General features: G+C 44.5%; 1 protein-coding gene across 8 annotated transcripts; it reads left to right on the forward strand.

The window, feature by feature from the left end:
- Positions 1 to 4,986: 4,986 nt before the first annotated feature.
- POSTN (periostin) lies at positions 4,987 to 82,097 on the forward strand. 8 transcript variants are annotated; one of them, XM_055002433.1, is made up of 24 exons: positions 4,987 to 5,144; positions 8,067 to 8,165; positions 16,722 to 16,786; positions 17,459 to 17,616; positions 20,197 to 20,361; positions 21,258 to 21,404; positions 25,758 to 25,899; positions 35,448 to 35,660; positions 35,828 to 35,962; positions 38,132 to 38,280; positions 49,633 to 49,769; positions 54,976 to 55,106; positions 57,271 to 57,401; positions 58,110 to 58,212; positions 59,020 to 59,087; positions 61,053 to 61,098; positions 61,413 to 61,493; positions 65,754 to 65,849; positions 66,613 to 66,702; positions 67,313 to 67,393; positions 69,556 to 69,636; positions 74,556 to 74,642; positions 77,872 to 77,913; positions 80,411 to 82,097. In XM_055002433.1, the coding sequence occupies exons 1-24, from the start codon at positions 5,020 to 5,022 to the stop codon at positions 80,479 to 80,481; spliced, it is 2,643 nt and encodes an 880-aa protein (XP_054858408.1). In that variant the 5' UTR covers positions 4,987 to 5,019; the 3' UTR covers positions 80,482 to 82,097. The 8 variants fall into 8 exon arrangements, with proteins under 8 accessions (XP_054858408.1, XP_054858411.1, XP_054858410.1 ...); XM_055002436.1 differs by lacking the exon at positions 74,556 to 74,642; XM_055002435.1 differs by lacking the exon at positions 69,556 to 69,636.
- Positions 82,098 to 144,179: the final 62,082 nt, after the last annotated feature.

Genomic DNA, 144,179 nt, shown 5'->3' on the forward strand with positions numbered 1-144,179 from the left:
ACCAAGTTCCCACTGGTGTTGGGGATCAAGTGGCTTTGGAACCATGACCCGTATGTCAAATGGAAAACGAGAGGACTGTATTTTGATTGGGGGAAATGCCGAGAACATGCATGGACCCAAGAGTGGAGTCAAAATGCACCTCCTGTCCTAGAAACTGTGCTGCTAATTCAAGAAGAGGTGGAACAAATCCCCCCTGAATATCGGGATTTACAACAAGTGTTTGATGAAAAGGAAGCTGATGAACTGCCCCCCTCCACCGTGCTACAGACTGCTACTGAACTGCTCCCAGGGCAGAAGCTGCCGAAAGAGAAATTATATTAGATGAGCCGAGAGGAACAGGAGGAGCGGAGGGAATTCATTGATAAAAACTTGACGCGAGGATTCACCTGCCCCACCGGCTCTCCCCATGCCACGCTGGTGTTCTTCTGTAAGAAAAAAGATGGGGGGCTAAGACTTCGTACTGATTATCGGGGAATAAATGCTGTTTTGATGTCCAATGCTTACCCCCTCCCTCTCATTAAGGATTTGATGAGCATGGTGGCTCAGAGGAAGATTTTTTCTAAACTCTTTGGGGTTTCGTGCCAGAATGTCAATGGTCCCACAGGGTGGCAAGTTTCCCTATAATTAGTAACGCCTTTGTATTGTCGAAGGCTTTCACGGCCGGAGAACGATGGTTGTTGGGGGTTTTCCGGGCTGTCTTGCCGTGGTCTTGGCATTGTAGTTCCTGACGTTTCGCCAGCAGCTGTGGCTGGCATCTTCAGAGGTGTAGCACCAAAAGACAGAGATCTCTCAGTGTCACAGTGTGGAAAAGATGTAGGTCATTTGTATCTACTCAGGAGGGGTGGGGTTGAGCTGAGTCATTCTGTAAGAGTTTCCCAGGGTGTGGAATGCTAATGGCGGGAGGCTTCACTGTATCCTGAGGCGGTTCTTTTGCATATGGATTGGTGCTTGATGTGCTAATCTTCTCTGCAGGGCTATTGTCGGGTGTGGAGTGTTTTGTTGGCCTGGTGTTTTTCAGAACTGGAGCCCATGCTCTGTTCATTCTTAAGGTTTCTTCTTTCCTGTTGAAGTTTTGCTTATGCTTGTGAATTTCAATGGCTTCCCTGTGCAGTCTGACAAAGTAGTTGGAAGTGTTGTCCAGTATTTTGGTGTCCTGGAATAAGATACTGTGCCCTGTTTGAGTTAGGCTATGTTCAGCCACTGCTGATTTTTCAGGCTGTCCAAGTCTGCAGTGTCTTTCATGTTCTTTTATTCTTGTCTGGATGCTACGCTTTGTGGTCCCGATGTAAACTTGTCCACAGCTGCAGGGTATACGGTATACTCCTGCAGAGGTGAGGGGGTCTCTGCTGTCTTTTGCTGATCGTAGCATCTGTTGTATTTTTCGGGTGGGTCTGAATACTGCTTGAAGGTTATGCTTTTCCATAAGCTTTCCCATCTGATCAGTAATTCCTTTGATATATGGCAAAAACACTTTTCCTGTAGGTGACTGTTTTTCCTTGGTTGTTTGATTCATCCTGGGTTTGATTGCTCTTCGGATTTCATTTCTGGAGTAGCCATTTGCCTGAAGTGCGTGGTTTAGATGATTAATTTCCTCATTGAGAAAGCGCGGCTCACATATCCGTCTTGCACGATCCACTAATGTTTTCATTATGCCTCTTTTCTGTCGGAGGTGGTGATTGGAGTTTTTGTGTAAGTACCGATCAGTGTGAGTTGGTTTCCTGTAGACCTTGTGACCTAACTGAAAGTTTGCTTTGCGGATGACCAAGGTATCCAGGAATGAGAGTTTTCCCTCACTTTCTTTCTCCATTGTGAATTGTATGTTCCGGTGGATGTTGTTGAGATGATTCAAAAACCTCATCAATTCTTCCTCCCCATGGCTCCAAATGATGAATGTATCATCCACAAACCGGAACCATACACTGGGTTTGTGGGGTGCTGATTCTAGAGCTGTTTTTTCAAAATGTTCCATGTAGAAGTTTGCTATAACTGGGCTGAGTGGGCTCCCCATGGCCACCCCATCCATCTGTTCATAGAATTCGTTGTCCCATTGGAAGTAACTGGTTGTCAGACAATGATGGAATAAGGCTGTTACATCCTCTGGGAAAATCTGATTAATCCGGTTTGTGGATGATACATTCATCATTTGGAGCCATGGGGAGGAAGAATTGAGGGAGTTTTTGAATCATCTCAACAACATCCACCGGAACATACAATTCACAATGGAGAAAGAAAGTGAGGGAAAACTCTCATTCCTGGATACCTTGGTCATCCGCAAAGCAAACTTTCAGTTAGGTCACAAGGTCTACAGGAAACCAACTCACACTGATCGGTACTTACACAAAAACTCCAATCACCACCCCCGACAGAAAAGAGGCATAATGAAAACATTAGTGGATCGTGCAAGACGGATATGTGAGCCGCGCTTTCTCAATGAGGAAATTAATCATCTAAACCACGCACTTCAGGCAAATGGCTACTCCAGAAATGAAATCCGAAGAGCAATCAAACCCAGGATGAATCAAACAACCAAGGAAAAACAGTCATCTATTAAATCTCGAGTGCATCCAGATTCAATTAGAGCTTGCACTCGCATATGAGTCCCCCTTTTGGGATTAAATTCTGCCCTCAAGTCATAGCTGACTTATGGCGACCCCTGGTGGGGTTTTCATGGCAAGAGACTAACAGAGGTGGTTTGCCATTGCCTGTTTCTGCAACTCTGGTCTTCGCTGGAGGTCTCCCATTCAATTACTAACCAAGGCTGACTGTGTTTAGCTTCTGAGATCTGATGAGATCAGGCTCACCTGGGCTATCCAAGTCAGGGTACAGCCATCCATCCATCCATCCATCCATCCATCCATCCATACATACATACATACATACATACATACATATTCAGATATTTATTTGAAATAAGTAGCCAGATTTTTGCATGAGGTCCTTTAGCAAAGCTTTTGGAAAGAAAGGATTCTGCAGAAGATTGGAGCTGAAGAAGCTGCATTTCAGAGCAAATGTCCACATTCATATAAATTGATTTCCTGTTGAATTCCATGGCAACCTTTCTCGAAGAAATTTAAGGAAAATCATTGCCAGGTTTTCCCCACTAGAGGTCTCCCAAGAAATGCAAGTAGCACTCGATCGACGTTAGTGTCGTTAACACGATAAGACTTCTTTTTATCTGAACATTTGACTTTTGTCTGAACGAGAAGAACTGGATCAGAATTATTTCTCTCCTTGTCTTCTCACCTGTTACTTTGGATAAGTAAGTTAAATCCCCCAGATCTACTCTTGATGAGACATAAATAATATCATTGTATCCTGGTGTGATTTTAATCCTTTTTAGATTAAATTGTGCTTAGAAATGATCATGAATTTATTTAAGCAAAAGACGGTATTATTTATAGTCTGTCTTTGTCACTGAGATTCTCTCTACACGAGACATCTGACACGTGAAGAACATGTGTCAGGAGATGCAATGTTAACTGGGAAGAGTAGTTTAAAAAGACAGAGCCAGTGGCAGGGCAAGGGCTTTGTTATACACTAGAGCTGTTTGAAGGGGCTGTGAAATGCCAGAAAAAAAACTTCAGCCCATTATAACCTCTCCAGGTCCAGCTCTGGAAGGCCTCCAGTCCATTTCTATTCCTCACTGCTCTCTGCTTGTGATCCCACACAGCTTTAGACTGGAGAGATGAAATTGACAGAGCCATCCTGGAGGAGAAGATAAATTAACAAATCCTCTGAGGGCCAATCTCTGCCGGCTCTGTCTTTTTAAACTATGCTTCCTGGCTAACATTGTATCTCCCTACAGTTGACGAACATGTGCCGAAGTGTCTCGTGTAGAGAGTCTCTGAGTCTCAAGACAGATTACACAATGAGAGTTAATAGAGTCAATTGCAAGGATATTTCGATAAACAATGTAGTAGGGTTTATAAAAGCAGATTTGCAAAGATTTTAAACCCACAGAAATCGAATACAGAGTTGGAAAAATGCTGAACAGAGCATAAGCAATTCTAAGACTCATACATTAAACAACACAGAACTACCTGGTAGGATCATAACCAAAGCCACAAATAGCACATAGTAGCACATAGTAGTAAAGTCTATGGTCCCTCTCCCACTATTGATGCATCCCTCTGAGACCACTTCCTTCCAGAACAGCCCTCCTATCTAAGTAAAAAATCCCTTTTGAATAATTCAGTTTTGCATCACTTGTGAAAAGCCAGGAGAGTGGAGGCTTTCCTGACCTCTTCAGGTAGGCCGTTCCATAAGGTGGGGGCCACCACAGAGAAGGCATGTGTATGGAGAGCATGTTGCTGTAATCCAGACTACAGATTACAGAAGCATGGATGTGCTTGACTGGGAATATTGACCACTGTTTACAAACTGTGGCCATATATACATGGCTGGGATTAGCAATGAAGAAGTCCTTCTTCTCACAAGCAGCAGAGTCGGCCTCCTTGGGAATGCTGGGCAATCGCTGCGCGTGTAAAACCAGCATGTCAGGGAGAGGGATGGTCAGGATAACAGCTAATTTTCTACATGTCAAAACTTTTTGGCACAATGAAGTACACTGTTTTGTGAACCCCTATTTGCATTTAACACGATTCCATTTAGGAACAGATTGGTCGCCTGTGAGAACCAGGGTAGAATTTTCCTTTCCAAGGGGAGAATTTGTACCTTATTTTGCAAAAGGTGCTGCCGTTACATTTGTGAGAATCCCTTGCAATTCTCACTGTCTCTCTGAAGAAAATAAAGCCAAAAAAACTAAAACTGGGAAGGGAAATGGGGAGGGGGACCAGGGGAGAGAAAGCCCCCCCACTGAATGCCCTCTTGTCTTCCTTGCAGGCAAAGCTGATTAAAACCGGCTGAAAGTTGCTGTTTCCTGGAGGGCAGGCCCTGAGTCTCAGGTTGAGGCATTTCCCCCTCCCACAGTGTAGCACATATATAAACTCTGAACTCTCTGGAGCCTACTGCTAGTTCTCTTCTCAGGCGATTCAGGACTTGCAGCAGAGAAACTCGAGGATGGCGCTCTGCTCGCTTACCACCCTGGCCATAGGTCTCCTATCAGTCTTCCATCCTACAGATTCTTCCTCAGCTCATTATGACAAGATTTTGTCCCACAGCCGGATCAGAGCACGTAACCAAGGGTAAGTCTGGACTTTCTCTTCCCTCCCATATGATTTCTAGCTGGATATTTTAATGCCATTTTTTCCAAAACTATTGTTTAGGTTTAAGTAGAATGCTCCAAAGAGAAGGAAGGCAACATATTCCCTTGTGATCTTATCCTTAAGACAAGAGACAATCTACACAAACTTTTAAATTCGACAAATCAGCTGATTTATGAGTAGGCTCATAAAGTAAACGTAAAACATTTTTTCATTTGAGGACCTTTCAGGCTTCAGCAGGGCTCAACTTGCATTCATGTCTGGTGTCTGTTACCCGGACTAAACCCTGGAACATGTGAGGTAAGAACAGATGCAAGCACATTTCCCTCACAACTGAGAAAGGAAGATTCTCCACATATCAGAGATGAGGAAGCAAGGGTTGCCACACCACAGGGGTAATATTTTCAAACAGGTGTGAGCTTCAAAAATTCAACACTGCATTTCCAATTTACAATCAAGCAGGCATTCAGCTATTCCTTACTCTGGAGTAGTCCACGCTACATTCGTTTCAAGTAAAAAAACTTTATTGCTTCTCTTTTAAATTCTGAATGTTAAGATGGGGGGGAAAGTGGGCTTTGAAAGGTAACAATGAATGCACATTAAATCCCAACCAGACAATTCAAGGTGACATATTTGAACAATCTAGATCAGTTTAAATCTGCCATTCACTGATTTTTTTAAAAAAAATGTTATAATTAAGAAAGGCCAATGAATGGTCAAAAGTTCAACAAAAGCAAATCATGCTTTAAAAAAATGCATTTTCATCGAATTTGCAATAAAACCAGTTTCTCTGTTTGAAATAATAACATTATAATAGTTTGATTGCACACATGTACACATCAATAAAGTGCCACAATGCAGTGGGAAGTTCTCCAGTGGAAACCACATGGCACATGTTCTTGTGTGGTGTGTATTGATTCTTGTCTTGTGCAGGAGAACTTCCTGTGGCTTGGTGCCCATATTTGAAATAGACGTCATCTCTGTGGAACTTTTTCTCAAATCAAAAGAAAGATTGATTTCTTCCTAAGGAATTGTTCCATCTATTTTTGTTCTCATATAGTTTTCAGATTGTTTCCTTGGGTGTTTTTGTAGTATTCCAAACAGTGGCACTCAAAATAGCGTATTGAATTACAGAAGATGGCTTTCTTTTGGAAACCAAATGTTTACTATTCTCCTCCCCGCCCCCCTGCCCCCAGTCTCTGTATATTTAGCTCCACAGCTGTGAGGGAGATGACACCAAAGAGAATATAAGGTTTAGGTTATTCACACAGCTTGTTCCCTGGTTAGAGAGAGAGAGTACTTAACTTTTGTGATGCCTAATAAAACTTCTGCCGTGACCTGGATAGCCCAGGTGAGCCTGATCTTGTCAGATTTCAGAAGCTAAGCAGAGTTGGCCTTGGTTAGTAACTGGATGGGAGACCTCCAATGAAGACCAGGGTTGCAGAGGCAGGCAATGGCAAACCACCTCTGTTAGTCTCTTGCCTTGAAAACCCCACCAGGGGTCTCCATAAGTCAGTTATGGCTTGAGGGCACTCTCCACCAATAAAACTTGTAGAGATTTAATGCAAAAGGTTACATGAAAACCTGAGCAGATTCTAAGACACCTTGTCCTGCCCCTTGTCCACCTGGATTGCTGACGAGTAACGGATTTTTACCACCTCACGTCAGCAGGACAGTCTCAAGAACAGAGGCTTGCTTGCAGTTATGCCCAAATCTTCTGGTGCAAAAAATATCGGCAGGGCAATTCTACAGTCCAGCCTGAAATGATTGTCACTACGTCTGAACGTTTGTTGAAGGATCTAACAGGAATCCGATGCTTCTCCAGCAGTAAGGTCAGAAAAAGAAGCACAATGACAGAAGAAAAGAAGTTACGTGGCAACAATGATGCCCAAGCCCCTCATCGATAGGTTGTTCCATGTATGGGAGCAACCTATCGATGAGTGGCACCTTCCCAGTGACTTCCTTTCCTCACCTCTGTCCCCTTTCCACATATCCACATGGCCCACACTAGCTTTGGCTTGTATGCTAACTGCTATGGCTCATGTAGGCTCATGGGAAGCCACCTTTAGTTGCCATCAAGATGTTGATTCCCCTGTTAGACGAGTCAAAGACACCAGCTATTTTGCCAAGGAGCCGCAGAGATGGAAGAAAGGTCAGTTTACGCATCCCACACATGCTCCTCCATGCACCATCTTACTGTCTGCAGGCTGCCACAGGTGCAAGAAACCTCACAAACCCCTTCTGCAAACAGAAAGGAGATCATTATAGGGCTGTGAGATCTCTTTGAATAACTAGCAGGAGGGGGGCTGCACTTGCCAGGGCTCTTTTCTTCAAAAGCGTACTTTTCATATTCACACTTCAGGCCTCTGAGCAACGACATCACTTCCAGAAATGATGTTGTTATCTAGGCATGAGAATGTTCTGTGTTTTGCACAGGGCTATTCTTTGAGAATTGGCCTTTTGGGAGCCAAAATAGGCCCTGTGCAAAGCAGTCAGCACAAGGACACCCTGCTGGGAGCGCACATTCTGCTCATTCGCCTGGGTTGCCTGCCAGCGGTGGGTGATTGCTAGGTGGCTTGCCACCTCCCACCAATTGCTGGCAATCAGTGGGCAAGGAGGCATACTGTTGGGAGTTTTTCCACCACCGGTGGGTACCTGGGAACCCTAGAGATCATTTAGTGCTAAAACTGCCAGCTATAACTAGACTCAGCTTCTGAGGGGGGTCTCCTACCTATTATAGAAAGAACAATGGTGCAAACTTTATCCAAGTCAAGTCTTCATACATCTTAGTTGCAAACAGTCCCATGAACCTTACCTAATGTAATTAAACTATGCTTGTTGTAGCAGATCAAGTACCCTTTTACCACAAAGGACTGTTTGATGTTTGTCTCCCCCCATTTGCAGCCCAAATGTCTGTGCTCTCCAGCAAGTTATGGGGACCAACAAGAAATACTTCAGTACCTGCAGGAACTGGTACCAGGGAGCCATCTGTGGAAAGAAAGCGTAAGTCCTCCAGCTTCATAACTATGGGACATGGTTGATTGAACTTTGGCATGAATGACACGAGCATCTGAGGCACCCGGGGAGACCGCAGGAGCCTGGCATCTTGGCTTGGCACCAAGCCAGGGAACTCTTTCTGGCTTCTACCATGTTGTGCTTGCTCTTGGGCTCGGCTTGCTAGACACAAAACCACTCAATGAGGTCACATGCAGTACACACTAAGTTGGTATTGTCACACACTTTGGACTTTATTGGTGTCACCCTGGCTTAAAGGAGCCACTTTGATGGGAGATTTCCGAAGACGGGTCCCAATCCGTCTCCTTCACAAGGGCTTAACGATTAACCCTAGTATCGAGAAAGCACTGGATCCAACTGTCCTTCTACGGAAAAGATCCTCTGCTGTTTCATCATGTGGCAAAACAGGTTTGCAGGCAATTTGTTCTACTGGAGGAGATGAAAAATCTGCCCAACTGACCATGTTCCAAGCTGCTAGACCATAATGAGGGCATCACATCTCTAGCTTTATGCCACCTGCTCCCCCCAACACAAATAAGATTCCTTTTACCACCAAAATGTTTTAGAGATACACCAGTCTAATATTCTGGATACCAAACTCTCTATTTTAGTCTCTTGAAAGTCTTCTTTTCAAAACTAAGAGCCCTGGCTGCCTATTCCAAAGGACCCTGCATGTGGGGAAAGCCCTGGGCATTTCACTTCTTTGAGGAATTCAGAAACAGGCGCGTAGTGGAGGAAAAGGCCTGTACAACAGCTGCAAAGGGAAGGGAAAAGAAAGTGGGCAAAAAAGACAGTCCTCTCTCCTGAGATCCTAAAACTTACCTCTTTGTGATGAAAGATAGGCAGAATAAGTTTAAAGTTACCCAATTGCTTTTTCATCCCTTTTCATTCTAGGATCTCTCATGAAATCACATTTTCCAGCCAGGCCACATCTTGGCAACCTTCCCAGACATTTCTGGCAAGTCCAAATCAAGTCTGTCTTCCTAAAGCTTCTCCAGTTCAGACTCAAGTCTTTCTCCATTTTCCAGTTCTGCACAAAAGTTTTCCCCAGATCCCTTCCATCCTCCCCAGGGGAACATCACTAGCTTCTCTGTAGAAGCTTCCCGAGTCTGTTGCTCAGGAGGAGACCGGAGGTCACAGGAAGCCATTATTTCGTCTATTAACTGCCCAGTCCTGGGAAGACTGGAAGGTAATTTGATCTGGAACCCTTTGGCTACTTATGAAGATGGAATTGGGTTGACTTCTGAGCATTAACAGAGTGCTGCATGAGCACTCTGTATATAACTACACAGATACCCACAGATAGCCCTGACCTTGTGAAGCTAAGCTGGTTAGTACTTGGATGGGAAACTGCCAAGGAAATCAAGAGTCTCTATGCAAAGGCAGGCAGTAGCAAATCACCTTTTCAGTGTCTTGCCTTGAAAACCTCTTGAGGAGTCGCCATAAATCAGCTGTTCCTTGACGGCACTTTACGTGCACACATAGACAGATGAAGACTCATTTCCCCTAAGAGGTCGTTGTCTCCTTTGCCCTCAAATAAACAAAAGCATCACATCCAAGGACATTGTGCCAAATTATCCATTGCTGGAACAATTTATATAATTTAGAATGCTTTTTGAGAGTGGTGCTAATAAACATGGAATCGATCCCCATACTAACGTGGTCATAAATGTTCTGACCTGCCACCATCACAGCACAGAGCACAGGATTTAGTACTGAAGGCGAAGGGAAAGGCCTCTTGGCCATGTACAGAACATGGTCAAGAGCGGCTGCAAGGCCGTGGATTTTGTGCTGACTGGATCCCAGAGGTGTGTCTGAGATTATGGGGCCCAAGAGCCAGAGTAAATATGGGGAGGGAAGAGATTGGTTGGTGTTGCAGCCTGCAATGCTTTTGTGGATCACAGTTTCCTGTGGGTTAGGGATGTTACATCTAGGAGGGAGCCTTTTTTTGAATTCTATGTTTCTGGGGTCTGCGGGGTCGCCTGCTGGTGCCACCCTGCACATGGGCAAAAGCAACTGCAGCCTCTACATGGGCTTTCTCTGTGGTGGCCCCTACCCTGTGGAACTGCCTGCCTGAGGAGCTCAGGAGAGCCCCCACTCTCCTAGCTTTCTGCAGATGATACAAAACTGAATTATTCAAAAAGCCCTTTTACTCAGATAGGAGGGCTGGATTGTAGGGAGGGAGGGTCTTAGACGCTTTGCTAATGAGTTAGGGACCTTAGACTGTACCACTATGTTGCCTTGCATATTATCTGTTGCTTTAAATATGTGCTGCTATGAGCTACCTGTGCTTCATGCTGTCTAATATCAGTCCTAAAATTGCTTATTCTTGCTAATGCAATGTCTTTGTAATCTTGTATTTATTTACCCTATGGCATTGGTTATGGAAATGCCCTTGATACTGACTGTTCTAATCTCACACTGCAATCCACCTTGAGTCAGAATCATAGAATCATAGAGTTGGAAGGGGCCATACAGACCATCTAGTCCAACCCCCTGCCCAGTGCAGGATCAGCCTAAAGCATCTCTGACAAGTATTCATCCAGCCTTTTCTTGAAAACTGCCAGTGAGGGGGAGCTCACCACCTCCCTAGGCAGCTGATTCCACTTTTGAACTACTCTGACCGTGAAAAAGTTCTTCCTAATATCCAGCCGGTACCTTTGTGCATGTAGTTTTAGCCCATCGCTTCGTGTCCTACCCTCTGCTGCCAACTGGAACAGCTCTTTGCTCTCCTCCAAATGACAGCCTTTCAAATATTTAAAGAGAGCAATCATGTCCGCCCTCAACCTCCTCCTCTTCAAACTAAACATTCCCAAGGCCCTCAGCCTTTCCTCGTAGGGCTCAGTCTCCAGACCCCTGATCATCCTCGTCGCTCTCCTCTGCACCCTCTCGATTTTGTCCACATCCTTTTTGAAGTGAGGCCTCCAGAACTGCACACAGTACTCCAGGTGTGGCCTGACCAAGGCAGTATAGAGAGGGGCTATGACCTCCTGCGATTTCGACGCTATGGCCCCTTTGATACAACCCAAGACTGAATTAGCCTTTTTTGCCACCGCATCACACTGACTGCTGCTCATATTCAGTTTACAGTCCACTCTCACCCCAAGATCCCTTTCACATATACTACTGCCCAGAAGTGTATCCCCCATCCAGTATTTCTGCTTCCCATTCTTGTGGCCCAGATGTAATACTGTGCACTTGTCTTTGTTGAATTGCATCCTATTCACAGCTGTCCACTTCTCCAGAGTATTCAGGTCTCGTTGAATTTTAATTCTATCTTCTTGGGTGTTTGCTACTCTCCCAATTTGGTATCCTCAGCAAATTTAATGAGCAGCCCTTCCACTCCTTCCTCCAGATCATTGATAAAAATATTAAAAAGTACCGGGCCCAAAACCGAGCCCTGTGTCACCCCACTGGACACCTCCCTCCAATCTGATGAAACACCATTGACCACCACTCTTTGAGTGCGGTCCTCCAACCAGTTCCCTATCCACCGAACTGTCCTATAGTCTACTCCACAGTCTTCCAGTTTGCCCATCAGAATGTCATGGGGGACCTTATCAAAAGCTTTACTGAGTCTCAGTGAGAAAGGCAGACTATGAATGACATTAATAAAATAAAAATAAAATAAATAAAATATGTAATATCCCTTCAACCCCTAAAGTTTTTATTGGACACAGAATTCAGCATTTTGGAAGCCCCAGGTTTCTTTCACATTTTTGAAGAGGCAAATCTCTTCCCTTTATGACTGCTTTGGGGGAGGTTGAGGATAACATTCAGGGTCAGCATGGTGTAGAGGCAAACATGGTTCAGTGACTACAGTGTTGAATTAAGACCTCAGAGGCCTGGGTTCAAATCCCCACTCTGCCATGGAATCTTATTGGGTGACTGTGGGCCAGTTACACATACTCAGAGCTAAACCACACCACACAAATTACGTGAGGATGCCCAAGTGAAGGGAGACCAAATGTTAGCCGGAAAGCATCATTTGAATTTCACCTCTCTCTACAGAGCTGGCTAGATCGCTCCTCAGAGGGTTTGTTAATTTCCTCTTTGCCTCTGGGAAGGCTCTGTCAATTATTAACAAATGCTCTGAAGAGAGATCTTTGCTGGCTCTGTAAAGAGGTGAAATTAACAAACCCTCTGAGGAACGATCTTTGCCGGCTCTGTAGAGAGGTGAAATTCAAACTACGCTTCCCAGCTAACATTGTGTTTCCCTTCACTTGAGCATCCTCGTGTAATTTGTCTTGTGTGGTTTAGCTCTCCGCCTAACCTACCTCACAGGGATGTAATGAGGGTTATTTGGAGGAAAGGATATGTAAGCTACTTTGAGTCCCCAAGGGGGAGAAAGATGGGATATAAATGAAGTAAAATAAAAAATAAATAGATAAATATAAACTTTCAGAGGCTAATGGGCTTCAGTACCCTACACAACTCTAAGGCAAAGCAAAAGACTTCCAGCCAAATAAGGAGACATGCAAATCTATTTCGTTTCGCATTATTTGATACAGGACAGAGAAAACAACATTTCTGGGCCCACAATTTGAATGCATAATTTTGAAAAACAGTTAGTGCCGAACAGTTGCGCCATCATCTTGGCCCTTGCATTTTTCCCAAGCGATCCTCAGGGACAAGACGGTCCATTGTTTGCGCAGCTGAAATGTGGCTCTCCTCGAGGCAGTGGAGCACGGTTTGTACTCGAGGAAATCATAGCCAGGGCAAAGACTGGTATGTGGCTGCCAAATTAGTCATCTGAAACCTAACAACAACTTAATTCTAAACCACCAGAGTCTCCATGATAGGAAGTGTAAAGAGATGATGCAGATTAAAATGTACTTATGCGCTGGGGTTCCCGCTGAAAAACGTCTAGCATGTATGTTGTAATTTGTATCCCCCATGCCCTCCCCATCCATGGATGGGACTTGGAGCAAATGAACAAGAGATGCAATGTAAGAGATTTTTTACTCTTCTTCTGGGCCAATGCTTTTGTGGGGAAAGAGGGTAAGAATGGATGCACTCCCTGCTGTGAGCCAATAGGATGCCGTTCTGATGCTTTTCTCTTCTCTCAAGAGAGGGAGATCTGAGCATCTCTCTACATGTTACTAAGTACCTAGTTACTAAGCTCAAGTGCAGGATTGTATGTCTAGTCCTCAATTTGCGTACAGGCGGTTCTTGCTCTGAGCACATGAATGCCACTTTCACAGGAGCTCCCTTTGTGGGACTGCATCTGCAAGTGATTCCGGAGGGCAAAGTGCCAACTCAGCTCTGCTTTTGCTGCGAGAACAAGTACTGTAGGCTCCTCTGAATTGCCAATTTGCATTTCTTTAAGGTTTGAGAAAGTGTCAAGATCTGCATTTCCATGAATGGATGTAGGGGAAACTGGGATACTTTTAGCAGTTGATATCAAATGTGTGAATGAATTCATGCAGAGCAAATTGAAGTGTGACTGTGCGAGTGAGTGCATGGAAAGTTGGAGGGGGGACACGAGAAATGAGGTTCACTTGAGCATCCCTAGGGACTTAGTAACATGTAGAGAGACTCTGAGGGGAGAGGTTGGACTGCTTGTGCACAGCTCTGCTTCAGAACTGCCTTCCTTTCTTGTTTAAACAAGGCCTCCATTTGGTTTGGAGCTGGTAGTTGTGCATGTGTGGAGAGCGGACGGGGTCCCAGGAGAAAGATCTCAAGGGCTTAGATTTTTCCAGTGCTGTTTGCAAAGGGGAGGGGTTCTGACCACTTTTTGGAAATGGTCCTTCTTCCAAACATCCCCCGCAGTTCACATATATGTGATGCGTTGCTTTCCAGTGAGGGAACATATGGCTTTGCATATTCAAAGACAATTGCTGGCTAGACATGAATCCCTGGACGTCTCCCAGAGAAGTGTGCTGTGTGTTTTAGAGGAACATGATAATCTAAAATACTCGCTAGCTTAGCTGTGTCACTTACACACTGGCATTTTCTTCTGGCTCATCTGTATTAAATTTATCTCAACTTGGGTTTTTTTTCCCTTCTGGGTATGATGAAGAGAGAAAAAAAGCAGAGTTGTTTACAATCCTGCCTTGGGCCTATTCTTTCTGTAACCCGAAGCAAAGGTCTATCCACTCTCTCCTTTTTATGCTGAGGCAAATTTTCAGAGGGCATACAAGTGGCACATGCATATTTATTTATTTATTTATTTATTTATTCTGCCATAAAGAGTGCCATTGCTGGTGAACTGATAGCCCAAGCATGAAAGGTCCTCCCTTGCTCTCTCAGAAAGACTCAGGTCAACTAGCCAGGAGCACTCCTTGGGAGACCTGTTCCCACTCTGTCCCACTGCCAGCCAGGTGAGTTGATGGCATGGGGGGAGCAGGGGGTGCTCGGCTCCCACCAAGGGACCAGCAACCCTATTGGGGAACCTTGATTTAGAGCAAATTCACCTCTTTAGGCTGCTTCTACGTAGCAAAAGGGACCTCTTCTCATTTTTTGGCCTTCATGCTGAAAGGTTTTTAAAGAAAGAATTGCCACTGTCCTCCCACCATGACTGCAACTGTGTAAGCTATCACTCAAAGCTGAAAAATTCCACCAGGCAATCAGGCCTTTTTTTCTGGGAAAAGGGGTGGTGGAACTGTTAAGAGGGAAATGAGGGAGAAACACATGGGATTCTTTGAAATAATACTGAGAGTATGCCTCCTTTTTTAAAAAACATATTTCATTCTACAAACATACGAACAAACTACAAACTAATTTGTATTGTTTCTTGATTAGAAACAATAGTCATTCATACACGGTTTCTAAATATCAAACAGAATGAGGCAAGAACAGTTTGCAAGGTGACCCAAATCAAGAATATTCAGGTGCTGCCAGAAATAGACAGGCACTTTGGTATCCATAGGTGAAATCCTTGGATTACCACTAGACATGGGCATGAATGGGAAAAAAACCCTGAACACCCTGTTCGTTATTCGGTGCCATCCACGAACAATGAACATGGACCAACATGAACTGTTCCCAGACATGTTCATTGTTTGTTGTTTGTGGGGGCCAGAACCCACCCCCCACCCCCTAACGCACTTACCTGGCCCTTTAAAGTTCCCTTTAAACTATCAGCTGGCAGGCGGCAGAGGGGATTCCTGCCTGCCGCCTTCCAGCTGATAGTTTAAAGGGCCCTTTCCTTCCATGTGCAAGGCCCAGGGCCCTTTAAACACCCCACAAACTGACCTTCCCAATGTCCAATACCCACCAAATTTTCAGGGTCCTCTGAAGACCCCCCAAGTTTCAGAGAGATTGCACCCCAGCAAAGGCATGATCCACAGGTCTCCCCACTGGCTGTCATTTGCTCTTCACAGTGGCAAAAATGGGACTCTCTGCTGGAAGTACTTTGAAGGGTTAAAGCCAGAAGGAAAGCCAGATGGAGTTCAGACAGAGTTCAGTCCCTCCTTGCCTCTAGTTGCCAAGGGGATTGATTGCAGCAGATGCCAGACTGTCTGGCTTGCTGAATGGCTGCCGAAGGCAACGAACAAGGCTTTTAACGACCACCTTTTCGTTTAGGATGGGGCCTCACGAACAGCTTGTTCGAGAACCGCAGATTAGGCAGTTCGTGGGTTTTTTTCTGTTCGTAATGCTGTTCGTGCCCATGTCTAGTTACCACCCTCAAGGTGTGGCCTGGAGTTGTCTGGGAATTTCAAATGAGCAATTTTCCCAGTCATTTTTAAAAAGAAACTTTATGTACACTGGGGCTTCAAGCAACATCCCAATCTGCCCAGGACAATCTCAAGAGTTATATGTCTCATATTGCTATCGCCTTCTGGACTGGGCTCTTGACTGATTTGGAGAATGCTTGGCCCCACCCCTCTGCCAGTGACAGACGAGCATATTTTTGTGTGAGCTAAAAGGCATTTGTAGTTACCTGCAAGGACTCTTCCCTGTTTGCCAGTGACCCATCCTTAGCTGAACCGAGCTGTTTTAAAGTAACAGCGCCTGCTTCTGTTGTTAATGTTGCTTGCATTAGTCATTCATCCAGAGTGGGCAGGGGGCGGGGGGAGGGGGGAATGAATACTGCTCAAGGAAAAACATACCTTGTACCCTTTCACCAGCACAGCAATATATCACTAGGGATTTTCAGTGCTGGGACAGAGAAGCCACTTGGTGGGCACAGTGGAGAGGGAATTCCCCCACGCCAGGGCCAGGGCTGCATCAGGCCCTCCGGGTGGGCCTGCCAAAGGGCAGGGGAGCTGATCTCTGTCTGGAGATCAGGGGGCAGGGCCACCAGACACATGGGGTGCCAAAATGCCATTCCACAGTGTTCCAGCTGTAAAGAAGCCCTACTGGCAGCTAAGTGTCTTCAGTCATGGGTGATCCTGCCAGCCTGTAATCTCAATCTCTGCCAGCTCTGTCTTTTAAAACTTCGCTTCCTGGCTAATATTGCATCTCCCTACACTTGATGAACATGCGTGGAGGTGTCTCATCTAGAGAGATTCTCTGTGTGCAATGCACTCAGCCCTACTAAGTCAGAGGAAGATGGCAATGAGTGAAGGAATGAAACAAACTTGTATCACTATTCCACAGAACTGTCTTATATGAATGCTGCCCTGGCTACATGAAGATGGACGGAGAGCGCGGATGCCCTGCAGGTACCCTCTGAGAACTGCTGGTCTGTGCAAATAAGTGCAACCAGGTCTCTGCGTCTGTCCCAAAGGATAGGGGCAAGGGGGAGAGTAAGCAGCTCTGGTGGGGATGGGATGTTACATCAGGAAGCATTACTTAAGGAAGAGTCACAGGTAGCTACTAGTGACTTACTGTCCCATTTTTCAAGTCCCTGAGAGCAATCTCCTCATGTATATAAATAAGCCACTGATAGAGTCCTGGCTGGAAGGAGCGCTCTGGAGTTGTCCACCCAAGTGTTACTGGGCCAACTCCTGGATTCACAGCTGATCTTCAGACTACAGAGATCAGTTCCCCTGGAGGGAAGGGCTGCTTTGGAGGGGGGACTTCACATGGCCTTCTGTCCTGCTGAGGTGCCTCCCCTTCACACACTCCCAGACTCCACCCTTAGATCTCCAGGAATTTCCCAGCTCGGAATTGGCAACTCCTTGTGCAGCCTTCCAAGCAGGCTGCAGTGGAAGACTCCTTTCCTTTGGACATCTTTCAAGCAATTCACTTTTGTGCAAAGTTTGGGCCACTGAAACCAACAGCTTTTAATTTAGCCAATTCCATGAACTCTACCCAGTGAAATGCCGTTAATGGAAGCAAAAATGGCAACAGGAGACTTCATAGCAGAGTTTTGTGTTTCTTGTCTGTTACAGTTGCTCCCATTGATCACGTATATGGCACTTTGGGGATTGTGGGAGCAACATCTACGCAACAGTATTCCGACATGTCAAAACTGAGAGAAGAAATTGAAGGGCCTGGATCTTACACGTTCTTTGCACCCAGCAATGAAGCCTGGGACCTCTTGGATCGGGTAAATATGGATTTTTTAAAAGTTATGACAAGGTCATGTTTGATGACAATTTCAACATATATACCTTGTAGACAGTGGTGAAATGGTTAAATTAAAGAAAACTGTTGAATGCAGTATTTAGAAACAAACAGGGCTTTTTTCTGGGAAAAGAGGTGGTGGAACTCAGTGGTGGAACTCAGGACCGCACAATGACATCACTTTGGGTCAGCTAGAACAAGGGGGGAGTTTTTTAAAGTTTAAATCGCCCTTGGTGAAAATGGTCACATGGCCAGTGGCCCCACCCCCTGATCTCCAGACAGAGGGGAGTTTAGATGTGGAGATCAAGGGGCAGGGCCACTGGCCATGTGACCATTTTCAAGAGGTGCCAGAGCTCCATTCCACCGTGTTCCCGCTGAAAAAAAGCCCTGGAACCAACTAATAATAGAAGCTGGACTTTGCTATGTATTTTGTTGGGTTTAGAAAAAATGTATTTTGTTGGGTTTAGAAAAACACTAACAGTTAGTCTTGGTATAGAGAGGTAGAGAGGGCAGAACACTGAAAGTTGGGTATTTACAGTTACCCTCAGGGGGTAACTGTAACAAAGTTGGCAAGTCTGAAAATCTGAATCAAAGGCCTTAGGTAACAAAACTTAATCAAATCAATCAGGCCTTAGGTAACAAAACTTAATGTTATTAGCTGATTAGACTTCAGTTGAAATACTGTGCTCAGTTTTTACCATCATAATTTACACACATTTGGAGAAAAATAGAGAAAATTAAGAGACGAACAGCAGTGTGAGGTGTAACTCACTAGAACAAGGTGTAGGTATGAGTGATTACAAACAAAATCATAGAAATTCAACAAACAGTTGAGAGCCAGTTTGATGTGGTGGTTCTGAGCAGCAGGACTTTAATCTGGAGAGCCAGGTTTGATTCCCCACTCCTTTGCTTGAAGCCAGCTGGATGATCTTGGGTCAGTCACAGCTTCTCGGAGCTCTCTCAGCCCCACCCACCTCACAGGGTGATTGTCGTGAGGATAAATTATAACACCACTTTGTAAAGTACTCTGAGTGGGTATTAAGTTGTCTTGAAGGGCAGTTTATAAATCAAATGTTGTTGTTGTTATTGAACAACTTCAATCACACTTTCTTTGTACTGTTGTACAGAGGAAGCCATTTGAAAACACTGTGGTGTGTCATATGTGAGATGTTTGTTTGCATTCCTGCAAATAAATAAGGATGTGGAAGGGAAGGGTTGACCATTGAAAGATGATACAGGAAATGGCATTTTGATCTAAGAAACAAATGGGATTTGAAGGAAAATCTCTGGAGCAGAGGAAATGGGCTCGTTTGAATAAAGATCAGCAGGGAAGAACCAAGGCAAATGGGAAAGAATGCAAGAAGTTAAGTGGGTGCTCTTGCAGAGACTGACACAAAGGTTGTTTTCACACATCTTTAAAATAGCATGATACTCACTGCCGGGCTTCCTTGTGTGATTTTTGACGCACTATTTTAAAGATGTGTGAAAATGGCCAAAGCTGAAAGAACGTGTTAGTTGAGTGGAGGATGGAGGAGTGAAAACCTCTATTTGAAGATGGAAATGGCAAAACAGAAGAATAGCCCTGCTGGATCAGACCAGCGGTCATCTAGAGGGCCAGTTTGGTGAGGTGGTTAAGAGCGGCAGGACTCTAATCTGGAGAACTGGGTTTGATCCCCCACTCCTCCACTTGAAGCCAGCTGGGTGACCTTGGGTCAGTCACAGCTCTCTCAGAGCTCTCTCAGCCCCACCCCCCTCACAGGGTGATTGTTGTGGGGATAATAATAACATACTTTGTAAACTGCTCTGAGTGGGCGCTAAGTTGTCCTGAAGGGCGGTATATAAATTGAATGTTGTTATTATTTATTATTATTAAACATTTCTATGCCACATTTCCACACAAATTGAGTCCCCAAGGTAGTAAATATTAAAACATTTAAAACATTGAAATAGCATTAAAATGTGGCATATATAAAATATTTATATTCTCAGCTCCGCCCACATCACAGGGTGATTGTTGTGGAGATAGTAATAGCATACTTGGTAAACCGCTCTGAGTGGACATTAAGTTGTCTTGAGCCGCCCCCCTTAAAAGTATATAAATCAAATGTTGTTGTTGTTGTTATAGTCCAGCACCATTTCTTCTGGAGGGCCAACAACAAAGCATAGAGGCTGCTGCCGCCTTTCTGTTGCCTCCTGGCACTGGGATTCAGAGGTTTGACTGTCCCTGAATGTCGCTATGGTTCGTAGCCACAGACAGACCAATTCTCCATAAGTCTGTCTAATCCCCTTTTAAAGCCATCTACGCTTGTGGCTACCACTACATCCTCTGGCATTTTAATCACTTGTTGAGTAAAGTTGTATTTTCTTTTGTCCATCCTGAATCTACTGTCCATCATTTTGGGAATGCATATATTCTCTCTGAGAAGCTAAAATTACTAATTTTTCACTTTTTAGGGAGAACGTAGGCTTTCGCAAACACCAGAGCCCTTGTACCTGAGAAATCTGTACATATGACTCACTGACTGACTGACTGTGGCAAGTCTAACTGACTCTTTCTCCCCAGGAAATCCATAGCGGGCTGATTGAAAATGTCAACATTGAACTATACAATGCCCTCCATAACCACATGGTAGATAAGCGTTTGCTAACGAAGGACCTTAGGAATGGCCTCACAGTGGTGTCCATGTATAACAATCAAAACCTGCATATTAATCACTATCCCAACGGGGTAAGTTCATTCATATATTTTTGTATCTATATAACCATGTCAGTGGAATGTCTGTTATATGCCATTTACGTTTCAAAAGCCTTGTAAAGAGCCACAGACTTCAACCTGCCAGACAGATTTTCAGTTTTATAAACTCTGGAATTCACACAGTTAGTTATAATTGCCTATGGTGTGCAAACCCTACTCTGAATTTTCACTAAACAAACAAACAGACCATAGTTGTCATTAACTCAGGTTTGTGAAATGGACATTTCAGCCTATGTGATGCTCCTGAGAATTAAGAAGATCCAAGCAAAGAGGGTCTTACTTGGAATGTTTATAAAAAGGACATTCTGTGGCTGAAGTAGAAATGTACAAACATATCAAATATATTCCAGCAGCTACAGTCATTTTCTACCTTGCAAGAGCAAATGAAGGTTGTCTCAAGTTGTATAATATATTTGAAGGAATGGAGTAGCTTGGTTTTACTGGGTGGAATTTTCAGATCAACTTCAGATCCATTAAGGAAATACCTTGATTTGTCTCTCCAATACCTTCAAAATCTTTGGGCAAAATATCAAAAGGAGAAGTTCCATCTTGAATCAGGAAGATGATGGAGGTGCTGTTACGTTTGATACATTTGTATATTTCTTCATCAGTTTTGTTCTTGTACATATTTCAAATAAATCTCAAATAAAAATGTGTATATGTACATATGTGTGCATGTATATGTGTATGAATATTGGTGGTGTGTGGCAGAAGTTTCACATCTCATAACCAAATTGTAAGAAGAAGACAAATGGAGAAATATGTAAAGTGTTCTAGATAACCATCTGTTGCCAACAGTAAAAGATAGGGAGCCAAATTTATAGCAAGTTTTGTGCTTAATATTCTATGGCACGTTTCTTTAAACATAGGTTGTTACTGTTAACTGTGCCAGAATCATCCACGGCAATCAGATTGCCACAAACGGCGTTGTTCATGTTATTGACCGTGTGCTGACCCCAGTTGGAAATACCATTCAAGACTTCATTGAGGCAGAAGATGACCTCACATCTCTCAGAGTAAGTGTTCTATTTTCCATCATCTCCTTCAGTCTTGTAAACACGTGTAAATTGTGGCCTTAAATGTAAGAAGAGGCAATTACCATATACACAGAGCAATAGACTAAGGATAAATTGGCGTGATGATGCAATGTGGGGAGGCAGTTATCCTGCTTTTCTAATGTCATCACATAGCCAGATTTGATTGGTTACTTTACATGACCTCACTGAGAAGCCAAATCAGAGCAAGGGCTCTGTTTCACGTCCTTACTCTGCTATTGCACTGTACAGCTGAAGGATAATAAATTATGCCTAACAGAAATTGAGAGTGTAGTTTTGACTGCACGTAAGACTGAATCAGGGCCCCCTGGGAAATCATGGAAAGGAGGCAGCCCTCTTCACAGTTCCATGAGTAGAGTGGTAAAATGAGGGGGGGGAGCTGTTTCTGCTTAGCTGTAATGAACATCATGACAAAAGTATTTATTTTGATTTGTTTAGAGCATTTTTACCTTGGCTTTTTACCAACGTTGATACACCAGGCAGTTTGTTATGTGTCTCTGTGTTATACACAGGTTCCAAGCATTAATTTTTCGTGCCCGATATGATGTAATCCCGACTCACTCCTCCACTGTGAGGCAGATTTTCCTTCAAAAATTGGCAAGATTGCTTGCTGTGGTTGGGCAGTCTCTGGTAGTGTGTGTTTGGGTGTTATTTAAAGGTCTTTTTGTCCCACACTTTAAACTAATGTATTTATGGCTTATATCCCAGCCCAAATATTTCAATAGTTCTTCAAACAAAATGGCACTAGAGGCTGAGTAAATTTCAAAAGGAAACAGCAGGTTTATTAAACAGGTAGGGTTGATATATAGGTAGGCAGGAAAAGTAAAGCTGAGGTAAACATTGTAGAACAGAATACTTCACAAGCATTGGGCACAATCTTCTTAAAGCTTAGTTTTGGTAGTCACAGATCTTAAAATTGAAAGGTTGGTAGTTTCAGACTTAAGTTACTTTAACAAGGTTCCTTCATAGATTTTACTTTACAGCTTAGGTGTTCTGACTTCAATACAGCACTCTTTTCCTTTTACACTGGACCTAGGGTTCTCCTCAGAGCCAAAACCACCTTTTTAGAAACCTGGGCAAGAATTATTCTTCTCCAAAAGTCATAATTCTGATCACTTGGCTGAAGAGGAGTCTCCTTTCACTACCCATTTCCTCTGCCAACAACACCCCCCCAGTTCTATCTTCTCTGTGTAAATCAGAGCTGCCTTCCACACTTAAGTACTTTAACTAAAAGCCTTCCATAAACCTAAAGCTGTTCCACTTAGGGCAAACTGAGAGCCTCGCTACAAGTGACATCTTTCACGCGAAGGGCACTTGATCATTTTTGCAAGTCTTTCTGGGTACTGAAGTTCCTCTCCCACACCCCTTTTCCTTCTGTTCCTTCCCCTCTCTGTTAGCACGGCTGCCTGAAGAGACGGAGAAAGCCTACGACAGCAGCTTTTGCAAATCGTCTTGCTGGGGGGGGGGAATGCTCTAGAGAAAGCTGACGTGTCGGTGAAGTCCTCCCCTCTCTGTTAGAACTGTTAGGATCGCTGCCTTAAAAGTCAGAGAAAGCCTGCATTTGCAAATCGTTTCTCTAGTCACAAGCCTGCTCTCAATGATCTTTGGGGGCGGGCAGCTGCAACTTTGCAAATCATCTTGCTCAGGGAGGGGGGGATGCTCTGGAGAAAGCTAAGAAAGTTGCAGCTACCTGCCCCCAAAGATCATTGAGAGCAGGCTTGCGACTGGAGAAACGATTTGCAAACGCAGGCTTTCTCTGACATTTAAGGCAGTGATCCTAACAGTTCTAACAGAGAGGGGAGGACTTCACCGACATGTCAGCTTTCTCTAGAGCATTCCCCACCCCCCCAGCAAGACGATTTGCAAAAGCTGCTGTCGTAGGCTTTCTTCGTCTCTTCAGGCAGCCGTGCTAACAGAGAGGGGAAGGAACAGAAGGAAAAGGGGTGTGGGAGAGGGACTTCAGTACCCAGAAAGACTTGCGAAAATGATCAAGTGCCCTTCGCGTGAAAGATGTCACTTGTAGCGAGGCTCTAAGTCCCTTTCTAGGAGGTGAAGAGGAAACAAACCCTCTGAGGAGTGACCTTTGCTGCTCTGTAGAGAGGGGAAATTGAAAGAGCCTTCCGATCTGTCTTTTAAAACTTGTCTTCCTGGCTAACATTGTGACTCCCTTCACGTGAATGTCCTCATGTAATTCATGTCTTGTAGTTTAGTTCTCAGGCATGGTCTACAGTTTCTCAATTTTTTCCTCATGGTAATGGAAATTTCAGCCTGGGCCAGGCTTAGGATTGCCAGACCACAATATCCTTCCAGTGGGAGGTTGGGGAGCTGCCACTTCTTCCTGGGAGTCTTCATTATGTGTGCATTCCCAGGTTTGTGCAATAACATCACTTCCAGGAAGTGACAACATCATGCAGGTTGTGGGCATGCTCCCATGCTTTGCGCAGGGCAGATTTAGCCCATTTGTGGCAAAAATTAGCCCCAGTGAACCATGGGAGTACCCCTAGGGCTAGTGTCATCACTTCTTGCTGGGAGCATGCCCAGTGCAAGCTTTCCTGGGTTGCCTGCCAGTGGCCAGGGGGGTTGCCATCTCCTGCTGATAGCCAGCAATCAGTGGGCAACAAGGCAAATCCCCGGGAGATTGCCTGCCACCGGTGGGCAACTAGGAAGCCTAGCCAGGCCCCTCTGAACCTCCAGGCCCCATCAAAGTGTACCCGTATTCTCCCCCATATCGGGGCCATGGTTGTGTGTTGTCAAATAGCTTCTGACTTGTGGTGACTCTATGAATTAATGACCTCCAAAACACCCTGTCATAAACAGCCTTCCTCAGGTATTGCAGACTGAAAGCCGTGGCCTCCTTTATTAAGTCGATCCAACTAATGTTGGGTTTTCCTCTTTTCCTACTGCCTTCAACTTTTCCTAGAATCATTATCTTTTCCAGTGACTCTTGTCTTGTCATCATGACATGACAAAAGTACAATAGCCTAAAATTCATCTTGTTAGCTTCTAGGGAGAATTCAGGCTTGCTTTGATGTGTCTTTTTGGCCGTCCATGGTATCAGCAAAACTCTCCTCCAGCACCACATTTCCAATGAGTCAATTTATTTCCTGTCAGCTTTCTTCATTGCTCAACTTTCACAGCCATACATAGTAATGGGGCATATCATAGTGTGGATTATTTTGATACTGATCTCCAGCAACACTTCCTTATACTCAAGGATCTTTCCTAGTTCCTTCATGGTTTCCCTTTCCAAGTTTTGGTCTCCTTGTGATTTCTTTGTTGCAATCTCCCAGGCAGTTTACAAACTTCTATAAAACTGGGAATGCGGCAGTTTGCAGCAGAAAACACCTTTTTTCTCCATGATGCTGCTAGAGAAATGGAGGCAAAGTGGTCAAAGGCCCCACCCACAGGTGCTTCAGTGGAAGCAGTGACCATGGGGGTGCTCAGTCCTAACTCCTGAGCAAACTTGGCAATGCTGCCAGACAACCACCACTTCTCTTGACCCAGGCCTTCGAACATTTTTCCTCTCTACTGCATGTGGAGGACTCAGTTGTGGGGTTGGGATGATGTTTAGACGATGTTTCCAATCTATATTAGGTAATTCTTAATACAAATATTTCAGAATTGGTTGCCTATTAGGAAATCATGACCAGTGACTGTTAAAAATACTCCGAATGGCCACGATAGTGTGCGACTACTTTTAATTCCTTCATCAAAAGATATTATCAAACGGCTTATGGTCTGGAGAGGAGACAGCTGAGAGGTGATAGGATAACCATCTTCAAGTACTTGAAGGGCTGCAATATAGAGGATGGCACTGAGTTATTTTCTGTTGCCCCAGAAGCTCAGACCAAAACCAATGGGTTGAAATTAAATCAAAAGATCTTTTGGCTAAACATTAGGAAGAACTTCCTGACAGTTAGAGTGGACCCTCAGTGGAACAGGCTTCCTCGGGAGGTGGTGGTCTTTGGAGGTTTTTAAGCAGAGGCTAGATGGCCATCTGACAGCAATGCTGATTCTATGAGCCTGGGCAGATTGCGAGGGGGAAGGCAGAAGGGGTTGCATCAGTGCTTAATTCTTGTGGCTCCTTCTTACATGCCCAGCTAAGTGCCTGTCGCCACCTTGGAGTCAAATGGCAGTTTCCCACAGGCTGGTTTGGCTAGGGATCCTGGAGGTGTTTTGCCTCCCAACCCTATGATTCTGTGAGAGTGCTGCAGCCATTATGTGGCTCAAGGGATGGGGAAGGTGGGCTTTTCTGTGCCTGAGTGGTCAATGTGTTTTTCTGGTGCTCTTAACAGGATCCCTTTTCTTTCTTAGGCAGCTGCCATTGCATCAGGTGTGATGGACACTCTTGGAAAGCCTGGCCATTACACACTCTTTGCTCCCACCAATGATGCTTTTGCAAAACTGCCTCGTGGAGTGCTGGAAAGGATCATGAGTGACAAGGTGGCTTCTGAAGGTAATGCAAAGAATTTCATATAGGAGAAAAGCAGGGATGCGATGATTTTTGCAACAACAAAAAAAGAGAGAGGGGTTGACATTTGAGCTTGGTTTGAGTGCAATGCCCATTTTGTGTCCAGGTCACCTTAATGGTATGCTCACAGATGGCATTTTGAGTAGTTTTGCACCTGCTCTATGGCAGCATTCATTTTGCCAGCTGTCTGGGTAGTTACTGCTGACGCACATTTATAATTGCAAGCTTGTTTGGATTACATATGCCACAGGGTTATCATCATGTGCAGGTCCTGCACCGCTGAAAATCAGCAATGTTAGCATGTGCGCCCTTGAATACAGGCACAAGCCGCACAGCTTCCCCTACCCGGAAGCAGGATCTAAGCTCTTCTTTCAATTTTTTAAAAAATTCAGTTGATCAGTGATGTTACTGGCAACTTGCAAACAAATTTTGACCTGACATCCCTGAGCAAAAAGTCAAATCAGTTGCACAGCTTAGAAGTATGTTTGTTAAAGGCATGCATGTGTTAGGCTTGTAAGGGTGGTGAAGAGTGCCCTCAAGTTATAGCTGACTTATGGTAACCCCTAGCAGGTTTTTCATGGCAAGAGGTTGTTGCCTGCTCTGCAACCTCAGTCTTCATTAGAGATCTCCCATCCAATTACTAACCAAGGCCAATGCTGCTTAGCTTCTGAGATCTGACAAGATCCGGCTCACCTGGGCTTACCAGATCAGGGCACTTGTAAGTGAGTGGAGTGAACAAGCATCAGGAAAAATGGTGAGGTCTCTATTACAGAAACAGTGAGCAATGTGACTGCTTAGCATTTTAAATTATTTCTGTCTCAGAAAATAGTTGCAGTTCCTAAGTTGCAGTTCAGTCATCAGAGAAGCAGAGCTGTAGTCCTTCTCCTACCCAAAATAGTAATGAGTCCAGTAGCACCTGTAAGACTAATGAACTTTATTGTAGCATAAGCTTTTGAGAGCCACAGCTCTCTTCATCAGACTCTTTACTATTTTGCTACTACAGACTAGAGATGGGCACAAACCAGAAAAAAAAGAACCATATGGTTCATGATTCGTCAAATTTCATGAACCACAAACCACAAACTTTCACAAACCTGCCCCTGGTTCACGAACCAGTTCGTTTGGTTCGTGAAAACATCACATCCAGGTCAGAAAATTGTCACTTTCAGGCCAGCAGAAGGTCTGCAGGAAGTCCATCCCCTGTTGCCTAGGAAACTGATTGATTGGCACCAGGCTGTCTGCAGTGACAAACCAAAAAACCGAACCAAATGAACCAGCCTAAAAGTTCATGGTGGTTCGTCAGAAATGGGATCTGACAAACCGTGGTTCACGAACCATGAATCAGCTTGGTTCGTGCTTAATTTTGGTTCATATTTTGGTTTGTGCCCATCTCTATTACAGACTAATATGGCTAACTTGGAGATTCCAGTTGGTGCAGAATGCTGAAGCTTGGCTATTGTCAGGAGCCTGGAGAATCATGAATATTATTCCACTAAATGCTTGAATGTATTTATACTACAGTCAGTCCACTGGCTTCCTCTCAGTTACTGAGCACAATTCAAGGTATTGACGGTCACCTGGCCTTGGCCCTTCATATCTATGCGACCACCTCTCTCCCTATATTCCATCACAGCAACTTTGCTCATCTGAACAGGGCTTTCTGCAGGGGCCAGCCTACATATGGGCAAAATCAACAGCTGCTTGTACATGGGCATTCTCAGTGGTGGCCCCCACTTTATGGAATGGTCTACTTGAGGAGGTTCAGAAAGCTCCCACTCTCCTGGCCTTCTGTAAAATATGCAAAACTGAATTGTTCAAGAGGGCTTTTTGCTCAGATGAGAAGACTGTACTGTAAGAAAGTGGCCTCAAGAGATCCTTCAGTAAAGGGATAAAGCAGAACCACAGACTTCACTAATATTACTGTAAACAGTGAGGGACTATAGAGTTGCTATAAGTATGATCTTACTGGGTAGTTCGTATGTAGTTTGATATATCAGTCATAGAATTTGCTTATGCTCTGTTCCAACATTGTTAAACCTTTAAATCTTTCTTCTCTTTCTCTCTTTCTTTTTCTTCAAATCTTGCAAAATTACGCGTATATTGAAATGTCTTTGATATTGATTATAATGACTCTTGCTGTGTAATCCACCTTTTTCAGTGAGAAAGGTGGACTATAAATGATGTAAATAAATAAATACATTTCCCAGTATGTAAGCTCTGAGCTACAGGATATTCCCGACACATGTTGGTTCACAAGCAGACTCACAGTCAGATGTACACTGGGGGTATTCCTCTTAACAGTGCTCATTTCTTGACACTGCAAGGGGGCATAGTGTATGTGTGTGGGAGCTTCTGGTTTCCATCTCACTGATTTATCCCGTGGAAATGGTGTGGGAGGCATTTTGCCTCTTTTCTCTGGTTCCATGTGCACTAGGGATGACACATGGAGCCAAAGAAATGGGCAAAAATCTCCTGTCTTGCCATTTCCACTGGTTAAAGCAAGGCGGGAGGGAAGTTGGAAGTTCCTTCTCTCCCCTTCCACCACTCCTTTACAGCACCAAGTGAATGAGCGCTTTTGAAGGTGTGTGTTCCCCTGATGTACCTTTGAAAGTGAGTCCAGTCATCATGAACCCATGATGACCCAGCATGTGTTGCGTGTATTGTGTAGTTATGCCCTAAGCTGCCAGTTCTTTAGAACTTTGGAGGGTCAGCCATTCCTCACCTATTATACCCATGATGGATATTCCAAGAATCCTACAGCTGGCCAGGAATACAGCTATTAAAAATCAGCTTTGTTTACTAACACAGACAAACATATTATTTTCTTTTTAGGAAGTCAGCTGCAGTAATGAGAAGTATTTAACGACCACTACGCTCTTGAATGTATTTACGAATACCGTGAGCCAGTTAAGCTAAATATCACATGCATTTTAATGTCAGTGGTGTGGCTGAGGATAAGGCACATCAAAAAGTGCTCAAGCAACAGACATCTGAAGCCCTGGAACATTTGGTGGTGGAAAGTGCTGTCAAGTCTTAGCTGACTTATGGCGACCCCTTCTGGGCTTTCAAAGCAAAAGACTAACAGAAATGTTTTGCCATTGCCTGCCTTTGCAACCGTCTTTGGAGATCTTCCATCCAATTGCAAACCAAGGCTGACCCTGCTTCGCTTCCAAGATCTGATAAGATCAGACTTGCCTGGACTATCCAGGTCAAAGTGCTGAAACATTTATTCGCCATCCAAATAGGGAAGACCCATTAGAACCATTTATGTCGTAAATGAATCCTAACATCTGCCCTTCTCATTAAGAAAGAACAGCGTGTAGGACTAAAAATTTCCCTCATTTCACATTACAAAAAGGAAGCAGAAAGGGTATCAAGGGAGTCATGCTAAACATTAGTAACAGGATGTCTGGAAACCATGTCAGGAAGTCTCCCTGAGGCAATCCTTCTCATATGAGCTGGACACAAGCTATTCTTAACTAGACGTTAACAAAAAAACCTGGCGTTTTAAATATATTTGAACCCCAATAGCATTTTAACATCCCTGCTCAAGTTCTTTAAAGGCCTGATAATGTGTGCACCGAACATGTGTTTAATAGGGGGAGCCCCAACAGAAGTGGCATTTTCCATGTGACTGCACTCACCTTCAAAATGGTTTGTGGGGGGTGGGGAATGGACTTGTGAGTGTGTGAAGGAGACACTTCATCCAACCCTGCCAGGGCACTTTTGCAGATATAAAAGAAACGTAGGGTCGGGGTGGGGGGGCACTGTTCACCTTACTGCCAGAGATACGTGTGTCCTGGGCAGACATGAAAAAACGGCCATAAGACAAACAGCTCCCTTCCCATCCCAGCCATTTTGTATCTCCAAAAGCACACTGGGTAGAAAGGAGGGACTGATGAAACCTATACTGCTATGTGACTCCAGACTGCACTTATCATTGATTCTTCTTGGATCAAAATAAGAAAGTACGTGATTAAATAGCACTCAAGACACATGCACCTGACTTGGGCAGAAGGTTATTTCTAATGCGTCCTTTTAAGTAGACATGGGCACGAACCACAAAAAAACTGAACCATGCTGTTTGTGGTTCATGGGTTTCCATGAACCAGGAACCACGAACTCCCATGAACTAGGACAAGTTCCCAAAGCAGTTTGTGGTTCGTGGTTCGTGGGGTTTAAATGCCCCTTTCCGGCTGCTTAGCAGCAGGGAAAGGGGCATTTGATCATTTAAAGGGCCCTTTCCTGCCGCTTGCAAGCAGCAGGTCCCTTTAAACTATCAGCTGGCAGGCGGGGGAGGGGGGAATCCTGCCCACTGACTGCCAGCTGATAGTTTAAAGGGACCTGATACTTGCAAGGGGCAGGCCCTTTAAACAGGCCAAAACCCACAAACCCCAGCCCCAGCCCACCACCCCCACCCACCCCCAGCCCCACACTTACCTTGTCTCATGGCTCTGGCTGCCCTGCGGGCCCACGGCCTCCTCCCCCTCCTCCTATGGGCAGGTGGCCACGGCAGCCATTTGAGGGGCGGTAAGGCCGGTTTTGGCCTCCTTGGCCACCCTGCGAGCCCACAGAGCAGCAGAGGAGGCCGAAAACGGCCTTCCCACCCCTCAAATGGCAGCTGCAGCCACCATTTGAGGGGTGGGAAGGCCATTTTCAGCCTCTCCCACCACTCTGTGGGCCTGTGCAACAGCAAAGGAGGCCGAAAACAGCCTTCCCGCCCCTCATGGGAGGAGAGGGAGAAGGCTGCGGCTGAGGAGAAGACAAGGTAAGTGTGGGGCTGGGGCTGGGGTGGTGGGGGTGGGGTTTGTGAGTTTAAAGGGCCCTGCCACTTGCAAGCCACAGGACCCTTTAAACTATCAGCTCGCAGGCGGTGAGGGGGGATTCCCCCCTGCTGCCTGCCAGCTGATAGTTTAAAGGGACCTGCCACTTGCAAGCGGCAGGAAAAGTTTAAATTGCCAATTCTGCAGGAAATGGCCATTTAAACTGCCCTATAATACAAACCAAATGAACCAGTAGACCAGTTTGTGGAAGTTCATGGAAACGAACTTCCACGAACCACTGGTTCGTGAACCACGAACCAGGCTGGTTCATGGGTTTTTTTGGTTCGTATTCAGGTTTGTGCCCATCTCTGCTTTTAAGCACATCTCTGCCTTTAGTTCTTGTTGATATTAACTGGAACATATTCTAACTCGGTCCTATATTGATTATATTTGCTAATTATTATTGTATTCTCTGAAGTTACTTGACCACTGAAGAACGCCACATGGCCAAAACACATTTGTTCAGGGGCACATAAGGATCTGATTAGAGTTTTTTATACAATTTGTCAGGCTATGGATGACAGGCTATGGCAGATAGACCCCTGTACCATTACAGCAAGAAACCAGGTTCTTGGTTAAAAGGTTTTATTCAGGAATCAGATCATTTCCACAGATATGTCCATAGGATTACTTAGAAACAAGGTAAACAATTAAGCAGTAACAGCAGGTTGACAGGAAAACTCAAGATGTGGGGAAATCATTCTATTATAGAGCACAATTACTCCTTTCCCCCTCCCAATAGTAAAACACAACTTTTGGCGCGAACCAGTCCTGTGAACTTCTCACATATTTTACCTATCAAGTCTAGACACTAAAAAGGCATGAGATTAAAATTGAAACACAGTAATTCATGGGAGCGAGCAGTGTACACGGTCATGAGCATTCAGAGCTTCAAAGCGTTAGATAAGACACCTGCAGCTGCAGGGGGCCTGTGAAAGCAAGCTATGGTATTAGCAATATGACATTGGGGTACAGCACCAGCAATGGTTTAAAAAAGCAGGCCAACATTAGACAATGGCATGGATGTATGGGTACAGACATGATACGATTGGCCAGAGACAGTTTTTATATTGGTGGTGGAGAGTGCCCTCAAGTCATAGCTGATATGGCCTCCCTTGGCGGTTTTTATGGTAAGAGACTAATAGAGGTGGGTTGCCATTGCCTGCGTCTGCAGCCCTGGTCTTTCTTGGAGGTCTCCCATCCAATTACCAACCAAGGCCAACCCTGCTTAGCTTCTGAGATCTGACAAAATCAGGCTCATGTGGGCTATCCAGGTCAGGGTAGTTTTTATATTATCCTGAAATAAATACATGTGTTTTGTTGTATTTTTGTATATAATATATTGATATATATTTCTGCATTTAGTAATTTTAATACTTGGCCCTGTGATTGGGATTTCTTTAACCTTCTTGTTTCCCCTATTAAACATGTGTTTTGTGCACTTGTAATCGGGCCTTTAGTCTCCTGTTACCTTGAAATGTCATTCTTTCCCACCCCCAATCTCAAAAGAAGGGGTCCTTATTTGTGAAATAAGGATCAGTATTCCCAAGGGCCATGGGGAGTCCGTGAAAGTGACGTGTATGTATTGTGCAGCTCAGAACTGTTTGCTGTTCATCCTCTGCCTGCCCAGTCAAATGCACCCTTTATATAATCAACATTTGATAGAACGTGTGCCTGTTTTTTTACACCCGCAGAGTCTCCAGCATTTACCTGAGGGCCAAGCTACACGTGACGAATGACACTTGAACGGCAAGTGGATTGAGTGGAGGGCAAGTGAACAGGGAGGAATACACTTGCCGTTCAAGTGTCATTCGTCATGTGTAGCTTGGCCCTGAGAAGTGATTGCAAGAAAGATTATAAGATTAGCTAGGGACAAAGACTCAACTCAAAAAACAACAAACTTTTTTTTCATGCACTTTTAAAAATTGGAGAATGAGGCAGTATCAAATGGGTGGTTGGGGCAGAGCATAGCTGCAAGCCAACAGGCTAACCGTGTGAGAAAACGCTGCAATTGTACTTTCCTTCCCTTTTAACGATGCTATTACTTTTAAAGAAATGTAGTGATGTTAGAAACAGAGTGGTCATATAATCACTGTAATCAATGCACAAAGCCATAAGCAAGGTAAAATATTTAATGTGATCTCTGGATGAGCATATCTATAGTATTTTAAGTGTAGTGGAGGTGATTATCCCCTAAAACAGATGTATATATTTCTGCCCTGGAGTAACTTTCAAAAACAAAAAAACTTACAAAAACAAAAACTATTTTTTCTCAGGGGGTCAACCCCAGAAAGAAATTCTCTGATAGGACAATGAGAGAGAATATCATAGAATCATAGAGTTGGAAGGGGCCGTACAGACCATCTAGTCCAACCCCCTGCCCAGTGCAGGATCAGCCTAAAGCATCCCTGACAAATATTCATCCGGCCTCTTCTTGAAAACTGCCAGTGAGGGGGAGCTCACCACCTCCCTAGGCAGCTGATTCCACTTTTGAACTACTCTGACAGTGAAAAAGTTTTTCCTAATATCCAGTCGGTACCTTTGTGCATGTAGTTTTAGCCCATTGCTTCGCGTCCTACCCTCTGCTGCCAACTGGAACAGCTCCTTGCCCTCCTCCAAATGACAGCCTTTCAAATGTTTAAAGAGAGCAATCATGTCCGCCCTCAACCTCCTCCTCTCCAAACTAAACATTCCCAAGGCCCTCAGCCTTTCCTCGTAGGGCTCAGTCTCCAGACCCCCTGATCATCCTCGTCGCTCTCCTCTGCACCCTCTCGATTTTGTCCACATCCTTTTTGAAGTGAGGTCTCCAGAACTGCACACAATACTCCAGGTGTGGCCTGACCAAGGCAGTATAGAGAGGGGCTATGACCTCCTGCGATTTTGATGCTATGGCCCCTTTGATACAACCAATATGGGGCAGGTCTCTTTACATACATATACACACACTTCAGATGTTTTTGAGAGTTGGTAAATAAATTGAAGGGGGGGGGAGGCCTCAGAGCAGACTCAGGATCCCTCAGGATCCCATGGGAAAAGGACTGAATTGTGATGGGAAAGATGGAGGGAGATGAGCAGACGCTTAGACCAGCTAATATGTCCATTCACTGGTCTAGGATTGCTCATTTCAGTCACTAGCTGCACCTATGTGAATGCATAAGAGTACTTGCCAAATGGTATTGTGAGAATGAACACTAAAAAAACAAAACAGTCTTATAGGACGCAAAAGGAAAGGTGGTGATAAGGGTGGAAAGACAATCTTGTCTGGTTTATCTGAGCAGCAGGTTAGACTTCCTTTGGCTTAGCTGTGGATGCTGTAACTTATTCTAGCTGACTTGGATCTCCCATGGGACCATGTGGTAGCTGAAGGTTGGCAGGAAAAATGCTTGCAATGCTTTTCTTTCCTCCAGGAACACCGTCTGTAGAACAGGCCAGCAGAAAGTAGCTTTACAGGAAGGTGGCCTGTTGGTCCAATGGCCCCACTTGGCTCCAGCTGAAAGCAGCACAGAGAGGGATTTAAAATATACTAAACAGAGAAAAGGAAAAAAAGGCGATAATTACATGCCATTCCATTTACCCCAGTACTTTAGCATCACTTGATTTGGGGTGCAAAATATTAAATAATTACAATATAGTAGTAGTAGTAGTAGTAATTAATTTTAAATAAATATTAAATAATTACAATGTAGTAGTAGCAGGAGCAGCAGCAGCAGTAAATAATCAAATAATGCGGTTAAATAATTACCACTATTGTGGGGATGTCCTTGGGATTTTCTTCCTTAGGAATGGAAATGTCTTAGGCAACCTCTCTCCTTTCAGTTTAAACAAAGGCCCAGGGCTCCCTCATGTGATCCACCTCTCAGATATAATTCGGAGCTAACGTGCATGTCATGAGTTTAGAAACATAGCTGCCTCTGGAAAAGAAAGCTATTTAAAAGAACCAGTTCTGAGTCTCCCTACAGCTCTCTTTTGGTGATTCAGAAATTGGTCAAGAGGGCCTTCTTGTTCCATGCAGGGCCTTGGAGAAGATCCGGCTTGGCACATGTTGCAGCCTCTTCTATTCACAAGAAGGCCGGAATGAAAGTCAGGAGCAGAAACATAGTACGGGGTGTGTGTGTGAATCCTCAACTCCCAGTATATCAGGAGCCAGTAGCAGCCCCTCTGAACTAACCCTCAGCTGAGATACCAATGAGCCAAGTGTCCAGCCCTACTGGGTGTTAATCAAGAAGTCAGCCCTGCAAGGTAGGACGCCTGCAGGCTAAGTGCCACAAAAACAATTACTTGGTAACTGTAGCCAAATAGCCCAAAGTACTGGATTTGGACTAAAGCCTCCGAACTGAAATAACACCACAGAAACATAATGAATAAAGTTTATTAAAGCGTGTGTAAAAGATTACAATTACAGAAAGTATGCAAAACAGGAAAGAAAATAGTAAGACTGAATAACTACCCTAAAACACTATCCAGGCTTTGGTCCTCTGATCCAGATGTTTCCTTGTCAGACAGACTAGAAGCCCAAAGTCCAGGTAGAGTTCCAAAGTCCCAAATCCTGGAAAAAGAAAACTTCATTATATGAGTTGCATTTAACAGCATTGATTTTTCTAAAAGATATATATTTTAAGCTATTATAATATGTCAGCCATGATGCCACGTACTCCTCCATCTGACTTCAGCATCTCCACACAACGTCTTTTTATTCTCATTCCTCTTTAGCTCTGATGAAATTCCATGTTTTGAACACTCTTCAGTGTTCTGAAGCCATCATGGGTGGGGCCGTCTATGATACTCTAGAAGGGAACACTGTTGAAGTTGGCTGCGATGGAGAAAGCCTGACGGTGAATGGGGTGAAAATGGTCAACCGGAAAGACATTGTGACAACCAATGGCGTCATTCACCTGATAGACCAAGTGCTGATTCCTGACTCTGGTGAGTGACACATGGATGACTTCCAATTCTCTCAAAATTTCCAGTAGACCAGTCACTGGCTGTTCCTCTGTCAAATGACGCATCTTCTGTGAAAAAAAATTCTAGTTTTTCTTCAAAGTGTAACCTCACAAACTGACATACTTCCTGTTGTTTCTCTTTAATTTCAGCAAAGCAGGTGATAGAGCTTGCTGGACCCCAACAGGCCACTTTCAAAGACTTGGTTGCTCAACTGGGCTTGGCTTCATCTCTAAGGCCAGAAGAGGAATACACTCTACTTGCTCCCCTGAATGGTGCCTTTTCTGGTAGGCAGTCCATACAGAATTCATAGCACTACACTACTGATGATAGATAGATAGATAGATAGATAGATAGATAGATAGATAGATAGATAGATAGATAGATAGATAGATAGATAGATAGATAGATAGATAGATAGATAGATAGATAGATAGATAGATAGATAGATAGATAGATAGATAGATTGCAGTCAATGACCATTAAGAAACATCAACAAAAGGTTACAACAATCTCAACAAAGTTCCAATACATAAGATATCAGATATAGTGAATACCTCATAAAATTTAAAACCATATTAAAAACATGAATATCATACTAAAAGGGAGGGAGTAATAGGTCTCTATTAAGATGTTTGCAGTGAGATTTTATCACATAGACACATGGCTTTTTTTCAGCAGGAACGCGGTGGAACGGAGTTCCGGAATCTCTTGAAAATGGTCACATGGCTTGTGGCCCCGCCCCCTGATCTCCAGACAGAGGGGAGTTTAGATTGCAATCTAAGCTCCCCTCTGTCTGGAGATCAGGGGACGGGGCCACCAGCCATGTGACCATTTTCTCCAAAGGCAACCCACTGAGTTCCACCACCTCTTTTCCCAGAAAAAAAGCCCTGCATAGACACAAAACTTAGCTATAAGCCTGGAGATAGTTGAGTTTTCATCTATTAAGAGTTTCTCCAAGCAGGCCTTATCTGCATAAACTGTTGTTCTGTCGAGAAGGGGAGAAATAATCTTGTCTCGTAGTTCCATGGCACTAACAGTACAGCTGCATGAAGGGCTTAAAAACGACTCAAATTACTAAATAGCATCTTTAGAGAGACTGAAATTCCTTGATAGAGAGGCTTCAACTCCACGTACATGAAGGGAACCCACAGAGCAAGTCAATGGATTGTGTAGGAAAGGAACTTCCATCTCTTGGTAATAGATCATTTCCAGTGTGATTCAGGAATGCAGGAGCTACATTCCCTCCTGTAGTAACTTCATGGGGTGAAGCAGGCCCGGGGAGTCAGGCCTGCAACTTCTGGCAGCAACCTAGAGATGGTTATGCTCAGCTTGGCTTTGGCCAGGTGAGGGAGCGGTGTTTTCTCTCTCACACTCTCATTCCCTCACATCCATGGAGTTAAGTTCATTCTAATGAAGGTGCCACTACTCCAACCCACAAAAAGAGCCGCAGGGGCTGCCCCAAAGGCAACGTGTTTTTGACCAAAACTCCAGGAAGGTCATTAACAACAACAACATTTTTTTTATATACCACCCTTCAGGACAACTTAATGCCACACTCAGAGCGGTTTACAAAGTGTGTTATTAATATCCTCACAACAATCTCCCTGTGAGGTGGGCGGGGCTGAGAGAGCTCTGAAAGAGCTGTCACTGACCCAAGGTCACCTGGCTGGCTTCAAGTGGAGGAGTGGGGAATCAAATCTGGCTCTCTAGATTAGAGTCCTGAACTCAACTACTACACCAAACTGGCTCTCCAGATGAGAGATGAGGAAGGGACTGGTCAGGTTGGGACAACATGTAGGAGATCATCAGCCAATAGATTTCCTGCTATTTTTATGGTGGCTCATTTGATTGGGACAGTGATTTGGGGGGAGGGGTGTTTCCTGTGCCATTTTCCCAACCAAAATCCCTCCATCACTGCTATTGTGGGGACAGGTGCAGCAAGATAGGAGGTGACGTATATCAGGAAAACTAGATGGAAGGGAAAGGGTTACATGCACCTCTCCTCCCAGTGTCACCCCCCTCAAATGAACTAGCAGCTCCATGATGCTACTTTGAAAATTTTAAAAATGGGGTATCGCATCAGGGACCCCCTGTGTCACGTTAAATGTGGCCCTTCATCTTGCTGAGAAAGAGAGAGAGAGAGAGAGACTCCCCCTTCCCAGCCCAGGCAAGCCAACATTTCTGCCATCTCCTGGTCCACTAATTGAGACACCTCGTGTACCTCAACAGAGATGGTGAGGGCTGTGGGGCATGGAGGAGGGAACGCCGGTGCTTTCTCAGCCCATCATGTGATTCAAATGATGGCGCTAGAATCTGAAGGCTCAACATGGAGAAAAAGACTAATTCTGACAAGGAACTGGTCTGAGTCACTGAAGCCATAATATGAATAAGTGAGAACTTGATATACAGAATGAAACGAGCCTAATTTAGATCTGCTCTGTCTCACTTATTAGAGGATACCTTGACCATGGACCAAAGGATTCTCAAACTGATCCTGCAGAACCACATTTTGAAAGTGAAAGTTGGCCTGAACGAGCTCTACAATGGACAGTACTTGGAATCCCTGGGAGGAAAGAAACTTAGAGTGTTCGTGTATCGCACAGTAAGTGACATTGATGAAAACATTTGGCACACCCCCCAGCCTTTTGCATATGTAAAAAATACAAAAATAAAATATACAACACAGAATTATAATCAATACATAATTCCAGTAATACAGAAATTTAGAATATGTCTGCCATTTTCCTTATAAAATAGCTAAACATTCTTTTAACTACTGATGTTGTTGGGGGTGAGATTCTTACACTAGTTGCATTTTTTTGGCAAAATGAATGGGGAAGTGGCTGTACAACTCTGCCCTCTCACATCCTTGCTCACCTGAAAAGCAGTAGAGTATCTCCCCAAAGTACAATTGCTTAACACTTGCAGTTTACTTAAGAGTAAATTTGGTATAAAACAACCCGAGAAATCTACTGATTTTGACTTTGGGAGTGCTTTTTACCTGAGTCTATACAATGAACTAGGGTACAAAAATGGCTCACAAGGCTTAGGTTTTTTTTAAAAAACAGAGAATAGTGATCAAGGGAATTATTTTACGGGCTTGGGAGAGAGACATCCTTCCTCTGATAATTTGATGCCCCCCCCCGAGAACATTTACCTCACCACAGAGAGATACGGTCTTAGGGTAACAAAAGTACCCCAATGTTTTCTCCCTCATGTGAAAGTGTGTTTTAAGGTTTGGGGTATTGCGTTCGGGGTATTGGGGTATTGTGAAACACAGTATCTTCTGTCACCAAGATTCATTGAAATTTGGCTCTAGAATACAGTTTGTGAAAGTTTTTCTGAGTAGTGTTAAGTATATCATTCCGCTTAGCAATAAATAAAATCTATCTGCCTGCAAATTAATTTCCTATATTTTAAAATATGTCAGCTTTGACACTAAGGAAGTTGACCAGATTCTTCCAGATGTGAGTGTCCACTTTTCCAAAAGGAAAAAATTCTCAACAGCAGGAAGCAGAATCGTAACTGTTTCAAGAGCTTTTTTTCGTAACTATTTCAAGAGTCACCTTTTAAGTGACTGAACAGAATTATCTTGGTGGACAATATATAGCCAGTTATCTCTCTAGTTTATTCATAATTTCCTCCCCCAAATTCTTAGTTTCCCCCAAAGTTTTATGGGATATGCTTAATAGTGCTTGTTGTAACCAATGCGACCACTAAATTTTCATTAAAATCAGGATATTAATCCATCAAGTCCAAACTAGTTATTACGGTGAAGGTCATCAGTCACTGCTGTCAGCTCCCATGTAATGAAATTAGCTTCCAATGCATTAAGGACTGATTGTGTTAATTCTACTACTGGTAATTTCATTAATTATCATTTCTGAAAGGCAGTCTGGTTTATGCAACTTCCCATAATAAAACTCAAATCATTTTGCTAAATCTTTAGGAGCAACTGCCCTCTGTTGAACCACCTGTCCATGCGAAATTATCCTTTTCTAGTGTTCTTGATGTATGATTGCCAAGTGCTTTGCTGAGTTGGTTCCAAATTTTGGGGGGGGGGGGGTATTTGTGGGTCTAGCATCAAGGGGGGGGGTAAGGGGTGAGAGCCAGGCAACAAAAGGCACAGACACTTGTTAGAATTAAAAAGGTCACAACTTTATTGGTTACAGTTTATGGAGCCTTAGCGCAGCCTAGGGCAAGGATCCCATCAGTGGCCGACCCACCTGCTGGCCCATAACCCCTTCACCCCTCTAGCCTGCCTGCTGAAGGCAGAAACCGTGGGATGACAGGCCATGGGATTCCACATGGGCGCAAACCTCTGCATGGACCTCCCTGGCACCTGGGAGTGAACATATCTTAACAGACCCCCACCTGGGCTTGTCCCTGCAATGCCTCACATGCAAGATCCTTTAAAAGGATCCACAAGTATGGGGGAATTGGGCACGTGGCCCTGTTTCCCCTCCCCCCAAAAGATCTATACCCAATGCCAAAACCTCCACAAGAGCCCCAAAATGGCTCCTGCCAAAGCTCCTAAAGCCAACAAACCGGGGATACACAAATCTAGAAATTAATTGTATATATTCTTCCAAAGTGCAAGGTGCAAAAGTGCTGAGTAAGTTTAACATGCATCATAAATACATTTACAAAATACAAAGTCCATCCGTTAGAACATCAAATCGTCACAATTCCAAAATCACAAAGTCCATCCGTTTATAACATGAATCTTCACCGTCCGGAATCCATTTGAAACTTTAAAGTGCAAATGCTGGATACAATGAAAGAAGCCCGGTGGGTGGGGAGACTGTGCAAGGTGTTTGTTCATTCACGGTCCAGAAATAGAATAAATACTTAAAAAAACGCCGATGGGAGTTTGCAGGCAAATTGTTATTAACCCGTTTCGTGAGTAAAAAAGACTCACTTCATCCTGGGCATAAAGATAATCAGACAGTCCGTGAATATCTCTTTGTTGTAAGTGGTGGGAGAGCGTGTCGTGTGCCTGTAATTGGATATGCTTCCGGTCTGACTTACTCAGCACTTTTGCACCTTGCACTTTGGAAGAATATATACAATTAATTTCTAGATTTGTGTATCCCCGGTTTGTTGGTTTTTCTCAGTTTGGTTCTGGGGCTGCCCTTTGTTTCCTTTCAAAGCTCCTAAAGCTGCAACTATCCCAGAGCCTGGTCCAAACGTCACACAGCCAAGCAGCCTACCCCAGGTGTACCCCATTGGGATCACAGAGTCCCCAGTGCCTCCACAAGGCACTCCACAGCCCTGGCCACAATTTTCTTTCCGTAGCAATCTTGTCCGCTCACACCCCTCCCACACCAGGGCAAGTCCTGCCTGAAGGTTGCATGCCAGAAAACCGTCCAAGAATGAAGAATGTCCCTGGCCAGAGGGGGAAATACCCCACGATAGGTCACATAGCCCTTGATGTTTCTGCAAGGCACCCTGGCCACAATTATTCTTGCCATATCCATGAAAACTGCCTCCCAAGCCATGGAAATCCCTTTCAGCAAGTCCTGCCCAAAGGCTGTGTGCCAGGAAAGCATCCAAGAAGCGAGTCAAGGTCAGCCAAGATTAAACACATCAAGTCCAGACTCTGTGGGTGCTTAGGCTGCCCCCCCTCAAGCTGGACGTCCAGGGCCCTGATCATCACGCATGCAATCACCAAAGAGACCTGGAGCATCCCTCTGGAGCTGATCAGCATGCTGGCAATGCCTCCATCCCACCAAAGTGGCTTTCCATCCCTGCACTGATGTGTGGAGAACAGCCCAGTGCTGCTGACTACTGTGCCCCTGGATCAGGACTAATTGGCACCAACCTGAGGATCTACACAAAAGAGAAATCAGGGAAGGCTCCAGATCTGGTGAATGTAAGACCCATATGAGCCTGACTGCCCCCTGCCTATGGCCTGGATGCGGGAAGACAGGGGCAATGATAGCAGCCCCACTCCCAGCAAGTGGGCCCCCAGATTGGGGGAATGGAAATGCAGAGCTGGGCAGAACCCGAAGGGATCTCTTGGCCCACCCCTTTCACCAGGGCGATGCCAGAGGCTGAGCCTGGGACCTTCTGCACCAAGTAGATGCTCCACCACTGAGCTGCGGCCTCTCTGAACCTATCATCGGACTTGCTGAAAGGAAATAGACCCGGTGACCTCACATGGTTCTGGGGGCAAAGTCCTGCTCCCCCAGGGAGGCCAGGTGGCACAAGGTCATGGCCCCAGACGGCAGCCAGGAGGCCAATCTGCCAGTGTCAACCACAGCCAGAAACTAGAACCCACAGCCAAGAAGTCTTGCTGGATGGAGAAAGCTACCCAACCAAGAACAGCGGGGATTATTGACTGCTCCCAAGTTCCTCTGGAACAGGTCCAGGGCTAAGCTGGCAAACCTTCTCTCTGCCTCCGTGATGCTGCTGCTACCAGGCTGAAGATGACATGTTAACATACGACATTCTGATACCAGCTTGCGCACAAAGCGCACGGCCTGCTGAGAGCGGAGGGGATTGCCTGTTTCGGATGGCTACGTTGACGGTCCCTGGCCCCTTATTATGCTAAACAGAGTGTGAAAGCCCTAACTTATAAACTATTCATAATGTTACAACATTACTTCCATCTCCCCGTGTTTCCCAGGGTGCAAATCTCCATGGCAACAAATGACTATGCTACTAGAGATGGCCTCCTGGCTAAAATGTTAGTCACTGTCTGTGCTGGCATCCCAAAGCAAAGGAATCAAGAGTGATGAAATCTCCCTTCAGATCCTCCCCTCCCCTCTCACTTTTTGAAGCCCCGTCCAGGCCACCCTGCCCTTGCCGCTTCATTTAAAGGCACCGGAAGATCCCCAAGGTGAAAGTGTGAGAAGGGGCCAGAATTTCGTCAGCCGCTTACTCAAATCTAACCTATGTTGCAACATTCATATCTCCACTTGCAAGAGGGACAAACAAGAACCCCTCTTCTGCACAGATCCTCAAGAAGAGATCCCAACCCATTTGTCCTGAACAGAGCGAGAAAGCCTCATTTACTCTGTAGTAGCGCATGTGATGCACACTAACCTGGGAGCAAAACTCCTGGATTTGAGAGGGGGCATTCCATGTGAACGATCGCAGAAGTGCAATAACACCAGACTGAAGCACTCATATGGGAACAAGCCTCACTAAATTTAACCAGTCCTACTTACAGGCAAAATGGCTCACTACGATCTACAGTGCTTTATGAGCCCATGCAGCTATCAGGAAGCAGCCATAACAAGGCTTGAGACTCAGGCTTTAGGGCTGGCAACAAGATCTGAGACTTCCTCTGACGTAAAGGCTTCAGAAGGCATTGCCAGACCATGATATAAGATAATTTTGCTGTTGCTTTTGCGTGCAGACAGACAGAAATGGACTTGGAAGTGTGAAACTCTCACTTTGGAATTGCATTGTTTATTGCAAATTCCAAAGCAAGCTGTCCTCATATATATCTGCCCCAAGGTTGTCATGGCACCAGGGTATACATAGACCAAGTCAATCGGCGTCTGTCTTTGAATGGAAAAATCTACATCCCCTGCATTTTAACTCTGGAAAGACAGTATTTGAAGGGTATTTCAAATTGCTAAGGGACAGCCCATACCCTGACCTGGATAGCCCAGGTGAGCCTCATCTCGTCAGATCTCAGAAGCTAAGCAGGGTTAGATCTCAGAAGCTAAGTAGGGTCAGTCTTGGTTAGTAATTGGATGGGAGCTCTCCAACAAAGACCAGGGGTGCAGAGGCAGGCAACAGCAAACCACCTCTATTCGTGTCTTGCCAGGAAAAGCCCACAGGGGTCACCATGTTAGTTATGACTTGAGGGCACTTTCCATCACCATGGGACAGCCCATTAGGACATGTGTGCCATGCACATGTTTTAGCTTAAATATGTAATTAGACAGCGAAACCAACGAACATGAGGAAACCTCTACCAAAAGCAGAGAAACAAAACATAAAGCAACTAAGATACATTTTGAAATTTCTGTGAAAACCTTCTTTGTTCCTCACACTAGTCCCTTAAGGGAATATATAATAATGACATACAGACCATTGATGATCATTGTGGGGAACAAGAAAGCTGCACCTTCTTCCTGAAAACAGTGGTTCATCTAGTCTTGCATCGCAACACACACCTTATCCAACCAGGCTAAGCCCTTCCACGGACTTTTTCTCCTCTACTGCAGCTTTAAGGCCTCTAAACATGGAAGTCCCTTTAGATCACCCTGGCTGAGGGCCATTGATGGACCTATCCTCCACAATTGGACCTACAGTTGCCAGCCCCAGGTTGGGATATTCCTGGAAATTTTGGGAGTGGAGCCTGGAGAAGGCTGGGTTTGGGGAGGGGAGGGACCTCAGCAGGGTTCAGTGTCATAGACTCCACCCTCCAAAGTAACCATTTTCTCCAGGTGAACTGATCTCTGTGGCCTGGAGATCAGTTGTAATTCCGGAAGATCTCCAGCCAGTACCTGGAGGCTGGCAACCCTCACCCCTTCAAAAGCTATCTATGTTTGTGGCCATTGCTACATCTCCTGACACTGAATTTCACAATTTTATATTTGTTGAGTAAAGAATCAATATCCTTTCAACCCCCAACTTCATTGCGTGTTGTAAATTCCTATATCCCGGCAGGAAGAAAGTTTTCAGTCTCCCATGCCTAGCTCTATAAACCTCGAACCCATTCCCTTTTAAGCTCCTTCCCAGCGGAAATGCCTCTGAACCTTGGCCTTTCCTCCTAGGAAAGGTATTCCCACTCTGTTGTTCCTGTGAAAAGACACCCTTAGACATCCAGACAGAAGCAGAAGTTTAACAAACTACAGGAAAAAAGACAGACAAGCCCAATGCTCGACAATGCACGCATTGTCATCAATCTGACAGACCGTCAACTCTCACCAGAAGAAACCTCCATCTTGGCAAAGGGAGGAAACTTTGCAGTCACCCCCACCAGAATTCCTGTGGAAGACATCATTGCAAATGTAGAAGCTGCCATTCGTCATCTACCTGAAGAGGAAGCTGAGGAAATAAGAGGAGAGACAGCCAGGATTCTACGAAAGGCAAAGCTTCCCACCAGCAATATAACACGCAAGGAGAGAAATGCCATCAAGACCCTCAATGCAGATCCAGACATCATCATTCTACCAGCTGATAAAGGCAATGCTACAGTGATCATGAAAACAGAGGAATACAAAATGAAGATTAAGGAACTCCTGGACCCCTCCACCTACAAAAAACTAAAACGAGATCCCACTTGCAAAATCACCAGGCTAACAAATGCGCTGATCAAGAATTCCTCACTACATCCCGACACGCACAGAAAACTATGCAAGACTGAAGCACAGCCACCTAGACTATATGGACTCCCCAAAATACATAAGGATTCAGTCCCACTCCGACCCATTGTGAATGCCATTGGTTCACCGACATATGAATTAGCTAGACATCTGGCAGATCTCCTGCAGGACCACATCGGGAAAACCTCGTCTTACATCAAAGATTCAGCAGATTTCATCAACAAAATCAGTTCTCTGAAACTCAATCCACAAGACATGCTTGTCAGTTTTGATGTTGTATCCCTGTTTACCAAGGTTCCAGTAAAAGACACTATTGCACTTATTAATCAGATTTCCCCAGAGGATGTAACAGCCTTATTCCACCATTGTCTGACAACCAGTTACTTCCAATGGGACAACGAATTCTATGAACAGATGGATGGGGTGGCCATGGGGAGCCCACTCAGCCCAGTTATAGCAAACTTCTACATGGAACATTTTGAAAAAACAGCTCTAGAATCAGCACCCCACAAACCTAGTGTATGGTTCCGGTTTGTGGATGATACATTTATCATTTGGAGCCATGGGGAGGAAGAATTGATGAGGTTTTTGAATCATCTCAACAACATCCACCTGAACATACAATTCACAATGGAGAAAGAAATCGAGGGAAAACTCCCATTCCTGGATACCTTGGTCATCCGCAAAGCAAACTTTCAGTTAGGTCACAAGGTCTACAGGAAACCAACTCACACTGATCGGTACTTACACAAAAACTCCAATCACCACCCCCGACAGAAAAGAGGCATAATGAAAACATTAGTGGATCGTGCAAGACGGATATGTGAGCCGCACTTTCTCAATGAGGAAATTAATCATCTAAACCACGCACTTCAGGCAAATGGCTACTCCAGAAATGAAATCCGAAGAGCAATCAAACCCAGGATGAATCAAACAACCAAGGAAAAACAGTCTCCTACAGGAAAAGTGTTTTTGCCATATATCAAAGGAATTACTGATCAGATGGGAAAGCTTATGAAAAAGCATAACCTTCAAGCAGTATTCAGACCCACCCGAAAAATACAACAGATGCTACGATCAGCAAAAGACAGTAGAGACCCCCTCACCTCTGCAGGAGTATACCGTATACCCTGCAGCTGTGGACAAGTTTACATCGGGACCACAAAGCGTAGCATCCAGACAAGAATAAAAGAACATGAAAGACACTGCAGACTTGGACAACCTGAAAAATCAGCAGTGGCTGAACATAGCCTAACTCAAACAGGGCACAGTATCTTATTCCAGGACACCAAAATACTGGACAACACTTCTAACTACTTTGTCAGACTGCACAGGGAAGCCATTGAAATTCACAAGCATAAGCAAAACTTCAACAGGAAAGAAGAAACCTTAAGAATGAACAGAGCATGGTTTCCAGTTCTGAAAAACACCAGGCTAACAAAACATTCTATCCCCGACAATAGCCCTGCAGAGAAGATTAGCACATCAAGTACCAATCCATATGCAAAAGAACCTCCTCAGGATACAGTGAAGCCTCCCGCCATTAGCATTCCACACCCTGGGAAACTCTTACAGGATGACTCATCTCAACCCCACCCCTCCTGAGTAGATACAAATGACCTACATCTTCTCCACACTGTGACACTGAGAGATCTCTGTCTTTTGGTGCTACACCTCTGAAGATGCCAGCCACAGCTGCTGGCGAAACGTCAGGAACTACAATGCCAAGACCACGGCAATACAGCCCGGAAAACCCACAACAACCACGGACTACATGGTTCAGAATTTTCCTGGTTTGTGCCCATCTCTAATCCTAGTGCTTTTGGAAGCAGAGGAAAATACTCACCATAAATAAGCTGTTCCCTTCCACCTGATAAACTTACAGCTGTGTTTTGTTGGGATTGTAGCCAGGCAGGCAGACTTTGAGTCCCTCTACATGAGGCACCTCGACGTATGTTTGTCAAGTATAGAGAGACGCAATGCTAGCTGGGAAGCATAGGTTAAAAACACAGCACCAGTGGAGATCAGTTCTCAGATGGTTTGTTAATTTCATCTTTGCCTCCCCAAAAGAGGTGTCAATTTCACCTTTCCAGTCTAAAACTGTGTGGGATCACAACCAGAGGGCAGCAAGGAATGGAAATGGGCTGGAGCTGCCTTCCAGAGCTGGCCTTGGTGCTGGAGAGGTTATAATGGGCTGAAGTTTCCCTTCCAGCATTTCACAGCCCCTTCACACAGCTCCACTATATAGCAAAGCCTTTGCTCTGCTGCCAGCTCTGTCTTTTTAAACTACCCTTCCCTGCTGACATTGCATCTCCCGACATGTGTTCTTTGTGTGTCAGATGTCTTGTGCAGAGAGACTCTTAGACTACAAGGTGCTCCCGCTTTGTCAGAAACCCCTCACAGTGCCTTCACACCCAGAGGCAGGGCAGTCTGGCGGATGCAGTCAACCTCCAGCCTGAGTGGCTGTAGCTGCACCTGGGCCTGCTGCTGCACTGCGAGCTGGGAGTGGTGAAGTCAGGCGGACTACGGGTACTGCTCCTCGCTGCTGCACACCATGAACCGAGCATGCTGCTGCCAAGGAAGATGGCTCCTCACTCTGTGCAACGCTGGAGACCCCAAGGAAGATGGCACCCTCCTGCCTGTAGCTGCTGAGAAAAAGTGACCCAGCCCATTAGCTACTCTGCATTCTGGCCAACATCCCACCAGACTCCCTCTTGCAGCTGCCTCCCTAAAATGGCCATGCTGTGCTGTATCGGCATTGAAAAAGCCCGCTGCCACAATCCAAGCATTCCAGCTCAGCCTTTCTGACATCTCTGCTCTCCTGGGCAGCTGCTCCTCCCCAAACACCCACATCTTCTTCCCCTTGGTGTGAAGCCCTTGCAGCTTCCAGTTCTTCTGCTCCTTCCCTGGCCTCTCCACAAAGCTGGTTCAGGAGCTGGAGGCCAGATGTCTGGTGGCTCTGTAACTTTCCCTCCCCACCGGCAGCCAGAGGAAGACTGCATCCTCATGGCCTACCGGTGAGAAAGACTTCCCAATGAGGACCCAGCCAGCCGGTTGCTGGTTGGTTGACTGGGCACCTGGAATGCAGGCTGTCATGCTGCCCCGCCCAGAGGGAGCCACTGGACCCCTGATGATGGCAGCTGCCACACCCTGTGCCCCTCCACCCCCATGGGCCATAAACTGGGCCCTAGGTAAGTCTTGGGTCTGGGCTTTTAAAAAGTAGTTTAAAAACTAATTTCTGTACTCTCATTAATCCCTTTATATTTCCAGTTGTCCATAACTATGGATTCCCCCCTCCTTTTACTTTTGTCTCATCAATTTTATAATTAAAGTTAAACTGTATTGAGCTTGGTAATTAGCTTCTGTTGACTCATCACACTTGCTTTTTTCTTAAAGAAATCTCGATTAAAAGCCTTCCCAGTGTTATAACCGGCTGTGTTACATCCAGTGTTACCTGGCCTCATTCAATGTTATTTTTGCTTCCTAAATCACTTTCTCATTCTGTAATGGGAGATTATTTAATTTTCACTGTTTTACAGTAAATATTCCTTGTAATGCCTACATGGTAGTGCATCCCTAAATGAAGTTTTAGAAGAGTAAAAAACGTTGGATTCCATGGATTTAGAAAGGTGTAACTCTGGTTAGGCTTGTACCGTACATGTACCAGAGCATGATCCCCAAAAGCTCATCCCTGTTTCAATTTATATGTTCTCTGTAAAGATGTTTGATAAAATGAGAAAAAAATATGCACTCTGGAGTAAGAGTTATGCTGATCAAAATAGAAAGTATGATCTATGACCCCAAGAATACTTTTCTGGCAGTAAACCCCACTGAATAAAATGGAACTTACTTCTGTGTAGACCCACTGAGTATTCTTTCTCCAAGAGGTCATTTAAATAATGTTTATATTAATTTCATGAAACCCTTAAAGTTCTTTTGACTTATCCTACTATATAAAAGGCTAACTGTGTTGCAGACAACTCACTTCCTACCCTAGTGCACCTCTAGAGGGAAGCCCAGAAGAGTCAGCCCGTCCCTCTAAGAATGCACCGTGGTGGGAAGCCCAGGCCAGAATCAGTTACGGAGCAGGCAGCAATGCCTGCTTCCCACCTTTACCCAGCTGGGATGAGGAGCGGAACAGGGGGCACTGCCCACCCTCCACCTTCACCGGCTTAGATCAGGAGCAGAGCAGGGGGCAATACCCACCCCCACCTTCACCCAGCTGGGATCAGGAGTGGAACAGGAGGCAACGCCTACCCCCCCTTCACCCCATTGAGATCAGACATGGAGCAGGTTGCAATGTCTGCCCCCCATCTTCACCCAGCTGGAATCAGTCACAGAGGAGGAAGAGGCAATGCCCGCCTGCCCATCCTTCCTTTTCTAGAGCCCGTTGTATTTTTTCCCACAACAGGTTTTGTTACTAGTCTATTTCCATAAAGAGTTCTTGCAAACTATTTGCAAAGAAACGGTCAGTATCATCCTAAGAAGAGTTACCTTTTAAATCTGTTTCAGATCAAGCACTTAGAAGAGTGTGACTGTGTTTAAGATTGCACTGCAACTGAATAACACTTTGCATAGCGCCATGTTTGGGGGATCTGATAATTTAAAATGTGCTTTATGTGTTTTCCCACAAGACTGGCATGTTATGTTTTATTTATTATTAGGCGGTATGTATTGAAAATTCATGCATGATCCGAGGAAGCAAAGAAGGAAGGAACGGATTCATTCATGTTTTCAGGCAGATTATCCAACCAGCAGAAAAAACTCTTCATGAAGTGTTGAAATCGGATAAACGATTCAGGTATGCCAAGATATTTGACTGTGTCAAAACTGTTCTAATTCTGAAATTTGAAATTCCTGACTCTGAATTTCCACATTGTGTTTTGGAATATTTATCCATATTTAAAAAATGAACAAACTACTTTTAGGCTGATATAGAGACTCTCTGCACAAGACTTCTGACACGTGCCCTTCATGTGTCGGGAGACTCAATGTTAGCTGGGAAGTGTAGTTTTAAATGACAGAGCCAGTGGAGATTGCTCCGGAGGGGAAGGATTCTCTCACAGCTCTCCGCCGCCTCTGGAGTGCCAGACTTTCTCCCCTTCCAGAGCCTTTGCCCTGCCGAGGCTTGGTTAATTCGAAGTTTTAAGCAGTGAGCATTCTGCAGCTGCTGCCTCTCAATGTCACTTCCCCTGTTCTCCAAGAGCCACCAGTTAGAGGTGGATCTCAAGGGTCTAGTTCAATCCCCTCCACAATGCAGGAAATTCACAAATTCACAGATCTCTCTCCCCTCACCTCCCCGAGGGATCCTTGCTCTATACCCAGAGGAATGCAAAACACCTCCAGGATCCCCGGGCAATATGGTCTGGAGTAGAATTCCTGCCTGACCCCAAAGTGGAGATCGGCATTATCCTGACCATGTAAGAAAGGGCCATGACAGCCTAGCACCAGCTCACCCCTTCGTGCCCCCCCTCTCACGATCTGTGTGCTCTCATAGTGAGTCACAGAATCATCATAGCCTCTCCTTAAATCCCTCCAAGGAAGGAGAGCCCACCACCTCCCGAGGAAGCCTGTTCCACTGAACAACTACTCTGTCAGGAAGTTCTTCCTCATGTTTAGCTGAAAACTCTTTTGCTTTCATTTTTACCCATGGCTAAACAGGGTGGAAAGACCCTGCAACTGTGGCACTGCACCGGAGGCCCTGGGTTCAAGAGGTCCCCTCTCGAGCCTGGGGGACACACACACCAAGCACCCACCCCATTGTGGTGTTTCCCCTCCAAAAGCCCCACCCATTCACAAATACCCGTGCTCTGAGCCACACGCAGGCCTCCCCCGGAAAAGAAACAACAGACAGGCAAAAGGACCCAAAAGACCTAGACCAGGCTTGAACCCACAACCCCTGACAGCCAGAACCAACCCCCAAGCCTCAGAGGCTGGAGAGGAGGTTCCCGAGAGACGTGACTGCAGGCACTAGACTCCTCGCTTCAACTCTCATGTCATAGAAACGTAGAGCGGAAAGGGACTGCAAGGACTCTCTCATCCAATCCCTTGCACAGTGAAGGAAATTCACAGCCACAACCCCTCCCCCAATTCCCTCAGCAGCCCCTGCTCTGTGCCCAAAGGAAGGCAAAAGACCTCCGGGATCCCTGGGGCAATCTGGCCGGGAGGAAAATTCCTTCCTGGCCCCAAGGTGGTAATCAACATTACTCTGGGCACATAAGAGAACTGAGCACTGAGCTGCTGTAGCGCAGTGGTTAAGTGGTTTGGCTGTGAATCAGCACTCTGTTGGTTCAAATCCCTCTCCTGCCGTGAGCTCAGTAGGTGGCCTTGGGGAAGCCACTCCTCTCAGCCCCAACTCCCCAGCTGTATTGTGGGAATGATAATAACACTGACTTGTTCACTGCTCTGAGTGGGGCACTTATCTGTCTAGAACAGCTGTATATAAGCACAGTTATTATTATTATTATTATTATCATCACCTGCAGCATGGGGCCAAGCAGATAATATCACACAGATCAGCGTGGCTCAGTGGCTGGGACTCCTGGTTCAGATCCCACTTGGACAGAAGGGGGGGCAGGCTAAAGTCCTGGCTCTGATCCCCCCCCCAGAAAAGGGGGAACAGGTTGGTCTAGCTGATGGGGTGCTCCAGATATCCCTCATCTTGGCTGGGACGTGGCTCCACGAGTCCTCCCCTGTGGCATCCATGGCAGTGGCACCCCAGCGTTGACCTTGGATCCCCCATGCGCGAACAACCTGCACGGCTTATCAGATGGGAGAGTGTGGGACTCTCTCAGAGACACCCCCTCCCAGAGCAGCCACAGACTGTCTTGGACAAGCCTCCAAGTCCCTCCCAGCCCCCTGCAGTATGTGCAAGGGGGAAGGGGGTGCGGACCTCAGTGTGGGCTAAGTTTCCAGAGTGCCAGCAAACCAGTGTTCAGCAGAACAAAACAGAGGTCCAGTGACATCCGGAGAACCTCCAGGAGCCCCCCAGCATTAGCACCCCTGAGCCAGAGCCCACCCTCTGGGATGTGTGAAGGGGCAGCCCTACAGGGAAGTGACAGCAGGGAGGGGGAGTTGGGACAAGGAGGGGCACAGAGCTCATGTCATCTGCACACAAGCAAACAGACAGGGAGAGAGGTGTGGAATGGCCCAGGCTTTATTAAACTGCAAATCATGAAGGGGATGCCAGATGCAGGTTTCCAACTGCCTTTGTCCGGTATGCCAACTGCACCCGTGTGTGCTGCTCCCAGGGACCTTTCAGAGGCAGGCTGAGCTATCCCTTGCACTGTCAGTAAGGTAGACTTATAGATCCAACGGCTGTCTGATGGAGAATGCTCCTGGAGCTGAGCTGGAAATGCTATCTGAGAGGATTGCTGGGGACTGTGATGGCCATGTCCCAAAATCTCCCTGTTGGATTGCCACCTGCCTGAAAGAAAACAGACACATGCAGTGATGGGAAGGGGCTCTGTCTTGGGCAAACCACAGCCAATTATATAACTCTGATGGCCCGAGGCAGAGTTATAGTTTGTTATCCCTTTGCAGAATTCAGTGCCACTTCTTCTGGTGCTAACTTTTGGGTACATCTCTTTTCAGAAGCACAGAGCTGGCATAACATTATATGAGTACTTCACAGACATTGCCAGCAAAGAATCAGGGAACAACATTTACAAACACCTGTTTTGGTTTTGGTTCCCCATGATGGCAGGGCAGCAAAAGCAAGAGAAGGCACCAAAATCTATGGCCATTTTCACTCGTCTTTAAAATAGTGCCAGTACTCATGGAAGGCTGCCGTTCCTTATGTGATTTTTGACGCCATCCATTTACAAATCGGAGGCAGGCAGCCATGAAAGCGCCATCATCACGGATGGCATCAAAAATTGCACCAGGAAGCTGGCAGCATTCTGTGAGTATCGCACTATTTTAAAGTTGTGAAAATGGCCTATGATTCAGGGCAACTTGAATTACTTACAAGAGACTGTGAAAGGGAACATCTCCCACCCGCCCCAGTTTTCCTGCTTTCATTTGTGTCCTGCCCCCTCTCTGCTACCTGGCTCTTCAGGCAGCTTACAAAATCAATAAAACAGATCAACGTCAATAAAACAGTAAGGGGTGAAGCATCACCCATAGTCCTTGGCTTCAAACTGCAGTGTCATTAAAAAACATAAAAGACAGGGGAATTATATAGAGAACTGGATTCACCACAACTTGGCCTCAATTGCCTGTTTCCATGAAGGTCCTTTCCAAAATTTATCTATGCCCAACTGTCTTAAGCCATTAACCAACTCGAATGTTGTTCCGCTGACATCAACAAGATGAATTTTGGTTGGATTATCCCGGCCAAAAGTCATTTCCTTTTCTTCTGTGAATCGGACTACTGGGTTGGATCTAGCTGTGCACTCATGTCAAAAAGGAATCTGCTTAGTGTAGTTCATGCTGCATAGTTATTGTGTTAGCCATAGGTGCGCTCCCATGCTTTGTGCGGGGCTAATTCTGGCCCGTTTGGGGTGGAAAATTGACCCCAGCAAAGTGCGGGAGCATGCCTGTGGCTGGTGTGATGATGTCATTTCAGGAAGTGATGTTACTTCAGGAAGTGATGCCATTGTGTCCGGCCAAGAGCACGCCTGGTGCACACTTTCCTGGGTTGCCTGCCAGTGGTGGGCAGTCACCAGCAGGTTACCACCTTCCACCAATTGCCAGTGATTGGCGGGCAACCAGGCAAACCCTTGGGAGATTGCCTGCCATCAGCAGGCAAGTGATAAACCTATCACCCATATCCAGTCAAACAGAAAGGAGGCCTTTTGCACCCATGAAGCCTCATAGCTCATATCTTATTCTGTTGATATGGACCAAGAGGGCTTGCAGGCCCTCCTGAAGGTGGGTGACAATAATTGCCCTGAAGTCTCAGTAATTGTCCCAAGTACCCCCAGACAAGACAACAGTGGCATGAGAGGATGAGGCAGGTATGAGTATCTTGACAACTACTGCTAGGATTTTAAAAAACACGCCAATACCACAGAGTTAAATTCGTGTAGCAGACATTTTGCTCATCCATTCAGTGCCCTTTTCCCACGGAACTCGGGCCTTGGAACTCTAATCTTAGAACAGGAGCTCAATTGCTGAAAAAGAATTCTCGGCCACTTCAAAACCACAATACAGCAGGGGGAGCCGTGACTGTTAAAGCGACCTAAAAGTGATACACGCTTGTGGATAGGGCTGCCCTAATGGTGAAGTTGTTGGTTTCATTTTAGACCCAGCCCTGGGGTCTGCCTTATCATTTTCCCTGGGCTTGCATCTGGCTTCCTATTTTAGTTTGTACTGGTCTGCAAATGAATGTTAATTGCAAGAGAGTGGGGCCTCGACAGCCCATTGCAGCAAAATGAAGCGGAAGGTCCAGCAGCCCCTTAAAGACTAACACGGGGATAAATGTTGTTCTTCTTCAATGTGCCCCCGGCCTTCTGCGTTGCTGATGCCAGCCAGCCGATGGTGTCATTACTTTGACAATCCTCTAATTACTAGTGCTTTGTATGGGACACAGAGACGTGGAGAGCGCTTGTTGCTATGGAGGTTAACTGCCTTGATTCAGTTTGTCTGCCAATGGTCTTACTCTCATCTTTCATAAAAAGAACGGCATAAAAAAAAATAAAGTACCAACGAGTGATCTCTATATATCTCTACATTTGATGATAAAAAAGTAAAAGAGAAGTATTAATCTTTTGATGTGTTACTGTTTTGGCTTTGGTTTGGCTAGCAATTGCCTCATCAATATGGGGAAACAACGGAAAGAATAGCTCCCTTGTTCTTTATGTGAGAGTGGCGTGACTCCGCCAGCCTGTCCACCTATCTTACAGGACCATAAAAGAGCCATTACAAAGTTGACAGGAACCTTGTGGGTTGTGTAATGCATAATGAAGCCATTTGTTTGCTGTTAACTGACCCAATGAGAGCTGCTTTCGGAATCGGTGCTGAATTTTCTGTTACTTATCCTGTTGTGTTTTCTCACTTTCCAGCACATTCCTGAGCCTAGTGAAAGCTGCCGATCTAGAAGAAGTTCTGTCCCAGGAGGGAGCCTGGACTTTGTTTGTCCCAACCAATGATGCTTTTAAAGGCTTGACTGAACAAGAGAAACAGAAACTTATCAGTAAGTAGTTCACATAAAGGGGGGGGGGGAGAGAAGAGCAACCTGGGGGCAATGAACGGTGTGCAAAGATCAGCTTTGGCAACACTCACAGCCTCTATGATCTTATTTGGTGTGGGGCCAATGGTCATGATGGTACCTCTGTTGGCAACCTTGGTATCCAAATTCGTAGTCTTTAGCACTGCCAAGAGAAGAACCTATTTTTATTTGGACAGGTGGGGTTGTCATGCTAGTCAGTTGCGACAACAATTGCAACAGACAAGGAAGAGGAGTCTGGGGGTCACCTGAATTACAAATTTTCCATTGCCCCAGAAGGTTGGACCAGAACCAACAGGTTAAAATTAAATCAAAAGAGCTTTCAGCTAAACATTAGGAAGAACTTCCTGACAGTTAGAACGGTCCCTCAGTGGAACAGGCTTCCTCGGGAGGTGGTGGGCACTCCATCTTTGGAGAGGCTAGAGGGCCATATGACAGCAATGCCAATTCTGTGAATGTAGGCAGACCATGAGAGGGAGGGAAGGAAGGGTTGCATCAGTGCTTAGTTCTTGTGGGCCTTTCTTACATGCCCAGGGTAAGGCTGATCATCACTTTGGGGTCAGGAAGCAGTTTTCCCCAGGCCAGTTCGGCCAGGGATGCTGACGGTGTTTTGCCATCTTCTGGGCATGGCATGGAGCAGGGGTCACTGGAGGTGTGGGGGGAGGTAGTTGTGAATTTCCTGCATTGTGCAGAGGGTTGGACTAGATGACCCTAGAGGTACCTTCAAACCCTATGAGTCTATGATTCTAAATAAATGTAGGAGAAACTTCCATGGATTAGAGCCTAGCGCCAAGTTCATCATAATGGGGTCACCCAAGTGGATCGGTATATATGGAGTCAAGAAAGGGGGGGCACAGGTATCCTGAATACAGAGAAAACCTCCCCCCCCCCTTCATTCTCTATTCAGACAACATACTTCCACCCACTTAGGTAACCACTTCATGTATCTGACAAAGGGGGCTATGGCCGACAGAACCTTTTGCCACCATAAATTGGCTAATTTGCTTGTAGTGCCTTTTATTGTGAGAGCAGTTCAGTGTCTGAGGAGAAGACTGGTGCTTTGCTTTAGAGAGATTCTGCTTTAGAGATGCATATCGCTCACCCCTTTCTGCCTCTTCTGGAAGATCTCTTCCTGGGCGGGGGATGGTGATGTCAGAGTAGGGAGGAAGCAGGAAATGGGTCAGCCCCCAAAGCAGCTTTGGAGCTGGGGAGGGTAGAGCATGACGGACATTTCTTCTGCCCACTCGCCCAACCTGGGTTTGCAGTATGGCCCACTCAGCAAACATCAAGTTTGCTCCGTCTGAGGGCCAAACTTGATGTGATGTGGGAAGTGCCACCAGTGAATGCATATTATATCTAACCACATCAGAGACAAAGAGCAGACCGAATCTAAAATTAATGAATTTCCCGTCCCACAAGACCAGTGGAGGAAAAAGAGGCAAAACTCAACAAGAAAAGAATCCCAGAGTGTCGGAGTAACCAGTGAGAAAGCTGACGGAGTGAGTGTCTGGGTTGTTGCTGGCTGATGGTGCCTCCAGAGTAGGGGGTTCTCTGCCTCCCACCCCCAAGATTATATACCACCAGGAGCCCTTCCCACTTCACTCCGATGATTCACTGAGTACTCGGCCCTCCGGGCTCTTTGCATTTTCACGTTTCTCAGGATAAACAGAAAAAGAACCAGAAGTTCTGGATTTCTCCTCTCTTGCTTCCAACATATCAAGAGGTTGAGCCAGTTTGGTGTAGTGGTTAAGTGCGCAGGACTCTGATCTGGAGAGCTGGGTTTGATTCCTCACTCCTCCGCCTGAAGTCAGCTGGGTGACCTTGGGCCAGTCACAGCTCTCTCAGAGCTCTCTCAGCCCCACCCACCTCACAGGGTGTTTTGTTGTGGGGATAATAATGACATACTTTGTAAACTGCTCTGAGTGGGTGTTAAGTCATCCTGAAGGGCGGTATATAAATCAAATGTTGTTGTTGTTGTTGTTATTGAATTTACGGATTTCTTTTCATAGGATAATAGGGTTTAAAAAGCAGGACATTTTCAGAATTTGGCCAGGGATTCAGGATACTGAGCTAGAAATGTAATTATTGTGACATTGCCTAATGCCTTTGTGGGCCCCCCTCCCTTCTATAGGTGACATAAATGCACTCAGGAGCATTCTGCTTTATCACTTAACACGGGGTGTTTTCATCGGAAGTGGATTTGAACCTGGCGTGACCAATATTCTCAAAACTATCCAAGGAGGCAAACTGTATGTGAAAGTGGTAAGTAGTGAGACGAGCTCTTTGCCATCAAATATCCTGTAAGAGCAGCCCCAGCCCTGCCCTGGATAGCCCAGGCAAGCCTGATCTCGTCAGATCTCAGAACCTAAACAGGGTCGGCCTTGCTTAGCAATTGGATGGGAGACCTCCAACAAAGACCAGGGCTGCAGAGGCTGGCAATGGCACACTACCTCAGTTAGTCTCTTACCATGAAAACCACACCAGGGGTCGCCATAAGTTAGCTATGACTTGAGGGCAGAATTGCATTTAGAGCCCTTGCCTGGAAAGCCCAGGTGACCCTGATCACATCAGATCTCAGAAGCTAAGCAGGGTCAGCTTTGGTTAGTAATTGGATGGGAGACCTCCAATGAAGGCCAGGGCTGCAGAGGCAGGCAATGGCAAATCACCTCTGTTAGTCTCTTGCCTTGAAAGCCTCTGCAGGGGTTGCCCTGTCACAGCACTTTCTTCCCTCAAAGCCTGATGAACCATTACAAGGCACAGAGCAACTGTGTGCATTTGAACCAGCCCAGGAACATCTGGATTCTCCATCCCAAACTGAAGAATATGCAAAAGTCCCTCTTGGTTTCTCCTGAGAAGGGATTTCCATATTTTGTGTTAGGAATTCCGTTAATTGAAATAAACTTCATTCTGAACTATCTATTTTCAGCTGTATAAAACACTCTGCCCTTTCTTTTATTATTTTATTCTTAGGTAAATGACAGTCTTCTGGTGAATGAACTGAAATCAAAAGAATCTGATCTCATGGCAACCAATGGAGTTATTCATGTAATAGACAAGCTCCTGTATCCTGCAGGTAGGTAGCAGTTTATTCTAACATAGTAGGCAGTGTTACTTAGTCAGGATGTTAACCTGTTGGAGTCAGTGTTATATAGTGGTTAGAGCATTGTATCAAGGAGTCCAGACTCAAAACTCACCCTTAAAGCTTACCAGGTGACCTTGAGCCAGTCATTGTCTTTCAGCCTAACCTACCTCACAAGGTTGTTGTTGTGAGTATAAAATGGGGGAAAGAGGACAATATATGGCCTTTTTCACACTACTTACTGGCTTCCAAAACATCGCAAAATGTAGTGCAAAAACCGTGGAAGATAGTGTCTTCTCACGAGAGTTTTGCAAGATGTCGCGAGAAGACGCTATCTTCTGCGGTTTTTGTGCTACATTTCGCAATGTTTTGGAAGCCAGTAAGTAGTGTGAAAAGGGCCTATGTTGCTCTGAGTTCCTTGGAGGGAGGGAGGAGTCAAACTATAATAAAGAACTTGATAAATAGGCAGTTGCCAGTCTCAGACAGATAGCCTGCGTGTCTGTTTGTGTGGATTCCTCAGTTAACTCAGCAAGCTGTTTGCCCAGATCTGCACATTAGGGCAATCATAAATGAAATTTATGCCAATATTTATGCTTACAGGCACATGAAAGAAAAGTGCTACACTGGAAATTTTTATTACTGTGCTCTTTCACTCCTCTTCCGTTATTCAGATTTAGAAAATAGCTAAAATACTAAATTAATAAAGCGGAATGTTCAAGATTTAAACAGGCATTAGTAGTTGCCAGCTTTTGTGTTTCTGAGAGTGCTCTTTGGCTTTAATCTCTTTTATGTTTATTTCAGATTTGCCTGTTGGAAGTGATGAGCTCCTAACAATTCTTAAAAAACTGATAAAGTACATTCAGATCAAGGTATTCTTACACTGAATCCCGGACTGCCACTTTTGGTGGCAGCCCCGTGTTTATGGTTAAGGGCTCTTGTAAGTCAGAGTCATATTAAGTTCCAGAAATCATTTCTCTCTTTTCTGTTACTGTTCATTTGACCCAGTGGTCTCACACAGCCATAGGGAGTTTATGTTTCGGCAGTTAATGGGATGCTACCCACATAATGATAGGGTTTATGCAGTGCTTTATAATGTTTCATAATCTCTTCTTTCTTTCTTTCTTTCTTTCTTTCTTTCTTTCTTTCTTTCTTTCTTTCTTTCTTTCTTTCTTTCTTTCTTTCTTTCTTTCTTTCTTTCTTTCTTTCTTTCTTTCTTTCTTTCTTTCTTTCTAGTCTACCTTTCTCAGTGAGACTTAAGGTGGATTACACAGTGGCCATTTCCACACGGCTTACCTCTCTTCGTAATGTCCCGGTAGATCACGCAAAAACGCGGAAGATTGCATTTCCTCGCACGATGTCACGTGACGTTGCACAAATCTCGCGTGAGGAAACGCGATCTTCTGCAGTTTTTGCACGATCTACTGGGACATTACGAAGAGAGGTAAGCCGTGTGGAAACGGCCAGTGTGAGATTAGTACAGTCAATATCAAGGACGTATAGTCGAAGGCTTTCACGGCCGGAGAACGATGGTTGTTGTGGGTTTTCCGGGCTGTATTGCCGTGGTCTTGGCATTGCAGTTCAAGCAGTCTTGGCATAATCTTCAAGCAGTATTCAGACCCACCCGAAAAATACAACAGATGCTACGATCAGCAAAAGACAGTAGAGACCCCCTAACCTCTGCAGGAGTATACCGTATACCCTGCAGCTGTGGACAAGTTTACATCGGGACCACAAAGCGTAGCATCCAGACAAGAATAAAAGAACATGAAAGACACTGCAGACTTGGACAACCTGAAAAATCAGCAGTGGCTGAACATAGCCTAACTCAAACAGGGCACAGTATCTTATTCCAGGACACCAAAATACTGGACAACACTTCCAACTACTTTGTCAGACTGCACAGGGAAGCCATTGAAATTCACAAGCATAAGCAAAACTTCAACAGGAAAGAAGAAACCTTAAGAATGAACTGAGCATGGTTTCCAGTTCTGAAAAACACCAGGCTAACAAAACACTCCACACTCGACAATAGCCCTGCAGAGAAGATTAGCACATCAAGTACCAATCCATATGCAAAAGAACCTCCTCAGGATACAGTGAAGCCTCCCGCCATTAGCATTCCACACCCTGGGAAACTCTTACAGGATGACTCAGCTCAACCCCACCCCTCCTGAGTAGATACAAATGACCTACATCTTTTCCACACTGTGACACTGAGAGATCTCTGTCTTTTGGTGCTACACCTCTGAAGATGCCAGCCACAGCTGCTGGCGAAACGTCAGGAACTGCAATGCCAAGACCACGGCAATACAGCCCGGAAAACCCACAACAACCATCAATATCAAGGACATTTCCGTAAACATTGCTGTAGGGTAAATAAACACAAGTCTACAAAGACATAGCCTTAGCAAGAATCTGGTATGAAGTTGAAGAAGTGCTGAAACAGAGCATAAACAATTCTAGGACTGACATTAGACAACATGAAGCACAGGTAGCTCATAGGAGCACCTATTTAAAACAACAGATAGTACATAAAGCAACATAGTGGTGAAGTCTATGGGTGAAGTCTATGGTCCCTAACTCATTAGCGAAGCATCTGAGAACCCCTCCCTACAATACAAAAGCCTTTTTGAATAATTTGTGTTATTTTATTTGTGGATTTGCTATGTTTTGTCATGTCTCTTAAAGTTCCATTTTCGAAGCACTTCACCACTGTTGCAAATGAACCTCCATGTGGATCACTGAACACTAATGCTGCATTTCCACTTTGGATTGTCATATTTCCCCGTGTCTTAAATATACTCTACAATTACCTCATCTTCCTTCTTTCCTAGTATGTCCGTGGCAGCACATTCGAAGAAATTCCACAGACATTTTATAGTAAGTGTGTGTTTTTTTTAATGCACATGGCCAATCCATTTTGGGTTGGCAGAGAACTATGAAGGGGGAACGTGATGATCAATTTGGGTTATTAGGGCTGTCAGACAATGGTCAGGAGTCAAGATATTGCTGTATATGTCACGAGGCAGCCACCAGAACAAAACTGTCCTCACTCAGTCGTCTCTTCCCTAGATATTTTCTTCAAGGCCTTTTACCACAGATCCCATTCTGTAACAGCAGAGCCCCCAAGCCATTTACAAGGGCTGGCTGGGTTTTATTATATCTGCCTCCCTTCTTCCACTTTCTGTTTTCAGCGACCCGAATTATTACTAAAGTTGTGGATCCCAAGATTAAAGTATTTGAAAGCAGCTATGAGTCCAGCCTTAATAAAGAAGGTAAACGTGCTTGATTGTTATCATAAATGATGGCAGATTTTTAGGGAACTGTTGCAGTTTGATGGAACAATCAATGCGAACCAGTTGTGGGAAAAATAGAGGCCACAATTGCAACTGATGGAGAACAAGACCTCAGACCCTCAGCAATGCCAACCACTGCTGCAAGCCCTCCCCTTGCTCCTCCAAATTTACCAAGATGGGGCAGTCAACCGTTGACCTCAGGCCGGGACATTGTAGTGAGCATGCTCCAAACTGTCCTGGGAAGCATGAAAAATGCAGTTTCTGTCCTTTCTGGTGTCCTTGGCTCCTGCCAGGGAAAAGTAGCTGTCATGTTTATTGATTCACTTGCAAGCCACTATTTGTGTTTATACAGGGTTCATTGATACTGGGGAAGGGGGCAGAATCTCAAAGAGGCAAAGTTTAGTAAATATTCCAAGTTCAATGGAAAAGTTGATTGGGTATGTGCTTGTGTCAGAACTAATTATATTAAGGCAGATTCTGTACACAGCTTTTCACATTTGTTTGTTAATTAATATTTAAAGTATGACATCGATTACAACAGGGGGTTTTGTTGTTAAAAAAGAACCAGGCCAATTCTATTTAAATCTATTTTTGTAATTTTTAAGTGCAGAAACACCAATTTAAAAAAATACATAAGATCGTACGGTTGCCAACCTCCAAGTGGTGGCTGGAAATCTTTCTGAATTACAAATGATCTCCCCGCCACAGAGATCAGTTCCCCAGGAGGAAATGGCGTTTTCAAAGGCTGGAGTATAGCATTTATTCAGCCTACTGTACAATCTAGCTATGAACTGGATCAAAGCCAGAAAACCAGGATTTAATACAAAGATATTCTTTCACAGCATTCTCTTTAAAAAAAGTAGATCTTATTAAGATCCAAATTGTAGGAAACCACACATCCCAGGGAGCCAAGCCCAATCGAGCTCTCTCCCAACTGTTTGGAAGAGGCTCTTTTGCTGGGGCCTCCGATTGGGGCTTACTCCTTGTTCTGGATGACTTTGGTCAAGCCTGACAGGCGTGCACATAAGAAGCCCTGAGTGTCTAATTAGGTACGCTACGGACGACGTTTTAGGGTCGTTACCAGGAGTTATACACAAGTAATGCTATCACAGAATCTCTATTTCCATTCTAAGCCTTTATTAATACAACATAATTATTCAGCATTCTTAATATTGGCTCAATCAACAGAACATCGTATCATCTTCTATAGCAGCTACATAAAGTTAAAGGAGAGCAATTACATGAATCCAAGAAAGTATCATACCCAAGTATTAGAAGGTCACAGGCAAGGAGCCTTGTGGCAGAACAGCTCCGCTGATCCATGATCACTGCCCCTCCTTGCCCTCTGGGATTCCCCAGTGGCAGTCCAAGTCTCCACCTGGCACCTGCCACCCATGTGGAGCCCCAACCCTCTCTAGCACCCACTGCCATTGCTTGGCCTTTGTGGGACTTGCCTATGAGGAAGGTCAAGGCTCCCCACTTCCCCTGTGCAGGCTTGCCACTCTGAGCCCTGCCTTTTGCCCAGTCTCCTGCTACATAGCACCTGGCTACCTCAGGGAGTGTCTACTGCACCTGTGCACCTGTGGGGCATCAGCCAATTGCCAACAGACTACCCCCTTCTCGGGGCACCTGTTGTAAGTAGCATGGTTGAGCAGTGGGAGTCTGTGTGGTACAGAGAATAGTTACCAGCATTTAAGAATTTTTAAAAAAATTATTAAAGAAAAGAAAAAACTTTTAAGCACAACCCCAAAGCATTCAAGGGAATTCAAAAGCAACTGGTAAAAATGTAATTCCTCTTTCCCTCTCCTGGTACATGCCTAGCTTAGAACTTCTGTTTAGGTGTTGTGTCTTAAAAAGTTCCAGCTTATTGAGAATCGAAAAGAGTCCAGTAGCACCTTTAAAACTAACCAACTGCATCAGATACATCTGATGAAGAGAGCTGTGGCTCTCGAAAGCTTATGCTACAGTAAAGTTGGTTAGTCTTAAAGGTGCTACTGGACTCTTCGATTTTGCTACTACAGACTAACACGGCTAACTCCTCTGGATCTAGCTTATTGAGATGTTCCCATACTTTTAATGGTTCAGGCCTCCAGTCTCCACATGGTCAATGTCTGCCACCTACAAGGCTGCTTCAGCTCCCAGCTCAAGTCAGTCAAAGAGAGCCTCCTCTCTGTGTCAGGAGGTATTATTCTCTCCCTTTACCCATCCCCTGGGCAAGTCAAAGGTGCAAGTCAGAGAGGCTTTTCCTAGAGGTTCCAGGAAGAAAACTTTCTGGCATTTTAGTCCTCCAAGTCTCTGTCCACCAACACATACACACACTGGAGGGGTGAGCTTCTAGCAGAAAGCCTTCTGGCCCATTCCACAGAACTAAAGGCCAAGAACAGGTATGGCTTGCAAAGCATCTGGATTTCCCTCAGTGTTCTCAGATAAAAGACACTTTTTAAAATGGGGGTGAGGATTTCTACACAGTCAAAATAAAAGCATTTCTCCACAAGCCCCTTCTAAGAAGCTCCCAATCAATTCAGCTTGTCATATTTGTAGGGTTTCAGAACTATCTTCTAACAATAGCTGTCTGTTCTGCTTCAACTTATTATCTTATGACTTGAAACTCTGGGCAAGGTTATCCGTATTTGAAACATTATCTTAAAGCATATAGTACCTTTTATCTTAACAAACTGCATGTAAAATTAGTGATTACAAGTTCTTCATATGTATGAATATATTTTGGCCCTCCACCAATACTTCTAACCTTGAGGAATATCCCCAACTTCTGTGAAGTGGGACATTCCTGCCATTCTCAGATGCTCTCTGCACTTTTTAAAGGTGAGTGTTGGGTCCTCCCTCTCCTGCCGGGAAGGTAAGAAACCTGGCAACCTTATGACTTACTTGGTCAAATGCAGCCACTGTTCACCTATAGTTCCAGCTTTATCTATGACCTTCTGTACTTCTTACAGATGTTACAAATGGAGAGCCAGTTTGGTGTAGTGGGTAAGAGTGCAGGACTCTAATATGGAGAACCGGGTTTGATTCCCCCCTCCTCCACTTGAAGCCAGTTGGGTGAGCTTCTCAAAGCTCTCTCAGCCCCACCCACCTCACAGGGTGTTTTGTTGTGAGGATAATAATGACACACTTTGTAAACTGCTCTGAGTAGGATAATAGTAATAGTAACACACTTTGTAAACCCCTCTAAGTGGGCTTGAAGTTGTCCTGAAGGGCAGTATATAAATCAAATGTTATTATAAATCCATCATCATCATCATCATCATCATCATCATCATCATCATCATCATAGCTCAAGAGCTGCTGCCAATTTGAATGGAATCCACCATCATGGTAGTCTACAAGGTAGTCTACGGATATCCTGCTACTGTAGCAGAGTGGTTAAGTGCAGAAAATCGGCACTCTGCTTGTTCAAATCCCACTACTGCCATGAGCTCAATAGATGTCCTTGGGTAAACCAGTCCTCTCAGCCCCAGCTCCCCAGCTGTATTGTGGGAATAATAATACTGACTTTGTTCATCTCTCTGAATGGGGCACTAATCTGTCTAGAAGAGCAGTATATAATGCAGTTATCATCATCATCATCACCATCATCATCAGTCATTGGTTCAAAACGGCAGCAAAAATGTGGCAATGGGGTGGATTCTACCCCTATCCTACCACTTCACTGAGTCAAGTTTACTCATGTATTCATTCATTCATTAAAATATGTATAACCCACTTTTCATTTTGCCTCTAGTTTGAAGCTTTCCTCCAGCCTAAGAAGTCTTCCTCTGAGTTAAGCAGCTCTTCTGTTGGAGGAAGAGCCATTTATGATGGAGGAAGAGCAAATTAAGTTGGAGGAAGGTGACTTGGAGGATGGCAGGATCCACCCCAATAGCAATAGGAACAAGAGGCAGAGGGAAGAGAAGTCTGAACTGTTTCCTTCAGTTCTTGGGAACAGACATCCTTTGCCAGACACTCCTATTTCTGCAGTCCTACACAATACAAAACATGCAGGATTCCACAGTTGTATTAATGTATGCCAGGGCACACATATATCAGTGATGCTCCTTGCTAACTGTCTGGCATCCCAACTTAGAACCTTTTGCTCTGTTTGCAGCAGCTTAATAGCATTATCACATTTTGCACAAGTCCTAAAGCCTTAGCAGCATTTTAATTCCAAATACTTTGAAAAATATTTTTCCTTGATGTGTCTGAATATAACTCATTTTCTTATTTTGAAATAATGCTTTGCAGTGCCATCCATTACAAAGTTCACCAGAGTGATTGAAGGGGAACCAGAATTCAAAGTGGTCAGGGAAGGCGAGACAGTAACTAAAGTGATTCATGGAGGTGAATATGTCTTTGGGGCTGAATGCTGTTAACCCAATTGTTTTGGAGGAGGCAAAGCATAGTTTGGATTTCCTTGCAAGATGGAAGAAAGGAGTTCTAATAGCTACTGGTTTTGCTCTTAGCATGTGTCGTTGTGATGTGTTGCCCCACAATATTTCTCTTTTAAACCCTTTGCTTCTTTTTGCCACCATATGCAATGTCGCGGTAGCCATTTTGTTCTTCTTGGCTTTGCATGCTGTGTTTCTGCCTCTCAGTACTGCTCATATGTGCATTCTGCGTTTTGAAGCATGAGATGACATGTGGGAAAGCATTTTTACCAACTTGTTCCATTTCTTCACAAGGTCAAACACATAGATTGATTCTAACTCTGGAGCCATTGGCTTTCTGAGCCAAATTTGAAAATTTATTTAATTTATTAATTAATTTAATTTATTAAATTAAAGCCTCGATAATTTTTTTAAAAATGGACCCTACATGTTTTATTCTGATTTTTTTTAAAAAAAACAAAATTGTCAGGATGTTCTCAGCTTTACATTGTGAATTCTTGATCTTGGCAAAATTGGCATGTTTTGAGATGGAACTAGCCTTCTTTTTCATCCCTGACTCATATATAAAAGTTTGTCGGAGCAAAACCTTGGATCTAACCCTTTCTAATATTGACCTTCTTGGCCCCTGCCTGGCTGACTTACAAAAAAGAGAGGTCAAAATAATCCTGTGAATTGTCCACTATTTTGTCTCTAACTTTAAAAACAAATCTTTATAGAGCCTATAATAAAAAAATATACGAAAATAATTGATGGCCATCCTGTGGAAGTGACTGAAAAACAAGTGACCGAAGAAAGAATTATTCAAGGTAAACCCTTTCAAGAATATGCAGATTTTAGTCCTCTCTTACAGAGCCCTGATTGGTCCTTTGCTTGGTTGTTGGCAGCTTAAACTGAGTCTTGCCCAGAACATCCAAATAATTCCTGAGGGAAGGTCTAAGTCATCCCATGGAAATATCCCAGAGGAGCCCCATTCCTTCCTTCCTATGCCAAATCTGCTGTTAAGTCCATCACATTCTGGACATTTCATGTGCTTGTCGTTTTTGTGTTTTCTCTCTGTAGTTGACATTCTCAACCCCATGACCGAACCCTGCTGAAAAAGCAGCTTTTGGAGGAAAGTGGCTATTTTGGGGTCAACTACAGCTAGTCATTTCTTGTGTGACACATTTTCTCTTGCCTTCACAAGCCTCTCTGTTGTCTTTGTCGGAAGCTCTTCACAATCCACCGTGTACACCACTCCTCACAACTTACCATGCCAAGACTTCTCCTGGGTCCTTCTTCCATCACCATTTAGGACTCTCTGCAATCCATAATTCAAACAGGAGCATCCTATTACATTTAATAGAACACCAAAAAGTACATATGAGAAATTAAAAGCATTCGCTTGGTGGCAGTCTGACTGACATTTTTTCACTTTAGGTCCTGAAGTAAAATATACTCGAATCACTGCAACTGGTGGGGCAAATACTGAAGAAACCATTAAGAAATTGCTGGAAGAAGGTTAGTATTTTCCTTTATAAAGTATGGATTTCATTGAGACATAATCAAGGATGTAAGATAGTAAATAATGATATATTGTTTGTAGTTTAGCAATAAGCATTTTGTAAAATGATTACCACATAGGCAACGATCAGATCTGAGCTCTTGGCCATGGTTACAATATGGCAGAATTTTAAAAAGATCCAAGAAACAGCATGTTCAGAATGCATAGACCTATGTGTTACAATGAATGCTTGAAATTTATTTCTTTACTATTTTTCACTTATTTTGTGAATGTCAACAGCAAATGAATATTGATATCCCAGATACATTTTGCAGAGGTTAAAAATTCATAGAAGTGTCAATTAAATGTGGATGTTACCATTCAATTATGTATATCTAGAAAAGGGAGGTAAGCAAGAAGAAGCTAAGCAAGGCACCCTGACCCGGCAAACTGATGGAGAAGGGCACACGTACTTCCCGGGTCACTTGCCAATGTGACGCAGCACCCACTCTACCCATAAGGCAGTATAGGAATTGCCAGTCACGTATTATTTGTTTGATTAAGCGGAAATGTCACATTAAAACACAGTTGTTTAAATTAAAATTCCACTTATCGGTCTGACAGGTAATTAAGGTGGCTTGCAATAATACTTGCAACAATTCTAATAAATCAGCTGAACACACAAAACTTGATAAAAGTATGCAGAACTAAAGAAGTGGGAGTGGGAAAAAATTACTCCAAAATTCAAGTGTCCCTAAATTAAACCTGAAGACTAAATTAAAGTCTTCAGGTTTCACAGCTCTTATTAGTGAGGGCAGTTCCTTTCCTACTCCTCTCATAAGAGGGATTATCATGTACAATCAACCAGCCCCCCCCAATCAGACTGTTGATAAGGGGGCGTGACAAAGTCTCTGCTGCCCCGCTCTACTCCCGCCACTGCCTGTATCCAAGCCTAGAGTTATGTGCAAAACCTGGCGGGTCTTCTTGGGAGTCAAAGCAGGTGTCCTCAGGAGCAAACTACAAATGAATGTGAAGACGGGAGGCTGCTTGTGAACTCTCTCACCCAGTCCCTTTCTTGACAGAGTTATTGCTATTATAGAGAAGAAGTAGAGATTTTTGCCCCTTCAGTCCACGTGGCCAGAGGGAGAGCACTTCCGGGTTGAAGGGGCCCCCTTTTGCCTTTCTGTTAACAACTTAGAGCTAAATTAAGTCACTCTCAATTGGCATTGATCCAGAGGAGTCAGCCATGTTAGTTTGTAGTTTTAGTTGCAAAGTACTAAAGAATCCAGTGGCACCTTTAAAACTAACCAACTTTATTGTAGCATAAGCTTTCGAGAACCACAGCTCTCTTTGTCAGAGAGAGTTGGTTAGTATTAAAGGTGCTACTGAATTCTTTACTATTTCTCAATTGGCAAGGGCAATTGAGGTTTAAAGGCGACGGAACATCACTTGAGAGAGGCAAAGGGGATTCTTTGGAGCACACTGCCAAAGAGGAACTGACCACAGAAACATTTTGGAGAGTGACACAGCTGCTCAGGTTTCACGAATGCTTACTCAAAATGTTAGAGATTCTCAAAACATCTGGGATTGTCAGTAATCATGTTTGACTTCGACATTCATCAAATGCTGAATATGTCCCAAATGGCTGACAATAAGAATATTTTGGTAGAGATGCATATATCAGGCAATTACATAATGCTGATAATGACCATATATGGAGACTATATAGTCACTGTTCTAGCTGTGGCTTCTTTTGGACATTCGCCAGATGCCTGACTGACTGCCAATGTGCCCTTGCGATTACCAACCATACCCACACTATGGAAATTCATTGTATCGTATGTTACATGGAATAAAGTATCCTACCATTTTCGTATTATGTCATGTTCTGCTCCAGGCTTTGTAGGAGGTATATTTAGGATCCTCTGCAAATTTGAGATCTGTCTCAGATTCCTTAATATTCTTGTTGGAGTAAAACTGCTGAGACATATTGTACCTCAGGAACACACTGAAACCATTGCTTTGTTTTAATGAAAACCAGCAGATGTTTGGCACGATACTTATTACTGGGATGGATGGATGGTGTACTTCTAAAGTATGCTTGTTAAATGGACTGTGACTACAATGTTTTGATGTCTTATGTAAATCAATATCATGCCATAAACATATGTCCTGTCAGAGGTTACCAAGGTGACCAAACTCATTGAAGGCGATGGTCATTTACTTGAAGATGAAGAACTCAAAAGACTCCTCCAGGGAGGTTAGTGACCAAACTAACCTCAGCAGAACTGACCCGTGTAACATTTTAAAGACTGACTGAGTTAAGCAAAGGGCCACTGAAGGAAAACAAAGCAAGGAGGTATGAAGTGTTTGCCTTTGAACCTTTGCTAACCTCCATGGATCCATCCCAGAGAACAAGCAAACATTTGTGAGTCTGTCTCTTCAGTCTTTAAAAGGTTTCTTGAAATTCAATTGAGCAATGAAGATTTATTTGCACGACAAATATTATTTCTGATGATCTTTAAACTTTAAGATAATACTCACAACGTAGAAAGTTGTAAAGAAATCCAAATTTGCTGTACTCCGTGTTCCTCATACTAAAATGAATATTCATTGCTCACAAGATAACCCCCCAAAGGCATGTTTTGTATCTTTCTTTGGACATGACTGCAAGGTCTATCTCTTAAGTTTAATCCTGCCTTTCTGCAGCCATGTCACACAGTGCACTCTTCTCTATACTGAGCACTTTGACGCAAATGTGTTTTTCAATCAATGCAGCTAGTAGGGCTCCAGGACACAAGCTGAACAGTTATTGGAATAAGTTCAGCACCGTCATTAACGGGTACCATAGGCCAACCCGTTACCAGACCCTAAGGCTGTGTTCAGTGCAGCTACAACAGGAGCAGGTGCTATTACCAGATGCAGAACTGCAGGAACACACCAAATGATGGAGCACAGAAGTCTGGCGCAAACAGAAGAGGGGTGCAATTTAATGGGGAATGATGCGTCCGTGTGGCGTATTCGAAACATTTGGATTGCTACAGAACTGGTCCCCTTTGTCACTCTTGTCACTCTCGTGCGGTTGGGAGATGGTAATCTGGCCTTTCAGTTGGCTTTCGACTCATACCAAGCTAGTAAAACAGAGCTCCTTTCAGTGCCTTTCATCAGATGCCATTAAAGTGATGGCAGTCAATGCTGCTTTGTACTGGATCCCAGCCATATAAAATTTCTTGGTGGGGATGTCACTAGCACATAGTTAACACAGTTTTCTCTGCCAATAGCAATTGGTTGCAATAAATCACTGTATGGTATAAGTGGAGTGCACTGTATTGCCCCAATTAGGGCTCTGCATCTTTTCTGTTTATTCTAACAGTTGAGAAATAACCGGAAGAATTGAAATGCAGCCTAAAAACAAACATCTGTAAAATTAATCTTTATTAGTTGGCCTGGAATGTTTTGTGCTTGTTGCGTGGATTTGAACTACCTGCAAAGAGCGAAGGAGAAAAGAATTCAAGCTTTGGGTAAATTTTAATGTAGTCATCACTTCCAAAAGAGACACGGAACAACTAATCTTATTGTTGCTCCACTTCACTCCATATCACTTTAGTTTCTCTTATGAGAAATGAAATGTCGAGTCTAGAAGCTAATGGAGCCATTCCCAACCAAGCCATATTCTTCACTGGAACAGATCTTGGAAATTTGAAATCCCTTAAGGCAAAATGTAGAGATCCTCAGGGACGTGGGAACTGCATAAAAATCTCAGTGAGGACACATCCTCTTTGTTCAGTAAACAGATATTGATAGATGTTAACTCTTAGCAAGATGATCACGTATATTTAGGTCAGTGGTGTGCATAAAATAACTTCTTTTTGCTACACTTTTATTTTTGGAAAATTTACTCTTTTTCATTATTTGTGTTACTACATGCATTCATATCATGTTCCATTTAAAATCCTATTGATTCCAATGGGAAACACATTTCTGTGTTTCTGATTAGCAAGACATTTTCAAAGATTGGTTCCCTCGTCCAAGGGATGTGCCTGACAAGTTTTAAGAGAGATGGCATTGAGGCAACTAAAATGATTACTTGCAGAGAGACACACTTGGCAAGCTAAGGAAAGGGACAGCAAAGTGAAGTGGGTACAAATGATGTAGAATAATAAACAGGGAGTTCCTTGTGTGTTTATATGAATCTGTCCCTTCCCATTTAAAGAATGTGGGGTGGCAGGTAACTTCTAAGAAAAATCAATTGAATTAATGAGGGAGATAAAATCTGCTTTTTCCCATGCAACCTTCCTGCACTCCAGCATTCGAAGCATTTGTCTCCCTTACCAGGAGTGTGCTGGTCAATTAAAAAATGTGCTAATCACTGAGAAACAATGAGGTAAGACCACCACCCCAGCTTTACCATGGGCTTAGTTGAAACAGTAGTGGACTCAAGTAAATATGCAAGGATCCCACCCTCCTAGCTAATTAGGACTTCAGTTTAATTTAACAAAAGGTTTCCTGTCTTTTTTTTCTTTACCAGAGTTCATAGAATAGGGAGGGGGGAGTATTTTATTGGGGAAACAAGGCAGAGGACGGCGTTTATTTACTTAGTTATTTCCTTCACATATACCCTGCCTTGCTACCCAGTGGGGACCCAAAGGAGCTCCTTGTTGTTTGCTCCTCCATTTTACCCTCATAACAACAACCCTGCGAGGTAGATTAGGCTGAGTGTGCGACTGGCCCAAGGTCATACAGTAAAATTCCATGGCAGAGTGAAGATTTCAACCTGGGTCTCTCAGATCCTAGTCTGACACTCTAACCACTACACATTGCTTCTTCTAACTGCTTTTGAGAGAATGTAAAGTTCTCAAGAGACCTCAGATTCTTACCACTGATCTGTTGTATCTCATCTAGATTGACCCTAAGTCTGTGCCTGCCTGCCTCTTGTATTTTTCGTGGCATACACGTACATTAAATTGGTTTGTCTCTATGCCAAGCATGAGACAAAACAGAAGAGCAAGCAAACAGAAGCAACAGCTGACATAGAATCATATCAAAGTGCTCCCTGAACCAGAGCGCTGGCCCTGTGACTGCTGTTATTAGACCTGCCTCTACTGTATGCAGCTCTGCTGATTGGTCAATGTCCCTATTAGTTACATGTCTGCTGAGTCACTGTCTCCTTGCTGTCCCTTTTAACATGTTCAACTCTAAGACAGAATAATGGCCAGATCTGTTTATTATTGTCTGTTCATTATTTTAAATTCAGTTTAATTATAATAATTATATTAACAAATGTCACATTATTCATTTGGGGGTTTTATTAGGTGAAATCTAAATGCACATCCATACAGGAGGATAGGAGGGAATATGCATATATTATATCATGTACATGCACACATTTAAAAAAAACCCCAAAGCCTCCATTTTGCAAGAAAGGTTGTAACCAATTCATAGAGAGGGCATTTGATTCACAGCACAATCCTGAGGCTCGCCATGTCGCCAGCACCCGCATGCCCGCATTTATGTGGCACTGCTCATCTGCTCCCTAAGGACTTTCTTGAGAGAGCTATACCAGCCACTGAGCCTGGCAAGGTGCAGCAAGGTTGCTGTCGACCTGCCATTCCCCTGACAACCCTCAGTAGCTTCGCTGCCCTCCATGACAGGTGCACGAGTGGCAAGCAAAGGTGCAGCCAAGGCACGGGCCACTATCCCGGCTGCCCATCGACACCTCCACCCCATCTTCACCAGAAAGCAGGTAGCCAGGGACCAGATGCCCCAGTACTCATGGCACCCACATTGATGCTCCCTGGTGCTGCAGGGGCAGCCCCCCTCATTGACCAGGCACATCATGAACCCACAACCTCCCAGCTCTGCCAAGGTCACTTTGCCTGCCTGTCTGTCTGCCTGTCTGTCCATCTGTCTGATTATAAGACTTCATTCCTGACCTTCAACCCAGTTCAGACTCCCCAAGGTGGCAAACATTAAAACAGATATTTAAAAGCATGTCATATACATACATACATACATACATACATACATACATACATACATACATACATACATACATACATACATACATACATACATACATACATACAGGGCTTTTTTTCTGGGAAAAGAGGTGGTGGAACTCAGTGGGTTGCCCTTGGAGAAAATGGTCACATGGGTGGTGGCCCCGCCCCCTGATCTCCAGACAGAGGGGAGTTCAGATTGGCAATCTCAACTCCCCTCTGTCTGGAGATCAGGGGGCGGGGCCACCAGCCATGTGACCATTTTCAAGAGGTTCCGGAACTCCGTTCCCCCGCGTTCCAGCTGAAAAAAAGCCCTGCATATATAAATGGACATATATACATATATATATAAATGGACAACAGAACATATTATAAACACAAAAAAACCATACAATGAGGAAAGCTAAGAGTGAGGTAACACCAAACCCAGGAAAAAAGTCTTCACTTGCTGGTGGAAGACAATGGAAAAGGGAGCGGACAAAACTCCCTGAGGACGGAGTTCCAAAAGTTTGGCACCATAAGAAGGCCATTTTTCAGGCTGCCACCTGTCTAGTCCCAGGTGGCAGAAGCACCTGAAGCAGGGCCTCCAAAGCTAAATGGAGTGGTTGGATAGGTTCGTATGGCAGAGCGTAGTAAATGAAGCGTTTGCCTAAATGCTATGAATTCCATTGGATTCTTTTTTCTCCTTCTGGCTGATGTGGCTTCTAGAACTGTCGTGCCTGATTCTCTGGCTCAGATTTGCAGATGGATTTGCCTGTATTTTTCCCTTCCATTTTCCCACTTTCCCTTGTCTCTTCCAGACTCTTTTGCGCTGAGTGTCATTAGAGATCTAGATGGTGCTTTGAGACACAAATAGCAAACCCTTCCTGGTGATGCTTCCAGTGCCACAACAATTTCAGCATCATCAAAAGTTTTCTTTTTTCCAGTCCAAAATGCTCAAAGGGGGGAGGGGGCATCGAAGTGCAGAAAGCAGCAAACTTTGCTGCTTCTTACCCACTTTGCCAGCATGTGCCAAGCGAGGAGGTAATGCTTGGCTACCATCCAGGTCACTCAATATGGCACTTCAAAGAAAATTGGCAAGAATGTGCCTGTGGTTTCCTAAAGACAGCTGCCTGGACCCCCTTTTCTGACAGATGCTGTCTATAACTTAACCATTGACTATTTTTAATGCTTACCATAGCTGGACCTGAGTACACCAAGGTTACTAAAGTAATTGAGGGAGAACCAAAGATTATTGAGACAGAAATAAAGAAAATTCATCTGGAAGGTTAGTTATGCAGTAATATGGGACTGTCCTTGCATGCGATGAGTGTTGAACTTCCATGGAAGTCAGTTCAAGATAGAGATGAAAGCATTTCATGCTATTCCTTTGTTGGTCTATATTTTTTATTCACCTCGCATCCCACTGCTCATGAATTCCCATTTCATTAGGAGAATTTCTAAATTTAACTTGAGGATTGGAGCATTTGCTATTTTGTTGCAGTTTTCAGTTCTTTCTATTTGTTTGCATTGACTCCCCCCCCCCCCCCCCAAATCAGGTACACGAATCATACATTGCAAAAAAACAGTTGGATATATTGTGGGATCAGGATTCTTTTTGTGCTGTGTTTTACATAGAATCATAGAGTTGGAAGGGACCTCCAAGGTCATCCAGTCCAACCCCTTGCACAATGCAGGAAATTCACAACTACCTCCCACGCACACCCTGACCCCAGCTCCATGCCCAAGAGATGGCAAAACACCTCCAGGATCCCTAGCCAAATGGGCCTGGAGAAAATTGCTTCCTGACTGCGAACCCTCCAAACTTACGCTCCTGCAAATTGATAAAAACACCACATTAAAAATCTTGCTACAAGTATACATACAACTGTAATCATTGTGGTGGTGTTGTTTTGCCAATGCATCAGTTTCATGAAAAGATTAAAAAACGAAGAAACTGTAAGCTGCAGCAAATAGTGAATGAAGAATGGTCCGTACAAAAATCCAGAAATAATTTAAAAAAGAAGTAATGGAGAATTCTGACGGAACTAAGTTAAACACAGAAACAAGGACAGAGAATTCTGAACTCTAAAACTGATGGAGAAATTCAACTGAACCTCCATTTTGTTACTGCTTATGCATTATTGTATAAAATAACTTTCAATGGATCAAATGAGAGAAGCCAAATCTTGCATATTCAACAGTTAAAAAACGTGATTGGTCATGAATGGAACATAATTTCAAAGACACATTCCAAGTACAGTGAACAAAATGAGAAGAGGCCCTATTCTTCGTCCTGTATGAGTCCACAATTCAGAGGTGGGGCTTCCAGTTCACAATTCTTGTTTTCTTTATGGAGGTAAACTACCATAGATCTGACATTTGCTTTACTAAGGAAAATGTAACATAATTGTGTGAGCTGAACAAAATCTGTAAATAACTTGTTCAAGCTTGCACAAAGGAGAGTATTAAAATAGCAAATAATCTTTGGAATCGGTGCGCAAATTCGGAGGCAGCATCTTCTCAATTCTTATGCAAATGCAGAACTTCTGCGTGAGGCTGGCATCTGGCACTATTGGGCCAAATATTTAGCATGGGTGTTTGAGGAGTGCGTGCAGTTTGACGTATTCTGGATGGGGAACCCATTTTGAATTGCCTCATAGAGTCTCTCAACACAAGACATCTTACACAAGGATGCTCAAGTGTAGGGAGACACAATGTTAGCTGAGAAGTGTAGTTTTCCTCTCTAAATCTCTCTACACGAGGATAGTTGAAAAAGACAGAGCGGATGGAGATCGCTCCTCAGAGGGTTTGTTAATTTCATCTTTGCCTCCCAGAAGGGGAGGTGAAATTGACAGAGCCTTTGAGGAGGTGAAGATGAAATTAACACACCTTCTGAGGAGCTATCTCCGGTTCTGTCTTTTAAAACTACGCTTCTTGGCTAACATTGTGTCTCCCTACACTTCAGCATAATCATATAAGATGTCTTATGTAGAAACATTCTTAATCATGGGAATTTTCGTACTGCATCTCCGCTCCATTAAATTTGTACTTTTCCTAGCCTCAACCTATTAGCTGAGACAATTCTAGTAATCAAATGGTTTGATGCAACTATTTCAGGTATTTACTCTCCCATTTGGAAAAAAAAAGGACAAACTAACATTTCAGTAATTGTATTTTGTTTTTTCAAGCAAAGGGTAACAGGGTCAAATCTCCCCCCAGGGAAATCAGCAGGTCTTTAAAGTGCTTTTACATCACTGTGATGGCCAGCATCCAGAGGAACCTTCAAGTAATTCCATCTGCTCAAGGAGGGCTGGGCTCTGTTTCTCAAAGAGCAGTCTGTCACGCCTAAGAGCAAACTGCTTTTGAAACTGAGGGGACATCCAAAAGAAGATTGTGATCTGGCATGCGGGGTCTGGGGAATGTAGTGTTTGGAGGGGGGGGGGATTCCCATTGGGCATTCCAAAAGTTGCTTGTTAAAGACCCAGGTCTGTGTCTGTCATATTAATTTGATTTTTATCTCACCTTTTCCCAAGCTCGGGGATTCCTGCCATGGCTCCCTACACTTTTATCTGCAAAACAACAACAATCCTCTAAGACAGAGTAGGCTGACAAGCAGTAAGTGGCCCAAGGCCACTCAGGGCCAAGCTACAAGTGACACCTGACACAGGTTGGACACTTGTCAGCTTCCTTCAAGTTTTGATGGGAAATGCAGACATCCTGGTCTTGCAGCTTGGCTCTCCGACTGCTGTCCAATGGACTTTTCAACTGTCACTTGTCCAACATTCCGCCAAGCTGCCTACATTTCCCATCAACACTTGAGGGAAGCTGACAAGTGTCCAACCTGTGTCAGGCATCACTTGTAGTTTGGTCCTCAGTGAGCATCTTGCAGGAGAATGTGAACCCATGTTTCCTTAAGGAGACTCATCCAACCACTACACAAAACTGTCTTTCTAGTTTCTGTGAGGTGATAAAATTATCAGACTGCAGCTCACGTAACTGAATGCTCCTCTACCCCCACCCCCTCCAATACCCACATATTCAAAATTAGCAGGCTGGCAGAAGGTGAACCTTCAACCCTTGCTTGCCTTGTTATGCAGGAATAATATCTTTTTATGGAGGAATATAAGCCAGTAGATGCAGCCTGAAAGGGGACAGCTGGGTGGGAAATAAGGCCTCTGAAAAGGTATTTCTGTCAATGGGCACTTCCGGCTGTGGCACCCGTTTATTTCAGCTGGCCTCATGTCAACATAGCACTTTGTTGCTGATAATGTTTGCAAATGAATTAGTATGATATAGTTTTATTGTTATAATAAATGCTTGGTAATATATGAAATGGGGGCAGGGGGGATGGTAGAGTTGCATTATATGAGGTAAAGTGTAAAGTGCCAAAATAACTGGAGGAATTCTTCAGATTTAACATCTGCCAGAACAGGAGATGTCAAGAAAAGTTCTGTCTCCATTTCAGATGCTTAAGATGAATGATATCTGATTGCAACATGTGTATTATTTTTCAGAAACACCGGTAAGGAAAGTGCAAACATCTAGAAGGATACAAGGTGAGAGAGAACGTTACATTTCTGCTTGTGGAATACCTTGAATATGGACTGGCAACGCTTCACTGAGAGTCTCTGTACACAAGACATCTTACATGGGGATGCTCAAGTGTAGGGAGACACAATGTTATCCGGGAAGCATAGTTTAAAAAGACACAGCCAGTTTGTTAATTTCATCTTCACCTCACTGAAGGCGAGGTAAAATTGATAGAACCTTTGGGGAGGTGAAGACAAAATTAACAAACCCTCTGAGGATCCATCTCCACCGTCTCTGTGTTTTTAAACTGCCTTGGTGTAGAGAGGTGAAATTGACAGAGCCTTTGGGGAGGTGAAGATGAAATTAACAAACCCTCTGAGGAGCGATCTCTGCTAGCTCTGTCTTTTTAAACTACTCTTCCTGGCTAACATTGTGTCTCTCTACATTTGAGCACCCCTGTGTAAGATTTCTTGTATAAAGAGACTCTGAGAATGACCATTATCATGTTCCAAGGCAAAGCTAGCTGAGACAGAAACTGACAGCATTAAAGGCATATATCCCCAAATGAAATAACTATGTACGTCACATGAAACTTCCTATCATGTTTTTGTCCCAACCTTTGTAATCCCAACCTTTTTGAGCCTGCGAGGACCTTTGGGATTTTGAAAGGGGGCGGTGAGCGCCACCCCCAAAATGGTGGCCTCAAGAGGTGGAGCCAAACAGGATTCCTCTCTCTCCTCAGGCCTCCTGGGGGAAAGGAAAGCCTGAAGGGGGAGTGGAACCACAGACTGACTAAGGAAAGCCCAGTTGCTTACCAGTCTTACTGATGCTCCAGTAGAAAACCTTTTCTTTTGAATGAGGGCATTCCTCACAATGGCTCGGTCCAGTTTCTGAAAAGCTTGGCAAGTGCAGGGGAAGTCCTGGCAGGTGCCACGCTGGTGCTGGCAGGTGCACATACTGGTGCCATGCTGAGAGAACCCAGTGCAAAGGAGGCCAGAGTTGTGTACAGAGTTCTCTACTCTATTTTACCTTCCTCAGAACCCTGGAAGGTAGGTTAGGCTGAAAGAGTGTGGCAGGCTGAAGGTCACCTAGGGAGCCTCGTGGCTAACAGGGACAATTCCTGGCCTGGTCTGATCGCTGCTGCGAATGTAAAGACATTTGCCATGACAACATAGCTTCCACATGGAAAATGAATTCATGCTTTCCCTTCCTGCCCACTATTCCTGCCCCCTAGCTACCACTAGCTTCTTGCCAGTTTAAAAAAAAATATTGGTAGTCAGGATATCGCTATAGTGTTAAAACACTGTAGTGATTGTTGTTTTTAAAGGCAAAAAGTCTGTTGGGAGGGGGGGCTGTTGTAGTTGGGATAGGGTTGCCAAATCTCCTTATCCAGCGGAAGAGGGGGGGAACTGGCACTCATCTTTGGAATGTCCTTGTGTGCGCACAGTGCGACACATAATGACAATGTCACTTCTGGGAATGATGTCATTGTACAGGCCGTGTCTATTTTTCCATTTCAATTGCTTCTCCTGTTTAAAGGCACCTGGGGAATCCTGGGAGTGTCTTCTGGGACACTTCTTGTTCTTGTTACTTTTTTTCTTCATAATTAGTGAAAGAAAGCTCTTATTTCTTATTTCTTAACTCACTTAACTCTCACTTCTTGCTTCAATTTCCCTTTTCTGGGCTAATTATACTATGCAAAGTTCTGTCATCTAATTCTGCTCACTTTGCCCATGTTGATTCGTAAATAATTGGCCTGTTTGGGGCCCAAATCAGCCCTGTGCAAAGTGTGGACACTCCCGCAGCCTGCACGATGATGTCATTCCTATGAGTGATGTAATCCTACGACACAAGGAAGTGCTCCCTGGAAGCCCTGTTCCTGCTCTTTCCCCCCTGCCAGCCAGGTGAGTGGTGGCAGGGGGCAGAGACTGGAAATAGGGGGTCCCCCACCAGGGGACTGGCAGCCCGAAGATGGGGTCAGATGGTGGAAATCTGCAACTTTTCTCCCACACTTTCCCAAACCCACTGGCTATGTCTTCCATGAAAGATCACTCCAAAATAGGAAAAATCGCAACAGAGCTAGGGAAAAGCCAGAAATTTGGTAGAGAAAGACTACAATGTCTTGTGGAACCCACAATGAAATCTGTTGCAATTGGGGGCCAAGGGTGGTGATGGAGATTCGAAGCAAAATCTCCATGCAGAAGGAACCGCTAACCTCTACCGCAAACTGGATCTGTTACCACACATTACAAGACAATTACAAAATTCCCAGCCCCACATAATGACAATGTGGCAGGGGGCATTTGCAGGGGGAGAAGCTATAGGGAGGACGAAGGGCTTCAGAAGAGAAAGTTGCAAGCCATTGGGGAGAGAGGCGGGATACAAATGAAGTAAAATTCCAGAATAATTTAATTAACCCCTGTAATTGTTTGAAGGCTGTATGACAATTATAAGGTTTATCTGTATAACAATTCCAGTTCTTCCTTTTCTTTTTTTGTGTGTGTACGTGTGGGGCGAAATCAGGAACACCAAGGAGAAGAACAAGACTCGTCCGTCCCGTTGCAAGAAAGCAGAGTCCACCGAAAGAGAACTGAGGCAATTGCAGCATTGAGAAAAATGTCAATAAACGAAAAAGTCCCAAAAGAAAACATTGTTATGCATAAACGGGATGATATGTTCTCATACAGGACAGCCAACATTAACAATTGGTCACTAAATACGTTACCCTTTGAAAGCACAGGGGAGAAAATGTGGTAGTAGGCACCTCCTCCTGATAATATGCCAACTGGGCCCTTATGAGCAGGGGTTAACTCAGAATATATCATTTCCTGAGAATCAGACACACTAAATTATATGACACCTGGGAGGAAACTGAATTTTAAGTGACAAAAACCTAAATGAGTGTACACTATGTTAAACATGCACTTTTCATTTGGCAAAACCATCAAGTTTGAGGGGAAGTTTTAATGTCATAAGGACACTAACCACCTTACCTTAAAATTCATAATAAACTTTATTCAATGGCACAGCATCTTCATTTGCTTTTTGGTCAACTTGGTCTAATCATCTGTCCCTTATTTTCCAAAATGCATATACCTCCTTGACTGAATTTGATCAAAGGTCTCACACTAAAAGATTTTGACACCGTCACAGTTCTTTTCACCCAGGAGTAAGTAGGCTGCTCCTTAGAAATAGCACCTTCTGCAAACACATGATCTATTACTGCTGCTTTTCATCTGTCTGAGCAGTAAGGAAGAAGTGCATTGCCTAGATTCAGACTCCTCCTGTGTTCAGCAATGCACACATACACATGCTGTAACACAGTAACATTTTGCATGAATCTGAAGGGCAATCTGTGCATAGATGCTCCCCCCCCCCTACGTGTTTTACCATTGCAGGATCAGGTCAACTTGCTTAGAAGTAAGGCTTCTTATCATTTGACTAAATGTGCAGTGCATTTCAGTCATTGCTTTTCTTTGGGAAATGCATGAAGTAGCACTTTTTCCTGCATAAATCTGCAAACCCGAGCTTCAACAGATGACCAACTCCATTGGCTGATCTGAAGTACTTGAAATCAAAAAGATTAGAAATGCAGCCCCTGAGTTACAACCTTCTCAGTCTCAAGAATTCTATCAGCTTAAAGAGGCGTAATTCTGTTTAGGATGATATTGTTAAGTGCTTGTGCATTCCGGAGGACTAAACAGAGTTAAATCCAAGTACTTGGTCTTCCGTTTGCAAGTTTCATTTGATAGCTGAAGATCTGTGCAATATGAAATCAATAAAACTTGTACAAGTCTGTGATTGAGCAACCTAGAGGAATCAAAGTAATAATAATATATAACTCAATGATAGCAATTGTATATATAATAAAATCAAAAGGTTTCTAAAATGTCAGCCTTTTAAATAATATTTGAATAATTGAATTCTAAAAAAGACTGGATCAATGAAATGCCTGCAGAAAGCAATTCCTGTTTGGTAACAAATATATAAACTGGGGCTTGATTTGGAAGCTTTTGTAACAAAAATGCTTTGCTAATGTCCAACATTAATGTGGATTCTTCTTAAATTATCATTTTTATAACTAGTTACTTTGCTTCTTTTTTCATATTTTTTCTGTCAGTTATGTGAGGAAAATAACATTTCATCAAGGTGTCTTAAATCTACAGTGTTTTGTTTTGAAACAAATATTCATAAAAAAAATTGGCTACAATGTGATGCTTTTTATTTTGTAGTGAATCTTTAATGAAAGAAAATAAGTCGTACAGATCTTCCAGAATAACGGGCAAAGAATTATTGCTTGAAACAACTACATATGCCTGTAGCATTCAAACTGTTCCCTGTTACCTTGGAATGCCTCCAGAGCTTATCAGGGGGTCCTCAATGAAAAGTTCAATAATGGCAGACAATCTTCTCAGAAGTAGAGATGGGCACAAACAGCAATACAAACCAAAAAAAGCCACAAACAGCCCAATCTGCTGTTCGCAAACAAGCTGTTCATGAGGCCCCATTCTAAATGAACAGGTGGTCATTGCAAGCCTCGTTCATTGCTGTTCATTGCTGTTCATGAAGCCCGACAGTCTGGCACCTGCAATCAATTCCCTTGGCAATTTAGGCAGGGTTTGTCTGGACTCTGTCTGAACTCCTGCTGTTGCCCTGGAAACCCCAGTCTAAGCCCAATTTAGCTTGATAGGCAGGTCTTCCTTTCAAGCGTGGAGCTCCAAATTTGTTACAACAAGGGAGCAAAGACCAGGGGGAGGGGGGCTCCCAGCGCTGACTTTGCAGACAGTGAAGAGGTAGAGAGACAGTTGCTGTTGGCATTTTGATAGAGTGCATTGGAGCTTGAATTTTCTTTGTGTGTGGTGGGATAGGATCTACCCCTTCAAGTTCCAGGGCTGCTGCCAGGCTCTGGGCCAAGCTATTATTTATTATTGGTACCTTTCCTGCTGCCTGCTCAGGTCAGGTTTCTGGGAGTGGTGCAGTAGGGATCTTGACTTGAATGATGGCTGGAGGAGAGCCTGCTGGCCCCCACGAACAGCCAACCACGAACATGTTCGTGAACAGGGCCATGTTCATGCTTGTTCATGAGTCCCTGTTCGTGGATGGCAATGAACAACAAACATCATGTTCATTTTTGTTTCTGTTCGTGCTCATCTCTACTCAGGTATGGCTTGCCTAGTGCTACATATCTTCTCCTGCAGCGACCCAGAGGAGTATCATAGTGTGGTCCAGGACGCATTCTTAATTCACATGGACAAGAGAGAATTCCAGTTAATTTGGTCAGTGCCCTGCAAGAGCTGAAGACGTGCCAGAATGATCCAGAACACACTTGGGTTCTGTGGTGAACACAAAAGGGTTCTTTGGCAGACAGCAGATATAGGAAGGATTCCCTGACAGTTTGGCCCTGGTGGTTCACATAGCAGTTTGCTAAAAGGTCTACAGTTTGTGTTAGCAGAGTGCATAGTAAGCAGAGAAACATGGATGTTGGAGCTTGCATTGCTGGTTGTACATGAGAAAGAGAATAACAAACTTACACTCTGGTGGAACATCTCTGTCTTACAAGCCTGGCAAAAGGATATTAGATCTTGTTAGGTCCAAGTTTCAGCGCTGGCTGTGGTTGAGAGAGAATGCAATGCAACGACTGCAGAGAAATGGTGTTTCTTCGCTGCTTTCACAGCCACTTCGTAAGCTTCTTTAGGGGCAGTCATCACTACCTCTACTGGAACAAAGCACAGAAGAAAGCAGCCAAGAGGATTAAAGGGTTGGGACACTTTGGGAAAGATTCAAGGGGCTTTATAATTTAGAGAAAAGATACCTGAGGGAGGATGTGAAAGAGATTTATTTGTGTGTGTGTGGCAATTAGTAGGAGGAGATACAAAGCTACCATTAGATCACAATAGTTAATGAGCTGGTTTTCCTTGATTAGTCAATTAGGCCACTTGGCTTTGAAGGACCTGAGCAGGGCAACTCTATACCCTTGTTCTATTCCCTGTTAGAATAATAGTGGGACACTCCCCATTAATCTTGGGTCTCCTCATGCAGAAGTGTCTTATCCCCAGTCCCTGATGGACATGTGAGCTACAGCAAACCAAAAAGTGTGCCAAGAAAAGCTTACTAAAGCAGTAAATTAAACCATATTGTAATTACACTGAAGAGTAAATACAAACAATTTTGAAGTGTTATTTGTAATTGATCATTTCTAAGAACGCACACAAATGGTCATTCAGATGTCAAAGAAGTACTTAAGAGCATTTATAAATCTTGCAACACAACCAAACCAGCAATGCAGTAAGGGTACAAACATGAATTCCTAAACTGCAAAGTGCTAGTGGTTGAATTTCTCAATCACAAGTTTATATTCAATCACAACAGCAATTTTAAAGTGCTAGTGCCTGTACAGAGTGACTGTGCTTCCTAGAATTGATACAGTAAACAATATACAAATGCAGAAATATGTTTTCATACAAATAAAGGTGCAATTCAATATAAATGTAAAGATGGGATGTGTCTTCTGGATTCCTTCACTTGTGAACTACTATGGGGTAGCCAGTACAAGTCAGTCCCGTTTCACATGTGAGCTACAGCAATAGAGCAAAACACTCTATGCACACATTGAGACTCCTAATTATACAGTTATACTCACAAACAACTCACAATTTGCCTCCAATTAAGTCCCACCTTTATCGCTTTTTCAGCTTTGGCCTAAACTGTTTATTGAGGAGTCAACTATTATCCCACAAAACAACATGGGCAGGGCTGAAGACATGTTCTGCTCCCACAGGTGACCTCTTCCAGCTTCCTGAAGAGCTGGCTTACATGTTCCCCCATTAAATAGCGTACTGGGCCTGTTAACATATTAAGTGACTATACTGGCCCCATTATCCTATTTAAAGGAATCCATAGTTGGGCCTTAGCAGAAAAATATCAATTGCAGAGAAAATGTGATGGATGGTTGGAGCTTGTGCACTGGCTGGTGTAAGGGTGAGAGAGAAAATAACAAACTTAGCCTTGGCTTATCTTTAGAAATAAGAGTTCTTTCTTAGAGGAACTCCATACTTTGATAGGAAAGGAGGAGAGAGAGATTTCTACCTACCAATCTAGTCTAAGCATGGGCATGGATGGCAGGACGACTCCTGCATCCACGGTGCAAGGTGGAGAGAAGGGAGAGAAGAGCGACAAAGCCAGGAAGAGAAGAAGTGTCACAAGGAGGAAGTCCTGAGATCAGCAATCTACACATCAAAGGATAGCTCAGAGAAGTAAACAGTAAACAGATGCCCTGACCTCTCTATATTTCTAAATCTTTGGTTTATCCACCTCTGAAACCTGAGGAAAGGGACCGCATCAAGCCTTCCTCTTCTAACACCCACAGCTATCCTGAAGTGGCCAGGCAGTTCTTCCTCGTAGCAGACAGGAAAGCTTCGCAAAATATTCTTTGGGATCCGAGGGTCTCTCCCAGCCAAAGACAGCCATGATGACCCAGCACAGGCATGCAATGATGGCCTGTGATTTGGGAAGGAAGCCCTTCTCTGCCCGAAGCCCCCCTCCACCCCCAGCTAGTCCCCAGCAGCTTCTGTGCAAAGAGGGGCAGTTCCCACAAACTCAACCCAGACAAGCAGGGGAACAAAATAGAGGGGTTAAGTAACAACCTAAAAATATATTAGAAAATATTTATTATGAATGTGCACAAATGCAGATTAAAAACAAGTTTAAAATATAAGGCCTGGATGGCTGGCTACATGTATATGCTAAAACTTGCTAAAACATCTCAAGGTGCAGATGATGGTACAGTGCAATGACCAACACAAGTAGACCAAGGTACAGTAAAAAAAACCGACCAGACGCGTTTCGGCCCTCAGGCCTTCCTCAGTGGTCAATTGTAAACAATTTATAATCAAACACACCCACACATATAGAAACCAATCACGCAATGCTCCCGGTGTTTTATCTAGAGCTCTCGTATTGTGTGATAAAATACAATTATTGCAGTAGACCCAGGACTGCATTCACACAATGCTCTTCACTTATTGTTGTGCTCTGAGGCTTGGTTTCCAGGGTATAAGGGTGTGTTACATCAATCTGCAGTAAATATAGAATGGAATCCTGCTTCTTTCCTCTCACTGGCCCATTCTGGATGCAGAAGAGATTCTGCAGGGGCAACTCATCAGTATTTCACTGGCAGGACTATAGCTGAAGGGGCGGGGACACCCGCGCCCTTACTGGAGGGTGCCAGGGACCTGTGGGGATGCTGCTGCAGCATCATTCAGGGGCACAGCTGCCAGGCAGACAGCCTACGTGTTATGTACTGGGCTAGCTTCAAGTAAAGCGGGGCTCCTCAGGTCTGCAGTCCTATTGGGTAACAGGATTAGCAACAGCCAATCGATCCCCCTGGAGGAGGACCAATCGCTGTTTGTGTAAATACCTTACGTTGTATCTAGTGCATGCAAACGAAGGATCCTAGTTGCCTGTGTTCTTATTGGGGGTTACTGAAAAGGGGTGTCGTTTGGGTGCATATATGTGGCTCTCCCGGGAGCGAGTTACTTAGCTGTATTTGGCAATAAAGATGTTCTTATGAGCTGAAATCACTGTCTGGCTGAAATCACTATGGGATCCCAGAACTTAATACTAAGGATCCCATTCCCCTGGTGGGGCAGGAGATCCCCCATTCCCAGGCTCCACCCTCTGTTACTGCTTACCTGGCCAGCAGTGGGGGGGGGGAGGTGCAGGGAAGGTGATCAGGAAGTCCTCTGGAGCATGCCACCACAGAGTTCTGCTCTAAAGAAAAAACTGTAAGAACATAAGAACATAAGCAAAGCCATGTTGGATCAGGCCAGTGGCCCATCCAGTCCAACATTCTGTCACACACAGTGGCTAGAAATCCAGTGCCATCTAAAGGACTGTCAGTGAGGCCAGGACACCAGAAGCCCTCCCACTGCCTTCCTTCCAGCACCAAGACAACAGAACACCACCTCCCCACAAAGAGAATACCATCTATCTCCTGTGGCTAATAGCCACTGATGGACCTCTGCTCCATATATTTGTCCAGTCCCCTCTTGAAGCTGGCAATGCTTGTAGCTGCCACCACCTCCTGTGGCAACGAATTCCATGTGTTTATCACCCTTTGTGTAAAGTAGTATTTTCTTCTATCTGTTCTAACCCGACTGCTCAATAATTTCATAGAGTGCCCACGAGTTCTTGTATTGTGAGAAAGGGAGAAAAACACATCTTTCTCTACCTTCTCTAACCCGTGCATTATCTTGTAAACCTCTATCATGTCTCCCCTCAGTCGTCTTTTCTCCAGGCTAAAGAGCCCCAAGCGCCTCAATCTTTCCTCATAGGGAAAGTGTTCCAACCCTTTAATCATTTTAGTTGCCCTTCTCTGTACTTTTTCCAGTGCTATGATATCTTTTTTAAGGTGTGGCGACCAGAACTGTACACAGTACTCCAAATGAGGCCTCACCATCGATTTATACAGAGGCATTATGATACCGGCTGATTTGTTTTCAATCCCTTTCCTAATAACCCCTAGCATAGCATTAGCTTTTTTTATGGCAGTCGCACACTGTGCTGACGTTTTTAGTGAGTTATCTATCATGACTCCAAGATCTCTCTCTTGGTCAGTCTCCGCCAGTTCAGACCCCATCAACTTGTATTTATATTTTGGATTTTTGGTTCCAATGTGCATTACTTTGCACTTGGCTACATTGAACCTCATTTGCCACATGGATGCCCACTCTTCTAGCCTCGACAGATCCCTTTGGAGTGCCTCACAATCCTCTCTGGCTTTCACCACCCTGAACAATTTCGTGTCATCTGCAAATTTAGCCACTTCACTGCTTAATCCCAATTCCAAATAATTAATAAACAAGTTAAAAAGCATTGGACCCAATACCGACCCCTGTGGCACCCCACTGCTCACCACCCTCCACTGTGAGAAGTGCCCGTTTATACTCACTCTCTGTTTCCTATTAATTAGCCAGTTTTCGATCCACAAGAGGACTTGGCCCTTTATCCCATAGCTACTGAGCTTACTTAGGAGCCTTTGATGAGGAACTTTGTCAACTGTAGCTCAAGAATAAACACTACCTCTATTTGTAATCGGTGACAGAGATCGAAGTGCTGATGTACTGTGGGAAGAATGGCAAAGATTGAGCTTAGTTTTGAAATTGTAACTTTCTGGAGAGGGGAGGAACGGTACAGTATAGCACAATCTTGTTGGAAGCTAAGCAGGGAGACCGAGCAAGACTCCGCAGAGGAAGGCGAACCACTTCTGCTTCTCAGTGGTTTTGGAAGCCCTTTGCTTGGTCACCATAAGTCGGTTGCAACTTGTTGGCGCATACGTTCACACACAACTTTCTGGATACTTAGAGTGGGGAAAACTGAAAAGGAAGGATACAAATATTTCATAAATGCAGAGGAGTTAGCCGTGTTAGTCTGTAGTAGCAAAATCAAAAAGAGTCCAGTAGCACCTTTAAGACTAACCAATTTTATTGTAGCATAAGCTTTCGAAAATCACAGTTCTCTTCGTCAGATGCATGGAAGTCGAGAAGAAACTGGTCAGATATATAGGTGGAGAGGGGAGGGAGGAGTAGATGCAAACAGTTGCTTCTGATATGGAGATCAGTTTAACTGACTTCCTTAACAGAAGCAAACTGATCTCCATATCAGAAGCTACTGTTTGCATCTACTCCCCCCTCCCCTCTCCACTTATATATCTGACCAGTTTCTTCTTGCCCTCCATGCATCTGATGAAGAGAACTGTGATTCTCGAAAGCTTGTGCTACAATAAAGTTGGTTAGTCTTAAAGGTGCTACTGGACTCTTTTTGATTTTACAAATATTTCAATAAATAAATAAAAGATGGAAAATTACTAATTATATATCTGAAAATAAAATGCAACAGCAATGTAAAATACTATGAAATGCAGCTTTAAAACACTTCATTGCACTTCAAATGAGAAAACAGATCTTTTGCATTGCTTCTGACCCAGCGTTGGGCCTGGTCAAGGCCCTGCTCCTGGCCCTAGCTGGCTCCTAAGCATCTTTGGATGGAACCAGTCATAGCTGGGGTTGCACCCACTTTTGCAAGGGCTTTTGGCAGAGCTGAAAACTGCTCTTTCCTCCCCCCCCCCGTCCTGCAATGAAAGAGGTTGGAGACATTCACTTATTGTGACACTGAGGGCAACAAAATGCCAATGGCTCCCAACTGTCATGATATCATCTCATTTGCAAAATAACCCCCAATAGGCTGGGAGTTTCACATGTGTTTATTCACAGGAAAAATGCTCAGGGAACTGTTAAATTAATTTTAAGCTGGTCAATGTTTTATGTTCTGGCTAGGCTTTTAGCGCTGGATTTTGATTAATAATTCTTAATGTTGTTATGTTTTGTTTCGTAAGCCAAACAAAACAACGTACAAAAGTACTAAAGGTTGTAACAATAAAAATAGGTGTGTTTTGAAATGTAAATAATCTTGACACTGGCACCAGTTGTTCATACACCGGGTCTCATATTCCTAAACAACATGTGTAAACAGGCAATGCCGAAACACTGACTGTACTCTTTTTTGTTTTGAAAGAATTCTTCATCAGTGAAAATATTGTTATGGAAATTTGTCTTCAAGCTGCAAGCCATGCTGGATTCATAAATTACTCTTATTCAAATGAAGACTGGAACACTTCATATTGCGCTGTATTCAAACTTGAAATGAAAGGGGTGTAAAAATCCTTATTCGCAGTCTTCTAAGAGGGAGAAGCCACACTGGCTCCTTGCTCAAAAACTACAATGAAAACCAGAGTCATATTTGATTGTTGCCAGAATTATTTACGAGTATCTTACACCATATTTATATTGTGCTTTTTGTAATTGTATTGAGTCACATCTGCTTGGGCTAAGGTGCATTGGATCTGGGTATAGTAGCATTTCACAATATGGCTATTTTTATTTTTGTAGGCTTTAGTACCTTTATATTTCATTTTGTCATCATCGAGGTTTGTCCATCTTCTTTTTCTTTTGCAAGTTAGGTCAGGCAGGTTCCTCAGCAATGTGGCATAATTTTTTTTAAAAAAGTAAATAAATAAAATTAATCAAGCAGACTTAACAAAAACAGAGCCTATTGCCTAAAAGCTCTGGAGCACTGGGAATTACTTGGAAACCAGCTTGGTTAAAGGGCTAGGGATTATTCTGGGTCCATTGTTATTCCTGGAGTAGAGATCCCATTCCCCTAGTGGGGGTGGAGGATCCTCAACTTCCACCCTCCACCCCCTGCCACCACTTACTTAGCTGGCGGGGGGAGGTGCGGGAACAGGCCTCCCAGGCATGTTCCCAGGGTGGCACAGCGATGTCACTTCCTGGGAGTGACAACATTGTGTTGCTCCGAGACCGCTCTCACACTTCACAGCGCATGCACAAAGAGCATGATGGGAGCAATGAAAAGGTAAGCACCAGGTCCCCTCCTCTTCCAGAAGGAAGGTAAGGGGACCTGGCAACCCTATGCTGGAGAAATAGTAAGTTGTTTTCTTCCAACTCAGTCTAGCCCCCTACATTGACATGGGCAAGCTGGCCAGCTGGATTCACACCATGGTAACACAGAGACTAGACTACTTCAATGCACTCTGTATAGTCCTCCCCTCGAAGTCAACTTTCAGAACACCACCGCTAGGTTTTTATCAGAGGCTGGGAGGAGCACTGAGCCCAGAAGATCCCCCCCCCCCCAGCAGGGCACGGTATACCCTCCCACTGGCCTCCATCTGAGAGGGAAAGAGGTTTCCTTCGCCTTTGTTCTTCTTCTCTCTCCTGACCCTGTCTGTTGCCGTAAGTATGCTCCTATGTAATTTCTACATCATAAACTTTGTATCAGCTTTGTTTCCGCTCCATTTTCAGATTTCTGCAATCCGAACCTTATTGCTTTGTGTATTGAATGTTTCATCCCATTGCCTATAAGACTGTACAACGCCCCTTAAGTCTCAGTGAGGAAGACAGATTATAAATAACATAAATGAATAAATAAAATAACAAGATAAAAGCAACCTCAACAAACATGAGACAGATCACTGGAAGAAAAGGAGAGAAATCCCCACGCCCTCTCTCCTTGACAAAGACTGTTCCTATGGTCCTGCTCTGAAGTTGTCATTTGAGGAGTTGCATTTAAATGTGGACTTCCAGCTTCCTTGGGTTTTGCATGCACCAGCATTATGTGACATCACTTTCCATAAATTATTTTGCACAGGAAACATTTCTTCATCACATTGTTATGCTACGCTTCCAAACTTTGGGGGGGGGGTTCTTTTAAGAACCACACAGGATTATATTCCTGTATGTCTGACAGACTTTTTAAAAGATTACCCCAAGTTCAGAATTAAATTGAGCATATTTTATGTAATACAACAGAGAAGATGTTTATACTGAATATCAGGTCATCTCTAAAATTAAGAATGGTGTTGCTGAATCAAGCCAACTGTCTCTCGTTTCCAGTGTTCTGCCTCCAGCCTGATGTCTCCGGGAAATCTTCTAATGGAAAGATCTGCCTCTCTTGTCATTTGCCTTCAGCTTCCAGCTCCCAGATCTGGTCTTCCCTCAAGTTCTGGTCTTCCATCAACTTCTTGAATACCATATGTATTAGAAGCCATTTAATGGGAAGAAATTCCATCGATTAATAACGTTTTAATTTCACTGGATGACCCCAAACTCAGGTTACAAGAGAGAGAATAATATCTCTGTATTCAGTATCTGTACACCACTCATAATTTTTTTTTTAAATGAAGCCTTTATAAGAAAGACATTCCACCCACGCTTGCCTGGTAGTCGCCCTTTTCTCTATCTTGTTCAAATGCAGACAGACCACATATAAAGGTATTATGTCACATGTTTTATTTTCACACCCTTTCTTCTGATTTTTAATCTATAGCACAGCTTGATTGTGGGCACAGTGCCCACAAGAATCCAACAGAGGGCAACAGAGCTCCCTTTCATCTGCCTCCTCCTGCATAAGCAGAGGCGCAGTAATGTGGAAAAGATGACTGCAGGAATGGGAGATTCCTGCAAGCTTCCCTAGTCACCATCCAAATAACGTACATGGAATAAAAAAGGAGGTTTGGTTGGAGACATGAAATACGTTCTTTACAGGGGCCTGCCTTCTTGTCTGTGCACGTGCCTCCGTGTGCAGGCTGTGCACCCCCACACCGGTGCTTAGGCACCCTTTCAAAGCCTCCTTCCTGACTGCTCTTCTGTTTTCCATTGCAGTCTCTATGACTGCTTTTCATTTAAAAAATGGTGGGGGGGAGATATGGAGCTCAACTGTGCAACTATTTCTGCTTTGATAATAGACCCATCTTCCTATTCCAAGAACGCTAAACTTTTCAACTGAGCCTTCTGCAAAGAATTTTGCCTCCTTTTTTTAAAAAAAAATCTGCGAGTTTCTAATGGAATAGTGTTTGTTGACAACCCTCTCAATTTATAAAAAAGGTTATAGAGTTAAGACTAGAGATGTAAATTTTCCAGAAGTTTAGAAAATATGAAAAAGCCATTTTTCCTTTGTAACTTCTTGCGAAATGAAAATATATGCAATACCTACTTTCTTATGAAACCTAAACTAATCTTACTGATTCAAGAATATAAACTCCTGATCTAGATAGCCCAGGCAAACCCAATCTCATCAGATCTCAAAAGCTAAGCAGGATAGGCCTTGGTTAGTAATTGGATGGGAGACTTACAAAACAGACCAGGGTTGCTACTAGAGATGGGCACAAACAGAAAAAAAAACGAACATGATGTTCGTTGTTCGTTGCCATCCACGAACAGGGAGTCACATGAACAACCATGAACATGGCCCTGTTCACGAACATGTTCATGGTTGGCTGTTCGTGGGGGCCAGCAGGCTCTCCTCCAGCCATCATCCAAGTCAAGATCCCTACTGCACCACTCCCAGAAACCTGACCTGAGCAGGCAGCAGGAAAGGTACTAATAATAAATAATAGCTTGGTCCAGAGCCTGGCAGCAGCCCTGGAACTTGAAGGGGTAGATCCCTATTCCACCACACTCAAAGAAAATTCAAGCTCCAAAGCACTATCTCTATCAAAATGCCAACAGCAACTGTCTCTTCACTGTCTGCAAAGTCAGCGCTGGGAGCCCCCCTACCCCCTGGTCTTTGCTCCCTTGTTGTAACAAATTTGGAGCTCCACACTTGAAAGGAAGACCTGCCTATCAAGCTAAATTGGGCTTAGACTGGGGTTTCCAGGGCAACAGCAGGAGTTCAGACAGAGTCCAGACAATCCCTGCCTAAGTTACCAAGGGAATTGATTGCAGGTGCCAGACTGTCTGGCTTGATGAACAGCAATGAACAGCAATGAATGAGGCTTGCAATGATCACCTGTTCATTTAGAATGGGGCCTCACAAACAGCTTGTTTGCGAACAGCAGATTGGGCTGTTCGTGGCTTTTTTTGGTTTGTATTGCTGTTCATGCCCATCTCTAGTTGCTACACAGAGGCAAGTGATGGTTAACCACTTCTGCTTGTCTCTTGCCTTGAAAACCCCAGCAGGGTCACTGTAAGTCAGATATGACTTGACAGTATTCTCTTTTTAAAAATATTTTATTTTATTGTAACAAAAAGGGAATACAGAAAAAGGAAGGATAAAGGAAGGGGACAAGAAAAACAAATATAAAGTTGTGTCCTACAAGGATTATTAAAGTACATATTACAAAAATAACCTTTAAAGGTATTAGAATAATAATTAAAACTGTTTAGTGTATATATTTTCAAATACACAAGTGCAGAATTCAAACCATTTGTACTTTTTATCTTAAAATTTTTAAAAAACAAATTATTCCATTATTACCCCTATCTTATCATTATCTTTTCTTAACAATAACAATATCAGTATTCCAAACTACCAAGAATATACACTGCAATCTTCATAACTTTATGACGTTTCGAAGTAATGCTGTGCAATTCTAGCATTACACCCTTGGGAGCCCATTGCCACGTATATTTGATAGATTTTCAGTGTAAGCCTCAGGTTGCAGGTATGTGACAACCTATTTATTTATTTATTTTCAATTTTTATTCCGCCCTCCCCACATTTCCAGCAGGCTCAGGACGGATTTCAAAATACATAAAGGTTAAAATAGTTATTAGAGTTAACAATTCTGAAAACATCCAATTTACACAGTTAAAATACAATGGAACTGGAGCGGCAGGCACGGCAGGCGCCAGTGGGACCTGAACGGCAGGTGCGGCAGGAGCTGGTACTGGTGCCGGGGCCGCAAAGAGAGTAGGCGCTAACGGAGCAATCATTGTGGTCGCTGCAGGTGTCACTAATGCTGGCAGGGCTGGGGTGATCTGCACCGGGGGGAGCCTGCACAGGTTGAGCCGGGGACCTCGCGGCTCCTTGCACCATTAATCTCATGAGATAAGCTGCCTGTTCAAGGTCTCCTCTCGTGGCTTCCACTTGCGCCTCTAGGGCAGCATAACGAGTATTGTCCAGTCTTCTTCTATCGTCCTCCGCTGCCCTCTCAGCGTTTCTGTGCAAGCCCTCTTCCCACGCTTGTTGCCTTTGTTGGGCTTGTTCAATTTCTGCTTCCGTGAGGACTCCTGCCCCCAGGGTCAGTGTTGGTTGCACGGGTTGCTGTTCTCCAGCAACTCATACTGCATTACTTGTACCTTCTCCGACAGTACACTCCACCGGTCCCCGGTGGGCTGGACGGTATCGCTTCCCCACGTTCCAACAGTGCCCACATCTGCATTGTCCCAATTCAGTGGCTCCGTCTGGGGAAGGGGCCCCCCTTGGGTCCCATCCTCCACAAAAGGTACTTGGTATTCCACCAAGCATCCGGCCTCTTCATCCCACCAAAACTGGGCAATCGTGCTGACCCGGGTGGCATTAGTAGAAGCCGTAGACACTTGTAAAGTTTCCCACACCGGGTCTTCCTGGATACCCGGGGCCTCTACTACCGGGGTTATCGCTTCTTGGACACTCTCTCTGTACAGGCGTGCAAACATCGTTCCAAGGCGCCTTTCCCTGCTTTCTCTGGGTCGAGGTCCCCACTGCCTAGGCGTTGGTACAGAGATCATTGGCTGTATGCCTCTCCCTATACGGCTTCTAGGCCGGGCCCCGAGCGCACTCCCCTGTACTCCTCCAGTGAGGCCCGACTGGCCTCCACCAAGATCCGATGAAGCCGAAGTCTCTCCACCCTCTCTTCCAGGAGCAGGAGTTTCAGTCGGATTTGATCCGGTATCCATTCTTCCCAGGTCGGGGTTAGAGAGAGTAGTAAATTCTCAACAAAATGTCAGTTTATGAAATTCAAGTTACTCTGATTTCATCTCCCACCCCTTGCTGCAAGAAATCCAAGGTTTCTTGGTTCAAAGGTTCTTTATTGAAAGATTACATTCGAAGTACAGGTGTCCATTATTAATCCAAAGGCATGAAAGCTTCTGGCTGAACATGAAGCTTTGTTGAGAATGACGTGTTAGTTACAAATTGCAATATATCAAAACCTCCTTCTATTCTCTCCCCCACCCCCCACCCCCATTGCCTGGCTACAGCCGATGCCTGGGAAGGCGAGGGAAACTCCTCCAAGGTCGATGTCTAGTCCGAGTAGATAAGGCTCCTGGGAATACAGCTGGCTCTCTGAGAACCTGTAGGCAAATAACACTGGAAAACGACAGCATCAGAAAGCATGAGAAAGCAATATGGCGTTACTGTGGATAGCAGGCCTGACAGCCCATATGCCTGGCGGAACACCTCTGTCTATATAACTTTGGTGCCACTAGTTCTCTGCCACAGGACTTTCAGGAGGGAGCTACGTTGGTGAGTGAGCCTGGCCAGCCACAGACAGCAGAGCACTTTCTCTTGTTCCCATAGAATTTCTGGCAGCATCTACCAGTTGCAGGAGAGTTGACAGTGCCTTGAGTGGTCGAAAAAGGCAGAGCCAATCCCTGACTGTGATCGCAGCCACCTCCTTCAAATGCCACTTCCCGCCACCACAGAAAGTGATTACACAGGGTGCAGATTCCACAACCATGGTGCCCCAACAGAGGCACCTGGCTTAAGGGGTGCCCCCTTGAACTCAGAGGGGGTGCACACTCAAGTGGCAGAAAGGGCACCTATCCCATTGCTAGCAAGGGCCAGGTTGACAGCCAAAGCATCACTCATTTGCAAACATCCCCCTTGCCCCCAGTCTGAGACACACACACCCCTCGCCTAGAAAACGTAAAGCAGAAAGACAGCAGGACCAAGAATTCCTTTGCCACAGTCCCGGATGCTCAAGACAAGCCATCAAGCCTCAGAACCTAAGCACACCCCCTCCTGTAGGACTGAGCTTTCGTTACCTGTAAGGGTGTGTGTTATGTGCCATTAAGTTACCTCCGACCTATGGCTACCCTATGAAGGAAAGACCTCCAAAACGTCCTATCATTAACAGACTTGCTCAGATCCTACAAACTGGAGGACGTGGCTTCTTTTATTAAGTCAAGCGATCTCATTTTGGGTCTTCCTCTTTTCCTACTGCCTTCCACTTTTCCTAGCATTATGGACTTTTCCAGAGAATCTTGTCTTCTCGTGATGTGACCAAAGTATGATAGCCTCAGTTTTGTCATATAAAAGACACCGGGTTCATTTGGACTTAGAAACAGTCTTCATACAATATCAGTATATGTGGATATTGTATTAAAATTAATAACACAGAAAACCTGACCTCTTCAATAGTATATTATCTTTCTAAACACAGCATGTTATAAAACTGGTCATATTTAAATAATGAATATGTCCATGAAAATGTGTTCACAGTACACATGGGAATTGTCATTCTCTAATGCTGCAAGTTGTTTTACACAAAAATCTTCATACTACACAGTTCTTAGAAAGCATTCTCAGTGAGTAAAACCTTGGCCTCAAAAGCATTTCACTCATTTCAAAAAGGAAAATACTACATAGGATTTCCCCCCCCAGCTCTTCATTGTCATGTCTTTGTAAATAAAGTCCTTAGAAAAAATGGAAAGCACTTGTGGAAAAGGGTGGAGTGCACGTTCCTGCCGCCCTGCCCCCCTCGCCACCCCACTGCCAGAGCTTCAACATCTCTACATACAACTTCTTTTGGCAAAAACCATGCTGATTTTTCTCATTCTTATTGAGCCATTATTGTTTTAACAATACTCCTTATATGGGATGAATGTTAAATTGACAGGTCTGTTGTTTTCTAGTGACAAAATCCATTTTTCCCTTATCACAACAACAGCCTCATCTCAGTGGACAATGCTGGGTATTTTCTTCAATGTTCATTTTATTTGAACTCTCATAATGGTGTTCTATTTTTAAACACTGCTCTAAAGAATGATCTTCTTTAGTATATTCTTCAGTGTTCTTTTAACTGTTTTTCTAATTTATTATTTTTTTAAAAAACACCTCCAGCTGAAATTAAACATTAGCATGTTGAGGTTTGTGGATAATTTCCCACTTATATAGATACTGAGTCTGGAAGCCTTATCAGTGTTTCCCAACAGATGAACTGGAGCCAGTGATATGTGAACGAGGTCCAAACGCCCTGTCCAGCAGATATTCAGGACCTCTGGTGAAAAAAATGACAGTTTTGCTGAACAGATTGGAAACAGATTCACTAGCCAGTCTCCCCAGAACCCGCCACCAACACCTTTGCAGCTCCTACTTCTCAGCTCACGGCACCAAGCCTCAGCCACACACGCTCTTGCAGGACCGCTTTTGTCACTATCCAAGCTCCCTTCTCATGGGCTTGTCCTCCAGCATCCCCTCACAAACCAAACTGCCACCCACCCTGCCAGCCCAAGATCCCGATGGTTCCAGATCTCTTTCTCTACCAGGTCCCATTTCACATCTGCTCTCTTGGCTGCCAGTTCCATACTCTTCCACTCTCCTTTATATCTGCAGTCCTAGAGTCAAGGATTGAATGGGAGCGGGACAGATGCTATGGTGTGCTGTGCTGGCCGTTGCTGAGTTTCCCATCTGCTTCCTAGGCCAAACATGTTCAAGTAATTTGTGTAGAGATAGTAGTCTTCATGCAGACAGTCAACACCAGAAACCCAAAGGACCTGATCAAGCAACTGGATCTCATTTTCAGCAGTTCTGGAATATCTCTTGATATGTTTTACATCAGAACCCACCTCTATCTCTCCACCAATTGACAAAGGAAGCACCCTCCCCCACTTCACATAAGTCTGTTGTGTGCCTCTCCCATTCTTCTCTTCCCCCTTTGGCCTATACTGGCACCTGTCCATCACAATCTCAAAGATTTTATTTTGAAAGTTCTTGCTTTAGTAAAATTATTTTTTGCATCCTCTTGGACATTGTGCGTTGTACTGTATGTAGTGTGCATGTGTGTTTTCTTCTGTGCCATATAGGGTTGCCAGGTCCCCTTACCTTCCTGGTGGGAGGGAGGGAGACCTGGCTCTTGCCTCCTTCTTTCCCTCTTCATCGTTGCATGATGGCATCACTTCCGGTGACATCACTTCCGGTGATGTCACCATGCAGGCGCAGCAGTGCATGCGTGCTTCACAGTGGGATGATTTGGGCCTGTTTGGGGCCCAAATCAGCCTGCGGCTGTGGGAGTGCTCTCAGGGTGGCGCAATGATGTCAGTTCCCAAGCATTCCTCCCTGCTGGCCAGATAAGTGGAGGCCAGCAGGTGGAGGGTGGAAGCAGGGAATCCTCCACCAGAGGAATGGGATCCCTAGTGCCATGTGAACCGCCGTGGGCACTTGTCAGCCAGCTTAGTGCACTGACAAAAATGGGGCAACATTTTCAAACAGCCACTTGTGTTCCTCCTTGATAGACTGCTCAGGCTGCCCTCTCCATGACCTTGGCTCTGTTTTTAAGGACCACATCCAAAACTACTGCAGAATCATTGCCAGCAGTTTCCCTCGGAGCTTCTCCTAACATTAATAAGTCTGTAAAAAAAAACACTGGAGTTTAGCCGGGGAGTGTGGAATACAAAGTATTTCACAACGTCTCATGTGTCATCTTCAAACTTTTCTTTTTCATGACCATTTAATAGGAATTTTAATGGCCCCGTGACCCCCTACAAAAAGGAAAGACAAGGTAACAATTTGGAGGCTGTTCATGAGGCTGCTCCAAGCAAAGAAAGCTTCCTGGGGCTTGTGAGTAACTCCAGTTCCAACCACAAAGAAAGTTTACCCAGTTCAGTGACATTTAACAAAGTCACTACGAATGGTGAGACACAATTAAACTACTTCCCAGGAAGCAAACAATGGGACTGGTGAGTCACAATGAAAGGATGTGTTTGCCATGATCCAAAGTCTTCAGCAGCCAAAGAAAGTCAATCAAACTCTTGCGTTTTCCACCCAAACAATTGATTCCTCTCTTTTTGAGTATTCCCTCTTCAAGGAAGAGATTCATCGGGGCTACTTACCTTTCTGTACTCTGCTTTTAATCCTGCTATGAGTGCCATCTTTTTTTTTTCTACACCACCATGAAATAAAGAGGATTATGGGGTGATGTGTGGATCTCACCATTGACATCACTATCAGCATCACCAGTGCCGTCACATCACCACCACCATGCTTTTTGAAAATTTTCGCATATGCTCCAACACATTATTATGTTATGGCGTTAAGTGGCGCAGTGATTAAGAGCAGCAGGACTCTAATCTGGAGAACCGGGTATGATTCCTCACTTATCCGCTTGAAGCCAGCTGGGTGACCTTGGGTCAGTCACAGCTTCTCGGCGCTCTCTCAGCTCACCCACCTCGCAGGGTGATTGTCACAAGGATAATAATAACACACTTTGTAAACTGCTCTGAGTGTGGCATTAAGTTGTCCTGAAGGGCGGTATATAAATCTATTATTGTTGTTGTTGTTGTTGTTGTTGTTGTTGTCGTCGTCGTCGTCGTCGTCGTCGTCATCGTCATCGTCATCGTCATCGTCATCATCATCATCATCATCATCATCATCATTATCATTATTAACATGGTACACATGAAGTATTGGAGCAGAGTAACCCCAAATACAGTAATTTTTGCCCAAAAAGCATAGATAGCTAATCTTTGAAAACCAAAAAGAGATCCATATAACGACAAGACAAATTAACCGTGTCATATTGTTATGACGATATAATGTTATTATGCTTGGTTTTGTAAAAAAAATTCCCCAATACAGGACAGCCATGCTCCGAGGAGACCTTTTGTTTATGATGCATGGTCCAAACGGGAAAGCCCCACCCAGGCTGACCCAGACCTGGGAGGCAGAGTTCAGAGTTCGGGCAAACCGTTACAATGTCATAACGTTACGATGTGATACATCATTAAGTTTTCTTCAAAAGAGACACATCTGGGGAAAGATTTAAGGGGAAGGAGGAGGGGAAAGAGGAAGGGAAGAACTAAGCGGAGGATGGAGAGACTCGTCAGTGAGAAGTAGCCTGCAGGGGGTGGGGCAGAACAGAGGGTGGAAAAGAAAAAATGAAAGGAAAATTCTGAACGATTGAAAAAGCCAGTTCAAAATTGCATTGAGAAAAATATTGGGGAATAAGTGCAGGCAGAAAATTTGAAGAGAATCCTTGAAAACGTTGCATTGAAATCTGAAGGGGGAGTTAAGCAGAATTTGGGAAAAAACTGAAGCGGTACGGGACCAGAACTGGCAAATATTGCCCATGGAGAAAAGGCCTCTGTGTAATCGAGCAGACAGTCGTTTTGTGGATTTCCTCAGCTTTGTTCTGATCAGGATGTGTTATCTTTAAGGCTAGGGTTTTTGCTCTGATAATCTTCTGTTAAACTTCATTTTTAAAGGCAGAGCAGAATCCAAGGCATAAAGAGAAAATGTTCTTTTCTGTTTTTCCAGCATCAATGCCCTCTCAGGTGAAGAAAGTGTTCTTGCTGCCCCAGTGAACAAGCCCGAATCGAATAGGCAGCAGTTATTAGGAGGGCAGATTTCAGTTAGGATAATCTTCCTCACCATGGAGTGGTTCATCAATGGAACCAATTAGCTGGGGGTGGGTCTGTTTTTTACTGCCCACCTTCAAATGGCATGAAGCAGATGGTTAGACCTGATGGCCTCTAAGGGCCCTCCCAACTCTAGTAATTTAAGAGGGTATGAACAGGTCTTACGCACCGCTAAGATTTTATTTATTTTCCTATTTTGTCCCAACAAGATGTTTATAATATCCTTTTCAGTGGTCTTTCTACTCCCTGTTAATCCACTTTTTTCCTGGTTTGTACTTTGCTGTGTAGCTCATCACTGATTTGAAAGACATTTGTTCTAGCTTCTGCATATTATTCATCTTTAATGTTTATATCATCTTTCCTAATCATTACATTATTCTGTTTAAACCCATTATTCCTTCCTCTTTTTTCCCTGAAGACAAACAATAATCATTTATTTAAATATATCCAGAGCAGGAAACGAGCCAGTGGGGCGGGAGGAAGAGTTTTCACGTTTCTGCAGTTGCAAACACACAAAACATCTCCATGTGGAGCAGAAAAAATGGGAAACTCCCCCCCGCCGCCCCCCAGGCACTCTTTTTGCACAGGGGAAAAAGCTTGGGAGAAAGGCAGGCGCTGTCCTCCGCCCAGCAGCAGCTTTTCTAGTCCATTTGGGATCTCCTTTGTTCAATACAAACCATTCCCCAAAGCTTCTGTGTGACTGCGCAAAGCACGGGTTGGATCTGTGGAGAACTCTTGAAAAAAGTAACATTTAGACTGACTCGGAGATTGCTGTAATGGACGTGTACAAAACCCAGGGGGCTGATATAAATAGGAGTATTCTGTTAAATGATATAGATTCTAGTGATGTAAATGCAGAGACAAAAATTGCTGTAGAACTGTTTCGTGCAATTGTAAAATGCAAAGACAAACAAAACGAACAAAAATGACAAGACAAACAAAATTTGCTGTGTGGATTCCGGATTCCCAGAGTTGTTCGGAGAAGAGAGAAAGTGCTGGGAGCATAAATTCCATGGAAAACGGGAGGTAATCCCTGTAGATGCAGAAGACACTGTATTACTTAGGAAGAAGCAAATGATATGGCACAGGAAAGGAAAAGAATGCTAAATGGAAGTTACGGGGAAGAAGAACTCCCACTGCAACCTCTATAAATCTTTCCTCTGAATTGCAACAATTTTTAGCCAAGCTGTTGCAGGCTGAAAGTGAAACCAAGACTTAAGAGTGCAGCTAAAGACTTTTTCAGAAGTTGCACCTAAACCTATCGGAGAAATAGTTTATTCTGTTTGAAGGGTACATTCAAGAGAGTTAGTGGAAGATGAACATATTACTGCAAATATAAAAAGGAGGAAAATAATAGACCGTTTGCTTTCACCTGCATTGCATGTAGCGTTAGGAGCAGGAAAGAAAGTTACTGCTGAAGATTTTTTTTTTCAGTATTAGAAAGTGCATCTGGCAATATTGCCCCTGTTTCTGAAAAGAAAGCAAAGTTTTATGAGACCTATTGGCATACTAAAGAAGCCTTGTCAGAATATCTAAATAGTTCAAATGCTCTTTCTGTGCAGATTTTAGAAGAAAAGAGAATAACAGAGGAAGACTTGTATGTGCAACAGAAATTGACGTTATTGTGCAGTCTAAACCTATTGACATGAATGGGCTTAGACAAGAGTAACCTTGCTTACGATTGCACTGTTAATTGTATCATTTTGGATATGTATGGTACCTTGGAATTTAGAAAGAAAACTAACTGAAGTAGGTATATAAAACCATTGGTTTATGCTTATAATTGTAGTAATACTACAGAATCCCCCTACTTCCTAATGTTTGGAAGGCAAACATTACTGTCTATCGATTTATGTTTTGGAATAAAACAAAGTGCATGAACAGAAATAACACATCAGGAATATGTTAAGACTTAAGATGCAGACTATGTTGTGCATATGACCTGGCCACCTACGAGAGTGAAAGGCACCAACAAAGAATCATAGAATCATAAAGTCATCAGGTTGGAAGGGACCTCTAGGGTCATCTAGTCCACAATGCAGGAAATTCTCAACTACCCACCCAACTGCCCCAGTGACCCCTGCCCCATGCCCAGAAGATGGTAAAAAACCTCCAGGATCCAAATTACCCTGGGCATTATCCTGGGCATATAAGAAGGCCACGAGAACAGCACACTGGTGTAACCCATTCTGCCCTCCCCTTCATGTTCTGCCCAGGTTCACAGAATCAGCATTGCTGTCAGATGGCCATCTAGCCTCTCCAAAGAGGTTTTTAAGCACCACCTCCTGAGGAAGCCTGTTCCACTGGGGACCGATCTAACTGTCGGGAAGTTCTTCCTAACATTTAGCTGTTGGTTCTGGTCCAACCTTCTGCAGCAGCAGAAAACAACTCTGCGCCATCCTCTATATGACAGACCTTCAAGTACTTGAAGATGGTTATCATATCACCTCTCAGTTGTCTCCTCTCCAGGCTAAACATTCCAAGCTCCTTCAACCTTTTCTCATAGCACTTTGTTTCCAGACCCCTCATCTTTGTTGCCCTCCTCTGGACACATCTATATCCTTCTTAAATTGTGGAGCCCATAACTGAACACAGTACTCTAGGTGAGGTCTAACCAGAGCAGAGTAGAGTGAAACCATCACTTCGCGTGATCTGGATACTACGCTTCTGTTGATACAGCCCAAAACCACATTTGCCTTTTTAGCTACCACATCATACTGCTGACTCATGTTCAGTGTATGGTCTACTAAGACCCCTAGATCCTTTTTGCACATACTACTGCCGAGACAAGTCTTTCACCATCCTATAATTATGCATTTGATTTTTCCTTCCTAAATGCAGAACTTTGCATTTATTTCTGTTGAAATTCATTTTGTTTTAGCCCAGTTTTCCAGCCTGTCAAGATCATCCTGTATCCTTACTCTGTCTTCGACCATATTTGCTACCCCTCCCAATTTAGTATCATCTGCAAATTTAATAAGCATTCCCTCTATTCCTTCATCCAAATCATTTATAAAAATGTTGAACAGAACAGGTTCCAGGACTGATCCCTGAGGAAATCACTCTTCTCCAAGAAGATGAGGAACCATTAACTAGCACTCTTTAGGCGTGATCTGTCAGCCAGTTACAGATCTGGATGCAAACCACATTTTACCAACTTGTCAACAAGGATATTATGTGGAACCTTATCAAAAGCCTTACTGAAATCGAGATAAACTATGTCTATAGCATTACCCTGATCCAGCAAGATAGTAACTTTCTCAAAAAAAAGAGAAGGTTAATTTGATATGACCTTTTTGAGAAACCCAGAGCAATCCATTCTAAATGCTCAGGGACTGTTTGATGATTTGTTCTAAGTCTTTTCCAAATATAGATGTCAAGCTGACAAGTCAGTAGTTACCTGGATCCACCTTTTTCCCCTTCTTGAAGATAGGGACAACATTTGCTCTCCTCCAATCTTCTGGCATCTCGCCTGATCTCCAAGAATTCTAAAAAATAATGGAAAGAAGTTCAGAAATTACATCTGTGAGTTCTTTCAGTGCCCTTGGGTGCAATTCATCTGGCCCTGAGGACTTAGTTCCGTTTAAAGAAACTAGGTGTTTATGAACTACCTCAATGCTGATCATATGCTGTAACACCATCTCCCTCACAGGAAAAGACTGAGGAAAAGTAAGAATTGAGCAGTTCTGCCCTCTTTTCATCACCGGTTACAATTTCACTCCCCTGTCCCTAAATGGGCCTACCATGTCCTTGCTCTTTTTCTTACTTTGAACATAAGCAAAGAACCCTTTTTTGTTGCTTTTAGCATCTCTTGCTAGCCTACGCTCATACTGAGCTTAGCTTTTCTAACACTGTCCCTACAAGCATTGGTTATTTGTCTATATTCATCCTTGGTTATAAGACCCTCCTTCCATTTCCTAAATGAGTCTTTTTTATTTCTCAGTTCATTAGAAAGCTGTTCATAAAGCCACCTTGGCTTCTTTAAGCTTCTCCTGTTTTTCCTTCTCATAGGAATCATTTGTGATTGTGCTTTCAATATTTCACTTTTAAGAAACTGCCACCCCTCTTGAACTCCCTTCTTAAGTATTTTTGATCATGTGATTCTACCCAGCATAATTTTCAGTTTGTTTAAATTTGCTTTCCTGAAGTCCAACCTGTATGTCTGACTACGTACAGCTTTTCCCTTCCCAAAGACTGTAAATTCTAAAGTTACATACCCACAGAGCCCACTATTTTCACCTCGTCAACCAGTTCTTCCCTGGTTGTTGTGGATTTTCCGGGCTGTATAGCCGTGGCCTTGGCATTGTAGTTCCTGACGTTTCGCCAGCAGCCGTGGCTGGCATCTTCAGAGGTGTAGCACCAAAAGACAGATCTCTCAGCTGGCGAAACGTCAGGAACTACAATGCCAAGACCACGGCTATACAGCCCAGAAAATCCACAACAACCGTTCGCCGGCCATGAAAGCCTTCGACAATATATCAGTTCTTCCCTGTTGGTGAGAATCAAGTCCAAGATAGCAGAACCCCTTGTTTCCCTCTCTACTTCCTGAAAAATGAAGTTTTCAGCAAGACAAGTCAGAAATTTATTTGACCTTTCATTTTTAGCAGATGTCAGTCCCTGGCAGTTAGGTCCCTCAAGCTCTCCACAGTTAGTTAACACACAGGTGTTCCAGTTGAAGCAACTTTATTGAGATCCATACAGTTCAGGATGTTCACACAAAGGTAGCAATTGGCAGAAGTGACAATTCAAACAAAGGTACTACTAATTATAGGGAAATTTCCCACCCTTCAGGTCCGTTGACATTCTGGTGTGAAACCCCAAAGAAGCTACATGGGAACTGATTAGTTTAGACTAAGTGAAGTACAAAGTGAAAATATCCCAGTCTCTGGGAAAAGATACAACGTTTGCTGCTAGCAGCTCGCCTTCAAGGACACTTGCTGGGAAAGTGAAAGTACATATTTTCAACAGATAACAGGGAGGCCCCACTGGCTCTCCTTGTACAATTCATGTTAGCAGTTAAGACACTCTCAGATGATATATGCATTACACAGAATATAACTTTGGCAAACAGTTATGATCAGCACAAAATGCATAACACAATATTCGGCATACATGATAGCAGACTTCCAACAGATATCCAGATAATTGAAATCTCCCATGACGACTGTGTCCCATCTCTTGGTGAACTTTGTAATTTGTTCTAGGAGTTTCTCATATCCAAGTCCTCTGCTTGCCTTGGTGGTGAAGATGAGATGCTGAAGTTGTAAGGTCTACCATTGAACCTGGAGACAATGTGTCAGTGTGTAACTTAAATCCTCATAGAACACAAAAATTGGCTGATAGATGGGAACCTGTTATATATAGATCAAATAGGTAGAAATCTTCCCATTTATTAGGTCCAACCTGAAGATGGCAAGGGTCTCATTCAAACTCTGCACTGAGATATGCTGAGGTCTTTCGGGTTTGTTACCCCTTCTGGCGAAGTGTCTGATGTGAAGAGGATCCTGTCAGTGTTCAAGAGGATCCTATCAGTAGCAGGAATAGACAGAAAACTGCTGATGTGGTGATCCCAATAGAAGATGAGGAAGAATGCTCAGCAGAACCAACGCCTCTTTTAGACGTTCAGCAGGGGAGTTCACTCCAAGTTCATTACTGAAGAAAATTACTGTACCTCCAAATGAGAGAGCGGTTCAAGGAGCAACAGAACTTATGCTCCAGGAATCACTTACAGTGAGAGCAACCAGTGCTGAAAAACCCTTAGAGAAATCCAGTACAGGACCTCCCAGGCCTCAAAGGGTTAGAATCAAACCCACTGACTATGTCCTGAGTTTTTGCAGTCTATGGAAATGTCAGTCTTAAACCAATAACAATCTTCTGCACTTTAATTTTCTATTAAGTTTTCATTTTGAATAATGCTATTGAGATGACAGTGATTTAGCAGGGGAGAATAAAACCTCCATGAGCTGGTTGGTCTAGCCCAGGAGGGCGGAGTCAGTATCTGGGAAAGAGCAGCCAAGGAAGAGGCTGGTTGCAGGGGAACTCGAAATTTTTTTATGTGCTCTTATCACCTTGAATGAGAACTCGAAACACATTGTATAAGTAAAGGGAGGGTTAAATTTAATTTGGTATTATTACAGGAATCATGTCATTATTTTAGGGCTGTACTTTCTGAGTTGAAGACTGAAGCCTAGGTTCCACTATGTTCCTTTAATCAAGAGGTATCAAAAATACTCTGGCACTTGGTGATCCAGAAAAGTTGGACTTTACTCTCCCTAAAGTATTATAAAGAAGTGACACTATTTGCTGTAAGTTTCTGTTCTCTGGGCCAAGCTACAAGAGACGAATTATACGAGAAGAAGCATGTGAAGGGAGTCGCAATGTTCGCTGGGAAACTGAGAGCGGGACCACAAGTGACGTCTGACACAGGTTGGACACTTGCCAGCTTCCCTCAAGTTTTGATGGGAAATGAGGGCAGCTTGGCAGAATGTTGGACAAGTGACAGTTGAAACGTCCATTGGACAGCAGTCAGAGAGTCAAGCTGCAAGACCAGGATGCCTACATTTCCCATCAAAACTTGAGGGAAGCTGACTAGTGTCCAACCTGTGTCAGGTGTCACTTGTGGTCCCGCTCTGAGTTTTAAAAGAGATCGGAGGGCTTTGTCATTTACCACTCTCTACAGAGCCAAGGAGATCACTGCTCAGAGGGTTTGTTAATTTCCTCTTTGCCTCCAGAAGGCTTTGTCAGTTTCACCTCCCCCTTCTAAGAGGTGAAAAGGAAATAAACAAACCTTCTGAGCAGAGATCGCCCTGGCTCTGTAAAGAGCAGAAATTGACAAAGCCTTCCAATCTCTTTTAAAACTCAGCTTCCCAGCTAACATTGCGACTCCCTTCACGTGCTCCTCCTCATGTAATTCATCTCTTCTAGCTTGGTGTTCTGTTATACCTATGTGTTCAGATATAAAAATCTAGTTGTATTGCTCCGACTGTTCAAAGGTTTTGACTTAAAAGGAATTTTTAAACTTACAATTGTTTTTGCAAGTTTGGTTCCTAATTCAGCCCTAGAGAACCCATATAAACAGAGGTTACAAAGACTCATCTATTAAGGAAATAAAAGGTAAAAAGAATGAGATTAAAGTGCTGTTGTGTGCAGATGACATTTGTTTTCAATTCGGGAACCTCAAAATTTGTTGAAAACTTAGTTGACTTCATAGATTCTTATGGTGTTGTGTCAGGATATAAAATTAATAGAACAAAATGAATGTTGATTGCTATTAACACAGAGGAAAAGCTAAAGACAGAACTATCTCAAATAAACAGCAGAATATAAAACCTTGCCAGACCATTTACAGTTATGGAGAAATGGTTGCATAACCTACTCCCATAAAAGGTTCAGACTCTCCAAACCTTATAATTTGCTCCAAGATCATGAAATAATTAACCACAGTTATCAAAAAGTTGGTAGAGGGAACTGAAACAAGAATGTCTGGGGGAAAATACGGAATAATATGTATAAGAGTTTTCCTGGACTCAGGGCTTTATACAAGAAATAGAAGAACTCTCTCTTTGTTTTTGCATAGGTCCTCCCATCTTCCCCTTCTCATAAAATAATTAAAGCTTCTTCAGATTTACCATGCTATTAATCAAATTATCCTCCCTGACCTCGATAGCCCAGGTGAGTCTGATCTCGTTAGATCTCAGAAGCTAAGGAGGGTTGGCCTTGGTTAGTAATTGAATAAGTGACCTCTAACAAAGTCTAGGGTTGCAGAGGCAGGCAATGGCAAACCCCCTTTGTTAGTCTCTTGCCATAAAAACTCTGCCAGAAGTCACCAGAAGTCACCTATGACTCAAGGGCACTCTCCACCAATCAAGTTGTCCAATGTCTGTTGTTTATGGAAGGAATGGCCAACTGGTAATCTGTGGGCCACATCCAACCACAGTGTAAATTGTGTATTTGAGAGACCCAGCGGCATGTGGTGGTTAGAATGTTGGACTAGGATCTGGGAGACGCATGTTCAAATCCCCACATTCCCGTGGAAGTGTACTCAGGGATCTTGGGCCAGTCACACACTCTCAGTCTTACTTGTCTCATAGGTTGTTGTGAGGATTAAAAGAAAGAGTGAAGAACAATGTAGGCTGCCCAAACTGGGGATAAGAGTGGCATCTAAAGCTGCTTCCACACACGTTGGATAATCTGCTTTCAATACGCTTTAGTGAACATTTGTAACGGCTTTTCCATGTGTGGAACAAAAAATCCACTTCCAAAGGATTGCTAAAGTCCATTGAAAGTGCATTATTCAACGTGTGTGGAAATGGCCTAAGTGAAGTAAATAAGTAAATATGGCCTCGGGTGGCCCTATCCAGTTTTTTTTTTAATTAAAGTGTATTTTCAATTACAAATTCAAACTTTATACAAAAAACATAATAAACATATATATCATATAGAAGAATTGTTGATATATTAATATACATAGGTCAGATTAGATTATGTATTTATATAACATATATACATACTGGATGTTATGAATTAAGAGCGATGTGGACCTTGAGATAAATTTTGTTCAGTACTAAATTGTTTCGTCTTTTCCACCGTAAAGATCTAATTCTAGGAATTTCAGTGATGATGTTGGTTGCATGTTATTGAATATAAGGTAATCTATAAATGGTTGCCATTTTTCTGCAAAGTTTGAGAATCTGGGGTAGTATAGCGCCTGTTGTAGTCTGTCAGTTATTTTCTCCATTGCCATCTGCTCCCATACTTTGTTGAACCATAAGTTCAGGCTAGGTGGATATGAGGATTTCCAACAAGAGGCGATAGCTATTTTAGCAGCAACTAGAAGTGATGTAATCAGGTCTTGCCTTATTTGAGGAATTGACATGTTTTGCATAAGTCCAGGAAGATGAGTTCAGGATTTAGGGGTATATCATATTTCTATCCAGTTTTAATCAAAATGTGCTGCTGCGATTTTTATTTCTTCATCAGGCTTGTAGGCTTATTTTTCTCTAAGGGACATTCATCCCATTTCATCCTCATAACAACTTTTGAGAAACGGCTGAGAGATTTTGAGGAACTCAAGAACTGCCTTTGTGCTTGAGTGGCAACTTGGTCCTTGATTTCCAACAATCAATATTAATAATAGAAACAACAACAACATTTGATTTATATACCACCCCTCAGGACAACTTAACGCTGTAAGGAGTCAGGAGTCAGGACCTGCCAAGTAACTTTCAAAAGACTCCACTGTTTGATAGTAAGAGCTTTATTGGAAAGTTGCTATTTCATGATCTTACTGGGTTACTTGCTGGGAACGAGGATACAGGCAGGTATCAGGCATATATGTCATTCAAAGGCTAACACTCCCCCTTGGCTACCCCCCCCTTTTCCTAAAGGCTGGCTAATTCCACTGAGAACTATCTATGCAGGAGATGAGACACATGGAGAGATGACACATTGGGTTTCAAGGTTACGTAGACTTCCTTTCCCATAGCCCAGATACGAGAGCACAGTCTAGCAGAGATAACTTCAGGAACAGACTTACAGTTCAGGCACCGAATAACCATAACATCCAGCCCCAGCCCTCAGGCATGAGCATGGCAGCATTTGACAACATGGGAATTGATTGCAGGTGCCAGACTGTCTGGCTTGACGAACAGCAACAAACAGCAACGAACGAGGTTTGCAACGACCACCTGTTCGTTTGGAATGGGGCCTCACAAACAGCCTGTTCACGAACAGCCAAACAGGCTGTTTGTGGGCTTTTTTGCATTCGTAATGCTGTTTGTGCCCATGTCTAGTGCTCAATTCACATGCAGGCTGTTCCTGGTGCACGTGAATGTCGATTTCATGGGTGTTCCCTTTGACTGCATCTGCAAGTGATTCCAAAGGGCAAAGGGCCAATTCAGCTCTGCTTTCACTGCAAGAACCAGTACTGTAGGCTCCTTTGACTTGTCAATTTGCATTTCTTTAAGATGTGAGAAATTGTCAAGATCTACACTTCAATGAATGGATGTGAGGGAAACTGAGATACTTTTAGCAGTTGAGGAGGAACTGATATCAAACATGTGAATGTATTCATGGGGAGAAAATTGAAGCATGGCCATGTGAGCGAGTGTATGGGAGAAGGATACATGAAATGAGGTTCACTTGAGCATCCCTAGGTACTCTGTAACATGTAGAGATTGTTAATAGCACTGACACATTTACCTGGGGATAAGACCCCAGGGCAAAGCATTTGCTAGGCCCTGGTGCTCCCCCAAGGATACCAGCAGGCACAGTGGCCTACGGTACAGGACCTTTATGGGTGGCCAGCATTTGCCACCAGATATGTGAAACTGGGCTGAAATCGTGTTCGTTTCTTCATGACATCAAGCAGAGCAATCTGAATTAACCAGAGCTCACTGACACCTCTAAATCTAATGTGACAGATTTCCATTCTTAACTGATAGGCTAGCTATTCCCCCTTTTTTATAGCCAACACGCATTGAGATAAAATCCAGATTGAACAGTTACTCTTGCCTGCCTCCTCTTTTCTGAGCCAAATTTCTCAAATTTATTACTGTCTCATTTCTTAACAAATAGCAGATACTTCTAAATATGAATTCAAGACACAGGGGCCAGATATATTGATGTGCCCTGTATCAAGAGTGATGTCCGGAAGTTTTATTATGGTTTGGAAAAACTTTGACTTAGGCGGGGAGAGGTCCTGCATGATACGCAGGCCCACAAATACATTTCTGACTACATGGATCACTACTTGCCTAGATATCATCTCTTTCCTGGCAGTCTCTTTGATTAATAGTGCCTTAGGAGGAAGGCCACTCTGGTCTGACCATGGCCCTCCTTTAATGGAATCAAGGTCCTTCTTGTCAGACTGTGGCTAAATAAGGCACTCTCTACAAGGTTTCCTTTAGAAGCAAGAACAAGTCCAGTGTCTGGCAAAGGAAACTTTATTGCAGAAAAGGTCCATTATAGTCCACTGTCCTGAATAGGAGACTCAGGATGGTACATGATCATTGTTACCAATGAAGAGCAAGCATAGGATACAGAGTAACAATACCCATCTGGAACAGCCTCCCCCCACAGTTCTCAAAACAACATCCTTCAGTCCTGGGAAGCTGCTCTCCTTCAAGGCCAATGCTTGGTGGAACGGTGTTAGACACAACAATCTCCTCTGGTGGGAATGCTGCCTGGGAACTGGTGCACCTGGGGAGAAAGCACTTAAACACTAGAAGCATTAGAAAATGGAGTCAGTACAGTTTAGATATATACTGGACCTGACATTCTGCCCCCCTTAAAATAGATCCCCCCCAGGCTTATATGGATAGCGAGTATGAAAAGCTTTGGTTAATCTAGGAGCATGAACATGTGCAGAGTGCACCCACTCATCGTAACCAGAATCAAAGTCCTTCCATCTGATGAGGTAAAAAAGCTGATTTCGTTTGAGCTTAGAGTCCAAGATCTGTTGTACCTCATAGTGTATTTGATCGTCTATCAAAGTTGGAATGGGTGGAGCTTTGATGTGCCATTTGTCGTCGGTGGGAGCTCTCTTTAAAAGGCTGACATGGAAAGCATCATGCACATGGCGCAGGTTTTTGGGCAAAGTTACAGCAACAGTCACTTTATTTATTATTTTGCGCACAGGAAAAGGTCCCAGGAATTTTAGAGCGAGTTTGCGGCTGGTCTGAGCTAGTTTTAGATTTTTTGTGGAAATATACACATGATCTCCGGGTTGTAATTCCCATTCGGCCACACGATGGCGATCTGCGTATTTTTTATAATCCAGTTTGGCTTTTTCAAGGTGTTTCTTAATAAGAGTCCATTGCTGCGCCGCCTCCCCCCACCATGAAGATACATCGGGCAGTTTAGAGGAATGGAGAGGGGGTGCGTCCAATGGGAAGGGATTGAAGTGAGTCCCGTATACAATTTTGAATGGAGCCTCTCCCGTTGAAGCGTGTACACTGTTGTTATAGGAGAATTCGGCTAGAGGGAGAAGGTCCACCCAATTATCTTGTTGAAAATTGATGTAGCAACGAAGGAATTGTTCTAAAATTTGGTTAGTTTTTTCGGATTGCCCGTCGGTTTGTGGGTGGTGGCTTGAACTGATGCCCTGCTCAATATTCAACATTTTCAAAAGCTCCCGCCAGAAGTTGGCAACGAACTGTCCGCCGCGATCCGAAATCACCTTGGACGGAAAAGAATGTAATTTTACGATGTGCTTTAGAAACAGATCCGCTAGCTTTCGAGCGGAGGGTATAGCAGTACAAGGGATAAAATGAGCTTGTTTGGAAAACAGATCTACCACAACTAAAATACAAGTATGTCCTTTTGAGATAGGTAGATCCGTGATAAAGTCCATGGATATCACTTCCCAGGGTCTGCTTGGCGTTTCCAATGGTTGCAGGAGACCCGGAGGCTTCCCTTTCCTGGTTTTGGCGCTGAGGCAAACAGGACAGGAACTAACGTATTGGGAAATGTCTTTGCGCATGCCCGGCCACCAGAATTGTCTTTGGATAAGATGCAAAGTTTTCAGATACCCATAATGTCCAGCAGTGGGAGCATCATGACAACGCTGCAAAACCTCCAATCTGAGGCTGTTTGGGACATAAAACTTGCTCCCGGCTAACCAATCCCCTTGTGGGGATTGGATCAGTTTGCTCCGCGGAGCTCTATTCCCCTCCTTCTCCACTTCATTTTTAAGTTTCGATTTCCATTCTTGGTTGGCCGGGAGGGGCTGTTTGGCACGGCTGCGAGTAGTCACCACGCCCCCAAGTTGCGTAGGCGAGAAGACCGTGTCGACAGTCTCCGCCCGTTTGCTCTTATGTTGGGGCATGCGCGATAGGGCGTCCGCCAAAAAGTTAGTTTTGCCCGGGAGATAATTTAGAGTGAAGTCAAATTTGGAAAAGAATTCTGCCCACCGCAATTGCTTGGCATTCAGTCTGCGTGGGCTCCGGAGGGCCTCCAAATTCTTATGATCTGTCCAGACCTCAAAAGGGTATCGCGCCCCCTCCAGCCAATGCCTCCAGTTAGTAAGGGCTGCTTTTACAGCAAAGGCCTCCTTCTCCCACACATTCCAATTCCTTTCCGCCTCCGAAAACTTTTTAGACAAGAATGCACAAGGACGCAATTTCCCATCCTCCCCCTTCTGCAGCAAAACCCCCCCTATTGCCGTATCGCTGGCGTCGACCTGTACTATGAAGGGGGATTGTTCGTTGGGGTGGGAGAGGATGGGTTCCGTTACAAATTGCTCTTTTAGGTATTCGAAGGCCGTTTGGCAATCGGGGGTCCATTGTAATTTGGAAGAGGGTTTTTTAGCTTGGTCCCCTTTATCTCTGGTTTTCAGCAACTCTGTTAAGGGGAGTGTGATTTGGGCAAATTTTGCTATGAAGTCTCTATAGAAGTTGGCAAAACCCAGGAAGGATTGCAGTTCTTTGCGGGTGGTGGGTGTCTGCCAATCTCGGATCGCCTGAATTTTGGCTGGATCCATTTTCAGACCCTCTTGGGAGATACAATATCCAAGGTAAGTGAGTTCGGTTTTATGGAATTCACATTTGGACAACTTGATGGGTAGCCTATTCTTCATTAGGGTGGCTAGGACTTTTTGTACCGTTTGGATATGTTCTTCCTCAGTGTCCGAATAAATTAAAACATCATCAAGGTACACCACCACCCCTTTGTACAGAAATTCGTGTAGAACTTCGTTTATCATGGACATGAATACAGACGGGGCTCCCGTCAATCCAAAAGGCATAACTAAGTATTCATACTGTCCGAGGGGCGTATTAAACGCAGTTTTCCACTCATCCCCTGCCTTGATACGAACGTGGAAGTAAGCATCTTTTAGGTCTAATTTTGTAAAGATCTTACCTTGGGCCACGACGTTGAGAAGGTCTCGGATGAGCGGTATAGGATAGGCGTTGTTGGTGGACACTGCATTCAGTCCTCGGAAATCCGTGCAGAGTCTGAGCCCCCCATCCTTCTTTTTCACGAAGAGGACTGGAGCGGCGTGGGGGCTAGAGGCTGGGCGGATGAACCCTCGTTGGAGGTTGGTGTCGATGAATTTCCGGAGCTCTTCGCGTTCATGGAGACTCATGGGGTAGAGTCGTCCTTTGGGCAGTGAGGCTCCGGGTAAGATTTCCACCGCACAGTCCGTTCGTCGATGCGGGGGTAGAGTATCAGCTTCCTCCTCCGAGAAAGCATTTAGAAAAGGCCAGTAAGGTTCGGGTATTTGGTTGACTTCTTCTTGGGTAAGGAGGGCCTTTTCTTTATGAGTGGGATCTTCGCCCCAGTTTTGATTCCAACGGTGATTTTTACAGTTGGCGTGACTGAAGGTAATACATCCTTGTGCCCAGTCTATGTAGGGATTGTGATCACATAGCCATTTGCTACCTAGTATTAACGGGTACTTGGCAGTAGAGCTGATGACAAAGGACCTCTTCTCCCAATGTTGTCCCATGCCTGTGATCACCGGGATGGTTTCAGTTGTAACAGGATTCATGTTGGTACCATCCATTTGTTCAAAGATTACTGGATTTTGTAAATCCCGAGTTGGTAAGACCAGTCCATTAACTAGAGCTGGGGCTATGATGTCTCTCGAGCAGCCCGAGTCAATAAGAGCTTGTACTCGAATGTGCATTTTTCTCTCTGGGTTGATCAGAGTCACGGGCATGAATAAAATGGACCCAGGCGGCCGGTTCCGTGCAGGGACGGGCTTGGGGCGGATCTGTCGTTTGGGCCCTTTTACGACAGATCCATCTCGTTTCCCGACTGGGGACTTTCCGGATTGACTTCTGAAGATGGGGAAGCGGGGTCGTATTCCATAACTTCTTCCGCTTCCAGCCCTCTCTCTGAGGCTGGCCTTTGGGAAGTGCCGCGGCCTCTATTCGCCCGGGGTGCTGGAGTTGGGCGTTGGAGCGTAGGAAACGGAGCCGGGGTTGGACGCCGTAGTTGGAGCGGAGGTCTTTGCACAGGCCGGTAAGGGCATTGTGCTGCAAAGTGACCAGCCTGTCCGCAATGCAAACACAGCCCTTGTTGCCATCTAGCATCTCTCGCTCCACGGGTGGCGTAGCTAGCTCCTCGTGCTGCCCTCTGTAAGGTCAATGGTCTTCTTTGTCCCGTTTGTTGTTGTTGTTCAACCAAACGGACTTCCAAAATGCGATTCTCCACTTCGCAAGCAAGTTGGATCCACCCTAACAGCGTGGGGGGATTGTCTTGCATGAGGGCTCTGTCCAAGAGTCTCGGGTTAAGGCCTTGTTTGAACAGAATAATTTTGGTGGACTCCTCACACCTAGGGCACTTGGCTGCTAATTGTCGGAATTTTGTAACATAGTCTCTTGCTGACAGGCTGCCCTGTTTAATGGCTTGCAATTCTGTTCGGGCCCTGGTTTCCTCTAAGGGGTCTTCATATTGAGCACGGATAGCATCCACCAACCCCTGGAGAGTATCTAGTTCTGGGGCCCCAACATTATATAGTCCTACATACCAGTCTGCTGCTTTGCCCTGCAAACGAGATCCGAGATGTTCGATTTGACTGGCCTCACTGCCGAAAAGGTGCCCCCATCGATTGAAAAACTGCACCACTTGTACTAAGAAAAATCCCAATTTGGAGGGATCTCCATCGAAGGTGGCTTCTAGCTTCACCCAGCCCATCGGGAGTTCTTGTCTCGGAGCAGGCGCTGGGTAAAAGTCCATCGGCAGTTCTATTTGCCCTTGAGGCACATGAGGAGGTAACTGGAGTCTCGGTCGTGGCAACGGTGCCGGCTGTACCGGCAGCGGTTGGGCCGGCGGTGCCGGCTGGGGTTGAGCTGGTGGTGCAGGCGGAGGTTGGACCGGAGGTGCGGGCGCTGGTTGCCGGGGTTGCGCTGTCGGGGTTGGCCTTGGTTGGGCCGGAGGCTGCAATGGCGGGTGAGCAGGAGGCGGCAGTCTCGGTCTGGCGGGTAACACAGGAGGCGTTGGCGGTGGCTGTCGAGGTGGAGGAGGTTGATGTGGTTGAATGGGGATCGGCCGCTGCGGAGGTGGTTGGAGGGGTCGTAGTGGTGCAGGTCGTCCCGGTTGGTTCGGGGGTGGTAAGACGGGCTGGTCCTGGGGCTGCTGCACCGGTATGAGCTGCGGTCGAGGTGAGAGGGGCCGCAGCGGCGAGGGTTGAATAGGTGGAAGGCCGCGCGGGCTTGCCCCTCCGGGCGTTGTTAATCTGGGAAGTAGCGGCTGGCCTCTGGGCGCTGTTGGACCTTCTCCCGTAGGTTGCCCGACGGGGACAATGTCTCGCGGTTGACGAGGGGCTCCCTCCTCGGATGGAGCCGCGGGTGCTCCCGCTTGGTCCGGCCGGACCGTTATAGGAGAGGTAAGAGGGGGTATTACCGGTGTATCACTAGACTTTTCTTCCCCTTCTGTTGGTCTCTCAACGGGGGTCTCGTCTGGCGGCGCGTCCCCTTCCTGGTTAGGAGGGTCGGTGGGAGTCTCTCCGGGTGGCTCAACCGGGTCATCCCTTCTCGGTGGAATTTCCTGTTGTGCGGGAAGTTCCTTGGGTTGCTCTCCCGATTCGCCCGGATAGGTGCCCCCCTCGCCGGTAACTGACGGCCGCTGCTGGACATCCTCCACCGGGTAGGAGATGACACTTTGGAGGGTAGCTATCTGTAGCGCCATCTCTTCAGGAGACAGTCTTTCCCCTGCTCCCATTGCCGAAATTAAATGGATGGCATGAGCCAAACTTTCTTCCATCTCCATCAGTTTAGCTTCTAACTGTTGCATTTGACTTGGCCCCGGTTGCTCGCTTATGAAACCTTCATTCGTTGCACTCACCGGGGAAAAGGGGCCCCAAGGAGGAGGGTCCCCTTGGACGACTCTCGATCTCGCGGCGAGAATCCCCTTGGCCATACCCGTCACGGCCGAGATGCTGGTATCCACCGCATAGGTGCGACCTTGTATCTGCTCCCAACTTTGTTCAGGGACCTCCGTTGGCTCTTTCCACGGAGCAAGTTCGGAGTAGTCCCAACTCAGGGCGCCGCGGCGAGACGTATCTCCCTCCTTCTCCTCGAACGTCCTGTTCCAATATCTCCATGGTTGGCTGCTGTCTAGCTCCAGGACGGTTCCTAGGCTTCGGCGCCTTTCCATCGAAACTCGAGGATGGAGTCCACCTGCCCGACGCTCTCTGGTTTCTCGGGGTCTGGCACCCCACTCCGACGGGGTGGGTACCGAAATCAAGGGGAGAGCGGTCGCTTTCGGCCTTGCCCCGAGGTCTACTTTGATCTCGTCCCGAGTACTGAGTTCGATGAGAGGCGGGGTGGAAGTGGAGGCTCCGGTTCCGTTCCCGGCTGCTCCCAGCTCCTGGGAGTCTTGGGCTTGCACGGGTTGCACAGGTTGATTGTCGGGAGACGCATACGGATCGAACAAAGGATCCCTGTCCGGGACAACCTTGGATTCCGCTGGGCCCGACTCAGACATGATTGGTAACAAAAATGTCAGACTGTGGCTAAATAAGGCACTCTCTACAAGGTTTCCTTTAGAAGCAAGAACAAGTCCAGTGTCTGGCAAAGGAAACTTTATTGCAGAAAAGGTCCATTATAGTCCACTGTCCTGAATAGGAGACTCAGGATGGTACATGATCATTGTTACCAATGAAGAGCAAGCATAGGATACAGAGTAACAATACCCATCTGGAACAGCCTCCCCCCACAGTTCTCAAAACAACATCCTTCAGTCCTGGGAAGCTGCTCTCCTTCAAGGCCAATGCTTGGTGGAACGGTGTTAGACACAACAATCTCCTCTGGTGGGAATGCTGCCTGGGAACTGGTGCACCTGGGGAGAAAGCACTTAAACACTAGAAGCATTAGAAAATGGAGTCAGTACAGTTTAGATATATACTGGACCTGACACTTCTGAGTCCCCATTCCAAAGATCAGATCCAGTGTGTGGCCCACTTGATGCGTGGAGGCTGAAACAAATTGGGAGAGTTCCAGTGCTGCCATGGATGACACTAGGTCCACATCCTGTGAGGAGGCAATGTCATCAAAGTGGACATCTTCCCTGATTGGGCAGCCTTTCAAGGTCATTTGCATATGTGGGCTGATTGATCCTTACCCTCCACATTCTAAACAGTCTGCAGTTGCTCTCGGGAGTCATTGAATGTGTCCTGAGGTAAAATGCACCTCCCAGTCTTCCCCTCACAGTTCACTGGGGTTGCCAATCTCCATGTGGGGCCTGCCTTTCCTGTGTGGCTGGCAGGCTTCTGCCTGCTTGCACCACCCCCCTCTCTGATTGGTCAGCTGTGGAACTCTGTGTTCTGAGGTAAAAATCAGGTCAAGGAAACTGTAGACAGCTGAAGAAAGACTCCTGAATAGGGATAACAAGCTTTACATTATTCAAACACCTTTGTGAAGCTCAGGTACTATGCTATTACACTATAAAACACCAAAAAACACAGCTAAATTGTTTTTATCGGGGCAAATCACTCTTGTCCCTCCTATTCTCTCCCTTCTCTACTATTTTCCTCCAGTAGCAATTCAGTCTATATAAATATTCTGAGGACTTTTCTGCATTCTTTTGATAAGTCTCCAAAAACTGTACATCTAAATCATCTGCAGTTGCAGTACTCCCAAAAGTGTTCTCTAGTTCTGCTAAGCGATCCTGTGCTGTGACACAATTTCCTGCATTTAAAGCTACATTCAGAGCAGGAGGCAAGAGGCTCGCCAACAATGTGCGCTTCTTCCCATTGGCAGATATCTCAGAATCTTCCAATAAATGTTGAATTTGCCATCTCCACGTATCAAAATCTAGTTCTCCTACAGGTTTTGGCATTTTCCCGGAAAAAACATCTTAATCTATAAGAACCATGATTATAACCACTTCCTTCTGTTGCTAATGATTTTAGAACATGCCCCACAACAATTTTATGTAGTCCTTCGGGTACCTCCATAGCCACAGTGGGTGGAATAAGAAAGGGTTCTTTGCTAGGACTTTGTTCCACTGTAGAATCTCTACCAACTGCTACAGAGCCAAATGCCCTTTCTGCTGTCTCCCCTGACTTGCACAGGTTACTTCATAGAATCATAGAGCAGAACCACAAGTGACAAAAGGCACAGATTGGACACTTGTCTGCTTCCCTCAAGTTTTGATGGGAAATGTAGGCATCCTGGTCTCGCAGCTTCGCTCTCTGACTGCTGTCCAATGGACTTTTCAACTGTCACTTGTCCAACATTCCGCCAAGTTGCCTACATTTCCCATCAAAACTTGAGGGAAGCAGACAAGTGTCCAATCTGTGCCTTTTGTCACTTGTGGTTCTGCTCATAGAATCATAGAGTTGGAAGGGGTCTTACAGACCATCTAGTCCAACCCCCTGCCCGGTGCAGGATCAGCCTAAAGCATCTCTGACAAATATTCATCCAGCCTTGGTTGTTGGGGGTTTTCCGGGCTGTCTTGCCGTGGTCTTGGCATTGTAGTTCCTGACGTTTCGCCAGCAGCTGTGGCTGGCATCTTCAGAGGTGTAGCACCAAAAGACAGAGATCTCTCAGTGTCACAGTGTGGAAAAGATGTAGGTCATTTGTATCTACTCAGGAGGGGTGGGGTTGAGCTGAGTCATTCTGTAAGAGTTTCCCAGGGTGTGGAATGCTAATGGCGGGAGGCTTCACTGTATCCTGAGGCGGTTCTTTTGCATATGGATTGGTGCTTGATGTGCTAATCTTCTCTGCAGGGCTATTGTCGGGTGTGGAGTGTTTTGTTGGCCTGGTGTTTTTCAGAACTGGAGCCCATGCTCTGTTCATTCTTAAGGTTTCTTCTTTCCTGTTGAAGTTTTGCTTATGCTTGTGAATTTCAATGGCTTCCCTGTGCAGTCTGACAAAGTAGTTGGAAGTGTTGTCCAGTATTTTGGTGTCCTGGAATAAGATACTGTGCCCTGTTTGAGTTAGGCTATGTTCAGCCACTGCTGATTTTTCAGGCTGTCCAAGTCTGCAGTGTCTTTCATGTTCTTTTATTCTTGTCTGGATGCTACGCTTTGTGGTCCCGATGTATTCCAGGACACCAAAATACTGGACAACACTTCCAACTACTTTGTCAGACTGCACAGGGAAGCCATTGAAATTCACAAGCATAAGCAAAACTTCAACAGGAAAGAAGAAACCTTAAGAATGAACAGAGCATGGGCTCCAGTTCTGAAAAACACCAGGCCAACAAAACACTCCACACCCGACAATAGCCCTGCAGAGAAGATTAGCACATCAAGCACCAATCCATATGCAAAAGAACCGCCTCAGGATACAGTGAAGCCTCCCGCCATTAGCATTCCACACCCTGGGAAACTCTTACAGAATGACTCAGCTCAACCCCACCCCTCCTGAGTAGATACAAATGACCTACATCTTTTCCACACTGTGACACTGAGAGATCTCTGTCTTTTGGTGCTACACCTCTGAAGATGCCAGCCACAGCTGCTGGCGAAACGTCAGGAACTACAATGCCAAGACCACGGCAAGACAGCCCGGAAAACCCCCAACAACCATTGTTCTCCGGCCGTGAAAGCCTTCGACAATACATTCATCCAGCCTCTTCTTGAAAACGGCCAGTGAGGGGGAGCTCACCTCCCTACTTGTACACTTCTAATTCTTTTGTGGAGTACTATGCTTTAAGCTTTACTTAATAGGTGTTACTACCCACTAATTTTCTAACTAACAGGTATTACAGCCTTTTGCCAATAACTGGGCAGAGAATTTCTCTTGAAACTCACACAATACCATTCCTACGTTGGCACCAGGCATTCTTTTATATTTGCTGACGGTACCAAAGTTACTTAAGGAACATTCCAAATCTGTATCAGACACAGTTGACAATACTCCACTCAGCCTAACAGAGCGATCTGGATCCAATTTCCATTTTAGGTGAGATAATACTGCAAATGGCTTAAGAACAGTAAAATATATAAATGCTAAGATCACAAGGCAGCATGGCCCCACTTTGGGCACCAAAATATTTTTGTAACCTCTTTGGTACAAAGAGCAACATAAAATAAATATATATCTCTAATTTAAGAACTGGGAGAGTTCATGTCTATGACAGTGTGATCCCACCTTGTGACACTTGCATTTATAAAAATAACAATGAACCAACTTAGAAAAAAAATCTTATTTGGAACAATAATAAAGCATATGCAATAACAATAATCTAACAAATCAGGCCTGTTTTACTCAAGCAGACTCGGGTCTGAGTCTTTCCGGCTTGTATCTAGCAGTCCCTTGAAATGCAACAACTTGTAGCTGTGCCCTGCGTTGGGATGTCTTCTGTTCTTCACAGGAGTCTAAAACATTGATAGAGAGTGTTCGTAGAAAGAAGTGCTTCTGAGGTGGGAGTGCTTCTCCCTGCAATTTCAGGCCCTCCAGTCTCTCAGGGAAAATTGCAGGGTTTTTTCCTTATAAGGAATACCCCAACTCTTTAACTCCCTCTAGTGGACCGAGGGTTACACTCGTATACTAATAAAACAAACAAAAACAAAAAACAACTCATCAACATACAAAAACATGCATAATGCAGAAGAAAACAACAATAACAATATAAACTAAAAGGTTTCCAATTTTCTCCAAAACAAATATTCGTATTATGTCAAATCTATACTTTCAGTAATCATGAACAGCTCTCTTTTTTCTAATATTAAAATCCCTTAATACAGAAATAATCAATTCATTGTTATCTATTTAATATAAACAGTCTATGAAGGGTTTCCATTTATCAGCAAACAAACATACTGACTTTTTTCTAATAAGTAAAGTAAGCCTTGCCAGCTTAGCTAGTTTCATCATATTAAATTTTCCATCATAGAATCATAGGGTTGGAAGGGACACTAGGGTCATCTAGTCCAACCCCCTGCACAATAGAGGAAATTCACAAATATCACAAATACTCCCCCTGACTGCCCCCTGCTCCATGCCCAGAAGATGGCAAAACACCTCCAGGATCCTTAGCCAAACTGGCCTGTGGAAAATCACCCCCCTACCCCAAGATGGCAATCGGCAACAACCTGGGCATGTAAGAAGGGACAGCGAGAACTAAGCACTGATGCAACCTATTCTGCCCTCCCCCTCACGATCTGCCCAGGCTCACAGAATCAGCATTGCTGTCAGATGGCCATCTAGCCTCTGCTTAAAAACCTCAAAAGAAGGAGAGCCCACTACCTCCTGAGGAAGCTTGTTCCACTGAGGGACCGCTCTATCTGTCAGGAAGTACTTCCTAATGTTTAGCCAAAAGCTCTTTTGATTTAATTTCAACCTGTTAGTTCTGGTCTGAGCTTCTGGGGCAACAGAAAATAACTCCGCACCATCCTCTATATTGCAGCCCTTCAAGTACTTGAATATGGTTATCCTATCACCACTCAGTCGCCTCTTCTCCAGGCTAAACATTCCAAGCTCCTTCAACCTTTCCTCATAGGATTTGGTGTCCAGACCCTTCACCATCTTCATTGCCCTCCTCTGGACATGTTCCAGTTTATCTATATCCTTCTTAAATTGTGGTGCCCCAAACTGAACACAATATTCTAGGTGAGGTCTAACCAGAGCAGAGTAGAGCAATACCATCACTTCTCGTGATCTGGACACTATGCTTCTCTTGATACAGCCCAAATACGACACTCCCGGCCAGTCGCAAATAGCTGCTGCTGCTGGGGATTGTGTTTTGACCCTCCAGAAGAAGGAAGAGTCAGCAGCTGCGCTCGCCCTTAAATCGGGTCTGTGCTAAAGGTGAAGCTTAGTTGGGTTCTTTTGGCCGCTCCGCCCTTTGGCATTGTAGTGCACCTCGTGCTCGGAGAGAAACAGACGTGTTTCTCTCCAGCACGAGGATGGGCCCAGGGACATTCCTGTGCTCGTCCCTGTATCATTATTAATCTTAAAATTCATAATAAGTTATATGTAGAGAGGGTGGGGGAGTGCTGTCTGGCCTGTGGCCAGCTAACTGGTTATCCCGTAGGCCAGGAGCTGGGACTTACAGGCCTCAGGGCCATTTTCTGTGGGCCTATCGCACCACCTTTAGCCTGCTCAGGTGGTCATTTTGTGGTGGCTGGCCTGTTACTTGGCCCCATTGGGTTGGTGGGTAGTTGAGAGCAAGTTTCTTCATGAGGGGGTTTAGTTATGCCTCCTAAAAAAGGTGTGGGCCCTTCAAAGGGTAAAGGGCCCATTAAGCAGCCTGCCCCCAGGCGGCCAGTAGTAGCCTTATCGTCCTCCGCCGAGGATGAAGCAGTCCCTAGTCGGCAGGGGCTGCGGGACTGCCTTGCAGCTTTGGAGGCGAGCCTGCGGGGCTTCTAGCGTGGACCCAGGACAGCCCAGCGTAAGAGGCCTGTGAGGGCTGCATCGGAGGCATCTTGTATTAATGAAATGCTGTCCCAGATATCTGCTCTTGAGGGTCCATCCGGCCATACACGGCCGACCATCGCATTGGCGGCCAGTTCATCCACTGGTCGAGCTCCAGTGGCTTGTTGGATGATGCAGGTCTGGCAGAGGGACAGGGTGGTGGTTCTGGGGAGCCTGAACTGGTAGTGTTGGCAGTTCAGCCTTCAGGTGTGGACGGTAAGTCTTCTTAGCCTCAGCAGGGTGCTGGGTGGCCATGGGGGCATTGGGGTCAGGCCCCACCACCCCCTTGCATGGCTCCATGTGAGCAGCCAGGCACATCGCAGTCTGTGGCTTCCAGTGATGTATGGCCATGCTGGGGTCCGCCATCGCTCCCAGGGCAGTTCTTGGGGGCAACTGGATGCCCAACTATTGCACCCCAGTCTTACATGGAAATGAGTTTGGTGGCTCCATGCACCCGCCTCTTGTATTGGGTGCTCCTCCGAATCCTGAGATACCTTTCCCTCCTCCTCATGTTGCCCTCTGAAAAGTACTTCATGCATTCTGTCACAGAATCGCAGAGTTGGAAGGGGCCATACAGACCTTCTAGTCCAACCCCGTATCCAATGCAGGATGAGCCTAAGGCATCCTTGACAAATATTCATCCAGCCTCTTCTTGAAAACTGCCAGTGAAGGGGAGCTCACCACCTCCCTAGACAGCTGATTCCACCTTTGAACTACTCTGACCATGAAAAAGTTCTTCCTAATATCCGTGCGGTACCTTTCTGCATGTAATTTAAGCCTATTGCTTCGCATCCTACCCTCTGCTGCCAACTGGAACAGCTCCCTGCCCTCCTCCAAATGACAGCCTTTCAAATATTTAAAGAGAGCAATCATGTCCCCCCTCAATATCCTCTTCTCCAAACTAAACATTCCCAAGGCCCTCAGCCTTTCCTCATAGGGCTCAGTCTCCAGACTCCTGATCATCCTCGTCGCTCTCCTCTGCACCCTCTCGATTTTGTCCACATCCTTTTTGCAGTGAGGCCTCCAGAACTGCACACAGTACTCCAGGTGTGGCCTGACCAAGGCAGTATAGAGAGGGGCTATGACCTCCTGCGATTTTGATGCAATGGCCCTTTTGATACAACGCAAGACTAAGTTTGCCTTTTTTGCTACTTCATCACACTGATTGCTCATATTTAGTTTACAGTCCACTCTTACTCCAAGATCTCTTTCACATACACTACTACCCAGAAGTGTATCCCCCATCCAGTATTTGTACTTCCCATTTTTGTGGCCCATATGTAATACTGTGCACTTCTCTATGTTGAATTGCATCCTGTTCACAACCGTCCACTTCTCCAGAGTATTCAGGTCTTGATGAATTTTAATTCTATCTTCTTGGGTGTTTGCCACTCCTCCCAATTTGGTATCATCAGCAAATTTAATGAGCAGCCCTTCCACTCCTTCATCCAGATCATTGATAAAAATATTGAAAAGTACCGGGCCCAAAACCGACCCCTGTGGCACCCCACTGGACACCTCCCTCCAATCTGATGAAACACCGTTGACCACCACTCTTTGGGTGTGGTCCTCTAACCAGTTCCCTATCCACCGAACTGTCCTGTAGTCCAGTCCACAGTCTTTCAGTTTACCCATTAGAATGTCATGGAGGACCTTATCAAAAACTTTACTGAAATCCAGACTAATCACGTCAACAGAGTTCCCCCCGATCCAGTAAGCTTGCCACTTGATCAAAGAAGGAAACCAGGTTGATCTGACAAGATATGTTGAGGACAAAACCATGTCCCCAACATGTCCATGCACTCTTCACCTTCCCTTATTAAATTGAGTGTGGACAAGCGTGCCTCAAGTCCCTGTATCTTCTTCTCCAGTAGGGCTACCAACTTACACTTGCTGCAAGTATAGTTGCTCTTACCTTCAGGTAAGAATAAGAACATGCCACAGACTGTACATGTCACTGCCTCAGCTCTCTCATCCACCATGCTTCAAAGATGGTTCAGGTTTTATGGTACTTCCCTGATAATTCCCCTGCCAAACTGCCTCAGAAGACTACTTGTGAAAGGTGGGCAGAACCAACTGGCACCACTTTACAGCAGGTGCTACACACTCACACACTCCCAAACACTGTCCTCCCACACAGTAACCTCAGCAAATTCCCCCAGCAGTTAAGGAAGGCAATCAGCAGCTGGAACTTCTCCAACTCCTCTACCTCCACTCCACACTGAATTGCACTCACCTCTATGAAATGCTGCTCCTCTGAGACAGTGAACTATGAGGCGGGTCTGCAGTGTGAAAGGCAAATCAGTGGAAACTGCCAATTTAGTCTGGAACCAACCCACAGCATGACCCAAAAATTTCACTGAAGTGTGAAAAAACTAGATTTGTTTTTCTGTTCTACCAGGTTCTGAACAAACATGAGCTTGAAATATGCAGCAAAAAACAGAAATTCCTGGAAAGAAAACAAAGTGCTGGCATGTGTGAATGGTCCTTGATCTCAACATTGTCAAACAAAACTTTGGCCCTGGTGTCAAAACCAGCATTTGCCCCTAGTGTGTTAACTCAAACAATTAATCATTTTGCAAAACATTTTTTCTTCTTAAGAACTGAGAGGGAAAGTGAGCTTTAAAAATTCTCAGGAAAAATACCTTTTAAAAGGTTTGTAGGCAGAGCTCTAAACAATAAGACACAGAAGAGTGGCACCAGAAAGGGGAGGGCAAAAATGAAAGAATGTATGTACACCACACACAAGCCATCTGCGTCGTCCATGAAAAGCAAACTCCTCTGCAACACTTGCAGGCAGTTCCAGTAATTCAGAGAAGTGCCTTGAATCAACTGGCTGACTTGCTCAAATCCTTTGTGACAAATGAGACCACCAGCAAGGGAAGGCCCAGAGATGGATGGAGGTACTATTAGAGGCAGCCACACTGCACCTGACTGTGAGCCAAATCCACATGACACTGAAGTATGTGTGTTTCCTGCCCAGGAGGAAAAACAGACAGGAACTCAGATTGTGCTCTAGTTTATTCATGCTTGGGGTTTTAGCATACCTGTGAGAGGATTTCTGATCAGGGAACAGCACAAAGCTTAACTTCCCTTTTCTCAGCTCTCTGGTAGGGGAAGCTTACCCCAGCATGGTGGTTTCACATCTGGGGTTCCCAACTGAGATGATCAGCATCACACGTGGTTTAGCCCTGTGGCAGAGATCTTCTGTCATGTCTGTGTTCATTCACGCCATGATTGTCTGTATGTTGTAACCACAATGCTCATTATTAACTTGATGTATTCTCTCCTTGGTACAAGTGTCACTTTTGAGACCCAGAGTGGGCGTCTCCTGTTATCTTATAGAAATATGCTCCTCTAAGCTAGCACTGACCTTGGAGCATCCAGATGCCAGCTTTTGCTACTTCGCCCAGATGCTGGGAATGTATTGTTGCATACTGAGTGTCTAGCCATAACTAAAAAGGGTTCTCACAGAACCCATATAGACATCCACGCCAAAACCTTAACAGTTATTTGAGTGCGGGAAAATCGAGTATAACATAGAACTGCTTGCCTTGCCTTATCACTTCTACCAAGCTCCATGATGGAGTGCAGACCTGAATTGTCGAATCCTAAAAAAACCTTTTCTACTGGAACCAATGTGTGTTCACTGGAGAGGGGCTGAGGGATCTACCTGCCAGGAACTGACATCTTCAAGGGTTGGGGGCAGCATGAACAACACCTGTCTGTGCTTCCAGCTAGAGCAGAAGTCTTTTCCAAAGGGAGCAGAAAAAGGAAGAACAAGGACCCCATCTACTTCACCTGTCCCTTAAATTCTGGTGTACAAAAAAGTGTAGGCATTTTCAGGGCTGTTCCTAAGGTATTAGAAAATCAGTTCTCACTCCATAAACACAATTACATATGCTCTGGATAAGAGGAGGAGAGTGCCCTCAAGTCATAGCTGACTTATGGCTACACCGGGTGGGGTTTTCATGACAAGAGACTGACAGATGTGGTTTGGCATTGCCTGCCTCTGCAACCCTGGTCTTCATTGGAGGTCTCCTAACTAAGGCCGATCTTGCTTAGCTTCTGAGATCAGTCCAAATCAGGGTCTTCTGGGCTATCCAGGTCAGGGCCTGGATAAGAGACTGAGGAGGAATTCACTGCAAAGGTCTCTTACTAATACTAAAATGGAGTTGGTGGCTTACATTTAGTGATTTTTTGGATACCCCCCAAATTACTCTTTCAACTTCCTGAACATTGAGTATACTCTTCAGTGGGCCAGAAAGCAAGGCGAAGATAGGGATCCATGGACAGACGATCATCTGGGACAGCCGGGTTCAAATCCTCCCCTTGGCCGTGAAGTGCTCTGGGTGACCTGGTGCTCTGTCTCGGCCTAACTTGTCTCACAGGTTTACTGAGGAGGAAAAATGGAAGGGAGAATCATAGAATCATAGAATCATAGAGTTGGAAGGGGCCATACAGACCATCTAGTCCAGAGAAGAACCACGTGTATCATCTCAAGGGGTAAAAGTGTGCTAGATGAACAGAAAAACAGACAGATGAACTCAGAAATAGATCCACAAGTGGAACCTAGGAGATCAATAGTGATGCTTTTTGGAGGAAAAGCAAACTATGTTTCCCTCTGTGTGGCAAACAAGAGCTTTGGAGTATTTTCTGAGGCTGGAGAAATGGCATGAAGGGTAAGCACATTGTTTAGTTTAGCCCTGTAGAGAGAAGTGAATGCATCTTGACTGTAGCATTCAAGCTTATAAAGCACAAATGTGGACATGCTCAAAAAGCCATCATGCTCTTTCCCTTCCATTGAGCCCGTTCCAGCATGTGCTTGTGCATCTAACCAATAACAATCCATTGTGAGATTAAACATTCTATTCGATGCGGGTATGGTTGCCAACTCCAGTTTGTGAGATTCCTGGAGATTTAGGTGCTAGAGGCTGGAGACAGTGGGCTTTGGAGAGAGGAGAGACCTCAGTGTGGTCTAATGCCATACAGCCCACCCTCCAAAGCAGTCATTTTCTCTAGTGGAACTGTAGCAGGGCCTGCTGGTCTGGCTGTTGAGAGTAAGCAGAGCCAGCCCCGGGTGTTGGAGGGCTCTGGGCTAAGGTTCCCAGGTGCCCACTGGTGGTGGGGAAACTCCTGGTGGTTTGGCCTGGTGTTGTCTGATCAGCGGGAGTTGACAAGCCACCCAGCGATCACCCACCACCAGCAAGCAAGCCAGGCAAGACCACTTGTGTGGTCATTAATAATAATAACAACAACAACTATCTTTGGCATTCTTCCATCTCCAACAATCCTAGCCTACATTAAACTCTTAACAGTTCCTCACTATTGCAGAGCATTTGTGTTCACACGTCTGAATGCTGCTCCTTCATCAGTTTTACATGGGAGATACCGTAATATACCCTATTCAGAGAGATTTTCAAATGCCACATGGAAAAGGTCAGTTCTTCACCCAATATAATACTGGAATGCCCTTGTTACAATTCTTATCCTATCTTAAATGAACTACCCTCCATTGTACCAAAAGACAATATAGTCCCTTACTTGTTGGTGGACAGAGACCCAAGGATCACGTTGGCTTTGGCCAAGGATCTCTCCTCCACATTTTCCTTAAAGAAAAAACGTCTCTGTATCCGCTGCTCAAGATCATTGGCTTAAAGGAGCTTGAAAGGAAAAGAAAGGAAAAGAAAGGAAGGATAACAACAACAACATTTGATTTATATACCGTCCTTCAGGACAACTTTACACCCACTCAGAGCAGTTTACAAAGTGTGTCATTATTATCCCCACAACAATCTCCCTGTGAGGTGGGTGGGGCTGAGAGAGCTCCAGAGAACCATGACTGACCCAAGGTCACCCAGCTGGCTTCCTGCCAGGCTATGGGTGACAGGATATAGCAGACAGATCTCTGTCCCATTTGCAGTAAGACACCAGTGCTTAGTCAAATGGCTTTTATTCAGAAATCAGGTCATTTCCATATTCAGGTCCATAGATCTACTTAGGAGTAAAACAAGAGTCTAAGCAGCTCGAATAGAGATTGACAGGAATGACAACATGTGTGAGAGACATTTCTTTTCTAGTCCACTTTTCCTCCCCCTCCCAATTCCAAACAATCTTTTGCCGCTCTTTCTTTGTGAGAACCTTTTACATATTTGTGATATCACGATGCGTTGCTAGGAAGAAAGACATATCACAGCCTGAGAGGAAGTACAAGTTCATAAATAGAGATGGGTACGATCCCAAAAAAATTAACGATCCAGCTGATCATAGATCGGCGCCAGTGACGATCCCAAATTAACGATCCACACTGATCATCTCCCGTTCCCGATCCGTGGATTATGGATCATGGAGGCCAAAGTGGAGCGCGCAGCTATTCCCAGCTATGTGGGAAGGCGGGTGGTGGTGGCAGCCGCTGAGCCTGGCGGGCACAGGGAGGCGGCGATGAGCCGCCTCCCCTCAGGTCCCATTCAGCAACACAGGAGGTCTGTGTTTGGCCGTCAGAGCTGCCTATCAGGGTTTGCAGGGATGAGATTGGAGTGCCCATGGCTACAGAACACCCCCTTCCCCCTCCCTCCCCTGGGTGTCTTTTCCCAACTTGTGACTGCTTTGCTGCTCCATGGTTGGAAGGAAGCCCTGCTGATCAAGGAAAGCTGGGCTTCCATTCGGGTTTCCAGGGTGACAGAAGGAGAGCAAACGGAGCTCAGGCTTTCCCCTGGCTCCATTGCCAGGGGAATAGATTGCTGGCGCCTGAGTGTCTGGATCCCTGATCCAAGCCCAAACGCAACGATCCAGGCCTCTCCCGATCACTGGATCGTTGGCCGTGGACGATCATGATCCGCTGGGTCATGATCGCGCGATCGCCATTATCGTGGGTTTTTTCCGATCATAATACAGATCGTGCCCATCTCTAGTCATAAACACTGGAGTCCAACAGATAGCCACCTGTGAAAGCCTGAGAAACAGTTAGAACACTAGAAAAAGGAAATCGTGTTACACCAAGGTCATGTTTACAAATATTGGACTAAGCATCAAGCACTAACCATTAGAATCAAAATTGGCATGGATGAATGGGTACAGACTTATGTGACGCTCCCAGCGGAGGAGTGGGGAATCAAACTTGGCTCTCCAGATCAGAACTCTGCCACTCTTAACCACTATACCAAACATTACCCACCTTGTTAAATAAAGCAGTTTGTTTAATTCTGCCTGGATTCTCATGTCTCAAGCTCAGCTGGACAACTGGAAACATCCTCACTACTAGAGGAACACTAGTGGGGCCCTGGTGGCAACCAGTAAGGCCCTTGCCTGCTCCAAGACTGAAGGCAGCAGGAGGAAGAGAGACTTGTTTGTGGTGGTGGAGGGCCCTGGGAGAGGACGTCTTCATGGGACAGCCCCTCTCAAGGCTCCCTTGCCAATGACAGGTCTCCATTGGGGAGAAAAGCAGGGTATACGTAAATAAAAATGCCACATACATTGACTACCTCTTGGCATGGGTTCGTATGCAGCATAGGCTAAAAAAGGCCTGCAATGAGGCTGGTTGCCTCTGGAGCCAGGGGGAGGTTACCAAAATGCCAGTAAAGGTTGCTCATTTGTGATCACCTGCATTATGTTAGGTGTTCAAACTGGATGCTGTGGCCGGAGAGGTTGGGAATCTGGAGGTTGAGAACCTGTCAGCCTTGATGTGGTGGCTGACGGTAAGAAACCGAGGGCTTTTTTGTTCTGCTTAATCTCTCTCCCTGGGAGAGCTGCTCTCCCTGAGAATCTCTGGCCTTGAGAAACACATGAAGCCACCTAAAGAAAGAAAGCTTATCTTTCTGCTTGTCTGGTTCTCTCACTAGATTAGCTAGGAGAAAGGGAGGAGGGGGGTGAAGACTCTGGGTTAGCTAGGAGAAAAGGGGGGAGGGGTTGAAGGCTATCTGCTTGATACCTGTATGTAACCACCATTCCTGTCAAGAACTTTGTAGAGGTATGAACTGGCAATATATCAATAAAGACCTTATACTCATGCAGTGAAGTGGCTTATTGAGAATTGGCCTGGCATCTTGACACATTAAAAGTGTGAGCAGGTTGAGAATTATGAGGTTCAACCATTGATACAAAGATGGAGGGCTTGTAGAGATCCCATTCTCCTGGTGGGGGAAGGGGATCTCTCGCTTTCACCCTCCACCACCCACTACCACTTACCTGGCCAGTGGGAGAGAAGAACATGGGAACAGGCCTTCTGGGCATGATCCCAGGGGCAGCACCATGTGGCATGATGTCAAATGTGCTGTCTGAGAGCGCACATGTGCTTTGCGACAGGCTGATTTCAGCCCCAAACAAGCCAAACTGGGCTTGTTTGAGGCCCAAATCGGCCCATTGAGGTGCGCACATGCTCCTGCACCCGCACGGTGACATCACCCAGAAGCGCCATCACCAAAAGTGATGTCATCATGCGGGCGCAGGGCTGAGTACGCAAAGTGCATGAGAGAGAAGTATGCTGGGGCCATGAGACAGGTAAGCACCAGGTCCCCAGCCTCCTGCTGGGCCAGTAAGAAGCCCTGGCAGCCCCAGGGTCTTGTGCCTTCAAGCTAGGAAGTGGGAGCAACAGGAACTGCGTAGGAACAGAGTAGTTCTATTTCAATAGAGTTGGCACATGAAAATTTTGCCAGATCATGCCCAACAGCAGGATAGATTACACGAAAGCAAACAAGCGAGAAGCACACATTGCAAGCTCGCATTGGCAGCAGTATGTAACTTGAGCATTGAGTCATGAAACCATATATCCTGCCTTCCCACACTAACTCCTGGGACAAAGATGCAAGGAAGTCAAAGATTGTGTAACAACAGCTGGTTAAATGTTCAGATTTCCTGTTATTGTGCAAACTGAATATATTATCACAAAAATAAATAAACACTGTGTGTTCAATAAGATCTACTGCTTGAACATCTTGGAGAAAACGGCAGTGGCTGTTACAACGTACTTCCTTGCAGGGTGCCGAGGGGGCAGACTTACTACAGGGTGCTTCAAGAAGTTCTGCCAGGCAGACACAACTGTCCAGCCCAGGAGGAGGAAAGCGTTCTTGAGCACATGAAGTTGCCTTATACGGAGTCGGGCGTTTGGTCCACCAAGATCAGTCAAGTCTACTCAGACTGCCAGCTGCTCTCCGGGGCCTTGGGTGTCGCTCTTTCACATTACGCACTGCCACGTTCTTTTTAACTGGAGATGTGGGAGGAGAGAAGGGCCCGGCACTCACCTTCACACTGTCCTGAGAGTCTAGCTTTGCGCGCACATGCCCCCATGCCTGCACGATGATGTCACTTCCAGCAGGCTGATTTGAGCTCCAAACAAGACCAATTCAGTCAATTTGGGGCCCAAATTGCCCCACTGCAAAGCACAGGAGCATGTTCAGGGTGGTGCAATGATGTCACTCCCAGGAAGTGACATCATCATGCCACCCCAGGAGTGCAACTGGGAGGCCCGTTCCCATGCCTTTCTCTCTCGTCAGCCAGGTAAATGGTGGGGGGGGGGCGCAAAGAGTGGAAACGAGGTATCCTCTGCCCCCACTAGGGGATCAGGGATCACTACTGTCTTCTGAGTCCCACATCATTTACTTTGGGCCTAGCATTCTGAAAGCCTGCTGAGGGCATTCTTAGGGTCGCCAGGTCCCCCACCCCCTGGGCAGGAGGTTGGAGGCCCGGCACCTACCTGTTGCATGTGCGAAAAGTGACATAATTGCACAGGCCACATTGTGACATTCCCACACTGCAACGGGGCTGAATCAGGTTGCTGTGGAGTGCGGGAGCGCTACGGTGCTCCTCAGTGGCCTGATTCGGTCCAAATCGGCGCAATTCAGGCTTGAATCTGGCCAAATTGGGCTTCTGCGGGGCTCCGCAGCAGCCCAATTCATGCCAAACTGGGCCCATCTCAGGCCACTGTGGTGCCCAGGAGCATGCCATGCCGCCCAGGAGCACATTCTAGGAGGCGCATTCCCCCCCCCTCGCCTGCCAGGTAAGTCGGCAGGGGGGTAGAGAGTGGGAGCGGGGAATCCCCCACCCCCAGCGGGGGACTGGCAACCCTAGGCCTCCTGTTTAGGCCCCAACAACAGGCAGGCAAGGTATGCTCTGACAATTTGAATCTATCTATAGCCTATACAATGGAGGAGCCACTCCTGCGGTGTGGCGGCCCTGCTATGAGGTGTGTGTCTCTGAGTGATTTCTGGCCTTCTGCAAAATGGATTTGTCATACTTCTATTACTTTTAGCTTCTATTACTTTCACCTAGAGTACTAGACATACCTTAATTTTCTTTGGGTTTTTTTTTAGTGCAGATGCTCCACATCATTGCAATGCATTGCAATTATGCTTTCCTCAACTAACTAGGGCCAACTCCTTGATTGGCGGCATGGGCTATATAGCCTTGCCACACACTTTGATGGTCCATGCCCTGCTGTTTCATTTGCTTCTTTGCTGCTAGGGACCCCCTGCCTTCGGGGAATGGCTTTGCTAATCTATTACCAAGATAATCTGTGTTCATATTTCCCCCCTGTCTGTTTTTGCTGTGCAGATTGCTCAGTGAGCTCCACAAGGTTCATTTATGGTGCATACTGTCTGCCCCCTCCTGCCTGCTTCACTGTTTTCATTAGTTTGGTATGGATCTGCTATGTTTTCAATCCTGCTGACAACTCCTGTAGTTTTGGTCAGCTCCATTCCCTACACTATAGCAGTGTTCTCATTTTGTTTGTTTTTTAAAATTGGCAACTGCAGTTCCTTGATTACCAGATCTTGCACCTCTAAGTGAGTTAAGCTATAACAGGAATTCGACCTGCTCCCTGTGCTATTGATTATGTTTGGAAGTGACTCAAACACTCTAAACTTTCCTTCCTTATTGGCTTCCAAAGACATTCCAAGTAGGGCTGTAACCCCTTGTTAACTTTTTGCACCTCCCTGGTGCTTCATTTTCAGTGTGCAGCACTTCCACCTGTGGAATGAGGACATGGTGTGTTCTAACCTTCATCCCCACATTCATACAGTTTCATAACATTAATGTATCCAATGCCCTGGCCAGGATTCCCTACTGGGGTTGGCTTTCAATCCTCATATCTCACAATACTACCAGTTGTATTAGTCATACTGACTCCACGAGAGACCTGGCCGTCTCCTCACACAACCCTTGAGTTGGTAGAAGCTACCACATTCTATCCTGAGTGCTTGATTGTCCAGAGCCCCTTTACCTAGCACAGCTATTTCCACCATAGCACGGTTTTTCCTTGCCACATTTCTGCCTGTATTTTGGCAGGGACACTTGTAGAGAACTCCTTGCTTCTCTATAAGCACCTCTGGGTGACTGTCAATATCGGAGGCTTCATATCTGTTGGGAAGGCAGTCCTTCACAGTCTATTACTTTGAGAATTTCACACTCACATCCTTCAATCAGTGAGCTTGCTACTCTTCCAATATGGAACTGCATAGAAGCCATGAAGATAAAAACAGTGCTACACGTACCTGTAACTGTTGTTCAATGAGTAGTCTTCTGTGCAGGCACATCTCCCTCCTTCCTGCCCCACTGTGAACTCCCTGGAACCTTAGAGCCAAGCTGCAAGAGACAAATTACATGAGGAGGAGCACATGAAGGGAGTCGCAATATTAGCCGGGAAGCTGAGTTTTAAAAGACATCGGAAGGCTTTGTGAATTTCCCCTCTCTACAGAGCCAGCAAAGATCGCTCCTCAGGGGGTTTGTTAATTTCCTCTTTGCCTTCTCAAGGCTCTGTCAGTTTCACCTCCCCTTCTAGGAGGCAAAGAGGAAATTAACAACCCCCCCTGAGCAGCAATCTCCCTGGCTCTGTAGAGAGGGGAAATTGACAAAGCCTTCCGATCTCTTTTAAAACTCAGCTTCCTGGCTAACACTGCGATTCCCTTCACGTGCTCCTCCTCATGTAATTCATCTCTTGTAGCTTGGCTCTTAGTTTCTGGGGGGTGTCCAGCAATGGCATGGAAAGAACTGAGGGAATAGCGCCCTTCCTCCTGGTCATTTGATACTTTTGTCAGGAAAGCACCAAGGGGAGGAGTATTCTGGAAAGCTCTGGAAATCTTCTCTGTGGTGTGCCTGTACATGCACAGTCCCAGTATGGGGACTGCAGAGAAGACCACTTGATGAACAATAGTTACATGTAAGTCCAACCCTATTTTCCAGACTGATGTGGGGAAAGGAAGGTCTATGTTTCCAAGAACCTGCTTTATTACAACCCCAAGTAGGCAATAGATTACCTATTGGTGTATAAACAAATGACCAGGATGTCTACCTCTAGTATATTTACCAGCAACCCTGAAAAGATAAATTCTCAAATTCTCAACTAACACTGCTGATAAGCAAGTTCTCTGCTTCTTTAATCAGTCTGGAGGCTAATAATTATTTTGGGCTCAGCTAAAACACACCCTGAATGGTATTTTTAAAAGGACACTACCTGACTCATCCAAGTGGGATGAGGCAAGTAATCCCAAAGGCCTGGAAAAACACACACCACAAAAGGAAGACATGAAGTAAATACTTCCTCCCTCTGGGAATCGCCTTTTAAGGCCACTGTCTGAACAACAAGACTTAGGAAGGAAATCTATAGAGGGATATAGTGAAATTAGAGATCTTGCATCTTACTAGGGGACAGTTTTTGCTCTATTCCTGCCATTATTCTACATTTTCTAAAAAATATCATTTCAATATAGAAAATGCCTAAGCAGCAAGGTGACCAGAAGTTACACAACAATTATTATGCCTTTTAACATAAACCAAATACAAAATTACATCAAACATTCAGTTAAGGATAGCCCTTGCTGGTTATGATGCCCATTTTGCCTAAGTTCAGATGCAGAAGAATTCCACACATTCTTGGGTTCAACATAAACTTAAAGTGGATTCTTTTCAACTAAATAGAAAAGAGTCCAGTAGCACCTTTAAGACTAACCAACTTTACTCTAGCATAAGCTTTCGAGAATCACAGTTCTCTTCGTCAGATGCATGGAGGGTAAGAAGAACCTGGTCAGATATATAGGTGGTGAGGGGAGGGGGGAGTAGATGCAATCAGTAGTTTTTGATAATGGGTACAGAGCAGATGGACAAACATCTGCACATTGGACAAATCAGCCAACCTCTGAGCAAAAGAATAAATGGACACAAATCTGACATTAAAAATGGCAACATCTGGAAACCAGTGGGAGAACACTTCAATCTTTCAGGACATTCCATCAAGGACTTAAAGGTCACTGTAGTTCAACAGAAACCTTTCAAAAATAGAATCCAACAGGAAGCTGCTGAACTGGAATTCATATGTAAATTTGACTCAGTCAGGCTTGGATTGAATAGGGACTACGAATGGTTATCTCATTATCAGAAGTAACTGATCCCATTATCCAAAGCTACTGATTGCATCTACTCCCCCTCCCCTCTCCACCTATATATCTGACGAATTTCTTCTTACCTTCCATGCATCTGACGAAGAGAACTGTGATTCTCGAAAGCTTATGCTATAGTAAAGTTGGTTAGTCTTAAAGGTGCTACTGGACTCTTTTCTATTTTGCTACTACAGACTAACACAGCTAACTCCACTGATTTTCAACTAAAGATATAGTTGTTGCCAAAGATGTTCAACCTCCAGATAAACTTCAGCACAGAGAGACTAAGAATGACTCAGAATGACTCAGAATGATTGACTAGTTTTTCCTTAATAGATGTAAATTAGGAGACAAATACTTCAGTCTTCAATAATAGAAGTGATCCAATTATTTGGAAATATTTCGTTTAAAAGAAAATATTTTGCATTAAGTTTGGCGTTTTCTATTAGAGGTGTGCATCTAGAAAGTTTCCATTTCCGTTTCGGTTCCAGGGGTTACGGAATAATCCCGTTTCATTACCAGTTTGTTCTGGCAGAAGCAGCAGATGGTATGGTGCCAGGGGTGTCACCTTGCTAATCCCTTTCTGTGCACTTTTATGCACAATGCAAGGAAAAACCAGTAAGCAAGCAACGTTCAACATCCACACAGGTGTGCATAGTCATGCGGATTTGAGGAGGGTCTCCAGCTGCCATGAAGTCTCATGTTCTGTGGATTAGGGTGAAAACTGGAAATAATAAATTATTATTAAGGGACAGCCACACCGAGGGGGACTCAGTTATGTGTGGAGTCGAATCACATTGCACATTCAGTGGCCTTTTCCTGCGGCTGTTTTTCGCATAGGTGCCTCCACTATGACTAAAGAAGTCCCCCAAAGATAACAAATCTAGGAGTATCAGGAGAAACTTTACTGTGCCTGCAAAGACTTTTGTCTTTTCTGAGCTCTTCTGATTAAAATGGTTAAGCCAGCATTAAATGACATGGAGGTAGCAGGAGTCATGCAGAGCCGCACATGCCTAGCCAAGACGTTCCAGACCAGTATTCTATGTGGAAGCACCAGTCTGCTAAGCCCCGTCTGCTTTCATTTTCTTTATCGACACTGCTTCAGTTTAACTTCTTGTCCCTCATCCTTAACTCTGGGTTAACGGTTTTAGTCAGAAAATGACAATTGGGCAACCAGCCCAGTCTCCCACTCTTATTGGTAAAAAAAAATAGAGAAAAGGAAGAGGGTTATTGACAAAACCAGCACCACCACGTGCTCCCAAATTCCCAATTTCACTATAGTGAATTGTTTTAGGAAGGAGAGGAAACACTGGTGTAGGAGGCTATGACTGAAACATAAGACCATGTTGACAGTACGGCATCACCCCTCCCCCCAACACTTCTCTGCCCGTGCTCTGTTATATAATCAAATTAAATTAAGATGAAAAAAATATTTATCATCACTACTCCGACTCATGGTGACCCTATGAAGGAAAGACCTCCAAAACATCCTATCATTAACAGACTTGCTCAGATCCTGCAAACTGGAGGACGTGGCTTCTTTGATGGAGTCAAGCCAACTCGTTTTAGGTCTTCCTCTTTTCCTACTGCCTTCTAATTTTCCTAGCATTATTGACTTTTCCAGAGAATCTTGTCATTTCATAATGTGACCAAAGTACAATAGCCTCAGTTTTGTCAGTTTTGTCATACTGAAAACTAATTATAAATTATTTTATCATATTAAGTTTACTGATTATATGATGCTAATTGATTATATAACATATATATCGGTTTAATTGACTCTATATCATAAATTTAAAATGATTACTATTTCCATAATTTCCATACAAATCAAAACTCATATCAGAATGAAACTGTATCACTTATATCCCATCTTTATTTATAATAAGAATAGTACATTTCCCATCTCTTTTCAAAATTTCTTATTGGTCTTTTGTTTCTATAGTTCATTAGTTTGGCCATTACCGCTTATCTGGCCATTTTGTCTTCCCAGTTTTCTTTAACTGGACATTCTTCCACTTTCCATTTGGTTGCCATTACTACTGTAGCCGCAGTCAACATGCATCTAAACAATTAATGTAGTATCTTTTCAATAGTAACTTCTGAAGAACAACAAGTGCTCAGAGGCTGAGGACATTGGATGAAGTGTCAGTCACGGTTCCAGCAGGTCTCTCCCCTGTCACAACAGGTCCAGTGTGACCAGAAATCGGATCCTGAGATGAAAGTCTTTATTGGGAGCATTTTCTTCTTAATTTCAAAGCCTGGACAGAGCTCTTCATTCAATGCTCTTTCCAAGCTTTTCAGTTCTGGAGCTGAAAGATCAGAGCTGAGGATGGGGTTTGGTCAGATCCACCTACATTGATTCTGGTGGGGCAGCTCCTCCTGAGTGTCGAAATGAAGGATTTGCCCCTTGTTGTCTGAACGCAACTACAAAACACAAGGAAACATGGCACCAACAGGCAACAGTAGGATGCAAAAGTAATTTATTGGCACTATTGTAAAGCAGGAATTTTTAAAAATTACACGGCGCTGCACTGTTTGGCAATAGAGTGTTCTCCTGCTTCGATGCCACCCCATCACTGCGGCTTTGCCAGCCAGTTACCCAGTCCACTAACACTTGCCTTCTTCAGGGTCCATTGGTTGTGTGCTTTGAGGAGAAACTCGTTGGTCTGATGGGTTTTCGGACTTGGGGGGATCTAATGGTTGGTAACAAATCCCAGGGAATCTTTTATTTTTGCTGGCAATTTTAATGTACGCACTTTCACTGCCCTAGAAGTCTTTCATTCTGTATCTCCGAGAATATCAATGGAGGAAACAAGCTGTTATAATTATCCTTGTAGAGCATCTAAAGATAATAAGATCAACCTATCTGGCAAATTTAACGGCCATATTTGTAGACAGTAGAGAATTGATTTATTTTAAATGGTCTTAAGGAGAGAGTAGATTATGGGGCATTTACCTGTTTGAATAATTTGGGGGCAAGTGTTATAGATTATTTTCTTATTTCTGCTGATTTGATTGATTTGGTAAACTTTCTTGAAGTGGGGAAGGCTACTGTCAGTGATCATATGCCCTTACTTCTATTAATAAGTTTGCCTAACCATCTCTATATCCAAAAAAGTCATTTGTTTGTCAAGTTCGTAACAAATTGGGACCAATAAAATGGAGATCTGAAAACTACACTTTGTGCAGAACTCTGATGTTCTCCAAGAATTGTCATACCCTTAAGAGAGAAAGAAAGTTAGGATTTTGTTGGAAATACAGTGTCCTGTGTACAAAAAGGCAGAAGACACAGAATACCTGCAGGAGGCAGCAAATCTGACAGTTAGATAGCATAATAAGATCCTTCTTTCTGCCCCTTTTCTGTCCTTCTTGCATGTCTCCAGATTGGTATTCTTAGACTACTTCCTCCTTCTTCCTGGAACTCTCTCTCTCGTCCAGTTTAGTAAGCTGGTTAGCATCTATTCTTTTTCCTCTGCTTTCTATCAAAGTTGTAGTTCCTGAATAAACTCTCTTCTTTCACTCCTTAATCAGGCTCAAGAAGATCATTCCTAAGATATACCAGAACCTACATTTGTGTGCAAGACAACTGTTACAAGTTAGATCAAATTTATTCTCACTTGCTGCCTGCTTATTCTAAACTGACTTTTTCAAGACAAGGCCTTAAAATTCACAAAAAATAACTGGTTCAACCTGGAGTGTAAGTGTCTAAAAGAAGTCTGCTATCAGACACTTATGGAATATAGACATGCTTACTCTTCAACTACCTTACAAGCTTTTCTTTTCTGGACTAAAGAAGAAGCTTGCCTTAATAATTGGCAAAAGCTAATCAGAGAGACTAAAAATGATAGAAATTTGGGTGAATTTTGGAAGTAAGTTAGTTCTTACTAACATTCTAGGAGTCTGTTTTTATCCTATATTCTTTTGCAAATCTGAGTGGAACATTTTATTAATATTTTGCTTGCTCTTGAAGAAACTACAATTGATAAATTCCAATTATTCTGATATTTACCTGAACTATCAGAGCGGCCCCCTGTTCGACCATTCAAAATTAAGAAAGTGGTTTTTGATACTGTAACCCATGCCAGATTGTGACATAAGCTAAAATCAACATCTATCGACAAGAGACTTTTGGCTTTGATTGAGATTCTGTATTCTAACCCCACTGCACAGGTCTGCTATGGGTTAGATGGCCAGCTTTCCAATGTAATCTCCCTACAGCAGGGCGTGCATTGGGAGTGTGTGCCTTTATTGTATAATTTGTATATTCATGATATGAGTTCTGCTGTTTTCACCCAGGATTGCTATTCTCCATCTATTGCTAATATGAAAGTTGCTATTTTATTCTTTGCTGATGATGCAGTTCTCCTATCAAGAACAACTTCAAGACTGTCCTCTCTGATAGTTTTTGTCTCTTATTGCCTAGAAGAAAACCTGATAGTCAATTATCAAAAATCCAAGATGGTTGTCTTTGGTAAGAAAAAATCTCATGCAGACTGTAAGTGGCAAATTCATGGTAAAAATGTTGAGGAGGTCCTCTATTTTAAATACATAGGGGTTTGGTTTGACATAGGAAGTGATTCTACTATTGGGTACTCAGTGAAATATATTGGAATGAGATTCAATGACTGTATTCTTTGACAAAGATATTATTGAAACGGTATTGATAAGGATCTAGACCACCCGTTAGAAGAAGATTTATTATCACAGAGAAAGTAATTTTGTAAGCAACATCTCCAAAAGGACTATTTTGTTCTGTGATCCAAACGGTCAGCTGGAGTGGACTTTTGAAACCGCACTTAGCCCCTGGTCTGAATACGAAGCACCTTGGATCTTGAAGTTTGCTGCGAGTTTTAGTGTTTGGATGGTGCTAACTCTGCATTTGCACTTTATTTATTGGTGCAATAATATACTATGGAAGCACTTAGAGCACTAAGCACTTTATTGATTGAAATAGAAGCCTAAATGGTGCCTGTATAAATGTATTTCTAACTTATATTACAGGGGCAATAAGAATAGATGTGGTTTAACAATTAACTATGCCATTGTGGTGACTGTATGTATTACACATAGTGAAATTAAAATACGTGTTATATACAGTGATATTAAAATTTGAATGCATTAGTAAGATTACGCGGGTAAATTTTGTTTTGCATGTTAAACGATTGGCTACAGCAGCAACAAATATCATCAGTCATTTCTTTTATTTATCTGGAGCTCCATACATTCCAGCTGCAATTAAACTCTTCAATGCCAAGGTGGCTGCGCAAAATTAATATGGGGTGGGTATTTGGATTGATAAAACAGGTGAATCCTTTGATTCAATTCTCCTTAAATTCTTACATTCCATTTCTGAAATTCCAAATTGTGTAGTGGGGGTGGCCCTCCAAGCCGAAATGGGACAATCATCTCTTGATGCTCAGGCTGGAATGAAGGCTTTTTTTCTTAAAGTTAAAATCACACACTCCGGCACCCAAGAGAGCTACCTCGGCTTGATTAAAGAGGAATCTTTTGTTTCCCACTGGGATGAACTTTGAGAGCAACAACCTCAGGCCCTTTATCTTTCCTTGGACTCTCTCCATCCAGTCACCAGACAGGAAACCATGAGCATGAGTAAGAACCACTTATTTAGGTATGACTATAACAGCACAATTTGTAGAGCACAACGTGTTTGCCTTACTCAGTTTGTTGGTATTCTTCCATCTGGTCAGCTTCCTGACTATTGCTCATATTTGACTGTTCCTTAGTATAGGTGTGCCTTCATGTTGGCATGCCTAAATGTCTCACCATCTAGAGTTCTGCAAGGAAGGTATCACAGGGTACCATATTCTGAGAGTATGTGCAGTCCAGCAACATTAAAAATAAGCCTGTTTCATGTTCACTTATTTCTTTTTCTATAGTGCTAATAACTTATTACCTTTGCATTCTGCTTTTGCCTGTTGGTTGCATGTTTCCTTGTGCTTTGTTCCCACAATGAGGGGCAAATCCAAATATCTCCTTTAGATGCTGCTGCAAAAGAGGTAATTCTTTCTGCCAATCTTCCCCATTGGCCAAGTGCAGGCAGGCAAACAGACAGCATGGTTGACTGAATCCCCCCCCCCCAACCAAACAGATCTAAGTTTTCCTTTTGCTGTAGGGGCAGGCTGGATTGTTTTTGAAAGAGAGGAGTGGTACACATTTGCCAATTGACCCAGAGAACCCTGAAAGACTATGGAAGCAATCTTAAAGAGGTCTGTGCTCGGATGTACATCCCGTGTTCTTCAGTAGTGCTTATTCCCAGGGAAGTGTCTTTCAAATGGCAGCCTGTGAATAAAGTCTCCCTTCCAAATGTTTCCAAAGCTGACAGTCAGGGAGGGGTATCTCCTTAAGAAGACTAGATTGGCAGGGAGAAAGGCCCATTTGGATTGACAGGGAGGAAGAGACCCAGTTTGGTATAGTGGTTAAGAGCGCCAGGACTCTAATCTGGAGAGCCAGGTTTGAGTCCCCACTCTTCCACTTGAAGCCAGCCAGATGACCTTCAGTCGGTCACAGCTTCTCAGAGCTCTCTCAGCCCCACCTCACAGGGTGATTGTTGTGAGGATAATAATAAAATAATTTGTAAACTGCTCTGAGTGGGTGTTAAGTTGTCCTGAAGGGTGGTATATAAATCAAATGTTATTGTTATTGTTATTATTTCCTGGGTAGCTATGTGGTGGGGGGATTGGGA

The sequence above is a fragment of the Eublepharis macularius genome, chromosome 18, assembly GCF_028583425.1.
Source record: "Eublepharis macularius isolate TG4126 chromosome 18, MPM_Emac_v1.0, whole genome shotgun sequence".
In the NCBI taxonomy this organism is placed as follows: Eukaryota; Metazoa; Chordata; class Lepidosauria; order Squamata; family Eublepharidae; genus Eublepharis; species Eublepharis macularius.

Excerpts from the sequence above, each read along its gene's own strand:
- POSTN (XM_055002433.1), top strand. The coding sequence starts at position 5,020 with ATGGCGCTCTGCTCGCTTACCACCCTGGCCATAGGTCTCCTATCAGTC. Across the intron at positions 35,963-38,131 it reads CCTGAATGGTGCCTTTTCTG|AGGATACCTTGACCATGGAC; the intron begins GTAGGCAGTCCA and ends CTCACTTATTAG. Across the intron at positions 61,494-65,753 it reads GTCCAGCCTTAATAAAGAAG|TGCCATCCATTACAAAGTTC; the intron begins GTAAACGTGCTT and ends AATGCTTTGCAG.